Source organism: Haematobia irritans, chromosome 4, assembly GCF_050003625.1.
Source record: "Haematobia irritans isolate KBUSLIRL chromosome 4, ASM5000362v1, whole genome shotgun sequence".
Taxonomy (NCBI): Eukaryota; Metazoa; Arthropoda; class Insecta; order Diptera; family Muscidae; genus Haematobia; species Haematobia irritans.
The window spans coordinates 113,302,631-113,446,809 of record NC_134400.1 but is presented as its reverse complement, the minus strand read 5'-3'; the positions used below and the strand labels follow the sequence as shown (position 1 = coordinate 113,446,809).

The 144,179-nt window shown below is 32.2% G+C and overlaps 1 protein-coding gene across 1 annotated transcript; it reads left to right on the top strand.

Annotated features, from left to right (window-relative positions):
• The first annotated feature begins 71,390 nt into the window (after nucleotides 1-71,390).
• On the top strand, nucleotides 71,391-111,539 carry LOC142235719 (uncharacterized). The gene is made up of 5 exons (XM_075306979.1): nucleotides 71,391-71,726; nucleotides 71,782-76,475; nucleotides 76,663-77,510; nucleotides 77,744-77,849; nucleotides 111,410-111,539. Exons 1-5 carry the CDS (start codon nucleotides 71,391-71,393, stop codon nucleotides 111,537-111,539), a joined length of 6,114 nt encoding a protein of 2,037 aa, XP_075163094.1.
• Nucleotides 111,540-144,179: the final 32,640 nt, after the last annotated feature.

The window sequence follows — 144,179 nt, the reverse complement described above, 5'->3', positions numbered from 1 at the left end:
ATATCTCCTAAACTAAGCGTCCTAGAGCGAAAAGGACTTTAATTCATGACCACCCTCAAAAAATTGAAAAATCCACCCAAAACCTAAGAAAATTGAAATTGTTATATGAAAAACTTCTTTTGCCCATATCTCCTAAACTAAGCGTCCTAGAGCGAAAAGGACTTTAATTCGTGACCACCCCCAAAAAATTTAAAAATCCACCCAAAACCTAAAAAAATTGAAATTTTTATATGAAAAACTTCTTTTGCCCATATCTCCTAAACTAAGCGTCCTAGAGCGAAAAGGACTTTAATTCATGACCACCCTCAAAAAATTGAAAAATCCACCCAAAACCTAAAAAAAATTTAAATTTTTATATGAAAAACTTCTTTCGCCCATATCTCTTAAACTAACCGTCGTAGAGCGAAAATGACTTTAATTCGTGACCACCCTCAAAAAATTGAAAAATCCACCCAAAACCTAAAAAAATTGAAATTTTTATATGAAAAACTTCTTTTGCCCATATATCCTTAAATATGCGCCCTAGAGCGAAAAGGACTTTAATTCGTGACCACCCTCAAAAAATTGAAAAATCCACCTAAAACCTAAAAAAAATTGAAATTTTTATATGAAAAACTTTTTTTGCCCATATCTCCTAAACTAAGCGCCCTAGAGCGAAAAGGACTTTAATTCGTGACCACCCCCAAAAAATTGAAAAATCCACCCAAAACCTAAAAAAATTGAAATTTTTATATGAAAAACTTCTTTTGCCCATATCTCCTAAACTAAGCGTCCTAGAGCGAAAAGGACTTTAATTCGTGACCACCCTCAAAAAATTGAAAAATCCACCCAAAACCTAAAAAAATTTAAAATTTTATATGAAAAACTTCTTTTGCCCATATCTTCTAAACTAAGCGCCCTAGAGCGAAAAGGACTTTAATTCGTGACCACCCCCAAAAAATTGAAAAATCCACCCAAAACCTAAAAAAATTGAAATTTTTATATGAAAAACTTCTTTTGCCCATATCTCCTAAACTAAGCGTCCTAGAGCGAAAAGGACTTTAATTCGTGACCACCACCAAAAAATTGAAAAATCCGCCCAAAACTTAAAAAAATTGAAATTTTTATATGAAAAACTTCTTTTGCCCATATCTCCTAAACTAAGCGTCCTAGAGCGAAAAGGACTTTAATTCATGACCACCCTCAAAAACTTGAAAAATCCACCCAAAACCTGAAAAAATTGAAATTTTTATATGAAAAACTTCTTTTGCCCATATCTCCTAAACTAAGCGTCCTAGAGCGAAAAGGACTTTAATTCGTGACCACCCCCAAAAAATTTAAAAATCCACCCAAAACCTAAAAAAATTGAAATTTTTATATGAAAAACTTCTTTTGCCCATATCTCCTAAACTAAGCGTCCTAGAGCGAAAAGGACTTTAATTCATGACCACCCCCAAAAAATTGAAAAATCCACCCAAAACCTAAAAAAATTGAAATTTTTATATATGAAAAACTTCTTTTGTCCATATTTCCTTAAATATGCGTCCTAGAGCGAAAAGAACTTTAATTCGTGACCACCCCCAAAAAATTGAAAAATCTACCCAAAACCTAAAAAAATTGAAATTTTTATATGAAAAATTTCTTTTGCCCATATCTCCTTAAATATGCGCCCTAGAGCGAAAAGGACTTTAATTCGGGACCACCTTCAAAAAATTAAAAAATCCACCCAAAACCTAAAAAAATTGAAATTTTTATATGAAAAACTTCTGTTGCCCATATCTCCTAAACTAAGCGCCCTAGAGCGAAAATGACTTTAATTCGTGACCACCCTCAAAAAATTGAAAAATCCACCCAAAACCTAAAAAAATTGAAATTTTTATATGAAAAACTTCTTTTGCCCATATCTCCTAAACTAAGCGTCCTAGAGTGAAAAGGACTTTAATTCATGACCACCCTCAAAAAATTGAAAAATCCACCCAAAACCTAAAAAAATTGAAATTTTTATATGAAAAACTTCTTTTGCCCATATCTCCTAAACTAAGCGTCCTAGAGCGAAAAGGACTTTAATTCGTGACCACCCCCAAAAAATTGAAAAATCCACCCAAAACCTAAAAAAATTGAAATTTTTATATGAAAAACTCCTTTTGCCCATATCTCCTTAAATATGCGTCTTAGAGCGACCACCCTCAAACAATTGAAAAATCCACCCAAAACTTAAAAAAATTGAAATTTTTATATATGAAAAACTTCTTTTGTCCATATCTCCTTAAATATGCGTCCTAGAGCGAAAAGGACTTTAATTCGTGACCACCCTCAAAAAATTGAAAAATCCACCCAAAACCTAAAAAAATTGAAATTTTTATATGAAAAACTTCTTTTGCCCATATCTCCTTAAATATGCGTCCTAGAGCGAAAAGGACTTTAATTCGTGACCACCCTCAAAAAATTAAAAAATCCACCCAAAACCTAAAAAAAATTGAAATTTTTATATGAAAAACTTCTTTTGCCCATATCTCCTTAAATATGCGTCCTAGAGCGAAAAGGACTTTAATTCGTGAACACCCTCAAAAAATTGAAAAATCCACCCAAAACCTAAAAAAATTGAAATTTTTATATGAAAAACTTCTTTTGTCCATATCTCCTTAAATATGCGTCCTAGAGCGAAAAGGACTTTAATTCATGACCACCCTCAAAAAATTGAAAAATCCACCCAAAACCTAAAAAAATTGAAATTTTTATATGAAAAACTTCTTTTGCCCATATCTCCTAAACTAAGCGTCCTAGAGCGAAAAGGACTTTAATTCGTGACCACCCCCAAAAAATTGAAAAATCCACCCAAAACCTAAAAAAATTTAAATTTTTATATGAAAAACTTCTTTTGTCCATATCTCCTTAAATATGCGTCCTAGAGCGAAAAGGACTTTAATTCGTGACCACCCCCAAAAAATTGAAAAATCCACTCAAAACCTAAAAAAATTTAAATTTTTATATGAAAAACTTCTTTTGCCCATATCTCCTTAAATATGCGTCCTAGAGCGAAAAGGACTTTAATTCGTGACCACCCCCAAAAAATTGCAAAATCCACCCAAAACCTAAAAAATTGAAATTTTTATATGAAAAACTTCTTTTGCCCATATCTCCTAAACTAAGCGTCCTAGAGCGAAAAGGACTTTAATTCATGACCACCCTCAAAAAATTGAAAAATCCACCCAAAATCTAGAAAAAATTGAAATTTTTATATGAAAAACTTCTTTTGCCCATATCTCCTAAACTAAGCGTCCTAGAGCGAAAAATTGAAAAATCTACCCAAAACCCAAAAAAATTGAAATTTTTATATGAAAAACTTCTTTTGCCCATATCTCCTAAACTAAGCGTCCTAGACCGAAAAGAACTTTAATTCGTGACCACCCTCAAAAAATTGAAAAATCCACCCAAAACCTAAAAAAATTGAAATTTTTATATGAAAAACTTCTTTTGCCCATATCTCCTTAAATATGCGTCCTAGAGCGAAAAGGACTTTAATTCATGACCACCCTCAAAAAATTGAAAAATCCACCCAAAACCTAAAAAAATTTAAATTTTTATATGAAAAACTTCTTTTGCCAAATCTCCTAAACTAAGCGTCCTAGAGCGAAAAGGACTTTAATTCATGACCACCCTCAAAAACTTGAAAAATCCACCCAAAACCTGAAAAAATTGAAATTTTTATATGAAAAACTTCTTTTGCCCATATCTCCTAAACTAAGCGTCCTAGAGCGAAAAGGACTTTAATTCGTGACCACCCCCAAAAAATTTAAAAATCCACCCAAAACCTAAAAAAATTGAAATTTTTATATGAAAAACTTCTTTTGCCCATATCTCCTAAACTAAGCGTCCTAGAGCGAAAAGGACTTTAATTCATGACCACCCCCAAAAAATTGAAAAATCCACCCAAAACCTAAAAAAATTGAAATTTTTATATATGAAAAACTTCTTTTGTCCATATTTCCTTAAATATGCGTCCTAGAGCGAAAAGAACTTTAATTCGTGACCACCCCCAAAAAATTGAAAAATCTACCCAAAACCTAAAAAAATTGAAATTTTTATATGAAAAATTTCTTTTGCCCATATCTCCTTAAATATGCGCCCTAGAGCGAAAAGGACTTTAATTCGTGACCACCTTCAAAAAATTTAAAAATCCACCCAAAACCTAAAAAAATTGAAATTTTTATATGAAAAACTTCTGTTGCCCATATCTCCTAAACTAAGCGCCCTAGAGCGAAAATGACTTTAATTCGTGACCACCCTCAAAAAATTGAAAAATCCACCCAAAACCTAAAAAAATTGAAATTTTTATATGAAAAACTTCTTTTGCCCATATCTCCTAAACTAAGCGTCCTAGAGTGAAAAGGACTTTAATTCATGACCACCCTCAAAAAATTGAAAAATCCACCCAAAACCTAAAAAAATTGAAATTTTTATATGAAAAACTTCTTTTGCCCATATCTCCTAAACTAAGCGTCCTAGAGCGAAAAGGACTTTAATTCGTGACCACCCCCAAAAAATTGAAAAATCCACCCAAAACCTAAAAAAATTTAAATTTTTATATGAAAAACTCCTTTTGCCCATATCTCCTTAAATATGCGTCTTAGAGCGACCACCCTCAAACAATTGAAAAATCCACCCAAAACTTAAAAAAATTGAAATTTTTATATATGAAAAACTTCTTTTGTCCATATCTCCTTAAATATGCGTCCTAGAGCGAAAAGGACTTTAATTCGTGACCACCCTCAAAAAATTGAAAAATCCACCCAAAACCTAAAAAAATTGAAATTTTTATATGAAAAACTTCTTTTGCCCATATCTCCTTAAATATGCGTCCTAGAGCGAAAAGGACTTTAATTCGTGACCACCCTCAAAAAATTAAAAAATCCACCCAAAACCTAAAAAAAATTGAAATTTTTATATGAAAAACTTCTTTTGCCCATATCTCCTTAAATATGCGTCCTAGAGCGAAAAGGACTTTAATTCGTGAACACCCTCAAAAAATTGAAAAATCCACCCAAAACCTAAAAAAATTGAAATTTTTATATGAAAAACTTCTTTTGCACATATCTCCTAAACTAAGCGTCCTAGAGCGAAAAGGACTTTAATTCGTGACCACCCCCAAAAAATTGAAAAATCCACCCAAAACCTAAAAAAATTTAAATTTTTATATGAAAAACTTCTTTTGTCCATATCTCCTTAAATATGCGTCCTAGAGCGAAAAGGACTTTAATTCGTGACCACCCCCAAAAAATTGAAAAATCCACTCAAAACCTAAAAAAATTTAAATTTTTATATGAAAAACTTCTTTTGCCCATATCTCCTTAAATATGCGTCCTAGAGCGAAAAGGACTTTAATTCGTGACCACCCCCAAAAAATTGCAAAATCCACCCAAAACCTAAAAAATTGAAATTTTTATATGAAAAACTTCTTTTGCCCATATCTCCTAAACTAAGCGTCCTAGAGCGAAAATGACTTTAATTCATGACCACCCTCAAAAAATTGAAAAATCCACCCAAAATCTAGAAAAAATTGAAATTTTTATATGAAAAACTTCTTTTGCCCATATCTCCTAAACTAAGCGTCCTAGAGCGAAAAATTGAAAAATCTACCCAAAACCCAAAAAAATTGAAATTTTTATATGAAAAACTTCTTTTGCCCATATCTCCTAAACTAAGCGTCCTAGACCGAAAAGAACTTTAATTCGTGACCACCCTCAAAAAATTGAAAAATCCACCCAAAACCTAAAAAAATTGAAATTTTTATATGAAAAACTTCTTTTGCCCATATCTCCTTAAATATGCGTCCTAGAGCGAAAAGGACTTTAATTCATGACCACCCTCAAAAAATTGAAAAATCCACCCAAAACCTAAAAAAATTTAAATTTTTATATGAAAAACTTCTTTTGCCAAATCTCCTAAACTAAGCGTCCTAGAGCGAAAAGGACTTTACTTCATGACCACCCTCAAAAAATTGAAAAATTCACCCAAAACCTAAAAAAATTGAAATTTTTATATGAAAAACTTCTTTTGCCCATATCTCCTAAACTAAGCGTCCTAGAGCGAAAAGGACTTTAATTCGTGACCACCCTCAAAAAATTCTTTTGCCCATATCTCCTTGAATATGCGTCCTAGAGCGAAAAGGACTTTAATTCGTGACCACCCTCAAAAAATTGAAAAATCCACCCAAAACCTAAAAAAATTGAAATTTTTATATGAAAAACTTCTTTTGCCCATACCTCTTTAAATATGCGTCCTAGAGCGAAAAGGACTTTAATTCGTGACCACCCCCAAAAAATTGAAAAATCCACCCAAAACCTAAAAAAATTGAAATTTTTATATGAAAAACTTCTTTTGCCCATATCTCCTAAACTAAGTGTGCTAGAGCGAAAAGGACTTTAATTCGTGACCACCCCCAAAAAATTGAAAAATCCACCCAAAACCTAAAAAAAATAAAATTTTTATATATGAAAAACTTCTTTTGTCCATATCTCCTTAAATATGCGTCCTAGAGCGAAAAGGACTTTAATTCGTGATCACCCCCAAAAAATTGAAAAATCCACCCAAAACCTAAAAAAATTGAAATTTTTATATGAAAAACTTCTTTTGCCCATATCTCCTAAACTAAGCGTCCTAGAGCGAAAAGGACTTTAATTCGTGACCATCCCCAAAAAATTGAAAAATCTACCCAAAACCCAAAAAAATTGAAATTTTTATATGAAAAACTTCTTTTGCCCATATCTCCTAAACTAAGCGTCCTAGAGCGAAAAGAACTTTAATTCGTGACCACCCTCAAAAAATTAAAAAATCCACCCAAATCCTAAAAAAATTGAAATTTTTATATGAAAAACTTCTCTTGCCCATATCTCCTTAAATATGCGTCCTAGAGCGAAAAGGACTTTAATTCGTGACCACCCTCAAAAAATTAAAAAATCCACCCAAAACCTAAAAAAAATTGAAATTTTTATATGAAAAACTTCTTTTGCCCATATCTCCTTAAATATGCGTCCTAGAGCGAAAAGGACTTTAATTCGTGACCACCCTCAAAAAATTGAAAAATCCACCCAAAACCTAAAAAAATTGAAATTTTTATATGAAAAACTTCTTTTGTCCATATCTCCTTAAATATGCGTCCTAGAGCGAAAAGGACTTTAATTCATGACCACCCTCAAAAAATTGAAAAATCCACCCAAAACCTAAAAAAATTGAAATTTTTATATGAAAAACTTCTTTTGCCCATATCTCCTAAACTAAGCGTCCTAGAGCGAAAAGGACTTTAATTCGTGACCACCCCCAAAAAATTGAAAAATCCACCCAAAACCTAAAAAAATTTAAATTTTTATATGAAAAACTTCTTTTGTCCATATCTCCTTAAATATGCGTCCTAGAGCGAAAAGGACTTTAATTCGTGACCACCCCCAAAAAATTGAAAAATCCACCCAAAACCTAAAAAAAATAAAATTTTTATATATGAAAAACTTCTTTTGTCCATATCTCCTTAAATATGCGTCCTAGAGCGAAAAGGACTTTAATTCGTGATCACCCCCAAAAAATTGAAAAATCCACCCAAAACCTAAAAAAATTGAAATTTTTATATGAAAAACTTCTTTTGCCCATATCTCCTAAACTAAGCGTCCTAGAGCGAAAAGGACTTTAATTCATGACCACCCTCAAAAAATTGAAAAATCCACCCAAAATCTAGAAAAAATTGAAATTTTTATATGAAAAACTTCTTTTGCCCATATCTCCTAAACTAAGCGTCCTAGAGCGAAAAATTGAAAAATCTACCCAAAACCCAAAAAAATTGAAATTTTTATATGAAAAACTTCTTTTGCCCATATCTCCTAAACTAAGCGTCCTAGACCGAAAAGAACTTTAATTCGTGACCACCCTCAAAAAATTGAAAAATCCACCCAAAACCTAAAAAAATTGAAATTTTTATATGAAAAACTTCTTTTGCCCATATCTCCTTAAATATGCGTCCTAGAGCGAAAAGGACTTTAATTCATGACCACCCTCAAAAAATTGAAAAATCCACCCAAAACCTAAAAAAATTTAAATTTTTATATGAAAAACTTCTTTTGCCAAATCTCCTAAACTAAGCGTCCTAGAGCGAAAAGGACTTTACTTCATGACCACCCTCAAAAAATTGAAAAATCCACCCAAAACCTAAAAAAATTGAAATTTTTATATGAAAAACTTCTTTTGCCCATATCTCCTAAACTAAGCGTCCTAGAGCGAAAAGGACTTTAATTCGTGACCACCCTCAAAAAATTCTTTTGCCCATATCTCCTTGAATATGCGTCCTAGAGCGAAAAGGACTTTAATTCGTGACCACCCTCAAAAAATTGAAAAATCCACCCAAAACCTAAAAAAATTGAAATTTTTATATGAAAAACTTCTTTTGCCCATACCTCTTTAAAAATGCGTCCTAGAGCGAAAAGGACTTTAATTCGTGACCACCCCCAAAAAATTGAAAAATCCACCCAAAACCTAAAAAAATTGAAATTTTTATATGAAAAACTTCTTTTGCCCATATCTCCTAAACTAAGTGTGCTAGAGCGAAAAGGACTTTAATTCGTGACCACCCCCAAAAAATTGAAAAATCCACCCAAAACCTAAAAAAAATGAAATTTTTATATATGAAAAACTTCTTTTGTCCATATCTCCTTAAATATGCGTCCTAGAGCGAAAAGGACTTTAATTCGTGATCACCCCCAAAAAATTGAAAAATCCACCCAAAACCTACAAAAATTTAAATTTTTATATGAAAAACTTCTTTTGCCCATATCTCCTAAACTAAGCGTCCTAGAGCGAAAAGGACTTTAATTCGTGACCATCCCCAAAAAATTGAAAAATCTACCCAAAACCCAAAAAAATTGAAATTTTTATATGAAAAACTTCTTTTGCCCATATCTCCTAAACTAAGCGTCCTTGAGCGAAAAGAACTTTAATTCGTGACCACCCTCAAAAAATAAAAAATCCACCCAAAACCTAAAAAAATTGAAATTTTTATATGAAAAACTTCTCTTGCCCATATCTCCTTAAATATGCGTCCTAGAGCGAAAAGGACTTTAATTCGTGACCACCCTCAAAAAATTAAAAAATCCACCCAAAACCTAAAAAAAATTGAAATTTTTATATGAAAAACTTCTTTTGCCCATATCTCCTTAAATATGCGTCCTAGAGCGAAAAGGACTTTAATTCGTGACCACCCTAAAAAAATTGAAAAATCCACCCAAAACCTAAAAAAATTGAAATTTTTATATGAAAAACTTCTTTTGCCCATATCTCCTAAACTAAGCGTCCTAGAGCGAAAAGGACTTTAATTCATGACCACCCTAAAAAAATTGAAAAATCCACCCAAAACCTAAAAAAATTTAAATTTTTATATGAAAAACTTCTTTTGCCAATATCTCCTAAAATAAGCGTCCTAGAGCGAAAAGGACTTTAATTCGTGACCACCCTCAAAAAATTGAAAAATCCACCCAAAACCTAAAAAAATTGAAATTTTTATATGAAAAACTTCTTTTGTCCATATCTCCTTAAATATGCGTCCTAGAGCGAAAAGGACTTTAATTCGTGATCACCCCCAAAAAATTGAAAAATCCACCCAAAACCTAAAAAAATTGAAATTTTTATATGGAAAACTTCTTTTGCCCATATCTCCTTAAATATGCGCCCTAGAGCGAAAAGGACTTTAATTCGTGACCACCCTCAAAAAATTGAAAAATCCACCTAAAACCTAAAAAAAATTGAAATTTTTATATGAAAAACTTCTTTTGCCCATATCTCCTAAACTAAGCGTCCTAGAGCGAAAAGGACTTTAATTCGTGACCACCCCCAAAAAATTGAAAAATCCACCCAAAACCTAAAAAAATTGAAATTTTTATATGAAAAACTTCTTTTGCCCATATCTCCTAAACTAAGCGTCCTAGAGCGAAAAGGACTTTAATTCATGACCACCCTCAAAAAATTGAAAAATCCACCCAAAACCTAAAAAAATTTAAATTTTTATATGAAAAACTTCTTTTGCCCATATCTCCTAAACTAAGCGTCCTAGACCGAAAAGAACTTTAATTCATGACCACCCTCAAAAAATTGAAAAATCCACCCAAAACCTAAAAAAATTGAAATTTTTATATGAAAAACTTCTTTTGCCCATATCTCCTTAAATATGCGTCCTAGAGCGAAAAGGACTTTAATTCATGACCACCCTCAAAAAATTGAAAAATCCACCCAAAACCTAAAAAAATTTAAATTTTTATATGAAAAACTTCTTTTGCCAAATCTCCTAAACTAAGCGTCCTAGAGCGAAAAGGACTTTACTTCATGACCACCTTCAAAAAATTGAAAAATCCACCCAAAACCTAAAAAAATTTAAATTTTTATATGAAAAACTTCTTTTGCCCATATCTCCTAAACTAAGCGTCCTAGAGCGAAAAGGACTTTAATTCATGACCACCCTCAAAAAATTGAAAAATCCACCCAAAACCTAAAAAAATTTAAATTTTTATATGAAAACCTTATTTTGCCCATATCTCCTAAACTAAGCGTCCCAGAGCGAAAAGAACTTTAATTCGTGACCACCCCCAAAATATTGAAAAATCCACCCAAAACCTAAAAAAAATTGAAATTTTTATATGAAAAACTTCTTTTGCCCATATCTCCTTAAATATGCGTCCTAGAGCGAAAAGGACTTTAATTCGTGACCACCCCCAAAAATTGAAAAATCCACCCAAAACCACCCTCAAAAAATTGAAAAAGCCACCCAAAACCTAAAAAAATTGAAATTTTTATATGAAAAACTTCTTTTGTCCATATCTCCTTAAATATGCGTCCTAGAGCGAAAAGGACTTTAATTCATGACCACCCTCAAAAAATTGAAAAATCCACCCAAAATCTAAAAAAATTTAAATTTTTATATGAAAAACTTCTTTTGCCAATATCTCCTAAAATAAGCGTCCTAGAGCGAAAAGGACTTTAATTCGTGACCACCCTCAAAAAATTGAAAAATCTACCCAAAACCTAAAAAAATTGAAATTTTTATATGAAAAACTTCTTTTGCCCATATCTCCTAAACTAAGCGTCCTAGAGCGAAAAGGACTTTAATTCGTGACCACCCCCAAAAAATTGAAAAATCCACCCAAAACCTAAAAAAATTTAAATTTTTATATGAAAAACTTCTTTTGCCCATATCTCCTTAAATATGCGTCCTAGAGCGAAAAGGACTTTAATTCATGACCACCCTCAAAAACTGAAAAATCCACCCAAAACCTAAAAAAATTTAAATTTTTATATGAAAAACTTATTTTGCCCATATCTCCTAAACTAAGCGTCCTAGAGCGAAAAGGACTTTAATTCATGACCACCCTCAAAAAATTGAAAAATCCACCCAAAACCTAAAAAAATTGAAATTTTTATATGAAAAACTTCTTTTGTCCATATCTCCTTAAATATGCGTCCTAGAGCGAAAAGGACTTTAATTCATGACCACCCTCAAAAAATTGAAAAATCCACCCAAAATCTAAAAAAATTTAAATTTTTATATGAAAAACTTATTTTGCCCATATCTCCTAAAATAAGCGTCCTAGAGCGAAAAGGACTTTAATTCGTGACACCCTCAGAAAATTTAAAAATCTACCCAAAACCTAAAAAAATTTAAATTTTTATATGAAAAACTTCTTTTGCCCATATCTCCTTAAATATGCGTCCTAGAGCGAAAAGGACTTTAATTCATCACCACCCTCAAAAAACTGAAAAATCCACCCAAAACCTAAAAAAATTTAAATTTTTATATGAAAAACTTATTTTGCCCATATCTCCTAAACTAAGCGTCCTAGAGCGAAAAGGACTTTAATTCATGACCACCCTCAAAAAATTGAAAAATCCACCCAAAACCTAAAAAAATTGAAATTTTTATATGAAAAACTTCTTTTGCCCATATCTCCTAAACTAAGCGTCCTAGAGCGAAAAGGACTTTAATTCGTGACCACCCCCAAAAAATTGAAAAATCCACCCAAAACCTAAAAAAATTGAAATTTTTATATGAAAAACTTCTTTTGCCCATATCTCCTAAACTAAGCGTCCTAGAGCGAAAAGGACTTTAATTCGTGACCACCCCCAAAAAATTGAAAAATCCACCCAAAACCTAAAAAAATTGAAATTTTTATATGAAAAACTTCTTTTGCCCATATCTCCTAAACTAAGCGTCCTAGAGCGAAAAGGACTTTAATTCGTGACCACCCCCAAAAAATTGAAAAATCCACCCTAAACCTAAAAAAAATGAAATTTTTATATGAAAAACTTCTTTTGCCCATATCTCCTAAACTAAGCGTCCTAGACCGAAAAGAACTTTAATTCGTGACCACCCTCAAAAAATTGAAAAATCCACCCAAAACCTAAAAAAATTTAAATTTTTATATGAAAAACTTCTTTTGCCCATATCTCCTTAAATATGCGTCCTAGAGCGAAAAGGACTTTAATTCATGACCACCCTCAAAAAATTGAAAAATCCACCCAAAACCTAAAAAAATTTAAATTTTTATATGAAAAACTTCTTTTGCCAAATCTCCTAAACTAAGCGTCCTAGAGCGAAAAGGACTTTAATTCATGACCACCCTCAAAAAATTGAAAAATCCACCCAAAACCTAAAAAAATTTAAATTTTTATATGAAAAACTTCTTTTGCCCATATCTCCTAAACTAAGCGTCCTAGAGCGAAAAGAACTTTAATTCGTGACCATCCCCAAAAAATTGAAAAATCTACCCAAAACCTAAAAAAATTTAAATTTTTATATGAAAAACTTCTTTTGCCCATATCTCCTAAACTAAGCGTCCTAGAGCGAAAAGAACTTTAATTCGTGACCACCCTCAAAAAATTGAAAAATCCACCCAAAACCTAAAAAAAATTGAAATTTTTATATGAAAAACTTCTTTTTCCCATATCTCCTAAACTAAGCGTCCTAGAGCGAAAAGAACTTTAATTCGTGACCACCCTCAAAAAATTGAAAAATCCACCCAAAACCTAAAAAAATTGAAATTTTTATATGAAAAACTTCTTTTGCTCATATCTCCTAAACTAAGTGTCCTAGAGCGAAAAGGACTTTAATTCGTGACCACCCCCAAAAAATTGAAAAATCCACCCAAAACCTAAAAAAATTGAAATTTTTATATGAAAAACTTCTTTTGCCCATATCTCCTTGAATATGCGTCCTAGAGCGAATAGGACTTTAATTCGTGACCACCCTCAAAAAATTGAAAAATCCACCCAAAACCTAAAAAAATTGAAATTTTTATATGAAAAACTTCTTTTGCCCATACCTCTTTAAATATGCGTCCTAGAGCGAAAAGGACTTCAATTCGTGACCACCCCCAAAAAATTGAAAAATCCACCCAAAACCTAAAAAAATTGAAATTTTTATATGAAAAACTTCTTTTGCCCATATCTCCTAAACTAAGTGTCCTTAACCCAAAAAAATTGAAATTTTTATATGAAAAACTTCTTTTGCCCATATCTCCTAAACTAAGCGTCCTAGAGCGAAAAGAACTTTAATTCGTGACCACCCTCAAAAAATTAAAAAATCCACCCAAAACCTAAAAAAATTGAAATTTTTATATGATAAACTTCTCTTGCCCATATCTCCTTAAATATGCGTCCTAGAGCGAAAAGGACTTTAATTCGTGACCACCCTCAAAAAATTAAAAAATCCACCCAAAACCTAAAAAAAATTGAAATTTTTATATGAAAAACTTCTTTTGCCCATATCTCCTTAAATATGCGTCCTAGAACGAAAAGGACTTTAATTCGTGACCACCCTCAAAAAATTGAAAAATCCACCCAAAACCTAAAAAAATTGAAATTTTTATATGAAAAACTTCTTTTGTCCATATCTCCTTAAATATGCGTCCTAGAGCGAAAAGGACTTTAATTCGTGACCATCCCCAAAAAATTGAAAAATCTAACCAAAACCCAAAAAAATTGAAATTTTTATATGAAAAACTTCTTTTGCCCATATCTCCTAAACTAAGCGTCCTAGAGCGAAAAGAACTTTAATTCGTGACCACCCTCAAAAAATTAAAAAATCCATCCAAAACCTAAAAAAATTGAAATTTTTATATGATAAACTTCTCTTGCCCATATCTCCTTAAATATGCGTCCTAGAGCGAAAAGGACTTTAATTCGTGACCACCCTCAAAAAATTAAAAAATCCACCCAAAACCTAAAAAAAATTGAAATTTTTATATGAAAAACTTCTTTTGCCCATATCTCCTTAAATATGCGTCCTAGAGCGAAAAGGACTTTAATTCGTGACCACCCTCAAAAAATTGAAACAGCCACCCAAAACCTAAAAAAATTGAAATTTTTATATGAAAAACATCTTTTGTCCATATCTCCTTAAATATGCGTCCTAGAGCGAAAAGGACTTTAATTCATGACCACCCTCAAAAAATTGAAAAATCCACCCAAAACCTAAAAAAATTGAAATTTTTATATGAAAAACTTCTTTTGCCAATATCTCCTAAACTAAGCGTCCTAGAGCGAAAAGGACTTTAATTCGTGACCACCCTCAAAAAATTGAAAAATCCACCCAAAACCTAAAAAAATTGAAATTTTTATATGAAAAACTTCTTTTGTCCATATCTCCTGAAATATGCGTCCTAGAGCGAAAAGGACTTTAATTCGTGATCACCCCCAAAAAATTGAAAAATCCACCCAAAACCTAAAAAAATTTAAATTTTTATATGAAAAACTTCTTTTGCCCATATCTCCTTAAATATGCGTCCTAGAGCGAAAAGGACTTTAATTCATGACCACCCTCAAAAAATTGAAAAATCCACCCAAAACCTAAAAAAATTTAAATTTTTATATGAAAAACTTCTTTTGCCCATATCTCCTAAACTAAGCGTCCTATAGCGAAAAGGACTTTAATTCGTGACCATCCCCAAAAAATTGAAAAATCTACCCAAAACCTAAAAAAATTTAAATTTTTATATGAAAAACTTCTTTTGCCCATATCTCCTAAACTAAGCGTCCTAGAGCGAAAAGAACTTTAATTCGTGACCACCCTCAAAAAATTGAAAAATCCACCCAAAACCTAAAAAAAATTGAAATTTTTATATGAAAAACTTCTTTTTCCCATATCTCCTAAACTAAGCGTCCTAGAGCGAAAAGAACTTTAATTCGTGACCACCCTCAAAAAATTGAAAAATCCACCCAAAACCTAAAAAAAATTGAAATTTTTATATGAAAAACTTCTTTTGCTCATATCTCCTAAACTAAGTGTCCTAGAGCGAAAAGGACTTTAATTCGTGACCACCCCCAAAAAATTGAAAAATCCACCCAAAACCTAAAAAAATTGAAATTTTTATATGAAAAACTTCTTTTGCCCATATCTCCTTGAATATGCGTCCTAGAGCGAATAGGACTTTAATTCGTGACCACCCTCAAAAAATTGAAAAATCCACCCAAAACCTAAAAAAATTGAAATTTTTATATGAAAAACTTCTTTTGCCCATACCTCTTTAAATATGCGTCCTAGAGCGAAAAGGACTTCAATTCGTGACCACCCCCAAAAAATTGAAAAATCCACCCAAAACCTAAAAAAATTGAAATTTTTATATGAAAAACTTCTTTTGCCCATATCTCCTAAACTAAGTGTCCTTAACCCAAAAAAATTGAAATTTTTATATGAAAAACTTCTTTTGCCCATATCTCCTAAACTAAGCGTCCTAGAGCGAAAAGAACTTTAATTCGTGACCACCCTCAAAAAATTAAAAAATCCACCCAAAACCTAAAAAAATTGAAATTTTTATATGATAAACTTCTCTTGCCCATATCTCCTTAAATATGCGTCCTAGAGCGAAAAGGACTTTAATTCGTGACCACCCTCAAAAAATTAAAAAATCCACCCAAAACCTAAAAAAAATTGAAATTTTTATATGAAAAACTTCTTTTGCCCATATCTCCTTAAATATGCGTCCTAGAACGAAAAGGACTTTAATTCGTGACCACCCTCAAAAAATTGAAAAATCCACCCAAAACCTAAAAAAATTGAAATTTTTATATGAAAAACTTCTTTTGTCCATATCTCCTTAAATATGCGTCCTAGAGCGAAAAGGACTTTAATTCGTGACCATCCCCAAAAAATTGAAAAATCTAACCAAAACCCAAAAAAATTGAAATTTTTATATGAAAAACTTCTTTTGCCCATATCTCCTAAACTAAGCGTCCTAGAGCGAAAAGAACTTTAATTCGTGACCACCCTCAAAAAATTAAAAAATCCATCCAAAACCTAAAAAAATTGAAATTTTTATATGATAAACTTCTCTTGCCCATATCTCCTTAAATATGCGTCCTAGAGCGAAAAGGACTTTAATTCGTGACCACCCTCAAAAAATTAAAAAATCCACCCAAAACCTAAAAAAAATTGAAATTTTTATATGAAAAACTTCTTTTGCCCATATCTCCTTAAATATGCGTCCTAGAGCGAAAAGGACTTTAATTCGTGACCACCCTCAAAAAATTGAAACAGCCACCCAAAACCTAAAAAAATTGAAATTTTTATATGAAAAACATCTTTTGTCCATATCTCCTTAAATATGCGTCCTAGAGCGAAAAGGACTTTAATTCATGACCACCCTCAAAAAATTGAAAAATCCACCCAAAACCTAAAAAAATTGAAATTTTTATATGAAAAACTTCTTTTGCCAATATCTCCTAAACTAAGCGTCCTAGAGCGAAAAGGACTTTAATTCGTGACCACCCTCAAAAAATTGAAAAATCCACCCAAAACCTAAAAAAATTGAAATTTTTATATGAAAAACTTCTTTTGTCCATATCTCCTGAAATATGCGTCCTAGAGCGAAAAGGACTTTAATTCGTGATCACCCCCAAAAAATTGAAAAATCCACCCAAAACCTAAAAAAATTTAAATTTTTATATGAAAAACTTCTTTTGCCCATATCTCCTTAAATATGCGTCCTAGAGCGAAAAGGACTTTAATTCATGACCACCCTCAAAAAATTGAAAAATCCACCCAAAACCTAAAAAAATTTAAATTTTTATATGAAAAACTTCTTTTGCCCATATCTCCTAAACTAAGCGTCCTATAGCGAAAAGGACTTTAATTCGTGACCATCCCCAAAAAATTGAAAAATCTACCCAAAACCTAAAAAAATTTAAATTTTTATATGAAAAACTTCTTTTGCCCATATCTCCTAAACTAAGCGTCCTAGAGCGAAAAGAACTTTAATTCGTGACCACCCTCAAAAAATTGAAAAATCCACCCAAAACCTAAAAAAAATTGAAATTTTTATATGAAAAACTTCTTTTTCCCATATCTCCTAAACTAAGCGTCCTAGAGCGAAAAGAACTTTAATTCGTGACCACCCTCAAAAAATTGAAAAATCCACCCAAAACCTAAAAAAAATTGAAATTTTTATATGAAAAACTTCTTTTGCTCATATCTCCTAAACTAAGTGTCCTAGAGCGAAAAGGACTTTAATTCGTGACCACCCCCAAAAAATTGAAAAATCCACCCAAAACCTAAAAAAATTGAAATTTTTATATGAAAAACTTCTTTTGCCCATATCTCCTTGAATATGCGTCCTAGAGCGAATAGGACTTTAATTCGTGACCACCCTCAAAAAATTGAAAAATCCACCCAAAACCTAAAAAAATTGAAATTTTTATATGAAAAACTTCTTTTGCCCATACCTCTTTAAATATGCGTCCTAGAGCGAAAAGGACTTCAATTCGTGACCACCCCCAAAAAATTGAAAAATCCACCCAAAACCTAAAAAAATTGAAATTTTTATATGAAAAACTTCTTTTGCCCATATCTCCTAAACTAAGTGTCCTTAACCCAAAAAAATTGAAATTTTTATATGAAAAACTTCTTTTGCCCATATCTCCTAAACTAAGCGTCCTAGAGCGAAAAGAACTTTAATTCGTGACCACCCTCAAAAAATTAAAAAATCCACCCAAAACCTAAAAAAATTGAAATTTTTATATGATAAACTTCTCTTGCCCATATCTCCTTAAATATGCGTCCTAGAGCGAAAAGGACTTTAATTCGTGACCACCCTCAAAAAATTAAAAAATCCACCCAAAACCTAAAAAAAATTGAAATTTTTATATGAAAAACTTCTTTTGCCCATATCTCCTTAAATATGCGTCCTAGAGCGAAAAGGACTTTAATTCGTGACCACCCTCAAAAAATTGAAAAATCCACCCAAAACCTAAAAAAATTGAAATTTTTATATGAAAAACTTCTTTTGTCCATATCTCCTTAAATATGCGTCCTAGAGCGAAAAGGACTTTAATTCGTGACCATCCCCAAAAAATTGAAAAATCTACCCAAAACCCAAAAAAATTGAAATTTTTATATGAACAACTTCTTTTGCCCATATCTCCTAAACTAAGCGTCCTAGAGCGAAAAGAACTTTAATTCGTGACCACCCTCAAAAAATTAAAAAATCCATCCAAAACCTAAAAAAATTGAAATTTTTATATGATAAACTTCTCTTGCCCATATCTCCTTAAATATGCGTCCTAGAGCGAAAAGGACTTTAATTCGTGACCACCCTCAAAAAATTAAAAAATCCACCCAAAACCTAAAAAAAATTGAAATTTTTATATGAAAAACTTCTTTTGCCCATATCTCCTTAAATATGCGTCCTAGAGCGAAAAGGACTTTAATTCGTGACCACCCTCAAAAAATTGAAACAGCCACCCAAAACCTAAAAAAATTGAAATTTTTATATGAAAAACATCTTTTGTCCATATCTCCTTAAATATGCGTCCTAGAGCGAAAAGGACTTTAATTCATGACCACCCTCAAAAAATTGAAAAATCCACCCAAAACCTAAAAAAATTGAAATTTTTATATGAAAAACTTCTTTTGCCAATATCTCCTAAACTAAGCGTCCTAGAGCGAAAAGGACTTTAATTCGTGACCACCCTCAAAAAATTGAAAAATCCACCCAAAACCTAAAAAAATTGAAATTTTTATATGAAAAACTTCTTTTGTCCATATCTCCTGAAATATGCGTCCTAGAGCGAAAAGGACTTTAATTCGTGATCACCCCCAAAAAATTGAAAAATCCACCCAAAACCTAAAAAAATTTAAATTTTTATATGAAAAACTTCTTTTGCCCATATCTCCTTAAATATGCGTCCTAGAGCGAAAAGGACTTTAATTCATGACCACTCTCAAAAAATTGAAAAATCCACCCAAAACCTAAAAAAATTTAAATTTTTATATGAAAAACTTCTTTTGCCCATATCTCCTAAACTAAGCGTCCTAAAGCGAAAAGGACTTTAATTCATGACCACCCTCAAAAAATTGAAAAATCCACCCAAAACCTAAAAAAATTGAAATTTTTATATGAAAACCTTCTTTTGCCCATATCTCCTAAACTAAGCGTCCTAGAGCGAAAAGGACTTTAATTCATGACCACCCTCAAAAAATTGAAAAATCCACCCAAAACCTAAAAAACATTTAAATTTTTATATGAAAAACTTCTTTTGCCCATATCTCCTTAAATATGCGTCCTAGAGCGAAAAGGACTTTAATTCATGACCACCCTCAAAAAATTGAAAAATCCACCCAAAACCAAAAAAAATTTAAATTTTTATATGAAAAACTTCTTTTGCCCATATCTCCTAAACTACGCGTCCTAGAGCGAAAAGGACTTTAATTCATGACCACCCTCAAAAAATTGAAAAATCCACCCTAAACCTAAAAAAATTTAAATTTTTATATGAAAAACTTCTTTGCCCATATCTCCTAAACTAAGCGTCCTAGAGCGAAAAGGACTTTAATTCATGACCACCCTCAAAAAATTGAAAAATCCACCCAAAACCTAAAAAAATTTAAATTTTTATATGAAAAACTTCTTTTGCCCATATCTCCTAAACTAAGTGTCCTAGAGCGAAAAGGACTTTAATTCGTGACCACCCCCAAAAAATTGAAAAATCCACCCAAAACCTAAAAAAATTGAAATTTTTATATATGAAAAACTTCTTTTGTCCATATCTCCTTAAATATGCGTCCTAGAGCGAAAAGGACTTTAATTCGTGATCACCCCCAAAAAATTGAAAAATCCACCCAAAACCTAAAAAAATTGAAATTTTTATATGAAAAACTTCTTTTGCCCATATCTCCTAAACTAAGCGTCCTAGAGCGAAAAGGACTTTAATTCGTGACCATCCCCAAAAAATTGAAAAATCCACCCAAAACTTAAAAAAATTTAAATTTTTATATGAAAAACTTATTTTGCCCATATCTCCTAAACTAAGCGTCCTAGAGCGAAAAGGACTTTAATTCATGACCACCCTCAAAAAATTGAAAAATCCACCCAAAACCTAAAAAAATTGAAATTTTTATATGAAAAACTTCTTTTGCCCATATCTCCTAAACTAAGCGTCCTAGAGCGAAAAGGACTTTAATTCGTGACCACCCCCAAAAAATTGAAAAATCCACCCAAAACCTAAAAAAATTGAAATTTTTATATGAAAAACTTCTTTTGTCCATATCTCCTTAAATATGCGTCCTAGAGCGAAAAGGACTTTAATTCGTGACCATCCCCAAAAAATTGAAAAATCTACCCAAAACCCAAAAAAATTGAAATTTTTATATGAAAAACTTCTTTTGTCCATATCTCCTGAAATATGCGTCCTAGAGCGAAAAGGACTTTAATTCGCGATCACCCCCAAAAAATTGCAAAATCCACCCAAAACCTAAAAAAATTTAAATTTTTATATGAAAAACTTCTTTTGCCCATATCTCCTAAACTAAGCGTCCTAGAGCGAAAAGGACTTTAATTCGTGACCACCCCCAAAAAAATGAAAAATCCACCCAAAACCTAAAAAAATTTAAATTTTTATATGAAAAACTTCTTTTGCCCATATCTCCTAAACTAAGCGTCCTAGAGCGAAAAGGACTTTAATTCATGACCACCCTCAAAAAATTGAAAAATCCACCCAAAACCTAAAAAAATTGAAATTTTTATATGAAAAACATCTTTTGTCCATATCTCCTTAAATATGCGTCCTAGAGCGAAAAGGACTTTAATTCATGACCACCCTCAAAAAATTGAAAAATCCACCCAAAACCTAAAAAAATTGAGATTTTTATATGAAAAACTTCTTTTGTCCATATCTCCTGAAATATGCGTCCTAGAGCGAAAAGGACTTTAATTCGCGATCACCCCCAAAAAATTGCAAAATCCACCCAAAACCTAAAAAAATTTAAATTTTTATATGAAAAACTTCTTTTGCCCATATCTCCTAAACTAAGCGTCCTAGAGCGAAAAGGACTTTAATTCGTGACCACCCCCAAAAAAATGAAAAATCCACCCAAAACCTAAAAAATTTAAATTTTTATATGAAAAACTTCTATTGCCCATATCTCCTTAAATGTGCGTCCTAGAGCGAAAAGGACTTTAATTCGTGACCACCCCCAAAAAATTGAAAAATCCACCCAAAACCTAAAAAAAATTGAAATTTTTATATGAAAACCTTCTTTTGCCCATATCTCCTAAACTAAGCGTCCTAGAGCGAAAAGGACTTTAATTCATGACCACCCTCAAAAAATTGAAAAATCCACCCAAAACCTAAAAAAATTTAAATTTTTATATGAAAAACTTCTTTTGCCCATATCTCCTAAACTAAGCGTCCTAGAGCGAAAAGGACTTTAATTCATGACCACCCTCAAAAAATTGAAAAATCCACCCAAAACCTAAAAAAATTTAAATTTTTATATGAAAAACTTCTTTTGCCCATATCTCCTAAACTACGCGTCCTAGAGCGAAAAGGACTTTAATTCATGACCACCCTCAAAAAATTGAAAAATCCACCCTAAACCTAAAAAAATTTAAATTTTTATATAAAAAACTTCTTTGCCCATATCTCCTAAACTAAGCGTCCTAGAGCGAAAAGGACTTTAATTCATGACCACCCTCAAAAAATTGAAAAATCCACCCAAAACCTAAAAAAATTTAAATTTTTATATGAAAAACTTCTTTTGCCCATATCTCCTAAACTAAGTGTCCTAGAGCGAAAAGGACTTTAATTCGTGACCACCCCCAAAAAATTGAAAAATCCACCCAAAACCTAAAAAAATTGAAATTTTTATATATGAAAAACTTCTTTTGTCCATATCTCCTTAAATATGCGTCCTAGAGCGAAAAGGACTTTAATTCGTGATCACCCCCAAAAAATTGAAAAATCCACCCAAAACCTAAAAAAATTGAAATTTTTATATGAAAAACTTCTTTTGCCCATATCTCCTAAACTAAGCGTCCTAGAGCGAAAAGGACTTTAATTCGTGACCATCCCCAAAAAATTGAAAAATCCACCCAAAACCTAAAAAAATTTAAATTTTTATATGAAAAACTTCTTTTGCCAATATCTCCTAAACTAAGCGTCCTAGAGCGAAAAGGACTTTAATTCGTGACCACCCTCAAAAAATTGAAAAATCCACCCAAAACCTAAAAAAATTGAAATTTTTATATGAAAAACTTCTGTTGTCCATATCTCCTTAAATATGCGTCCTAGAGCGAAAAGGACTTTAATTCGTGATCACCCCCAAAAAATTGAAAAATCCACCCAAAACCGAAAAAAATTTAAATTTTTATATGAAAAACTTCTTTTGCCCATATCTCCTAAACTAAGCGTCCTAGAGCGAAAAGGACTTTAATTCGTGACCATCCCCAAAAAATTGAAAAATCTACCCAAAACCCAAAAAAATTGAAATTTTTATATGAAAAACTTCTTTTGCCCATATCTCCTAAACTAAGCGTCCTAGAGCGAAAAGAACTTTAATTCATGACCACCCTCAAAAAATTAAAACATCCACCCAAAACCTAAAAAAATTTAAATTTTTATATGAAAAACTTCTCTTGCCCATATCTCCTTAAATATGCGTCCTAGAGCGAAAAGGACTTTAATTCATGACCACCCTCAAAAAATTGACAAATCCACCCAAAACCTAAAAAAATTGAAATTTTTATATGAAAAACTTCTTTTGCCCATATCTCCTAAACTAAGCGTCCTATAGCGAAAAGGACTTTAATTCGTGACCATCCCCAAAAAATTGAAAAATCTACCCAAAACCTAAAAAAAATTAAATTTTTATATGAAAAACTTCTTTTGCCCATATCTCCTAAACTAAGCGTCCTAGAGCGAAAAGAACTTTAATTCGTGACCACCCTCAAAAAATTGAAAAATCCACCCAAAACCTAAAAAAAATTGAAATTTTTATATGAAAAACTTCTTTTTCCCATATCTCCTAAACTAAGCGTCCTAGAGCGAAAAGAACTTTAATTCGTGACCACCCTCAAAAAATTGAAAAATCCACCCAAAACCTAAAAAAATTGAAATTTTTGTATGAAAAACTTCTTTTGCTCATATCTCCTAAACTAAGTGTCCTAGAGCGAAAAGGACTTTAATTCGTGACCACCCCCAAAAAATTGAAAAATCCACCCAAAACCTAAAAAAATTGAAATTTTTATATGAAAAACTTCTTTTGCCCATATCTCCTTGAATATGCGTCCTAGAGCGAATAGGACTTTAATTCGTGACCACCCTCAAAAAATTGAAAAATCCACCCAAAACCTAAAAAAATTGAAATTTTTATATGAAAAACTTCTTTTGCCCATACCTCTTTAAATATGCGTCCTAGAGCGAAAAGGACTTCAATTCGTGACCACCCCCAAAAAATTGAAAAATCCACCCAAAACCTAAAAAAATTGAAATTTTTATATGAAAAACTTCTTTTGCCCATATCTCCTAAACTAAGTGTCCTTAACCCAAAAAAATTGAAATTTTTATATGAAAAACTTCTTTTGCCCATATCTCCTAAACTAAGCGTCCTAGAGCGAAAAGAACTTTAATTCGTGACCACCCTCAAAAAATTAAAAAATCCACCCAAAACCTAAAAAAATTGAAATTTTTATATGATAAACTTCTCTTGCCCATATCTCCTTAAATATGCGTCCTAGAGCGAAAAGGACTTTAATTCGTGACCACCCTCAAAAAATTAAAAAATCCACCCAAAACCTAAAAAAAATTGAAATTTTTATATGAAAAACTTCTTTTGCCCATATCTCCTTAAATATGCGTCCTAGAGCGAAAAGGACTTTAATTCGTGACCACCCTCAAAAAATTGAAAAATCCACCCAAAACCTAAAAAAATTGAAATTTTTATATGAAAAACTTCTTTTGTCCATATCTCCTTAAATATGCGTCCTAGAGCGAAAAGGACTTTAATTCGTGACCATCCCCAAAAAATTGAAAAATCTACCCAAAACCCAAAAAAATTGAAATTTTTATATGAAAAACTTCTTTTGCCCATATCTCCTAAACTAAGCGTCCTAGAGCGAAAAGAACTTTAATTCGTGACCACCCTCAAAAAATTAAAAAATCCATCCAAAACCTAAAAAAATTGAAATTTTTATATGATAAACTTCTCTTGCCCATATCTCCTTAAATATGCGTCCTAGAGCGAAAAGGACTTTAATTCGTGACCACCCTCAAAAAATTAAAAAATCCACCCAAAACCTAAAAAAAATTGAAATTTTTATATGAAAAACTTCTTTTGCCCATATCTCCTTAAATATGCGTCCTAGAGCGAAAAGGACTTTAATTCGTGACCACCCTCAAAAAATTGAAACAGCCACCCAAAACCTAAAAAAATTGAAATTTTTATATGAAAAACATCTTTTGTCCATATCTCCTTAAATATGCGTCCTAGAGCGAAAAGGACTTTAATTCATGACCACCCTCAAAAAATTGAAAAATCCACCCAAAACCTAAAAAAATTGAAATTTTTATATGAAAAACTTCTTTTGCCAATATCTCCTAAACTAAGCGTCCTAGAGCGAAAAGGACTTTAATTCGTGACCACCCTCAAAAAATTGAAAAATCCACCCAAAACCTAAAAAAATTGAAATTTTTATATGAAAAACTTCTTTTGTCCATATCTCCTGAAATATGCGTCCTAGAGCGAAAAGGACTTTAATTCGTGATCACCCCCAAAAAATTGAAAAATCCACCCAAAACCTAAAAAAATTTAAATTTTTATATGAAAAACTTCTTTTGCCCATATCTCCTTAAATATGCGTCCTAGAGCGAAAAGGACTTTAATTCATGACCACTCTCAAAAAATTGAAAAATCCACCCAAAACCTAAAAAAATTTAAATTTTTATATGAAAAACTTCTTTTGCCCATATCTCCTAAACTAAGCGTCCTAGAGCGAAAAGGACTTTAATTCGTGACCACCCTCAAAGAATTGAAAAATCCACCCAAAACCTAAAAAAATTGAAATTTTTATATGGAAAACTTCTTTTGCCCATATCTCCTTAAATATGCGCCCTAGAGCGAAAAGGACTTTAATTCGTGACCACCCTCAAAAAATTGAAAAATCCACCTAAAATCTAAAAAAAATTGAAATTTTTATATGAAAAACTTCTTTTGCCCATATCTCCTTAAATATGCGTCCTAGAGCGAAAAGGACTTTAATTCATGACCACCCTCAAAAAATTGAAAAATCCACCCAAAACCTAAAAAAATTGAAATTTTTATATGAAAAACTTCTTTTGCCAATATCTCCTAAACTAAGCGTCCTAGAGCGAAAAGGACTTTAATTCGTGACCACCCCCAAAAAATTGAAAAATCCACCCAAAGCCTAAAAAAATTGAAATTTTTATATATGAAAAACTTCTTTTGTCCATATCTCCTTAAATATGCGTCCTAGAGCGAAAAGGACTTTAACTCGTGACACCCCCAAAAAATTGAAAAATCCACCCAAAACCTAAAAAAATTTAAATTTTTATATGAAAAACTTCTTTTGCCCATATCTCCTAAACTAAGCGTCCTAGAGCGAAAAGGACATTAATTCATGACACCCTCAAAAAATTGAAAAATCCACCCAAAACCTAAAAAAATTTAAATTTTTATATGAAAAACTTCTTTTGCCCATATCTCCTAAACTAAGCGTCCTAAAGCGAAAAGGACTTTAATTCATGACCACCCTCAAAAAATTGAAAAATCCACCCAAAACCTAAAAAAATTGAAATTTTTATATGAAAACCTTCTTTTGCCCATATCTCCTAAACTAAGCGTCCTAGAGCGAAAAGGACTTTAATTCATGACCACCCTCAAAAAATTGAAAAATCCACCCAAAACCTAAAAAACATTTAAATTTTTATATGAAAAACTTCTTTTGCCCATATCTCCTTAAATATGCGTCCTAGAGCGAAAAGGACTTTAATTCATGACCACCCTCAAAAAATTGAAAAATCCACCCAAAACCTAAAAAAATTTAAATTTTTATATGAAAAACTTCTTTTGCCCATATCTCCTAAACTACGCGTCCTAGAGCGAAAAGGACTTTAATTCATGACCACCCTCAAAAAATTGAAAAATCCACCCTAAACCTAAAAAAATTTAAATTTTTATATGAAAAACTTCTTTGCCCATATCTCCTAAACTAAGCGTCCTAGAGCGAAAAGGACTTTAATTCATGACCACCCTCAAAAAATTGAAAAATCCACCCAAAACCTAAAAAAATTTAAATTTTTATATGAAAAACTTCTTTTGCCCATATCTCCTAAACTAAGTGTCCTAGAGCGAAAAGGACTTTAATTCGTGACCACCCCCAAAAAATTGAAAAATCCACCCAAAACCTAAAAAAATTGAAATTTTTATATATGAAAAACTTCTTTTGTCCATATCTCCTTAAATATGCGTCCTAGAGCGAAAAGGACTTTAATTCGTGATCACCCCCAAAAAATTGAAAAATCCACCCAAAACCTAAAAAAATTGAAATTTTTATATGAAAAACTTCTTTTGCCCATATCTCCTAAACTAAGCGTCCTAGAGCGAAAAGGACTTTAATTCGTGACCATCCCCAAAAAATTGAAAAATCCACCCAAAACCTAAAAAAATTTAAATTTTTATATGAAAAACTTCTTTTGCCAATATCTCCTAAACTAAGCGTCCTAGAGCGAAAAGGACTTTAATTCGTGACCACCCTCAAAAAATTGAAAAATCCACCCAAAACCTAAAAAAATTGAAATTTTTATATGAAAAACTTCTGTTGTCCATATCTCCTTAAATATGCGTCCTAGAGCGAAAAGGACTTTAATTCGTGATCACCCCCAAAAAATTGAAAAATCCACCCAAAACCGAAAAAAATTGAAATTTTTATATGAAAAACTTCTTTTGCCCATATCTCCTTAAATATGCGTCCTAGAGCGAAAAGGACTTTAATTCATGACCACCCTCAAAAAATTGAAAAATCCACCCAAAACTTAAAAAAATTTAAATTTTTATATGAAAAACTTATTTTGCCCATATCTCCTAAACTAAGCGTCCTAGAGCGAAAAGGACTTTAATTCATGACCACCCTCAAAAAATTGAAAAATCCACCCAAAACCTAAAAAAATTGAAATTTTTATATGAAAAACTTCTTTTGCCCATATCTCCTAAACTAAGCGTCCTAGAGCGAAAAGGACTTTAATTCGTGACCACCCCCAAAAAATTGAAAAATCCACCCAAAACCTAAAAAAATTGAAATTTTTATATGAAAAACTTCTTTTGTCCATATCTCCTTAAATATGCGTCCTAGAGCGAAAAGGACTTTAATTCGTGACCATCCCCAAAAAATTGAAAAATCTACCCAAAACCCAAAAAAATTGAAATTTTTATATGAAAAACTTCTTTTGTCCATATCTCCTGAAATATGCGTCCTAGAGCGAAAAGGACTTTAATTCGCGATCACCCCCAAAAAATTGCAAAATCCACCCAAAACCTAAAAAAATTTAAATTTTTATATGAAAAACTTCTTTTGCCCATATCTCCTAAACTAAGCGTCCTAGAGCGAAAAGGACTTTAATTCGTGACCACCCCCAAAAAAATGAAAAATCCACCCAAAACCTAAAAAAATTTAAATTTTTATATGAAAAACTTCTTTTGCCCATATCTCCTAAACTAAGCGTCCTAGAGCGAAAAGGACTTTAATTCGTGACCACCCCCAAAAAATTGAAAAATCCACCCAAAACCTAAAAAAATTGAAATTTTTATATGAAAAACATCTTTTGTCCATATCTCCTTAAATATGCGTCCTAGAGCGAAAAGGACTTTAATTCGCGATCACCCCCAAAAAATTGCAAAATCCACCCAAAACCTAAAAAAATTTAAATTTTTATATGAAAAACTTCTTTTGCCCATATCTCCTAAACTAAGCGTCCTAGAGCGAAAAGGACTTTAATTCGTGACCACCCCCAAAAAAATGAAAAATCCACCCAAAACCTAAAAAATTTAAATTTTTATATGAAAAACTTCTTTTGCCCATATCTCCTTAAATGTGCGTCCTAGAGCGAAAAGGACTTTAATTCGTGACCACCCCCAAAAAATTGAAAAATCCACCCAAAACCTAAAAAAAATTGAAATTTTTATATGAAAACCTTCTTTTGCCCATATCTCCTAAACTAAGCGTCCTAGAGCGAAAAGGACTTTAATTCATGACCACCCTCAAAAAATTGAAAAATCCACCCAAAACCTAAAAAAATTTAAATTTTTATATGAAAAACTTCTTTTGCCCATATCTCCTAAACTAAGCGTCCTAGAGCGAAAAGGACTTTAATTCATGACCACCCTCAAAAAATTGAAAAATCCACCCAAAACCTAAAAAAATTTAAATTTTTATATGAAAAACTTCTTTTGCCCATATCTCCTAGACTACGCGTCCTAGAGCGAAAAGGACTTTAATTCATGACCACCCTCAAAAAATTGAAAAATCCACCCTAAACCTAAAAAAATTTAAATTTTTATATAAAAAACTTCTTTGCCCATATCTCCTAAACTAAGCGTCCTAGAGCGAAAAGGACTTTAATTCATGACCACCCCCAAAAAATTGAAAAATCCACCCAAAACCTAAAAAAATTTAAATTTTTATATAAAAAACTTCTTTTGCCCATATCTCCTAAACTAAGTGTCCTAGAGCGAAAAGGACTTTAATTCGTGACCACCCCCAAAAAATTGAAAAATCCACCCAAAACCTAAAAAAATTGAAATTTTTATATATGAAAAACTTCTTTTGTCCATATCTCCTTAAATATGCGTCCTAGAGCGAAAAGGATTTTAATTCGTGATCACCCCCAAAAAATTGAAAAATCCACCCAAAACCTAAAAAAATTGAAATTTTTATATGAAAAACTTCTTTTGCCCATATCTCCTAAACTAAGCGTCCTAGAGCGAAAAGGACTTTAATTCGTGACCATCCCCAAAAAATTGAAAAATCTACCCAAAACCCAAAAAAATTGAAATTTTTATATGAAAAACTTCTTTTGCCCATATCTCCTAAACTAAGCGTCCTAGAGCGAAAAGAACTTTAATTCATGACCACCCTCAAAAAATTAAAAAATCCACCCAAAACCTAAAAAAATTTAAATTTTTATATGAAAAACTTCTCTTGCCCATATCTCCTTAAATATGCGTCCTAGAGCGAAAAGGACTTTAATTCATGACCACCCTCAAAAAATTGAAAAATCCACCCAAAACCTAAAAAAATTTAAATTTTTATATGAAAAACTTCTTTTGCCAATATCTCCTAAACTAAGCGTCCTAGAGCGAAAAGGACTTTAATTCGTGACCACCCTCAAAAAATTGAAAAATCCACCCAAAACCTAAAAAAATTGAAATTTTTATATGAAAAACTTCTTTTGTCCATATCTCCTTAAATATGCGTCCTAGAGCGAAAAGGACTTTAATTCGTGATCACCCCCAAAAAATTGAAAAATCCACCCAAAACCGAAAAAAATTGAAATTTTTATATGAAAAACTTCTTTTGCCCATATCTCCTTAAATATGCGTCCTAGAGCGAAAAGGACTTTAATTCATGACCACCCTCAAAAAATTGAAAAATCCACCCAAAACTTAAAAAAATTTAAATTTTTATATGAAAAACTTATTTTGCCCATATCTCCTAAACTAAGCGTCCTAGAGCGAAAAGGACTTTAATTCATGACCACCCTCAAAAAATTGAAAAATCCACCCAAAACCTAAAAAAATTGAAATTTTTATATGAAAAACTTCTTTTGCCCATATCTCCTAAACTAAGCGTCCTAGAGCGAAAAGGACTTTAATTCGTGACCACCCCCAAAAAATTGAAAAATCCACCCAAAACCTAAAAAAATTTAAATTTTTATATGAAAAACTTCTTTTGCCCATATCTCCTAAACTAAGCGTCCTAGAGCGAAAAGGACTTTAATTCGTGACCACCCTCAAAAAATTGAAAAATCCACCCAAAACCTAAAAAAATTGAAATTTTTATATGGAAAACATCTTTTGCCCATATCTCCTTAAATATGCGCCCTAGAGCGAAAAGGACTTTAATTCGTGACCACCCTCAAAAAATTGAAAAATCCACCTAAAACCTAAAAAAATTGAAATTTTTATATGAAAAACTTCTTTTGCCCATATCTCCTAAACTAAGCGTCCTAGAGCGAAAAGGACTTTAATTCGTGACCACCCTCAAAAAATTGAAAAATCCACCCAAAACCTAAAAAAATTGAAATTTTTATATGAAAAACTTCTTTTGCCCATATCTCCTAAACTAAGCGTCCTAGAGCGAAAAGGACTTTAATTCGTGACACCCCCAAAAAATTGAAAAATCCACCCAAAACCTAAAAAAATTTAAATTTTTATATGAAAAACTTCTTTTGCCCATATCTCCTAAACTAAGCGTCCTAGAGCGAAAAGGACTTTAATTCATGACCACCCTCAAAAAATTGAAAAATCCACCCAAAACCTAAAAAAATTTAAATTTTTATATGAAAAACTTCTTTTGCCCATATCTCCTAAACTAAGCGTCCTAGAGCGAAAAGGACTTTAATTCATGACCACCCTCAAAAAATTGAAAAATCCACCCAAAACCTTAAAAAATTTAAATTTTTATATGAAAAACTTCTTTTGCCCATATCTCCTAAACTAACCGTACTAGAGCGAAAAGGACTTTAATTCATGACCACCCTCAAAAAATTGAAAAATCCACCCAAAACCTAAAAAAATTGAAATTTTTATATGAAAAACTTCTTTTGCCCATATCTCCTAAACTAAGCGTCCTAGAGCGAAAAGGACTTTAATTCATGACCACCCTCAAAAAATTGAAAAATCCACCCAAAACCTAAAAAAATTTAAATTTTTATATGAAAAACTTCTTTTGCCCATATCTCCTAAACTAAGCGTCCTAGAGCGAAAAGGACTTTAATTCATGACCACCCTCAAAAAATTGAAAAATCCACCCAAAACCTAAAAAAATTTAAATTTTTATATAAAAAACTTCTTTGCCCATATCTCCTAAACTAAGCACCCTAGAGCGAAAAGGACTTTAATTCATGACCACCCTCAAAAAATTGAAAAATCCACCCAAAACCTAAAAAAAATTAAATTTTTATATGAAAAACTTCTTTTGCCCATATCTCCTAAACTAAGCGTCCTAGAGCGAAAAGGACTTTAATTCATGACCACCCTCAGAAAATTGAAAAATCCACCCAAAACCTAAAAAAATTTAAATTTTTATATGAAAAACTTCTTTTGCCCATATCTCCTAAACTAAGCGTCCTAGAGCGAAAAGGACTTTAATTCATGACCACCCTCAAAAAATTGAAAAATCCACCCAAAACCTAAAAAAAATTTAAATTTTTATATGAAAAACTTCTTTTGCCCATATCTCCTAAACTAAGCGTCCTAGAGCGAAAAGGACTTTAATTCGTGACCACCCCCAAAAAAATTGAAAAATCCACCCAAAACCTAAAAAAATTGAAATTTTTATATGAAAAACTTCTTTTGCCCATATCTCCTAAACTAAGCGTCCTAGAGCGAAAAAGACTTTAATTCTTGACCACCCCCAAAAAATTGAAAAATCCACCCAAAACCTAAAAAATTTAAATTTTTATATGAAAAACTTCTTTTGCCCATATCTCCTAAACTAAGCGTCCTAGAGCGAAAAGGACGTTAATTCGTGACCACCCCCAAAAAAATTGAAAAATCCACCCAAAACCTAAAAAAATTGAAATTTTTATATGAAAAACTTCTTTTGCCCATATCTCCTTAAATATGTGACCTAGAGCGAAAAGGACTTTAATTCGTGACCACCCCCAAAAAATTGAAAAATCCACCCAAAACCTAAAAAAATTGAAATTTTTATATGAAAAACTTCTTTTGCCCATATCTCCTTAAATATGCGTCCTAGAGCGAAAAGGACTTTAATTCGCGACCACCCTCAAAAAATTGAAAAATCCACCCAAAACTTAAAAAATTGAAATTTTTATATGAAAAACTTCTTTTGCCCTTATCTCCTAAACTAAGCGTCCTAGAGCGAAAAGGACTTTAATTCGTGACCACCCCCAAAAAATTGAAAAATCCACCCAAAACCTAAAAAAAATTAAATTTTTATATGAAAAACTTCTTTTTTCCCATATCTCCTAAACTAAGCGTCCTAGAGCGAAAAGGACTTTAATTCGTGACCACCCTCAAAAAATTGAAAAATCCACCCAAAACCTAAAAAAAAATTAAATTTTTATATGAAAAACTTCTTTTGCCCATATCTCCTAAACTAAGCGTCCTAGAGCGAAAAGGACTTTAATTCGTGACCACCCTCAAAAAATTGAAAAATCCACCCAAAACCTAAAAAAAATTGAAATTTTTATATGAAAAACTTCTTTTGCCCATATCTCCTTAAATATGCGTCCTAGAGCGAAAAGGACTTTAATTCGTGACCACCCCCAAAAAATTGAAAAATCCACCCAAAACCTAAAAAAATTGAAATTTTTATATGAAAAACTTCTTTTGTCCATATCTCCTTAAATATGCGTCCTAGAGCGAAAAGGACTTTAATTCGTGACCACCCCCAAAAAATTGAAAAATCCACCCAAAACCTAAAAAAATTGAAATTTTTATATGAAAAACTTCTTTTGCCCATATCTCCTTAAATATGCGCCCTAGAGCGAAAAGGACTTTAATTCGTGACCACCCTCAAAAAATTAAAAAATCCACCCAAAACCTAAAAAAATTGAAATATTTATATGAAAAACTTCTTTTGCCCATATCTCCTAAACTAAGCGTCCTAGAGCGAAAAGGACTTTAATTCGTGACCACCCTCAAAAAATTGAAAAATCCACCCAAAACCTAAAAAAATTTAAAATTTTATATGAAAAACTTCTTTTGCCCATATCTCCTTAAATATACGTCCTAGAGCGAAAAGGACTTTAATTCGTGACCACCCTCAAAAAATTGAAAAATCCACCCAAAACCTAAAAAAATTTAAATTTTTATATGAAAAACTTCTTTTGCCCATATCTCCTAAACTAAGCGTCCTAGAGCGAAAAGGACTTTAATTCGTGACCACCCCCAAAAAATTGAAAAATCCACCAAAAACCTAAAAAAATTGAAATTTTTATATGAAAAACTTCTTTTGCCCATATCTTCTAAACTAAGCGTCCTAGAGCGAAAAGGACTTTAATTCGTGACCACCCCCAAAAAATTGAAAAATCCACCCAAAACCTACAAAAAATTATATTTTTATATGAAAAACTTCTTTTGCCCATATCTCCTAAACTAAGCGTCCTAGAGCGAAAAGGACTTTAATTCATGACCACCCTCAAAAAATTGAAAAATCCACCTAAAACCTAAAAAAATTGAAATTTTTATATGAAAAACTTCTTTTGCCCATATCTCCTAAACTAAGCGTCCTAGAGCGAAAAGGACTTTAATTCATGACCACCCTCAAAAAATTGAAAAATCCACCCAAACCCTAAAAAAATTGAAATTTTTATATGAAAAACTTCTTTTGCCCATATCTCCTTAAATATGCGCCTTAGAGCGAAAAGGACTTTAATTCGTGACCACCCTCAAAAAATTGAAAGATCCACCTAAAACCTAAAAAAATTGAAATTTTTATATGAAAAACTTCTTTTGTCCATATCTCCTTAAATATGCGTCCTAGAGCGAAAAGGACTTTAATTCGTGGCCACCCTCAAAAAATTGAAAAATCCACCCAAAACCTAAAAAAATTGAAATTTTTATATGAAAAACTTCTTTTGCCCATATCTCCTTAAATATACGTCCTAGAGCGAAAAGGACTTTAATTCGTGACCACCCTCAAAAAATTGAAAAATCCACCCAAAACCTAAAAAAATTGAAATTTTTGTATGAAAAACTTCTTTTGCCCATATCTCCTAAACTAAGCGTCCTAGAGCGAAAAGGACTTTAATTCATGAAAATCTCAAAAAATTCCTCAAAAATCCCTCAAAAAATTGAAAAATCCACCCAAAACCTAAAAAAATTTAAATTTTTATATAAAAAACTTCTTTGCCCATATCTCCTAAACTAAGCGTCCTAGAGCGAAAAGGACTTTAATTCATGACCACCCTCAAAAAATTGAAAAATCCACCCAAAACCTAAAAAAATATAAATTTTTATATGAAAAACTTCTTTTGCCCATATCTCCTAAACTAAGCGTCCTAGAGCGAAAAGGACTTTAATTCATGACCACCCTCAAAAAATTGAAAAATCCACCCAAAACCTAAAAAAATTTAAATTTTTATATGAAAAACTTCTTTTGCCCATATCTCCTTAAATATGTGCCCTAGAGCGAAAAGGACTTTAATTCGTGACCACCCTCAAAAAATTGAAAAATCCACCCAAAACCTAAAAAAATTGAAATTTTTATATGAAAAACTTCTTTTGCCCATATCTCCTTAAATATACGTCCTAGAGCGAAAAGGACTTTAATTCGTGACCACCCTCAAAAAATTGAAAAATCCACCCAAAACCTAAAAAAATTGAAATTTTTATATGAAAAACTTCTTTTGCCCATATCTCCTAAACTAAGCGTCCTAGAGCGAAAAGGACTTTAATTCATGACCACCCTCAAAAAATTGAAAAATCCACCCAAAACCTAAAAAAATTTAAATTTTTATATAAAAAACTTCTTTGCCCATATCTCCTAAACTAAGCGTCCTAGAGCGAAAAGGACTTTAATTCATGACCACCCTCAAAAAATTGAAAAATCCACCCAAAACCTAAAAAAATTTAAATTTTTATATGAAAAACTTCTTTTGCCCTTATCTCCTAAACTAAGCGTCCTAGAGCGAAAAGGACTTTAATTCGTGACCACCCCCAAAAAATTGAAAAATCCACCCAAAACCTAAAAAAAATTAAATTTTTATATGAAAAACTTCTTTTGCCCATATCTCCTAAACTAAGCGTCCTAGAGCGAAAAGGACTTTAATTCGTGACCACCCTCAAAAAATTGAAAAATCCACCCAAAACCTAAAAAAATTGAAATTTTTATATGAAAAACTTCTTTTGCCCATATCTCCTTAAATATGCGTCCTAGAGCGAAAAGGACTTTAATTCGTGACCACCCTCAAAAAATTGAAAAATCCACCCAAAACCTAAAAAAATTGAAATTTTTATATGAAAAACTTCTTTTGCCCATATCTCCTAAACTAAGCGTCCTAGAGCGAAAAGGACTATAATTCGTGACCACCCCCAAAAAATTGAAAAATCCACCCAAAACCTAAAAAAATTGAAATTTTTATATGAAAAACTTCTTTTGCCCATATCTCCTAAACTAAGCGTCCTAGAGCGAAAAGGACTTTAATTCATGACCACCCCCAAAAAATTGAAAAATCCATCCAAAACCTAAAAAAATTGAAATTTTTATATGAAAAACTTCTTTTGCCCATATCTCCTTAAATATGCGCACTAGAGCGAAAAGGACTTTAATTCGTGACCACCCCCAAAAAATTGAAAAATCCACCCAAAACCTAAAAAAATTGAAATTTTTATATGAAAAACTTCTTTTGCCCATATCTCCTAAACTAAGCGTCCTAGAGCGAAAAGGACTTTAATTCATGACCACCCTCAAAAAATTGAAAAATCCACCCAAAACCTAAAAAAAATTAAATTTTTATATAAAAAACTTCTTTGCCCATATCTCCTAAACTAAGCGTCCTAGAGCGAAAAGGACTTTAATTCATGACCACCCTCAAAAAATTGAAAAATCCACCCAAAACCTAAAAAAATTTAAATTTTTATATGAAAAACTTCTTTTGCCCATATCTCCTAAACTAAGCGTCCTAGAGCGAAAATGACTTTAATTCATGACCACCCTCAAAAAATTGAAAAATCCACCCAAAACCTAAAAAAATTGAAATTTTTATATGAAAAGCTCCTTTTGCCCATATCTCCTAAACTAAGCGTCCTAGAGCGAAAAGGACTTTAATTCATGACCACCCTCAAAAAATTGAAAAATCCACCCAAAACCTAAAAAAAATTAAATTTTTATATGAAAAACTTCTTTTGCCCATATCTCCTTAAATATGCGTCCTAGAGCGAAAAGGACTTTAATTCGTGACCACCCTCAAAAAATTGAAAAATCCACCCAAAACCTAAAAAAATTGAAATTTTTATATGAAAAACTTCTTTTGCCCATATCTCCTAAACTAAGCGTCCTAGAGCGAAAAGGACTTTAATTCGTGACCACCCCCAAAAAATTGAAAAATCCACCCAAAACCTAAAAAAATTGAAATTTTTATATCAAAAACTTCTTTTGCCCATATCTCCTAAACTAAGCGTCCTAGAGCGAAAAGGACTTTAATTCATGACCACCCTCAAAAAATTGAAAAATCCACCCAAAACCTAAAAAAATTGAAATTTTTATATGAAAAACTTCTTTTGCCCATATCTCCTTAAATATGCGTCCTAGAGCGAAAAGGACTTTAATTCGTGACCACCCCCAAAAAATTGAAAAATCCACCCAAAACCTAAAAAAATTGAAATTTTTATATGAAAAACTTCTTTTGCCCATATCTCCTAAACTAAGCGTCCTAGAGCGAAAAGGACTTTAATTCATGACCACCCTCAAAAAATTGAAAAATCCACCCAAAACCTAAAAAAATTTAAATTTTTATATGAAAAACTTCTTTTGCCCATATCTCCTTAAATATGCGCCTTAGAGCGAAAAGGACTTTAATTCGTGACCACCCTCAAAAAATTGAAAAATCCACCTAAAACCTAAAAAAATTGAAATTTTTATATGAAAAACTTCTTTTGTCCATATCTCCTTAAATATGCGTCCTAGAGCGAAAAGGACTTTAATTCGTGGCCACCCTCAAAAAATTGAAAAATCCACCCAAAACCTAAAAAAATTTAAATTTTTATATGAAAAACTTCTTTTGCCCATATCTCCTTAAATATACGTCCTAGAGCGAAAAGGACTTTAATTCGTGACCACCCTCAAAAAATTGAAAAATCCACCCAAAACCTAAAAAAATTGAAATTTTTGTATGAAAAACTTCTTTTGCCCATATCTCCTAAACTAAGCGTCCTAGAGCGAAAAGGACTTTAATTCGTGACCACCCCCAAAAAATTGAAAAGTCCACCCAAAACCTAAAAAAATTGAAATTTTTATATGAAAAACTTCTTTTGCCCATATCTTCTAAACTAAGCGTCCTAGAGCGAAAAGGACTTTAATTCGTGACCACCCCCAAAAAATTGAAAAATCCACCCAAAACCTAAAAAAATTTAAATTTTTATATGAAAAACTTCTTTTGCCCATATCTCCTAAACTAAGCGTCCTAGAGCGAAAAGGACTTTAATTCATGACCACCCTCAAAAAATTGAAAAATCCACCCAAAACCTAAAAAAATTGAAATTTTTATATGAAAAACTTCTTTTGCCCATATCTCCTAAACTAAGCGTCCTAGAGTGAAAAGGACTTTAATTCATGACCACCCTCAAAAAATTGAAAAATCAACCCAAAACCTAAAAAAAATTAAATTTTTATATGAAATACTTCTTTTGCCCATATCTCCTAAACTAAGCGTCCTAGAGCGAAAAGGACTTTAATTCATGACCACCCTCAAAAAATTGAAAAATCCACCCAAAACCTAAAAAAATTGAAATTTTTATATGAAAAACTTCTTTTGCCCATATCTCCTAAACTAAGCGTCCTAGAGTGAAAAGGGCTTTAATTCGTGACCACCCTAAAAAAATTGAAAAATCAACCCAAAACCTAAAAAAATTTAAATTTTTATATGAAATACTTCTTTTGCCCATATCTCCTAAACTAAGCGTCCTAGAGCGAAAAGGACTTTAATTCGTGACCACCCCCAAAAAATTGAAAAATCCACCCAAAACCTAAAAAAATTTAAATTTTTATATGAAAAACTTCTTTTGCCCATATCTCCTAAACTAAGCGTCCTAGAGCGAAAAGGACTTTAATTCATGACCACCCTCAAAAAATTGAAAAATCCACCCAAAACCTAAAAAAATTTAAATTTTTATATGAAAAACTTCTTTTGCCCATATCTCCTAAACTAAGCGTCCTAGAGCGAAAAGGACTTTAATTCATGAAAATCTCAAAAAATTCCTCAAAAATCCCTCAAAAAATTGAAAAATCCACCCAAAACCTAAAAAAATTTAAATTTTTATATAAAAAACTTCTTTGCCCATATCTCCTAAACTAAGCGTCCTAGAGCGAAAAGGACTTTAATTCATGACCACCCTCAAAAAATTGAAAAATCCACCCAAAACCTAAAAAAATTTAAATTTTTATATGAAAAACTTCTTTTGCCCATATCTCCTAAACTAAGCGTCCTAGAGCGAAAAGGACTTTAATTCATGACCACCCTCAAAAAATTGAAAAATCCATCCAAAACCTAAAAAAATTGAAATTTTTATATGAAAAACTTCTTTTGCCCATATCTCCTTAAATATGCGTACTAGAGCGAAAAGGACTTTAATTCGTGACCACCCCCAAAAAATTGAAAAATCCACCCAAAACCTAAAAAAATTGAAATTTTTATATGAAAAACTTCTTTTGCCCATATCTCCTTAAATATACGTCCTAGAGCGAAAAGGACTTTAATTCGTGACCACCCTCAAAAAATTGAAAAATCCACCCAAAACCTAAAAAAATTGAAATTTTTATATGAAAAACTTCTTTTGCCCATATCTCCTAAACTAAGCGTCCTAGAGCGAAAAGGACTTTAATTCATGACCACCCTCAAAAAATTGAAAAATCCACCCAAAACCTAAAAAAATTAAATTTTTATATGAAAAACTTCTTTGCCCATATCTCCTAAACTAAGCGTCCTAGAGCGAAAAGGACTTTAATTCATGACCACCCTCAAAAAATTGAAAAATCCACCCAAAACCTAAAAAAATTTAAATTTTTATATGAAAAACTTCTTTTGCCCATATCTCCTAAACTAAGCGTCCTAGAGCGAAAATGACTTTAATTCATGACCACCCTCAAAAAATTGAAAAATCCACCCAAAACCTAAAAAAATTGAAATTTTTATATGAAAAGCTCCTTTTGCCCATATCTCCTAAACTAAGCGTCCTAGAGCGAAAAGGACTTTAATTCATGACCACCCTCAAAAAATTGAAAAATCCACCCAAAACCTAAAAAAAATTAAATTTTTATATGAAAAACTTATTTTGCCCATATCTCCTTAAATATGCGTCCTAGAGCGAAAAGGGCTTTAATTCGTGACCACCCTCAAAAAATTGAAAAATCCACCCAAAACCTAAAAAAATTGAAATTTTTATATGAAAAACTTCTTTTGCCCATATCTCCTAACCTAAGCGTCCTAGAGCGAAAAGGACTTTAATTCGTGACCACCCCCAAAAAATTGAAAAATCCACCCAAAACCTAAAAAAATTGAAATTTTTATATAAAAAACTTCTTTGCCCATATCTCCTAAACTAAGCGTCCTAGAGCGAAAAGGACTTTAATTCATGACCACCCTCAAAATATTGAAAAATCCACCCAAAACCTAAAAAAAATTAAATTTTTATATGAAAAACTTCTTTTGCCCATATCTCCTTAAATATGCGTCCTAGAGCGAAAAGGACTTTAATTCGTGACCACCCTCAAAAAATTGAAAAATCCACCCAAAACCTAAAAAAATTGAAATTTTTATATGAAAAACTTCTTTTGCCCATATCTCCTAAACTAAGCGTCCTAGAGCGAAAAGGACTTTAATTCGTGACCACCCCCCAAAAAATTGAAAAATCCACCCAAAACCTAAAAAAATTGAAATTTTTATATGAAAAACTTCTTTTGCCCATATCTCCTAAACTAAGCGTCCTAGAGCGAAAAGGACTTTAATTCATGACCACCCTCAAAAAATTGAAAAATCCACCCAAAACCTAAAAAAATTTAAATTTTTATATGAAAAACTTCTTTTGCCCATATCTCCTTAAATATGCGTCCTAGAGCGAAAAGGACTTTAATTCGTGACCACCCCCAAAAAATTGAAAAATCCACCCAAAACCTAAAAAAATTGAAATTTTTATATGAAAAACTTCTTTTGCCCATATCTCCTAAACTAAGCGTCCTAGAGCGAAAAGGACTTTAATTCGTGGCCACCCTCAAAAAATTGAAAAATCCACCCAAAACCTAAAAAAATTGAAATTTTTATATGAAAAACTTCTTTTGCCCATATCTCCTTAAATATACGTCCTAGAGCGAAAAGGACTTTAATTCGTGACCACCCTCAAAAAATTGAAAAATCCACCCAAAACCTAAAAAAATTGAAATTTTTGTATGAAAAACTTCTTTTGCCCATATCTCCTAAACTAAGCGTCCTAGAGCGAAAAGGACTTTAATTCGTGACCACCCCCAAAAAATTGAAAAATCCACCCAAAACCTAAAAAAATTGAAATTTTTATATGAAAAACTTCTTTTGCCCATATCTCCTAAACTAAGCGTCCTAGAGCGAAAAGGACTTTAATTCATGACCACCCTCAAAAAATTGAAAAATCCACACAAAACCTAAAAAAATTTAAATTTTTATATGAAAAACTTCTTTTGCCCATATCTCCTAAACTAAGCGTCCTAGAGCGAAAAGGACTTTAATTCATGACCACCCTCAAAAAATTGAAAAATCCACCCAAAACCTAAAAAAATTTAAATTTTTATATGAAAAACTTCTTTTGCCCATATCTCCTAAACTAAGCGTCCTAGAGCGAAAAGGACTTTAATTCATGAAAATCTCAAAAAATTCCTCAAAAATCCCTCAAAAAATTGAAAAATCCACCCAAAACCTAAAAAAATTTAAATTTTTATATAAAAAACTTCTTTGCCCATATCTCCTAAACTAAGCGTCCTAGAGCGAAAAGGACTTTAATTCATGACCACCCTCAAAAAATTGAAAAATCCACCCAAAACCTAAAAAAATTTAAATTTTTATATGAAAAACTTCTTTTGCCCATATCTCCTAAACTAAGCGTCCTAGAGCGAAAAGGACTTTAATTCATGACCACCCTCAAAAAATTGAAAAATCCACCCAAAACCTAAAAAAATTTAAATTTTTATATGAAAAACTTCTTTTGCCCATATCTCCTTAAATATGTGCCCTAGAGCGAAAAGGACTTTAATTCGTGACCACCCCAAAAAAATTGAAAAATCCACCCAAAACCTAAAAAAATTGAAATTTTTATATGAAAAACTTCTTTTGCCCATATCTCCTTAAATATGCGTCCTAGAGCGAAAAGGACTTTAATTCGTGACCACCCTCAAAAAATTGAAAAATCCACCCAAAACCTAAAAAAATTGAAATTTTTATATGAAAAACTTCTTTTGCCCATATCTCCTAAACTAAGCGTCCTAGAGCGAAAAGGACTTTAATTCATGACCACCCTCAAAAAATTGACAAATCCACCCAAAACCTAAAAAAATTTAAATTTTTATATAAAAAACTTCTTTGCCCATATCTCCTAAACTAAGCGTCCTAGAGCGAAAAGGACTTTAATTCATGACCACCCTCAAAAAATTGAAAAATCCACCCAAAACCTAAAAAAATTTAAATTTTTATATGAAAAACTTCTTTTGCCCTTATCTCCTAAACTAAGCGTCCTAGAGCGAAAAGGACTTTAATTCGTGACCACCCCCAAAAAATTGAAAAATCCACCCAAAACCTAAAAAAAATTAAATTTTTATATGAAAAACTTCTTTTGCCCATATCTCCTAAACTAAGCGTCCTAGAGCGAAAAGGACTTTAATTCGTGACCACCCTCAAAAAATTGAAAAATCCACCCAAAACCTAAAAAAATTGAAATTTTTATATGAAAAACTTCTTTTGCCCATATCTCCTTAAATATGCGTCCTAGAGCGAAAAGGACTTTAATTCGTGACCACCCTCAAAAAATTGAAAAATCCACCCAAAACCTAAAAAAATTGAAATTTTTATATGAAAAACTTCTTTTGCCCATATCTCCTTAAATATGCGTCCTAGAGCGAAAAGGACTTTAATTCGTGACCACTCCCAAAAAATTGAAAAATCCACCCAAAACCTAAAAAAATTGAAATTTTTATATGAAAAACTTCTTTTGCCCATATCTCCTAAACTAAGCGTCCTAGAGCGAAAAGGACTTTAATTCATGACCACCCTCAAAAAATTGAAAAATCCATCCATAACCTAAAAAAATTGAAATTTTTATATGAAAAACTTCTTTTGCCCATATCTCCTTAAATATGCGTCCTAGAGCGAAAAGGACTTTAATTCGTGACCACCCCCAAAAAATTGAAAAATCCACCCAAAACCTAAAAAAATTGAAATTTTTATATGAAAAACTTCTTTTGCCCATATCTCCTAAACTAAGCGTCCTAGAGCGAAAATGACTTTAATTCATGACCACCCTCAAAAAATTGAAAAATCCACCCAAAACCTAAAAAAATTGAAATTTTTATATGAAAAACTTCTTTTGCCCATATCTCCTAAACTAAGCGTCCTAGAGCGAAAAGGACTTTAATTCTTGACCACCCCCAAAAAATTGAAAAATCCACCCAAAACCTAAAAAAATTTAAATTTTTATATGAAAAACTTCTTTTGCCCATATCTCCTAAACTAAGCGTCCTAGAGCGAAAAGGACTTTAATTCATGACCACCCTCAAAAAATTGAAAAATCCACCCAAAACCTAAAAAAATTGAAATTTTTATATTAAAAACTTCTTTTGCCCATATCTCCTTAAATATGTGCCCTAGAGCGAAAAGGACTTTAATTCGTGACCACCCCCAAAAAAATTGAAAAATCCACCCAAAACCTAAAAAAATTGAAATTTTTATATGAAAAACTTCTTTTGCCCATACCTCTTTAAATATGCGTCCTAGAGCGAAAAGGACTTTAATTCGTGACCACCCCCAAAAAATTGAAAAATCCACCCAAAACCTAAAAAAATTGAATTTTTTATATGAAAAACTTCTTTTGCCCATATCTCCTAAACTAAGCGTCCTAGAGCGAAAAGGACTTTAATTCGTGACCACCCCCAAAAAAATTGAAAAATCCACCCAAAACCTAAAAAAATTGAAATTTTTATATTAAAAACTTCTTTTGCCCATATCTCCTAAACTAAGCGTCCTAGAGCGAAAAGAACTTTAATTCGTGACCACCCTCAAAAAATTAAAAAATCCACCCAAAACCTAAAAAAATTGAAATTTTTATATGAAAAACTTCTCTTGCCCATATCTCCTTAAATATGCGTCCTAGAGCGAAAAGGACTTTAATTCGTGACCACCTCCAAAAAATTGAAAAATCCACCCAAAACCTAAAAAAAATTGAAATTTTTATATGAAAAACTTCTTTTGCCCATATCTCATTAAATATGCGTCCTAGAGCGAAAAGGACTTTAATTCGTGACCACCCTCAAAAAATTGAAAAAGCCACCCAAAACCTAAAAAAATTGAAATTTTTATATGAAAAACTTCTTTTGTCCATATCTTCTTAAATATGCGTCCTAGAGCGAAAAGGACTTTAATTCATGACCACCCTCAAAAAATTGAAAAATCCACCCAAAACCTAAAAAAATTTAAATTTTTATATGAAAAACTTCTTTTGCCAATATCTCCTAAACTAAGCGTCCTAGAGCGAAAAGGACTTTAATTCGTGACCACCCTCAAAAAATTGAAAAATCCACCCAAAACCTAAAAAAATTTAAATTTTTATATGAAAAACTTATTTTGCCCATATCTCCTAAACTAAGCGTCCTAGAGCGAAAAGGACTTTAATTCGTGATCACCCCCAAAAAATTGAAAAATCCACCCAAAACCTAAAAAAATTTAAATTTTTATATGAAAAACTTCTTTTGCCCATATCTCCTTAAATATGCGTCCTAGAGCGAAAAGGACTTTAATTCATGACCACCCTCAAAAAATTGAAAAATCCACCCAAAACCTAAAAAAATTTAAATTTTTATATGAAAAACTTCTTTTGCCCATATCTCCTTAAATATGCGTCCTAGAGCGAAAAGGACTTTAATTCGTGACCACCCTCAAAAAATTGAAAAATCCACCCAAAACCTAAAAAAATTTAAATTTTTATATGAAAAACTTCTTTTGCCCATATCTCCTAAACTAAGCGTCCTAGAGCGAAAAGGACTTTAATTCATGACCACCCTCAAAAAATTGAAAAATCCACACAAAACCTAAAAAAATTTAAATTTTTATATGAAAAACTTCTTTTGCCCATATCTCCTAAACTAAGCGTCCTAGAGCGAAAAGGACTTTAATTCATGACCACCCTCAAAAAATTGAAAAATCCACCCAAAACCTAAAAAAATTTAAATTTTTATATGAAAAACTTCTTTTGCCCATATCTCCTAAACTAAGCGTCCTAGAGCGATAAGGACTTTAATTCGTGACCACCCTCAAAAAATTGAAAAATCCACCCAAAACCTAAAAAAATTGAAATTTTTGTATGAAAAACTTCTTTTGCCCATATCTCCTAAACTAAGCGTCCTAGAGCGAAAAGGACTTTAATTCGTGACCACCCCCAAAAAATTGAAAAATCCACCCAAAACCTAAAAAAATTGAAATTTTTATATGAAAAACTTCTTTTGCCCATATCTCCTAAACTAAGCGTCCTAGAGCGAAAAGGACTTTAATTCATGACCACCCTCAAAAAATTGAAAAATCCACACAAAACCTAAAAAAATTTAAATTTTTATATGAAAAACTTCTTTTGCCCATATCTCCTAAACTAAGCGTCCTAGAGCGAAAAGGACTTTAATTCATGACCACCCTCAAAAAATTGAAAAATCCACCCAAAACCTAAAAAAATTTAAATTTTTATATGAAAAACTTCTTTTGCCCATATCTCCTAAACTAAGCGTCCTAGAGCGAAAAGGACTTTAATTCATGAAAATCTCAAAAAATTCCTCAAAAATCCCTCAAAAAATTGAAAAATCCACCCAAAACCTAAAAAAATTTAAATTTTTATATAAAAAACTTCTTTGCCCATATCTCCTAAACTAAGCGTCCTAGAGCGAAAAGGACTTTAATTCATGACCACCCTCAAAAAATTGAAAAATCCACCCAAAACCTAAAAAAATTTAAATTTTTATATGAAAAACTTCTTTTGCCCATATCTCCTAAACTAAGCGTCCTAGAGCGAAAAGGACTTTAATTCATGACCACCCTCAAAAAATTGAAAAATCCACCCAAAACCTAAAAAAATTTAAATTTTTATATGAAAAACTTCTTTTGCCCATATCTCCTTAAATATGTGCCCTAGAGCGAAAAGGACTTTAATTCGTGACCACCCCAAAAAAATTGAAAAATCCACCCAAAACCTAAAAAAATTGAAATTTTTATATGAAAAACTTCTTTGGCCCATATCTCCTTAAATATGCGTCCTAGAGCGAAAAGGACTTTAATTCGTGACCACCCTCAAAAAATTGAAAAATCCACCCAAAACCTAAAAAAATTGAAATTTTTATATGAAAAACTTCTTTTGCCCATATCTCCTAAACTAAGCGTCCTAGAGCGAAAAGGACTTTAATTCATGACCACCCTCAAAAAATTGAAAAATCCACCCAAAACCTAAAAAAATTTAAATTTTTATATAAAAAACTTCTTTGCCCATATCTCCTAAACTAAGCGTCCTAGAGCGAAAAGGACTTTAATTCATGACCACCCTCAAAAAATTGAAAAATCCACCCAAAACCTAAAAAAATTTAAATTTTTATATGAAAAACTTCTTTTGCCCTTATCTCCTAAACTAAGCGTCCTAGAGCGAAAAGGACTTTAATTCGTGACCACCCCCAAAAAATTGAAAAATCCACCCAAAACCTAAAAAAAATTAAATTTTTATATGAAAAACTTCTTTTGCCCATATCTCCTAAACTAAGCGTCCTAGAGCGAAAAGGACTTTAATTCGTGACCACCCTCAAAAAATTGAAAAATCCACCCAAAACCTAAAAAAATTGAAATTTTTATATGAAAAACTTCTTTTGCCCATATCTCCTTAAATATGCGTCCTAGAGCGAAAAGGACTTTAATTCGTGACCACCCTCAAAAAATTGAAAAATCCACCCAAAACCTAAAAAAATTGAAATTTTTATATGAAAAACTTCTTTTGCCCATATCTCCTTAAATATGCGTCCTAGCGCGAAAAGGACTTTAATTCGTGACCACTCCCAAAAAATTGAAAAATCCACCCAAAACCTAAAAAAATTGAAATTTTTATATGAAAAACTTCTTTTGCCCATATCTCCTAAACTAAGCGTCCTAGAGCGAAAAGGACTTTAATTCATGACCACCCTCAAAAAATTGAAAAATCCATCCATAACCTAAAAAAATTGAAATTTTTATATGAAAAACTTCTTTTGCCCATATCTCCTTAAATATGCGTCCTAGAGCGAAAAGGACTTTAATTCGTGACCACCCCCAAAAAATTGAAAAATCCACCCAAAACCTAAAAAAATTGAAATTTTTATATGAAAAACTTCTTTTGCCCATATCTCCTAAACTAAGCGTCCTAGAGCGAAAATGACTTTAATTCATGACCACCCTCAAAAAATTGAAAAATCCACCCAAAACCTAAAAAAATTGAAATTTTTATATGAAAAACTTCTTTTGCCCATATCTCCTAAACTAAGCGTCCTAGAGCGAAAAGGACTTTAATTCTTGACCACCCCCAAAAAATTGAAAAATCCACCCAAAACCTAAAAAAATTTAAATTTTTATATGAAAAACTTCTTTTGCCCATATCTCCTAAACTAAGCGTCCTAGAGCGAAAAGGACTTTAATTCATGACCACCCTCAAAAAATTGAAAAATCCATCCATAACCTAAAAAAATTGAAATTTTTATATGAAAAACTTCTTTTGCCCATATCTCCTTAAATATGCGTCCTAGAGCGAAAAGGACTTTAATTCGTGACCACCCCCAAAAAATTGAAAAATCCACCCAAAACCTAAAAAAATTGAAATTTTTATATGAAAAACTTCTTTTGCCCATATCTCCTAAACTAAGCGTCCTAGAGCGAAAATGACTTTAATTCATGACCACCCTCAAAAAATTGAAAAATCCACCCAAAACCTAAAAAAATTGAAATTTTTATATGAAAAACTTCTTTTGCCCATATCTCCTAAACTAAGCGTCCTAGAGCGAAAAGGACTTTAATTCTTGACCACCCCCAAAAAATTGAAAAATCCACCCAAAACCTAAAAAAATTTAAATTTTTATATGAAAAACTTCTTTTGCCCATATCTCCTAAACTAAGCGTCCTAGAGCGAAAAGGACTTTAATTCATGACCACCCTCAAAAAATTGAAAAATCCACACAAAACCTAAAAAAATTTAAATTTTTATATGAAAAACTTCTTTTGCCCATATCTCCTAAACTAAGCGTCCTAGAGCGAAAAGGACTTTAATTCATGACCACCCTCAAAAAATTGAAAAATCCACCCAAAACCTAAAAAAATTTAAATTTTTATATGAAAAACTTCTTTTGCCCATATCTCCTAAACTAAGCGTCCTAGAGCGATAAGGACTTTAATTCGTGACCACCCTCAAAAAATTGAAAAATCCACCCAAAACCTAAAAAAATTGAAATTTTTGTATGAAAAACTTCTTTTGCCCATATCTCCTAAACTAAGCGTCCTAGAGCGAAAAGGACTTTAATTCGTGACCACCCCCAAAAAATTGAAAAATCCACCCAAAACCTAAAAAAATTGAAATTTTTATATGAAAAACTTCTTTTGCCCATATCTCCTAAACTAAGCGTCCTAGAGCGAAAAGGACTTTAATTCATGACCACCCTCAACAAATTGAAAAATCCACACAAAACCTAAAAAAATTTAAATTTTTATATGAAAAACTTCTTTTGCCCATATCTCCTAAACTAAGCGTCCTAGAGCGAAAAGGACTTTAATTCATGACCACCCTCAAAAAATTGAAAAATCCACCCAAAACCTAAAAAAATTTAAATTTTTATATGAAAAACTTCTTTTGCCCATATCTCCTAAACTAAGCGTCCTAGAGCGAAAAGGACTTTAATTCATGAAAATCTCAAAAAATTCCTCAAAAATCCCTCAAAAAATTGAAAAATCCACCCAAAACCTAAAAAAATTTAAATTTTTATATAAAAAACTTCTTTGCCCATATCTCCTAAACTAAGCGTCCTAGAGCGAAAAGGACTTTAATTCATGACCACCCTCAAAAAATTGAAAAATCCACCCAAAACCTAAAAAAATTTAAATTTTTATATGAAAAACTTCTTTTGCCCATATCTCCTAAACTAAGCGTCCTAGAGCGAAAAGGACTTTAATTCATGACCACCCTCAAAAAATTGAAAAATCCACCCAAAACCTAAAAAAATTTAAATTTTTATATGAAAAACTTCTTTTGCCCATATCTCCTTAAATATGTGCCCTAGAGCGAAAAGGACTTTAATTCGTGACCACCCCAAAAAAATTGAAAAATCCACCCAAAACCTAAAAAAATTGAAATTTTTATATGAAAAACTTCTTTGGCCCATATCTCCTTAAATATGCGTCCTAGAGCGAAAAGGACTTTAATTCGTGACCACCCTCAAAAAATTGAAAAATCCACCCAAAACCTAAAAAAATTGAAATTTTTATATGAAAAACTTCTTTTGCCCATATCTCCTAAACTAAGCGTCCTAGAGCGAAAAGGACTTTAATTCATGACCACCCTCAAAAAATTGAAAAATCCACCCAAAACCTAAAAAAATTTAAATTTTTATATAAAAAACTTCTTTGCCCATATCTCCTAAACTAAGCGTCCTAGAGCGAAAAGGACTTTAATTCATGACCACCCTCAAAAAATTGAAAAATCCACCCAAAACCTAAAAAAATTTAAATTTTTATATGAAAAACTTCTTTTGCCCTTATCTCCTAAACTAAGCGTCCTAGAGCGAAAAGGACTTTAATTCGTGACCACCCCCAAAAAATTGAAAAATCCACCCAAAACCTAAAAAAAATTAAATTTTTATATGAAAAACTTCTTTTGCCCATATCTCCTAAACTAAGCGTCCTAGAGCGAAAAGGACTTTAATTCGTGACCACCCTCAAAAAATTGAAAAATCCACCCAAAACCTAAAAAAATTGAAATTTTTATATGAAAAACTTCTTTTGCCCATATCTCCTTAAATATGCGTCCTAGAGCGAAAAGGACTTTAATTCGTGACCACCCTCAAAAAATTGAAAAATCCACCCAAAACCTAAAAAAATTGAAATTTTTATATGAAAAACTTCTTTTGCCCATATCTCCTTAAATATGCGTCCTAGCGCGAAAAGGACTTTAATTCGTGACCACTCCCAAAAAATTGAAAAATCCACCCAAAACCTAAAAAAATTGAAATTTTTATATGAAAAACTTCTTTTGCCCATATCTCCTAAACTAAGCGTCCTAGAGCGAAAAGGACTTTAATTCATGACCACCCTCAAAAAATTGAAAAATCCATCCATAACCTAAAAAAATTGAAATTTTTATATGAAAAACTTCTTTTGCCCATATCTCCTTAAATATGCGTCCTAGAGCGAAAAGGACTTTAATTCGTGACCACCCCCAAAAAATTGAAAAATCCACCCAAAACCTAAAAAAATTGAAATTTTTATATGAAAAACTTCTTTTGCCCATATCTCCTAAACTAAGCGTCCTAGAGCGAAAATGACTTTAATTCATGACCACCCTCAAAAAATTGAAAAATCCACCCAAAACCTAAAAAAATTGAAATTTTTATATGAAAAACTTCTTTTGCCCATATCTCCTAAACTAAGCGTCCTAGAGCGAAAAGGACTTTAATTCTTGACCACCCCCAAAAAATTGAAAAATCCACCCAAAACCTAAAAAAATTTAAATTTTTATATGAAAAACTTCTTTTGCCCATATCTCCTAAACTAAGCGTCCTAGAGCGAAAAGGACTTTAATTCATGACCACCCTCAAAAAATTGAAAAATCCACCCAAAACCTAAAAAAATTGAAATTTTTATATTAAAAACTTCTTTTGCCCATATCTCCTTAAATATGTGCCCTAGAGCGAAAAGGACTTTAATTCGTGACCACCCCCAAAAAAATTGAAAAATCCACCCAAAACCTAAAAAAATTGAAATTTTTATATGAAAAACTTCTTTTGCCCATACCTCTTTAAATATGCGTCCTAGAGCGAAAAGGACTTTAATTCGTGACCACCCCCAAAAAATTGAAAAATCCACCCAAAACCTAAAAAAATTGAATTTTTTATATGAAAAACTTCTTTTGCCCATATCTCCTAAACTAAGCGTCCTAGAGCGAAAAGGACTTTAATTCGTGACCACCCCCAAAAAAATTGAAAAATCCACCCAAAACCTAAAAAAATTGAAATTTTTATATTAAAAACTTCTTTTGCCCATATCTCCTAAACTAAGCGTCCTAGAGCGAAAAGAACTTTAATTCGTGACCACCCTCAAAAAATTAAAAAATCCACCCAAAACCTAAAAAAATTGAAATTTTTATATGAAAAACTTCTCTTGCCCATATCTCCTTAAATATGCGTCCTAGAGCGAAAAGGACTTTAATTCGTGACCACCTCCAAAAAATTGAAAAATCCACCCAAAACCTAAAAAAAATTGAAATTTTTATATGAAAAACTTCTTTTGCCCATATCTCATTAAATATGCGTCCTAGAGCGAAAAGGACTTTAATTCGTGACCACCCTCAAAAAATTGAAAAAGCCACCCAAAACCTAAAAAAATTGAAATTTTTATATGAAAAACTTCTTTTGTCCATATCTTCTTAAATATGCGTCCTAGAGCGAAAAGGACTTTAATTCATGACCACCCTCAAAAAATTGAAAAATCCACCCAAAACCTAAAAAAATTTAAATTTTTATATGAAAAACTTCTTTTGCCAATATCTCCTAAACTAAGCGTCCTAGAGCGAAAAGGACTTTAATTCGTGACCACCCTCAAAAAATTGAAAAATCCACCCAAAACCTAAAAAAATTTAAATTTTTATATGAAAAACTTATTTTGCCCATATCTCCTAAACTAAGCGTCCTAGAGCGAAAAGGACTTTAATTCGTGATCACCCCCAAAAAATTGAAAAATCCACCCAAAACCTAAAAAAATTTAAATTTTTATATGAAAAACTTCTTTTGCCCATATCTCCTTAAATATGCGTCCTAGAGCGAAAAGGACTTTAATTCATGACCACCCTCAAAAAATTGAAAAATCCACCCAAAACCTAAAAAAATTGAAATTTTTATATGAAAAACTTCTTTTGCCCATATCTCCTTAAATATGCGTCCTAGAGCGAAAAGGACTTTAATTCGTGACCACCCTCAAAAAATTGAAAAATCCACCCAAAACCTAAAAAAATTTAAATTTTTATATGAAAAACTTCTTTTGCCCATATCTCCTAAACTAAGCGTCCTAGAGCGAAAAGGACTTTAATTCGTGACCACCCCCAAAAAATTGAAAAATCCACCCAAAACCTAAAAAAATTGAAATTTTTATATGAAAAACTTCTTTTGCCCATATCTCCTAAACTAAGCGTCCTAGAGCGAAAAGGACTTTAATTCATGACCACCCTCAAAAAATTGAAAAATCCATCCATAACCTAAAAAAATTGAAATTTTTATATGAAAAACTTCTTTTGCCCATATCTCCTTAAATATGCGTCCTAGAGCGAAAAGGACTTTAATTCGTGACCACCCCCAAAAAATTGAAAAATCCACCCAAAACCTAAAAAAATTGAAATTTTTATATGAAAAACTTCTTTTGCCAATATCTCCTTAAATATACGTCCTAGAGCGAAAAGGACTTTAATTCGTGCCCACCCTCAAAAAATTAAAAAATCCACCCAAAACCTAAAAAAATTGAAATTTTTATATGAAAAACTTCTTTTGCCCATATCTCCTAAACTAAGCGTCCTAGAGCGAAAAGGACTTTAATTCATGACCACCCTCAAAAAATTGAAAAATCCACCCAAAACCTAAAAAAATTTAAATTTTTATATGAAAAACTTCTTTTGCCCATATCTCCTAAACTAAGCGTCCTAGAGCGAAAATGACTTTAATTCATGACCACCCTCAAAAAATTGAAAAATCCACCCAAAACCTAAAAAAATTGAAATTTTTATATGAAAAGCTCCTTTTGCCCATATCTCCTAAACTAAGCGTCCTAGAGCGAAAAGGACTTTAATTCATGACCACCCTCAAAAAATTGAAAAATCCACCCAAAACCTAAAAAAAATTAAATTTTTATATGAAAAATTTCTTTTGCCCATATCTCCTTAAATATGCGTCCTAGAGCGAAAAGGACTTTAATTCGTGACCACCCTCAAAAAATTGAAAAATCCACCCAAAACCTAAAAAAATTGAAATTTTTATATGAAAAACTTCTTTTGCCCATATCTCCTAAACTAAGCGTCCTAGAGCGAAAAGGACTTTAATTCATGACCAGCCCCAAAAAATTGAAAAATCCACCCAAAACCTAAAAAAATTTAAATTTTTATATGAAAAACTTCTTTTGCCCATATCTCCTAAACTAAGCGTCCTAGAGCGAAAAGGACTTTAATTCGTGACCACCCCCAAAAAAATTGAAAAATCCACCCAAAACCTAAAAAAATTGAAATTTTTATATTAAAAACTTCTTTTGCCCATATCTCCTTAAATATGTGCCCTAGAGCGAAAAGGACTTTAATTCGTGACCACCCCCCAAAAAATTGAAAAATCCACCCAAAACCTAAAAAAATTGAAATTTTTATATGAAAAACTTCTTTTGCCCATACCTCTTTAAATATGCGTCCTAGAGCGAAAAGGACTTTAATTCGTGACCACCCCCAAAAAATTGAAAAATCCACCCAAAACCTAAAAAAATTGAAATTTTTATATGTAAAACTTCTTTTGCCCATATCTCCTAAACTAAGCGTCCTAGAGCGAAAAGGACTTTAATTCGTGACCATCCCCAAAAAATTGAAAAATCTACCCAAAACCCAAAAAAATTTAAATTTTTATATGAAAAACTTCTTTTGCCCATATCTCCTAAACTAAGCGTCCTAGAGCGAAAAGAACTTTAATTCGTGACCACCCTCAAAAAATTAAAAAATCCACCCAAAACCTAAAAAAATTGAAATTTTTATATGAAAAACTTCTCTTGCCCATATCTCCTTAAATATGCGTCCTAGAGCGAAAAGGACTTTAATTCGTGACCACCTCCAAAAAATTGAAAAATCCACCCAAAACCTAAAAAAAATTGAAATTTTTATATGAAAAACTTCTTTTGCCCATATCTCATTAAATATGCGTCCTAGAGCGAAAAGGACTTTAATTCGTGACCACCCTCAAAAAATTGAAAAAGCCACCCAAAACCTAAAAAAATTGAAATTTTTATATGAAAAACTTCTTTTGTCCATATCTTCTTAAATATGCGTCCTAGAGCGAAAAGGACTTTAATTCATGACCACCCTCAAAAAATTGAAAAATCCACCCAAAACCTAAAAAAATTTTAATTTTTATATGAAAAACTTCTTTTGCCAATATCTCCTAAACTAAGCGTCCTAGAGCGAAAAGGACTTTAATTCGTGATCACCCCCAAAAAATTGAAAAATCCACCCAAAACCTAAAAAAATTTAAATTTTTATATGAAAAACTTCTTTTGCCCATATCTCCTTAAATATGCGTCCTAGAGCGAAAAGGACTTTAATTCATGACCACCCTCAAAAAATTGAAAAATCCACCCAAAACCTAAAAAAAATTAAATTTTTATATGAAAAACTTCTTTTGCCCATATCTCCTAAACTAAGCGTCCTAGAGCGAAAAGGACTTTAATTCATGACCACCCTCAAAAAATTGAAAAATCCACCCAAAACCTAAAAAAATTGAAATTTTTATATGAAAAACTTCTTTTGCCCATATCTCCTAAACTAAGCGTCCTAGAGCGAAAAGGACTTTAATTCGTGACCACCCTCAAAAAATTGAAAAATCCACCCAAAACTTAAAAAAATTGAAATTTTTATATAGAAAACTTCTTTTGCCTATATCTCCTTAAATATGCGCCCTAGAGCGAAAAGGACTTTAATTCGTGACCACCCTCAAAAAATTGAAAAATCCACCTAAAACCTAAAAAAAATTGAAATTTTTATATGAACAACTTCTTTTGCCCATATCTCCTAAACTAAGCGTCCTAGAGCGAAAAGGACTTTAATTCGTGACCACCCCCAAAAAATTGAAAAATCCACCCAAAACCTAAAAAAATTGAAATTTTTATATGAAAAACTTCTTTTGCCCATATCTCCTAAACTAAGCGTCCTAGAGCGAAAAGGACTTTAATTCGTGACACCCCCAAAAAATTGAAAAATCCACCCAAAACCTAAAAAAAATTAAATTTTTATATGAAAAACTTCTTTTGCCCATATCTCCTAAACTAAGCGTCCTAGAGCGAAAAGGACTTTAATTCATGACCACCCTCAAAAATTGAAAAATCCACCCAAAACCTAAAAAAATTTAAATTTTTATATGAAAAACTTCTTTTGCCCATATCTCCTAAACTAAGCGTCCTAGAGCGAAAAGGACTTTAATTCATGACCACCCTCAAAAAATTGAAAAATCCACCCAAAACCTAAAAAAATTGAAATTTTTATATGAAAAACTTCTTTTGCCCATATCTCCTAAACTAAGCGTCCTAGAGCGAAAAGGACTTTAATTCATGACCACCCTCAAAAAATTGAAAAATCCACCCAAAACCTAAAAAAATTGAAATTTTTATATGAAAAACTTCTTTTGCCCATATCTCCTAAACTAAGCGTCCTAGAGCGAAAAGGACTTTAATTCATGACCACCCTCAAAAAATTGAAAAATCCACCCAAAACCTAAAAAAATTTAAATTTTTATATGAAAAACTTCTTTTGCCCATATCTCCTAAGCTAAGCGTCCTAGAGCGAAAAGGACTTTAATTCATGACCACCCTCAAAAAATTGAAAAATCCACCCAAAACCTAAAAAAATTTAAATTTTTATATGAAAAACTTCTTTTGCCCATATCTCCTTAAATATGCGTCCTAGAGCGAAAAGGACTTTAATTCGTGACCACCCTCAAAAAATTGAAAATCCACCCAAAACCTAAAAAATTGAAATTTTTATATGAAAAACTTCTTTTGCCCATATCTACTTAAATATGCGTCCTAGAGCGAAAAGGACTTTAATTCGTGACCACCCTAAAAAAATTGAAAATCCACCCAAAACCTAAAAAATTGAAATTTTTATATGAAAAACTTCTTTTGCCCATATCTCCTAAACTAAGCGTCCTAGAGCGAAAAGGACTTTAATTCGTGACCACCCCCAAAAAAATTGAAAAATCCACCCAAAACCTAAAAAAATTGAAATTTTTATATGAAAAACTTCTTTTGCCCATATCTCCTTAAGTATGTGCCCTAGAGCGAAAAGGACTTTAATTCGTGACCACCCCCAAAAAATTGAAAAATCCACCCAAAACCTAAAAAAATTGAAATTTTTATATGAAAAACTTCTTTTGCCCATATCTCCTTAAATATGCGTCCTAGAGCGAAAAGGACTTTAATTCGCGACCACCCTCAAAAAATTGAAAAATCCACCCAAAACTTAAAAAAATTGAAATCTTTATATGAAAAACTTCTTTTGCCCTTATCTCCTAAACTAAGCGTCCTAGAGCGAAAAGGACTTTAATTCGTGACCACCCTCAAAAAATTGAAAAATCCACCCAAAACCTAAAAAAATTGAAATTTTTATATGAAAAACTTCTTTTGCCCATATCTCCTTAAATATGCGTCCTAGAGCGAAAAGGACTTTAATTCGTGACCACCCCCAAAAAATTGAAAAATCCACCCAAAACCTAACAAAATTTAAATTTTTATATGAAAAACTTCTTTTGCCCATATCTCCTAAACTAAGCGTCCTAGAGCGAAAAGGACTTTAATTCGTGACCACCCCCAAAAAATTGAAAAATCCACCCAAAACCTAAAAAAATTGAAATTTTTATATGAAAAACTTCTTTTGCCCATATCTCCTAAACTAAGCGTCCTAGAGCGAAAAGGACTTTAATTCATGACCACCCTCAAAAAATTGAAAAATCCACCCAAAACCTAAAAAAATTGAAATTTTTATATGAAAAACTTCTTTTGCCCATATCTCCTAAACTAAGCGTCCTAGAGCGAAAAGGACTTTAATTCGTGACCACCCTCAAAAAATTGAAAAATCCACCCAAAACTTAAAAAAATTGAAATTTTTATATAGAAAACTTCTTTTGCCTATATCTCCTTAAATATGCGCCCTAGAGCGAAAAGGACTTTAATTCGTGACCACCCTCAAAAAATTGAAAAATCCACCTAAAACCTAAAAAAAATTGAAATTTTTATATGAACAACTTCTTTTGCCCATATCTCCTAAACTAAGCGTCCTAGAGCGAAAAGGACTTTAATTCGTGACCACCCCCAAAAAATTGAAAAATCCACCCAAAACCTAAAAAAATTGAAATTTTTATATGAAAAACTTCTTTTGCCCATATCTCCTAAACTAAGCGTCCTAGAGCGAAAAGGACTTTAATTCGTGACACCCCCAAAAAATTGAAAAATCCACCCAAAACCTAAAAAAAATTAAATTTTTATATGAAAAACTTCTTTTGCCCATATCTCCTAAACTAAGCGCCCTAGAGCGAAAAGGACTTTAATTCATGACCACCCTCAAAAATTGAAAAATCCACCCAAAACCTAAAAAAATTTAAATTTTTATATGAAAAACTTCTTTTGCCCATATCTCCTAAACTAAGCGTCCTAGAGCGAAAAGGACTTTAATTCATGACCACCCTCAAAAAATTGAAAAATCCACCCAAAACCTAAAAAAATTGAAATTTTTATATGAAAAACTTCTTTTGCCCATATCTCCTAAACTAAGCGTCCTAGAGCGAAAAGGACTTTAATTCATGACCACCCTCAAAAAATTGAAAAATCCACCCAAAACCTAAAAAAATTTAAATTTTTATATGAAAAACTTCTTTTGCCCATATCTCCTTAAATATGCGTCCTAGAGCGAAAAGGACTTTAATTCGTGACCACCCACAAAAAATTGAAAATCCACCCAAAACCTAAAAAATTGAAATTTTTATATGAAAAACTTCTTTTGCCCATATCTACTTAAATATGCGTCCTAGAGCGAAAAGGACTTTAATTCGTGACCACCCTCAAAAAATTGAAAATCCACCCAAAACCTAAAAAATTGAAATTTTTATATGAAAAACTTCTTTTGCCCATATCTCCTAAACTAAGCGTCCTAGAGCGAAAAGGACTTTAATTCGTGACCACCCCCAAAAAAATTGAAAAATCCACCCAAAACCTAAAAAAATTGAAATTTTTATATGAAAAACTTCTTTTGCCCATATCTCCTTAAGTATGTGCCCTAGAGCGAAAAGGACTTTAATTCGTGACCACCCCCAAAAAATTGAAAAATCAACCCAAAACCTAAAAAAATTGAAATTTTTATATGAAAAACTTCTTTTGCCCATATCTCCTTAAATATGCGTCCTAGAGCGAAAAGGACTTTAATTCGTGACCACCCTCAAAAAATTGAAAATCCACCCAAAACCTAAAAAATTGAAATTTTTATATGAAAAACTTCTTTTGCCCATATCTACTTAAATATGCGTCCTAGAGCGAAAAGGACTTTAATTCGTGACCACCCTCAAAAAATTGAAAATCCACCCAAAACCTAAAAAATTGAAATTTTTATATGAAAAACTTCTTTTGCCCATATCTCCTAAACTAAGCGTCCTAGAGCGAAAAGGACTTTAATTCGTGACCACCCCCAAAAAAATTGAAAAATCCACCCAAAACCTAAAAAAATTGAAATTTTTATATGAAAAACTTCTTTTGCCCATATCTCCTTAAGTATGTGCCCTAGAGCGAAAAGGACTTTAATTCGTGACCACCCCCAAAAAATTGAAAAATCAACCCAAAACCTAAAAAAATTGAAATTTTTATATGAAAAACTTCTTTTGCCCATATCTCCTTAAATATGCGTCCTAGAGCGAAAAGGACTTTAATTCGCGACCACCCTCAAAAAATTGAAAAATCCACCCAAAACTTAAAAAAATTGAAATCTTTATATGAAAAACTTCTTTTGCCCTTATCTCCTAAACTAAACGTCCTAGAGCGAAAAGGACTTTAATTCGTGACCACCCTCAAAAAATTGAAAAATCCACCCAAAACCTAAAAAAATTGAAATTTTTATATGAAAAACTTCTTTTGCCCATATCTCCTTAAATATGCGTCCTAGAGCGAAAAGGACTTTAATTCGTGACCACCCCCAAAAAATTGAAAAATCCACCCAAAACCTAACAAAATTTAAATTTTTATATGAAAAACTTCTTTTGCCCATATCTCCTAAACTAAGCGTCCTAGAGCGAAAAGGACTTTAATTCGTGACCACCCCCAAAAAATTGAAAAATCCACCCAAAACCTAAAAAAATTGAAATTTTTATATGAAAAACTTCTTTTGCCCATATCTCCTAAACTAAGCGTCCTAGAGCGAAAAGGACTTTAATTCATGACCACCCTCAAAAAATTGAAAAATCCACCCAAAACCTAAAAAAATTGAAATTTTTATATGAAAAACTTCTTTTGCCCATATCTCCTAAACTAAGCGTCCTAGAGCGAAAAGGACTTTAATTCGTGACCACCCTCAAAAAATTGAAAAATCCACCCAAAACTTAAAAAAATTTAAATTTTTATATAGAAAACTTCTTTTGCCTATATCTCCTTAAATATGCGCCCTAGAGCGAAAAGGACTTTAATTCGTGACCACCCTCAAAAAATTGAAAAATCCACCTAAAACCTAAAAAAAATTGAAATTTTTATATGAACAACTTCTTTTGCCCATATCTCCTAAACTAAGCGTCCTAGAGCGAAAAGGACTTTAATTCGTGACCACCCCCAAAAAATTGAAAAATCCACCCAAAACCTAAAAAAATTGAAATTTTTATATGAAAAACTTCTTTTGCCCATATCTCCTAAACTAAGCGTCCTAGAGCGAAAAGGACTTTAATTCGTGACACCCCCAAAAAATTGAAAAATCCACCCAAAACCTAAAAAAAATTAAATTTTTATATGAAAAACTTCTTTTGCCCATATCTCCTAAACTAAGCGTCCTAGAGCGAAAAGGACTTTAATTCATGACCACCCTCAAAAATTGAAAAATCCACCCAAAACCTAAAAAAATTTAAATTTTTATATGAAAAACTTCTTTTGCCCATATCTCCTAAACTAAGCGTCCTAGAGCGAAAAGGACTTTAATTCATGACCACCCTCAAAAAATTGAAAAATCCACCCAAAACCTAAAAAAATTGAAATTTTTATATGAAAAACTTCTTTTGCCCATATCTCCTTAAATATGCGTCCTAGAGCGAAAAGGACCTTAATTCGTGACCACCCTCAAAAAATTGAAAATCCACCCAAAACCTAAAAAATTGAAATTTTTATATGAAAAACTTCTTTTGCCCATATCTACTTAAATATGCGTCCTAGAGCGAAAAGGACTTTAATTCGTGACCACCCTCAAAAAATTGAAAATCCACCCAAAACCTAAAAAATTGAAATTTTTATATGAAAAACTTCTTTTGCCCATATCTCCTAAACTAAGCGTCCTAGAGCGAAAAGGACTTTAATTCGTGACCACCCCCAAAAAAATTGAAAAATCCACCCAAAACCTAAAAAAATTGAAATTTTTATATGAAAAACTTCTTTTGCCCATATCTCCTTAAGTATGTGCCCTAGAGCGAAAAGGACTTTAATTCGTGACCACCCCCAAAAAATTGAAAAATCAACCCAAAACCTAAAAAAATTGAAATTTTTATATGAAAAACTTCTTTTGCCCATATCTCCTTAAATATGCGTCCTAGAGCGAAAAGGACTTTAATTCGCGACCACCCTCAAAAAATTGAAAAATCCACCCAAAACTTAAAAAAATTGAAATTTTTATATGAAAAACTTCTTTTGCCCTTATCTCCTAAACTAAGCGTCCTAGAGCGAAAAGGACTTTAATTCGTGACCACCCTCAAAAAATTGAAAAATCCACCCAAAACCTAAAAAAATTGAAATTTTTATATGAAAAACTTCTTTTGCCCATATCTCCTTAAATATGCGTCCTAGAGCGAAAAGGACTTTAATTCGTGACCACCCCCAAAAAATTGAAAAATCCACCCAAAACCTAACAAAATTTAAATTTTTATATGAAAAACTTCTTTTGCCCATATCTCCTAAACTAAGCGTCCTAGAGCGAAAAGGACTTTAATTCGTGACCACCCCCAAAAAATTGAAAAATCCACCCAAAACCTAAAAAAATTGAAATTTTTATATGAAAAACTTCTTTTGCCCATATCTCCTAAACTAAGCGTCCTAGAGCGAAAAGGACTTTAATTCATGACCACCCTCAAAAAATTGAAAAATCCACCCAAAACCTAAAAAAATTTAAATTTTTATATGAAAAACTTCTTTTGCCCATATCTCCTAAACTAACCGTCCTAGAGCGAAAAGGACTTTAATTCATGACCACCCTCAAAAAATTGAAAAATCCACCCAAAACCTAAAAAAATTGAAATTTTTATATGAAAAACTTCTTTTGCCAATATCTCCTAAACTAAGCGTCCTAGAGCGAAAAGGACTTTAATTCGTGACCACCCTCAAAAAATTGAAAAATCCACCCAAAACCTAAAAAAAATGAAATTTTTATATGAAAAACTTATTTTGCCCATATCTCCTAAACTAAGCGTCCTAGAGCGAAAAGGACTTTAATTCGTGATCACCCCCAAAAAATTGAAAAATCCACCCAAAACCTAAAAAAAATTAAATTTTTATATGAAAAACTTCTTTTGCCCATATCTCCTTAAATATGCGTCCTAGAGCGAAAAGGACTTTAATTCATGACCACCCTCAAAAAATTGAAAAATCCACCCAAAACCTAAAAAAATTTAAATTTTTATATGAAAAACTTCTTTTGCCCATATCTCCTAAACTAAGCGTCCTAGAGCGAAAAGGACTTTAATTCATGACCACCCTCAAAAAATTGAAAAATCCACCCAAAACCTAAAAAAATTGAAATTTTTATATGAAAAACTTCTTTTGCCCATATCTCCTAAACTAAGCGTCCTAGAGCGAAAAGGACTTTAATTCGTGACCACCCTCAAAAAATTGAAAAATCCACCCAAAACCTAAAAAAATTGAAATTTTTATATAGAAAACTTCTTTTGCCTATATCTCCTTAAATATGCGCCCTAGAGCGAAAAGGACTTTAATTCGTGACCACCCTCAAAAAATTGAAAAATCCACCTAAAACCTAAAAAAAATTGAAATTTTTATATGAAAAACTTCTTTTGCCCATATCTCCTAAACTAAGCGTCCTAGAGCGAAAAGGACTTTAATTCGTGACCACCCCCAAAAAATTGAAAAATCCACCCAAAACCTAAAAAAATTGAAATTTTTATATGAAAAACTTCTTTTGCCCATATCTCCTAAACTAAGCGTCCTAGAGCGAAAAGGACTTTAATTCGTGACACCCCCAAAAAATTGAAAAATCCACCCAAAACCTAAAAAAAATTAAATTTTTATATGAAAAACTTCTTTTGCCCATATCTCCTAAACTAAGCGTCCTAGAGCGAAAAGGACTTTAATTCATGACCACCCTCAAAAAATTGAAAAATCCACCCAAAACCTAAAAAAATTTAAATTTTTATATGAAAAACTTCTTTTGCCCATATCTCCTAAACTAAGCGTCCTAGAGCGAAAAGGACTTTAATTCATGACCACCCTCAAAAAATTGAAAAATCCACCCAAAACCTAAAAAAATTTAAATTTTTATATGAAAAACTTCTTTTGCCCATATCTCCTAAACTAAGCGTCCTAGAGCGAAAAGGACTTTAATTCATGACCACCCTCAAAAAATTGAAAAATCCACCCAAAACCTAAAAAAATTGAAATTTTTATATGAAAAACTTCTTTTGCCCATATCTCCTAAACTAAGCGTCCTAGAGCGAAAAGGACTTTAATTCGTGACCACCCTCAAAAAATTGAAAAATCCACCCAAAACCTAAAAAAATTTAAATTTTTATATGAAAAACTTCTTTTGCCCATATCTCCTAAACTAAGCGTCCTAGAGCGAAAAGGACTTTAATTCATGACCACCCTCAAAAAATTGAAAAATCCACCCAAAACCTAAAAAAAATTTAAATTTTTATATGAAAAACTTCTTTTGCCCATATCTCCTTAAATATGCGTCCTAGAGCGAGAAGGACTTTAATTCGTGACCACCCTCAAAAAATTGAAAATCCACCCAAAACCTAAAAAATTGAAATTTTTATATGAAAAACTTCTTTTGCCCATATCTACTTAAATATGCGTCCTAGAGCGAAAAGGACTTTAATTCGTGACCACCCTCAAAAAATTGAAAATCCACCCAAAACCTAAAAAATTGAAATTTTTATATGAAAAACTTCTTTTGCCCATATCTCCTAAACTAAGCGTCCTAGAGCGAAAAGGACTTTAATTCGTGACCACCCCCAAAAAAATTGAAAAATCCACCCAAAACCTAAAAAAATTGAAATTTTTATATGAAAAACTTCTTTTGCCCATATCTCCTTAAGTATGTGCCCTAGAGCGAAAAGGACTTTAATTCGTGACCACCCCCAAAAAATTTAAAAATCCACCCAAAACCTAAAAAAATTGAAATTTTTATATGAAAAACTTCTTTTGCCCATATCTCCTTAAATATGCGTCCTAGAGCGAAAAGGACTTTAATTCGCGACCACCCTCAAAAAATTTAAAAATCCACCCAAAACTTAAAAAAATTGAAATTTTTATATGAAAAACTTCTTTTGCCCATATCTCCTAAACTAAGCGTCCTAGAGCGAAAAGGACTTTAATTCGTGACCACCCTCAAAAAATTAAAAAATCCACCCAAAACCTAAAAAAATTGAAATTTTTATATGAAAAACTTCTTTTGCCCATATCTCCTTAAATATGCGTCCTAGAGCGAAAAGGACTTTAATTCGTGACCACCCTCAAAAAATTGAAAAATCCACCCAAAACCTAAAAAAATTTAAATTTTTATATGAAAAACTTCTTTTGCCCATATCTCCTTAAATATACGTCCTAGAGCGAAAAGGACTTTAATTCGTGACCACCCTCAAAAAATTGAAAAATCCACCCAAAACCTAAAAAAATTGAAATTTTTATATGAAAAACTTCTTTTGCCCATATCTCCTAAACTAAGCGTCCTAGAGCGAAAAGGATATTAATTCGTGACCACCCCCAAAAAATTGAAAAATCCACCCAAAACCTAAAAAAATTGAAATTTTTATATGAAAAACTTCTTTTGCCCATATCTTCTAAACTAAGCGTCCTAGAGCGAAAAGGACTTTAATTCGTGACCACCCCCAAAAAATTGAAAAATCCACCCAAAACCTAAAAAAATTGAAATTTTTATATGAAAAACTTCTTTTGCCCATATCTCCTTAAATATGCGTCCTAGAGCGAAAAGGACTTTAATTCGCGACCACCCTCAAAAAATTGAAAAATCCACCCAAAACTTAAAAAAAATGAAATTTTTATATGAAAAACTTCTTTTGCCCATATCTCCTAAACTAAGCGTCCTAGAGCGAAAAGGATATTAATTCGTGACCACCCCCAAAAAATTGAAAAATCCACCCAAAACCTAAAAAAATTTAAATTTTTATATGAAAAACTTCTTTTGCCCATATCTCCTAAACTAAGCGTCCTAGAGCGAAAAGGACTTTAATTCATGACCACCCTCAAAAAATTGAAAAATCCACCCAAAACCTAAAAAAATTGAAATTTTTATATGAAAAACTTCTTTTGCCCATATCTCCTAAACTAAGCGTCCTAGAGCGAAAAGGACTTTAATTCGTGACCACCCTCAAAAAATTGAAAAATCCACCCAAAACCTAAAAAAATTGAAATTTTTATATAGAAAACTTCTTTTGCCTATATCTCCTTAAATATGCGCCTTAGAGCGAAAAGGACTTTAATTCGTGACCACCCTCAAAAAATTGAAAAATCCACCTAAAACCTAAAAAAAATTGAAATTTTTATATGAAAAACTTCTTTTGCCCATATCTCCTAAACTAAGCGTCCTAGAGCGAAAAGGACTTTAATTCGTGACCACCCCCAAAAAATTGAAAAATCCACCCAAAACCTAAAAAAATTGAAATTTTTATATGAAAAACTTCTTTTGCCCATATCTCCTAAACTAAGCGTCCTAGAGCGAAAAGGACTTTAATTCGTGACACCCCCAAAAAATTGAAAAATCCACCCAAAACCTAAAAAAAATTAAATTTTTATATGAAAAACTTCTTTTGCCCATATCTCCTAAACTAAGCGTCCTAGAGCGAAAAGGACTTTAATTCATGACCACCCTCAAAAAATTGAAAAATCCACCCAAAACCTAAAAAAATTGAAATTTTTATATGAAAAACTCCTTTTGCCCATATCTCCTAAACTAAGCGTCCTAGAGCGAAAAGGACTTTACTTCGTGACCACCCTCAAAAAATTGAAAAATCCACCCAAAACCTAAAAAAATTTAAATTTTTATATGAAAAACTTCTTTTGCCCATATCTCCTAAACTAAGCGTCCTAGAGCGAAAAGGACTTTAATTCATGACCACCCTCAAAAAATTGAAAAATCCACCCAAAACCTAAAAAAAATTTAAATTTTTATATGAAAAACTTCTTTTGCCCATATCTCCTTAAATATGCGTCCTAGAGCGAGAAGGACTTTAATTCGTGACCACCCTCAAAAAATTGAAAATCCACCCAAAACCTTAAAAATTGAAATTTTTATATGAAAAACTTCTTTTGCCCATATCTACTTAAATATGCGTCCTAGAGCGAAAAGGACTTTAATTCGTGACCACCCTCAAAAAATTGAAAATCCACCCAAAACCTAAAAAATTGAAATTTTTATATGAAAAACTTCTTTTGCCCATATCTCCTAAACTAAGCGTCCTAGAGCGAAAAGGACTTTAATTCGTGACCACCCCCAAAAAAATTGAAAAATCCACCCAAAACCTAAAAAAATTGAAATTTTTATATGAAAAACTTCTTTTGCCCATATCTCCTTAAGTATGTGCCCTAGAGCGAAAAGGACTTTAATTCGTGACCACCCCCAAAAAATTGAAAAATCCACCCAAAACCTAAAAAAATTGAAATTTTTATATGAAAAACTTCTTTTGCCCATATCTCCTTAAATATGCGTCCTAGAGCGAAAAGGACTTTAATTCGCGACCACCCTCAAAAAATTTAAAAATCCACCCAAAACTTAAAAAAATTGAAATTTTTATATGAAAAACTTCTTTTGCCCATATCTCCTAAACTAAGCGTCCTAGAGCGAAAAGGACTTTAATTCGTGACCACCCTCAAAAAATTAAAAAATCCACCCAAAACCTAAAAAAATTGAAATTTTTATATGAAAAACTTCTTTTGCCCATATCTCCTTAAATATGCGTCCTAGAGCGAAAAGGACTTTAATTCGTGACCACCCTCAAAAAATTGAAAAATCCACCCAAAACCTAAAAAAATTTAAATTTTTATATGAAAAACTTCTTTTGCCCATATCTCCTTAAATATACGTCCTAGAGCGAAAAGGACTTTAATTCGTGACCACCCTCAAAAAATTGAAAAATCCACCCAAAACCTAAAAAAATTGAAATTTTTATATGAAAAACTTCTTTTGCCCATATCTCCTAAACTAAGCGTCCTAGAGCGAAAAGGATATTAATTCGTGACCACCCCCAAAAAATTGAAAAATCCACCCAAAACCTAAAAAAATTGAAATTTTTATATGAAAAACTTCTTTTGCCCATATCTTCTAAACTAAGCGTCCTAGAGCGAAAAGGACTTTAATTCGTGACCACCCCCAAAAAATTGAAAAATCCACCCAAAACCTAAAAAAATTGAAATTTTTATATGAAAAACTTCTTTTGCCCATATCTCCTTAAATATGCGTCCTAGAGCGAAAAGGACTTTAATTCGCGACCACCCTCAAAAAATTGAAAAATCCACCCAAAACTTAAAAAAATTGAAATTTTTATATGAAAAACTTCTTTTGCCCATATCTCCTTAAATATGCGTCCTAGAGCGAAAAGGACTTTAATTCATGACCACCCTCAAAAAATTGAAAAATCCACCCAAAACCTAAAAAAAAAATAAATTTTTATATGAAAAACTTCTTTTGCCCATATCTCCTAAACTAAGCGTCCTAGAGCGAAAAGGACTTTAATTCGTGACCACCCCCAAAAAATTGAAAAATCCACCCAAAACCTAAAAAAATTGAAATTTTTATATGAAAAACTTCTTTTGCCCATATCTCCTTAAATATGCGTCCTAGAGCGAAAAGGACTTTAATTCGCGACCACCCTCAAAAAATTGAAAAATCCACCCAAAACTTAAAAAAATTGAAATTTTTATATGAAAAACTTCTTTTGCCCTTATCTCCTAAACTAAGCGTCCTAGAGCGAAAAGGACTTTAATTCGTGACCACCCCCAAAAAATTGAAAAATCCACCCAAAACCTAAAAAAATTTAAATTTTTATATGAAAAACTTCTTTTGCCCATATCTCCTAAACTAAGCGTCCTAGAGCGAAAAGGACTTTAATTCGTGACCACCCTCAAAAAATTGAAAAATCCACCTAAAACCTAAAAAAATTGAAATTTTTATATGAAAAACTTCTTTTGTCCATATCTCCTTAAATATGCGTCCTAGAGCGAAAAGGACTTTAATTCGTGACCACCCTCAAAAAATTGAAAAATCCACCCAAAACCTAAAACAATTTAAATTTTTATATGAAAAACTTCTTTTGCCCATATCTCCTTAACTATACGTCCTAGAGCGAAAAGGACTTTAATTCGTGACCACCCCCAAAAAATTGAAAAATCCACCCAAAACCTAAAAAAATTGAAATTTTTATATGAAAAACTTCTTTTGCCCATATCTCCTTAAATATGCGTCCTAGAGCGAAAAGGACTTTAATTCGCGACCACCCTCAAAAAATTGAAAAATCCACCCAAAACTTAAAAAAATTGAAATTTTTATATGAAAAACTTCTTTTGCCCTTATCTCCTAAACTAAGCGTCCTAGAGCGAAAAGGACTTTAATTCGTGACCACCCCCAAAAAATTGAAAAATCCACCCAAAACCTAAAAAAATTTAAATTTTTATATGAAAAACTTCTTTTGCCCATATCTCCTAAACTAAGCGTCCTAGAGCGAAAAGGACTTTAATTCATGACCACCCTCAAAAAAATTGAAAAATCCACCCAAAACCTAAAAAAATTTAAATTTTTATATGAAAAACTTCTTTTGCCCATATCTCCTAAACTAAGCGTCCTAGAGCGAAAAGGACTTTAATTCATGACCACCCTCAAAAAATTGAAAAATCCACCCAAAACCTAAAAAAATTGAAATTTTTATATGAAAAACTTCTTTTGCCCATATCTCCTAAACTAAGCGTCCTAGAGCGAAAAGGACTTTAATTCATGACCACCCTAAAAAAATTGAAAAATCAACCCAAAACCTAAAAAAATTTAAATTTTTATATGAAAAACTTCTTTTGCCCATATCTCCTAAACTAAGCGTCCTAGAGCGAAATGGACTTTAATTCATGACCACCTGTTCAACTGTGTTTAACAAATACCTAGTTTTAGTTGATACTATTACATATACAGAGAATTTATGTTCTATACCTAATTTGAATCATACAATGAATTTATAAAGTACTTAAAATTAATATGAATTTCTATTATTAATCAGAATTGTATTCTTTACCCACTCTATGTTGAAAAGCTTTCGCTCAAACGGATAAAATGCTTACATGTTTGAGTTTATATTTATTGTTGCAATTATTTGTTGCTGAATATCCATTACAATTGCTTTCCAATTTTTTTGTCATGTAACCATCACTTACTTCAGCATTGTAAATCGAAGTGGTAAGAGGCAGAAAAGGAGAAGGAAAATAAATGTGAACTCAATTTTAAAACCAAAACCTTTGCTTCCTTTTTTTCGTTTTTTTTTTTCTTTTCATATTTGGGAAATTTGCTTTTACAAGCTGTGAGTCAACAATAATACAGTCCACAATTTCAGAAATCTCTCACGGATTTGTACATGGTCCTTCGAACCTTAACAAGGAACAAAGCGATTAAATTAATAATAGAGACAATTTCCAAATTCACCGTTGTTGCGGAAGAATAATGAGCCATAACCAAAGGTAAGCTAAGATTTATTATCAAGCATTTCGGGTTTGGTGTGAGTTCAACATTTGGCGATTAGATTATAATAACTTGGGATTGAATATAGGTTGTTCTACAGCAACCCGATTGATATCATTTTATTCTGATACTCGCTATTAAAATTTGTGATCGAAAGTTCTTGCCTGCGACACGAGGAATTAGACACGTAGTCATTTGTATGTTAATTATGATAGTAACATAATCTTAGAGACATATATAGTTGGTTATGTTACCGTACCTCATTGTAATTGGAGTTAACAGAAGTCATGTCGCTTGGTGTTAACGCTAATACTTACATGACTGTTTAAAATTTCGGTTCATCTGTTTTGTGATAATAACGTTAAGTAAAATTTGAGGAAAGTTTTTCATAACATAATCACAAACACATGCCGCAAACTAATTCATTTACTTAATTCCCCATTATTCGATTAACTTTGCATGTGCACTCTTGGCTTATTTGTGTTTGCTTATCTTATGACTTTAATTTTCAGTAGTATACATAAAATTACTTCGGCTTTAGAACCGTCACATAGAGACATATACTGTAGACATTTCTAAGAGAATAGAAGATAAATACGTTTCTCTAAATTGGAATAACAAAGCGGAACATGATCAGTTTCTCTATGGTATAGGTATAGAGTGTTGTAAGAGAGTATGAATCGTAAAAGAGTATGACACTGATATACCACACGTGAGCACAAATGTCAATACTGTGGGAGTAGAATTCTCCCTGTTAATTTTACCTTAAGAACAATTACCCCCTTGCATTTGCCGTATGTTGTCAAACTTGTTTTCTATACATTGCTTTTGGAGATTGTGAGTTCGCAATTGGATTTAGTTTCTACATTAAGTTTGGCCGTGAAACGCGTGATAGCTCCCAAGTGGGATATTGGAGGTATATTAAATTTACCTTGTCAAGAAATTGTAATTGTGCTTGCCATGGATAGAGTGATCGTGTTATGATATGGATGAAGTTTTCGGGAGTTTTCTGCCACGAAACGTATTGGTAATCGTGAAATTATATCATATATTATGATTAATATGATAGAATATTGTGAATATAGCGATTTTCTTAATGAAACGGGTTCAACATTTTTTCTATTAACGTTTGACGTACACGTGTATGAGATTGACTTCCTATTATATTCGTCTTGATTTGGCATAACAATATAATCGTTTCAGTTCGATAACGATTTGGAGACATCGGTTTGAACCAAAATCGGCAAATGAACAAATGTGCGTGCTGATACTCTAGTGAATGAGAGTGTGATTTGTTTTACATTCTTCATGTGGTATAAAAGCATATCGATTCGATTTGATTACTGTTTGGGATCGGCTTGAGTGAATGCGCTTTAGTGAATTTGATATTTAATTAACTTTCGTGGATCATCATTATTACCATGATATAAAGTCTTGGACAGTCATAATACGCATTAAGGTAAATTGTTGTGTATGTTCGTAGTGAATTATTCGATTCTTGCTATTACAATGTGTCACAATTGGGCCAAGTCATTACTTTGCGGTATATCGAAAGATCTCTTCTAGGCATACCATTGACTTTTAATTTACAAGGAACAGTGTGCCGAGAAAATTTGTTGGAGTCCGAATTAGATATAGGCAATGATATATGTGGAAAATGTTACTCTGTGGAATACAGCGTATCGGAAGAATTAATTTGAAAATAAGGCGATAGACGACCTGTATATGTTCTTTTAATTCTGGTCTAGAAAGGGAAAGGATTGAGATATTCGGAGACCCATGTTTAACGAGATAAAAGGTCTTCTCGTTCCAAAATAATTCGACGGAAATTTTCAAATTATCAGGAAATTTTCAAATTCAAATCGGATTCAAAAGACATAGTTTGACCTTATTAAATTTTTACGATAGAAATTTGAATTCATGTAATTATGTTCATTGAAGTTTTCATATATGCATGATTTACGATTTATTTCTAAACTGAAACATTTGTTTTCATTTTGGAACGCCCATTGAGGAAATTTGGTGTAGTCTGATGTGCTTAGTTAAAGTATGAAGTATTGGAAAGGAAACGAAAGGATAAAGAGGGCATAATCGGAATTTCTAATATACAGACACGAGTAATCTCTTTTATTAGAGATTAAAAAAAAAAAAATTACAAGTGTACACAAGTCTGTTATACAATGCTGGGCTTGTTCTACACTCGAAAGAAAAAAGAAAAATCTGAAAGCGATTTGACTTTATTCCAGTTCATGGAATTGTTATGGTTGAAAGAAGTTTCGTTTACTGTAATATTTTTGGTTGCATACGTTAGTTAAGTAAACTAGGAAACTGGAAAACATTATACACAAATAAAGCATAGAGATTTACTAAATTTGTACTTCTCACAAAAAAGTTTATTATTACTTTAAATTTGTAAAATTTACTACGAATAAAAATATCTTGTGGCACTAAAAACATTCTTGCATTTGTGGACTACACGTTAATTTCTTAGGAACTACGATCTTTTTCATAACGAATGAAAACAGAAAAATTAATTATATATAATAAAGTTTCTTGAATTTGTTGGAGAACATTTACTTATTTTGTGATATCGGCGTTTGTGAAAATTTAATTTTTTTCTGGGGATAATTTTTCGTTGGAATATTTAGGAATATTGTCTCGAGATTTTCTGTGTACTTGACACAGGAAATTACTAGTTCACTGAGTTACAAGTGTTGATAGAAATACTAATTTGAAAAGGGTTTCTTTTCTTTGACGCATTTGCCAACTCCTTGACTAAAATATGGGTTCGAAAAAATTCATATTTCTATCCGATCAAGTTGTGACTTATTGTGCTGTGTTCGCAAACTCCAGGGAAGTTCGGACGAAGTCGGAGCTGGAGGTGGAATTGGAATTGGAGGAACTTGAGCGCCGATATGAAAAATTGGTGAGAGAATACGAATCTTTGATGATAACTGGGAGCTCCGATATTACTGAAGAGGAGCGAGAGTCAACACAATCCAAATTCGCAGCATCCTATGGCTCATATAAGGATTGCAAAGCGTCGATTTTAGATCTCCTTTCAATAGAAAGGCAGAAACTTGTGGATGCTCAGGCAGATTCCAACAGCAGACATGATGTAATTTTGGCTGATGCTTCGAGTTGTTCCTTAAAAGTACCACCATGTGATACAGAGATTTTTCAGTAGTGGGTACGATAAGTGGCCAAGCTTTAGGGATATGTTTTCTGCAATATATGGTAAACATCCTAAACTATCTCCCGCACAAAAGTTGTATCATTTAAGGGCCAAAACTCGTGGGGAGGCAAATCAAATAGTTAAGGGATTTGCTCTAACTGATTCGAATTATGAATTGGCATGGAAGGCTTTGTGCGAACGATACGAAAATAAAAGAATTCTGATTAATCAGCAGCTTCGGAAGATATTCGATATTGAAGCAATTCCTACGGAAAAAGTTAAAAGTTTGAGGAATTTACAGTACACAGTTAACAATTGTTTGTCCATTTTAAAATCATACAATATAACTGTAATTGGATGGGACCCGATATTGGTTTTTTGGATTTCGTCTAAATTACCACAAGAAACATTAGCTGCTTGGGAAAGTTCTATTCGCAACCACAAAGAAATGCCAAGTTGGGATAACTTGAATGAATTTATTACAAATCGTCTGGATTTTTTAGAATCGATTAATGATATAAGGAAACCAGTATCCAACAACGCATCAACATCCCAGAAAGCACAGGCTTTCCATATGAAATCTGATACTACGTATCGGAATTGCAAAATTTCCCATCAGAACCATGCTTTACGGCTGTGTTCGAAATTCAAATCTATGTCTCTTAACGAGAAAAAGAAGTTTGTAGTTGAGAATAAAATTTGTGAGAATTGTTTGTGTTACGGACATACAATCTCTAGTTGTAGAAGCGAGAAGAAGTGTCAGGAATGTAATCAGGCACATCACACCCTATTGCATTCTGGGACAGGTCAATACAAATCCCAGAATTCTAGACCACATGGAAGCCGTTCTTCTCCGACAAATAATACTTCGTTTCATCTTGCAACACAAGATGAGGAAGAACCTCTCCATTTGGATAATGAGCCGCAAGAAGTGCAGTTGAATTTTTCTGAATCTCTGCGTGGAACCATTCTTCCTACCGTCTTAGTTGATTTGGAACATTTAGGTAATCATTTTACGATTCGCGCGTTTTTGGATCAAGGTTCACAAGAAACTTTTGTAGCAAAAAGAATTGTGAATCAGTTACATATTCCTACAGAAAAATCGTTCACGAAAATTTCGGGTCTCGGGGGTGCGGTGTTAGAGACTTCTTCGATGATATGTAGCGTAAAATTGAGATCCAGGAAATCAAATTTTGCATTGAGAACTACGGCAATAATTATTTCTAGCTTGAATCACCTGATGCCATCCTCAACGCATGAAATAGATGATTGGGAGAAATTGAATCAGCTTGATTTGGCGGATCCACAATTCTATAAAACTGCGCGTATAGATATGCTAATTGGCAGCGATGTTCTTCCTTGTATATTAAAGCCCGGTGTTCATCGAAATATTTCCGGAGGTTTATTGGCACAGGATTCCGAATTTGGATGGTATATTAGTGGTCCACAAAATACACGATGTGTCACTACTTTCGCAGCTTGGGCAACGCACCACTCTACCTCATTGAACGATGAGGTCCGAAAATTCTGGGAAGCGGAGGAAATTCCTGAGGAACCACAACAGTCCGAAGAAGATAAGGAATGTGAGCGAATCTTCATGGAAACTACTATACGCCGAAGTGACGGAAGATATGTCGTCCGACTACCTTTCAGGAAAGAATTTCCTCGGGAATTATCATTAGGTTCTTCCAGAAGAACAGCATTGGGTCAATTTTTCCGAATGGAAAAAACCTTAAAAAACTCTCCAGAGCTTTCAGAGGAATATTCTAGGGTGCTGCAGGAATATTTGACCCTGAATCACATGACTGCGGTTTCAGGTTACGAAATATGTGAGAATTTAAATTATCGATCGTTTTACTTGCCACATCATGCGGTTGTGAAACCTGAGAGAACGTCGACCAAAGTACGAGTGGTTTTTAATGCATCTAAAAAGACCACAAGCGGTCTATCATTAAATGATGTTCTTTATACGGGGCCTGCACTTCAAAACGATTTAATGAACGTCATTCTACGATGGCGATTCTTTCAATACGTCTTTAATGGCGATATTCAAAAAATGTATCGTCAAATATCACTAGACGAAAAAGATTGGCAGTATCAAAGATGTTTATTTCGAAAATCACCTACCGAAAATGTACAAGACTTCGCCTTAAATACTGTAACGTTTGGAATCAATTGTGCGCCGTACCTTGCGATAAGGGCATTGCTGCAACTCAGCAAAGAGGGGGAAAAAAGTCATCCAAATGCTTCTGCCATACTTAAAAAGGACATTTACGTAGATGACGTATTATCTGGGTGTCATACCATATCAGCCGCAAAACAGAACTTAGCTGAATTGGTGGATTTGCTATCTTCCGCAGGATTTCCTTTGAGGAAAATTACTGCGAATCACTCCAAGATTCTACAAACTGTTCCGCAGGAAGATTTGTTAGATGAAGATTTTCTTAAGCTAGAAGATTCCAGTGAGACAAAAACCTTGGGAATACGATGGAATGCCATGATGGATGTTTTTTACTATAATGTTTACGATATTAAAATTCCGTTCGACCATGTTACAAAGCGAACAATATTATCCGTCGTTGCGAAACTATTCGACCCGGCGGGCTGGTTAGCACCCATTGTTGTTACAGCGAAAATATTGATACAGCAACTTTGGATGGATGGCACCGACTGGGACGAAAAAGTGAAACCACATTCTTTGGAAAAGTGGATAGCATTTGTTGAGAGTTTTTCTGAAATTCCAAGCATTAGGATACCTCGGTGGATAGGATACGGACCTAACAAGGAAATTCAAATTCATGGGTTTTGTGATGCGTCCGAAAAGGCGTATTGCGCATGCCTCTATATTCGGGTTCAGCAATCTGGAAGTGACATTTCATGCAATTTACTTGTGTCTAAATCTAAAGTGGCTCCATTGAAAACAATCAGTTTACCGAGATTAGAACTTTGCGCGGCGGTACTACTTGCTCGTCTCACAAAGTCTACATGTGACCATCTTGATTTTGAACCTCAAAATTTGTATTTATGGTCTGACTCCACAATTACGTTAGCTTGGCTCAGCAAGCCACCATATCAGTGGAAAACTTACGTTGCAAATCGGGTGTCTAGAGTTCTTGACCACGTAGGAAATTCCAACTGGCTTCATGTACAAAGTGAAGATAACCCTGCCGATTTAGGGACCAGAGGTTGCACAGCGGCAGATCTTGGGGTAAATAAATTATGGTGGCATGGGCCACAATGGCTTAAAAGCGATAGAACAGCTTGGCCGCAACAACCCGCTATCAATCAGCACGCTATGGAAAAGAAAAATACTAATAGTTTTCAGACTCTAACGGAAAATACTGATATATTGGACAGATTTTCTTCATATCAAAGAGCCTTACGGGTTCTAGCTTTAATGTTTCGGTTTATTCGGAAATGTCGCCGATTACCCAATATCAATTCTCCTGATGATCTGATAATTTCAGAAGAGATTTCCTTTGTGAAATACAGAGCGATAATGATGGCACAACGTGTATTTTTCCCTTCAGAATACAATTGCCTTTCAAAAAATTTACCAATTCATTCAAAGAGTCGCCTATTGACGGTGAATCCTTTCATGGATAGTAATGGACTTCTTCGAGTCAATGGTAGGTTAAGCAATTCTGATTTACCGTTCAATGAACGTTACCCAATAATACTTCCGGAAAAATCGAGACTGTGCAAGTTATTGGTAGATTTCACTCACAAGATTTTGATGCATGCAGAACATCAAAATATGCTTAGATGCATACGTCAGGAGTTTTATGTCATTCGTTTGAAGAATATGATAAAGCAATGCATAAGAACTTGCAAAATTTGTACTATTTACAAACATAGAATACGTAACCAAATTATGGCTTCTTTACCGCCAGAGAGGTGTAACTACTCACCGCCCTTTACAAATACGGGAATAGACTTCGCTGGGCCATTTGATATTAAGACATCAAGACTTCGAAATGCTAAGCTAGAAAAAGGATATGCAGTTGTATTTGTTTGTCTATCTACTCGAGCTATTCATTTGGAAACCTGTTCGTCTCTCACATCAGAAGCATTTTTGGCAGCATTTGACCGGTTTGTAGGTAGAAGGGGTTATCCATCCAAAGTGTTTTCCGACAATGGTACCAATTTTGTTGGCGCTAATCGAATACTTTTGAATGAATATAAGAAGTTCTTAGGAACAGCAGAAAAGGCTTTGGTAGATAAATACAATATTCATGGATTTTCGTGGCATTTTATTCCCCCCCAGACACCTCACATGGGCGGGATATGGGAGGCGGGAGTAAAAAGTATGAAGTTGCATTTAAAGAAAGTTGCTGGGAATCTTAAATTTACCTTTGAAGAGTTTTCAACACTTTTGGTGCGTATTGAAAGCATTCTAAATTCACGACCTATTTCGCCTATAAGTGAAACCGCTTCGGAGATTATTGCTTTAACCCCAGGCCATTTCATAAAAGGATCACCATTACTCGCGATACCTGAAGAATATTCGGACGACATTTCTCTTATAAATAGATGGCAGCGGCTAAAGGTATTACAGTTACATTTTGCCAAACGTTGGAAAAATGAGTATATTTCGGAATTACAAAAGAGATATAAGTGGAAGAATACTCAACAGAATTTGAACGAAAATGATCTAGTTGTCATAAAGGATGATAACCTCCCTCCAACGGAGTGAAGGCTGGGGCGGGTAGTTAAAGTATATACAGGAACCGATTCCAAGGTTCGAGTAGCTGATATACGAACTCAAGATGGTACACTTACTCGCCCTCTTATAAAATTATGTATCTTGCCAAATAATAAATAACTCACACTAAATCCCTATCTTGCATAATAATCTTAACTTATACCATTTATACAGCCAAAAATGCAAAATTTGTCACGAAAAACATCACTTGCGATTCTGTCGGCAATTTAACAAACTGACGGTATTGGAGAGAGTAAATGTGGCCAAGGAAAATGGATATTGTTTCAACTGTCTTTGTGCGTCCCATACGAGAGAATGGTGTCGTTCCCGATATACTTGTGCAGTTTGCAATCGCAACCACCATACCAAATTGCACGTTGACCGCCCGAGGGGATTTATAAAACCAAAGACGGAGAGACGGAAAAACACATCTGATACTAGTAAATCCACATCACGTGCATCCTTAAACGATACCAATATGTCGACTTCCAAAGCACAACCGAAGCGAAATAGAGTATTCTTAACGAAACATTCAGTACGAGAATCAAAATCAAACATACAAGACCGCCTCGGAGGGAAATCCAGAAAACATGTTTTTTTACCAACGGCTCTAGCCAGAGCCATTACTAAATCTGGTACGAATAAGACACGTTTAATTCTTAACTCTGGTACTACGGAATCTGCCATTTTAAGATCGTTTATTGTGAGACATCAACTCCAAACAACAAAGAGAGGTAGTGACGAATTTTGTACCATAAACCTCCAGTCATTTCACGATAAAGCATTCAAAGTACAAATTCATGCAGTGGTACGTGAGAAACTTAACACAACACTGCCTGAAAAAGTCAAAGACAAAATTTTGGAAGATACCTATAGTCACTTACCAGATTTGGCAGACCCACATTTCTACCATCCCGTTAATATTGATATTATGATAGGAAATGATGAAATGCCGAAGATTCTAAAAGCCGGGTTAATTCAAACAGGTAGCCAAATGCCAATCGCCCAAAGCACAGTTTTTGGTTGGGTTATTTCAGGCGCCCGATATTATTAAGGTTGCGATATCGCAAGAGGGTGCGGCATGTTCAACTGTGTTTAACAAATACCTAGTTTTAGTTGATACTATTACATATACAGAGAATTTATGTTCTATACCTAATTTGAATCATACAATGAATTTATAAAGTACTTAAAATTAATATGAATTTCTATTATTAATCAGAATTGAATTCTTTACCCACTCTATGTTGAAAAGCTTTCGCTCAAACGGATAAAATGCTTACATGTTTGAGTTTATATTTATTGTTGCAATTATTTGTTGCTGAATATCCATTACAATTGCTTTCCAATTTTTCTGTCATGTAACCATCACTTACTTCAGCATTGTAAATCGAAGTGGTAAGAGGCAGAAAAGGAGAAGGAAACTAAATGTGAACTCAATTTTAAAACCAAAACCTTTGCTTCCTTTTTTTCGTTTTTTTTCTTTTCATATTTGGGAAATTTGCTTTTACAAACTGTGAGTCAACAATAATACAGTCCACAATTTCAGAAATCTCTCACGGATTTGTACACCACCCTCAAAAAATTGAAAAATCCACCCAAAACCTAAAAAAATTGAAATTTTTATATGAAACACTTCTTTTGCCCATATCTCCTAAACTAAGCGTCCTAGAGCGAAAAGGACTTTAATTCCTGACCACCCTCAAAAAATTGAAAAATCCACCCAAAACCTAAAAAAATTTAAATTTTTATATGAAAAACTTCTTTTGCCCATATCTCCTAAACTAAGCGTCCTAGAGCGAAAAGGACTTTAATTCATGACCACCCTCAAAAAATTGAAAAATCCACCCAAAACCTAAAAAAATTTAAATTTTTATATAAAAAACTTCTTTGCCCATATCTCCTAAACTAAGCGTCCTAGAGCGAAAAGGACTTTAATTCATGACCACCCTCAAAAAATTGAAAAATCCACCCAAAACCTAAAAAAATTTAAATTTTTATATGAAAAACTTCTTTTGCCCATATCTCCTAAACTAAGCGTCCTAGAGCGAAAAGGACTTTAATTCATGACCACCCCCAAAAAATTGAAAAATCCACCCAAAACCTAAAAAAATTTAAATTTTTATATGAAAAAATTCTTTTGCCCATATCTCCTTAAATATGTGCCCTAGAGAAAAAAGGACTTTAATTCGTGACCACCCCCAAAAAATTGAAAAATCCACCCAAAACCTAAAAAAATTGAAATTTTTATATGAAAAACTTCTTTTGCCCATATCTCCTTAAATATGCGTCCTAGAGCGAAAAGGACTTTAATTCGTGACCACCCTCAAAAAATTGAAAAATCCACCCAAAACCTAAAAAAATTGAAATTTTTATATGAAAAACTTATTTTGCCCATATCTCCTAAACTAAGCGTCCTAGAGCGAAAAGGACTTTAATTCATGACCACCCTCAAAAAATTGAAAAATCCACCCAAAACCTAAAAAAATTTAAATTTTTATATAAAAAACTTCTTTGCCCATATCTCCTAAACTAAGCGTCCTAGAGCGAAAAGGACTTTAATTCATGACCACCCTCAAAAAATTGAAAAATCCACCCAAAACCTAAAAAAAATTAAATTTTTATATGAAAAACTTCTTTTGCCCTGATCTCCTAAACTAAGCGTCCTAGAGCGAAAAGGACTTTAATTCGTGACCACCCCCAAAAAATTGAAAAATCCACCCAAAACCTAAAAAAAATTAAATTTTTATATGAAAAACTTCTTTTTCCCATATCTCCTAAACTAAGCGTCCTAGAGCGAAAAGGACTTTAATTCGTGACCACCCTCAAAAAATTGAAAAATCCACCCAAAACCTAAAAAAATTGAAATTTTTATATGAAAAACTTCTTTTGCCCATATCTCCTTAAATATGCGTCCTAGAGCGAAAAGGACTTTAATTCGTGACCACCCTCAAAAAATTGAAAAATCCACCCAAAACCTAAAAAAATTGAAATTTTTATATGAAAAACTTATTTTGCCCATATCTCCTTAAATATGCGTCCTAGAGCGAAAAGGACTTTAATTCGTGACCACCCTCAAAAAATTTAAAAATCCACCCAAAACCTAAAAAAATTGAAATTTTTATATGAAAAACTTCTTTTGCCCATATCTCCTAAACTAAGCGTCCTAGAGCGAAAAGGACTTTAATTCATGACCACCCTCAAAAAATTGAAAAATCCACCCAAAACCTAAAAAAATTTAAATTTTTATATAAAAAACTTCTTTGCCCATATCTCCTAAACTAAGCGTCCTAGAGCGAAAAGGACTTTAATTCATGACCACCCTCAAAAAATTGAAAAATCCACCCAAAACCTAAAAAAAATTAAATTTTTATATGAAAAACTTCTTTTGCCCTTATCTCCTAAACTAAGCGTCCTAGAGCGAAAAGGACTTTAATTCGTGACCACCCCCAAAAAATTGAAAAATCCACCCAAAACCTAAAAAAAATTAAATTTTTATATGAAAAACTTCTTTTGCCCATATCTCCTAAACTAAGCGTCCTAGAGCGAAAAGGACTTTAATTCGTGACCACCCTCAAAAATTGAAAAATCCACCCAAAACCTAAAAAAATTGAAATTTTTATATGAAAAACTTCTTTTGCCCATATCTCCTTAAATATGCGTCCTAGAGCGAAAAGGACTTTAATTCGTGACCACCCTCAAAAAATTGAAAAATCCACCCAAAACCTAAAAAAATTGAAATTTTTATATGAAAAACTTATTTTGCCCATATCTCCTAAACTAAGCGTCCTAGAGCGAAAAGGACTTTAATTCATGACCACCCTCAAAAAATTGAAAAATCCACCCAAAACCTAAAAAAATTTAAATTTTTATATGAAAAACTTCTTTGCCCATATCTCCTAAACTAAGCGTCCTAGAGCGAAAAGGACTTTAATTCATGACCACCCTCAAAAAATTGAAAAATCCACCCAAAACCTAAAAAAAATTAAATTTTTATATGAAAAACTTCTTTTGCCCTTATCTCCTAAACTAAGCGTCCTAGAGCGAAAAGGACTTTAATTCGTGACCACCCCCAAAAAATTGAAAAATCCACCCAAAACCTAAAAAAAATTAAATTTTTATATGAAAAACTTCTTTTTCCCATATCTCCTAAACTAAGCGTCCTAGAGCGAAAAGGACTTTAATTCGTGACCACCCTCAAAAAATTGAAAAATCCACCCAAAACCTAAAAAAATTGAAATTTTTATATGAAAAACTTCTTTTGCCCATATCTCCTTAAATATGCGTCCTAGAGCGAAAAGGACTTTAATTCGTGACCACCCTCAAAAAATTGAAAAATCCACCCAAAACCTAAAAAAATTGAAATTTTTATATGAAAAACTTATTTTGCCCATATCTCCTTAAATATGCGTCCTAGAGCGAAAAGGACTTTAATTCGTGACCACCCTCAAAAAATTTAAAAATCCACCCAAAACCTAAAAAAATTGAAATTTTTATATGAAAAACTTCTTTTGCCCATATCTCCTAAACTAAGCGTCCTAGAGCGAAAAGGACTTTAATTCATGACCACCCTCAAAAAATTGAAAAATCCACCCAAAACCTAAAAAAATTTAAATTTTTATATAAAAAACTTCTTTGCCCATATCTCCTAAACTAAGCGTCCTAGAGCGAAAAGGACTTTAATTCATGACCACCCTCAAAAAATTGAAAAATCCACCCAAAACCTAAAAAAAATTAAATTTTTATATGAAAAACTTCTTTTGCCCTTATCTCCTAAACTAAGCGTCCTAGAGCGAAAAGGACTTTAATTCGTGACCACCCCCAAAAAATTGAAAAATCCACCCAAAACCTAAAAAAAATTAAATTTTTATATGAAAAACTTCTTTTGCCCATATCTCCTAAACTAAGCGTCCTAGAGCGAAAAGGACTTTAATTCGTGACCACCCTCAAAAAATTGAAAAATCCACCCAAAACCTAAAAAAATTGAAATTTTTATATGAAAAACTTCTTTTGCCCATATCTCCTTAAATATGCGTCCTAGAGCGAAAAGGACTTTAATTCGTGACCACCCTCAAAAAATTGAAAAATCCACCCAAAACCTAAAAAAATTTAAATTTTTATATGAAAAACTTCTTTTGCCCATATCTCCTAAACTAAGCGTCCTAGAGCGAAAAGGACTTTAATTCGTGACCACCCCCAAAAAATTGAAAAATCCACCCAAAACCTAAAAAAATTGAAATTTTTATATGAAAAACTTCTTTTGCCCATATCTCCTAAACGAAGCGTCCTAGAGCGAAAAGGACTTTAATTCGTGACCACCCTCAAAAAATTGAAAAATCCACCCAAAACCTAAAAAAATTGAAATTTTTATATGAAAAACTTCTTTTGCCCATATCTCCTTAAATATGCGTCCTAGAGCGAAAAGGACTTTAATTCGTGACCACCCTCAAAAAATTGAAAAATCCACCCAAAACCTAAAAAAATTTAAATTTTTATATGAAAAACTTCTTTTGCCCATATCTCCTAAACTAAGCGTCCTAGAGCGAAAAGGACTTTAATTCGTGACCACCCCCAAAAAATTGAAAAATCCACCCAAAACCTAAAAAAATTGAAATTTTTATATGAAAAACTTCTTTTGCCCATATCTCCTAAACTAAGCGTCCTAGAGCGAAAAGGACTTTAATTCATGACCACCCTCAAAAAATTGAAAAATCCACCCAAAACCTAAAAAAATTGAAATTTTTATATGAAAAACTTCTTTTGCCCATATCTCCTTAAATATGCGCCCTAGAGCGAAAAGGACTTTAATTCGTGACCACCCTCAAAAAATTGAAAAATCCACCTAAAACCTAAAAAAATTTAAATTTTTATATGAAAAACTTCTTTTGTCCATATCTCCTTAAATATGCGTCCTAGAGCGAAAAGGACTTTAATTCGTGACCACCCTCAAAAAATTGAAAAATCCACCCAAAACCAAAAAAATTGAAATTTTTATATGAAAAACTTCTTTTGCCCATATCTCCTTAAATATGCGCCCTAGAGCGAAAAGGACTTTAATTCGTGACCACCCTCAAAAAATTAAAAAATCCACCCAAAACCAAAAAAAATTAAAATTTTTATATGAAAAACTTATTTTGCCCATATCTCCTTAAATATGCGTCCTAGAGCGAAAAGGACTTTAATTCGTGACCACCCTCAAAAAATTGAAAAATCCACCCAAAACCTAAAAAAATTTAAATTTTTATATGAAAAACTTCTTTTGCCCATATCTCCTTAAATATACGTCCTAGAGCGAAAAGGACTTTAATTCGTGACCACCCTCAAAAAATTGAAAAATCCACCCAAAACCTAAAAAAATTGAAATTTTTATATGAAAAACTTCTTTTGCCCATATCTCCTAAACTAAGCGTCCTAGAGCGAAAAGGACTTTAATTCATGACCACCCTCAAAAAATTGAAAAATCCACCCAAAACCTAAAAAAAATTAAATTTTTATATAAAAAAACTTCTTTGCCCATATCTTCTAAACTAAGCGTCCTAGAGCGAAAAGGACTTTAATTCATGACCACCCTCAAAAAATTGAAAAATCCACCCAAAACCTAAAAAAAATTAAATTTTTATATGAAAAATCCGCCCAAAACTTAAAAAAATTGAAATTTTTATATGAAAAACTTCTTTTGCCCTTATCTCCTAAACTAAGCGTCCTAGAGCGAAAAGGACTTTAATTCGTGACCACCCCCAACAAATTGAAAAATCCACCCAAAACCTAAAAAAATTGAAATTTTTATATGAAAAACTTCTTTTGCCCATATCTCCTTAAATATGCGTCCTAGAGCGAAAAGGACTTTAATTCGTGACCACCCTCAAAAAATTGAAAAATCCACCCAAAACCTAAAAAAATTTAAATTTTTATATGAAAAACTTCTTTTGCCCATATCTCCTAAACTAAGCGTCCTAGAGCGAAAAGGACTTTAATTCTTGACCACCCCCAAAAAATTGAAAAATCCACCCAAACCCTAAAAAAATTTAAATTTTTATATGAAAAACTTCTTTTGCCCATATCTCCTAAACTAAGCGTCCTAGAGCGAAAAGGACTTTAATTCGTGACCACCTCCAAAAAAATTGAAAAATCCACCCAAAACCTAAAAAAATTGAAATTTTTATATGAAAAACTTCTTCTTGACCCATATCTCCTTAAATATGTGCCCTAGAGCGAAAAGGACTTTAATTCGTGACCACCCCCCAAAAAATTGAAAAATCCACCCAAAACCTAAAAAAAATTGAAATTTTTATATGAAAAATCCGCCCAAAACTTAAAAAAATTGAAATTTTTATATGAAAAACTTCTTTTGCCCTTATCTCCTAAACTAAGCGTCCTAGAGCGAAAAGGACTTTAATTCGTGACCACCCTCAAAAAATTGAAAAATCCACCCAAAACTTAAAAAAATTGAAATTTTTATATGAAAAACTTCTTTTGCCCATATCTCCTAAACTAAGCGTCCTAGAGCGAAAAGGACTTTAATTCATGACCACCCTCAAAAAATTGTAAAATCCACCCAAAACCTAAAAAAAATTAAATTTTTATATAAAAAACTTCTTTGCCCATATCTCCTAAACTAAGCGTCCTAGAGCGAAAAGGACTTTAATTCATGACCACCCTCAAAAAATTGAAAAATCCACCCAAAACCTAAAAAAATTTAAATTTTTATATGAAAAACTTCTTTTGCCCATATCTCCTAAACTAAGCGTCCTAGAGCGAAAAGGACTTTAATTCATGACCACCCTCAAAAAATTGAAAAATCCACCCAAAACCTAAAAAAATTTAAATTTTTATATGAAAAACTTCTTTTGCCCATATCTCCTAAACTAAGCGTCCTAGAGCGAAAAGGACTTTAATTCATGACCACCCTCAAAAAATTGAAAAATTCACCCAAAACCTAAAAAAAATTAAATTTTTATATGAAAAACTTCTTTTGCCAATATCTCCTTAAATATGCGTCCTAGAGCGAAAAGGACTTTAATTCGTGACCACCCTCAAAAAATTGAAAAATCCACCCAAAACCTAGAAAAATTGAAATTTTTATATGAAAAACTTCTTTTGCCCATATCTCCTAAACTAAGCGTCCTAGAGCGAAAAGGACTTTAATTCTTGACCACCCCCAAAAAATTGAAAAATCCACCCAAAACCTAAAAAAATTTAAATTTTTATATGAAAAACTTCTTTTGCCCATATCTCCTAAACTAAGCGTCCTAGAGCGAAAAGGACTTTAATTCGTGACCACCCCCAAAAAAATTGAAAAATCCACCCAAAACCTAAAAAAATTGAAATTTTTATATGAAAAACTTCTTTTGCCCATATCTCCTTAAATATGTGCCCTAGAGCGAAAAGGACTTTAATTCGTGACCACCCCCCAAAAAATTGAAAAATCCACCCAAAACCTAAAAAAATTTAAATTTTTATATGAAAAACTTCTTTTGCCCATATATCCTTAAATATGCGTCCTAGAGCGAAAAGGACTTTAATTCGTGACCACCCTCAAAAAATTGAAAAATCTACCCAAAACTTAAAAAAATTGAAATTTTTATATGAAAAACTTCTTTTGCCCTTATCTCCTAAACTAAGCGTCCTAGAGCGAAAAGGACTTTAATTCGTGACCACCCCCAAAAACTTGAAAAATCCATCCAAAACCTAAAAAAAATTAAATTTTTATATGAAAAACTTCTTTTGCCCATATCTCCTAAACTAAGCGTCCTAGAGCGAAAAGGACTTTAATTCGTGACCACCCTCAAAAAATTGAAAAATCCACCCAAAACCTAAAAAAATTGAAATTTTTATATGAAAAACTTCTTTTGCCCATATCTCCTAAACTACGCGTCCTAGAGCGAAAAGGACTTTAATTCATGACCACCCTCAAAAAATTGAAAAATCCACCCAAAACCTAAAAAAATTGAAATTTTTATATGAAAAACTTCTTTTGCCCATATCTCCTTAAATATGCGCCCTAGAGCGAAAAGGACTTTAATTCGTGAACACCCTCAAAAAATTGAAAAATCCACCTAAAACCTAAAAAATTGAAATTTTTATATGAAAAACTTCTTTTGTCCATATCTCCTTAAATATGCGTCCTAGAGCGAAAAGGACTTTAATTCGTGACCACCCCCAAAAAATTGAAAAATCCACCCAAAACCTAAAAAAATTGAAATTTTTATATGAAAAACTTCTTTTGCCCATATCTCCTTAAATATGCGCCCTAGAGCGTAAAGGACTTTAATTCGTGACCACCCTCAAAAAATTAAAAAATCCACCCAAAACCTAAAAAAATTGAAATTTTTATATGAAAAACTTCTTTTGCCCATATCTCCTTAAATATGCGTCCTAGAGCGAAAAGGACTTTAATTCGTGACCACCCTCAAAAAATTGAAAAATCCACCCAAAACCTAAAAAAATTTAAATTTTTATATGAAAAACTTCTTTTGCCCATATCTCCTTAAATATACGTCCTAGAGCGAAAAGGACTTTAATTCGTGACCACCCTCAAAAAATTGAAAAATCCACCCAAAACCTAAAAAAATTGAAATTTTTATATGAAAAACTTCTTTTGCCCATATCTCCTAAACTAAGCGTCCTAGAGCGAAAAGGACTTTAATTCGTGACCACCCCCAAAAAATTGAAAAATCCACCCAAAACCTAAAAAAATTTAAATTTTTATATGAAAAACTTCTTTTGCCCATATCTCCTTATATACGCGTCCTAGAGCGAAAAGGACTTTAATTCGTGACCACCCTCAAAAAATTGAAAAATCCACCCAAAACCTAAAAAAATTGAAATTTTTATATGAAAAACTCCTTTTGCCCATATCTCCTAAACTAAGCGTCCTAGAGCGAAAAGGACTTTAATTCGTGACCACCCTCAAAAAATTGAAAAATCCACCCAAAACCTAAAAAAATTGAAATTTTTATATGAAAAAATTCTTTTGCCCATATCTCCTAAACTAAGCGTCCTAGCGCGAAAAGGACTCTAATTCGTGACCACCCTCAAAAAATTGAAAAATCCACCCAAAACCTAAAAAAATTGAAATTTTTATATGAAAAACTTCTTTTGCCCATATCTCCTTAAATATGCGTCCTAGAGCGTAAAGGACTTTAATTCGTGACCAACCTCAAAAAATTGAAAAATCCACCTAAAACCTAAAAAATTTAAATTTTTATATGAAAAACTTCTTTTGTCCATATCTCCTTAAATATGCGTCCTAGAGCGAAAAGGACTTTAATTCGTGACCACCCTCAAAAAATTGAAAAATCCACCCAAAACCTAAAAAAATTGAAATTTTTATATGAAAAACTTGTTTTGCCCATATCTCCTAAACTAAGAGTCCTAGAGCGAAAACGAATTTAATTCATGACCACCCTCAAAAAATTGAAAAATCCACCCAAAACCTAAAAAAATTAAATTTTTATATGAAAAACTTCTTTTGCCCATATCTCCAAAACTAAGCTTCCTAGAGCGAAAAGGACTTTAATTCGTGACCACCCCCAACAAATTTAAAAATCCACCCAAAACCTAAAAAAATTTAAATTTTTATATGAAACTAAGCGTCCTAGAGCGAAAAGGACTTTAATTCGTGACCACCCCCAAAAAATTGAAAAATCCACCCAAAACCTAAAAAAATTTAAATTTTTATATGAAAAACTTCTTTTGCCCATATCTCCTTATATACGCGTCCTAGAGCGAAAAGGACTTTAATTCGTGACCACCCCCAAAAAATTGAAAAATCCACCCAAAACCTAAAAAAATTTAAATTTTTATATGAAAAACTTCTTTTGCCCATATCTCCTTATATACGCGTCCTAGAGCGAAAAGGACTTTAATTCGTGACCACCCCCAAAAAATTGAAAAATCCACCCAAAACCTAAAAAAATTGAAATTTTTATATGAAAAACTTCTTTTGCCCATATCTCCTAAACTAAGCGTCCTAGAGCGAAAAGGACTTTAATTCGTGACCACCCTCAAAAAATTGAAAAATCCACCCAAAACCTAAAAAAATTGAAATTTTTATATGAAAAAATTCTTTTGCCCATATCTCCTAAACTAAGCGTCCTAGCGCGAAAAGGACTTTAATTCGTGACCACCCTCAAAAAATTGAAAAATCCACCCAAAACCTAAAAAAATTTAAATTTTTATATGAAAAACTTCTTTTGCCAATATCTCCTTAAATATGCGTCCTAGAGCGAAAAGGACTTTAATTCGTGACCACCCTCAAAAAATTGAAAAATCCACCCAAAACCTAGAAAAATTGAAATTTTTATATGAAAAACTTCTTTTGCCCATATCTCCTAAACTAAGCGTCCTAGAGCGAAAAGGACTTTAATTCTTGACCACCCCCAAAAAATTGAAAAATCCACCCAAAACCTAAAAAAATTTAAATTTTTATATGAAAAACTTCTTTTGCCCATATCTTCTAAACTAAGCGTCCTAGAGCGAAAAGGACTTTAATTCATGACCACCCTCAAAAAATTGAAAAATCCACCCAAAACCTAAAAAAATTTAAATTTTTATATGAAAAACTTCTTTTGCCCATATCTCCTAAACTAAGCGTCCTAGAGCGAAAAGGACTTTAATTCATGACCACCCTCAAAAAATTGAAAAATCCACCCAAAACCTAAAAAAAATTAAATTTTTATATGAAAAACTTCTTTTGCCAATATCTCCTTAAATATGCGTCCTAGAGCGAAAAGGACTTTAATTCGTGACCACCCTCAAAAAATTGAAAAATCCACCCAAAACCTAGAAAAATTGAAATTTTTATATGAAAAACTTCTTTTGCCCATATCTCCTAAACTAAGCGTCCTAGAGCGAAAAGGACTTTAATTCTTGACCACCCCCAAAAAATTGAAAAATCCACCCAAAACCTAAAAAAATTTAAATTTTTATATGAAAAACTTCTTTTGCCCATATCTCCTAAACTAAGCGTCCTAGAGCGAAAAGGACTTTAATTCGTGACCACCCCCAAAAAAATTGAAAAATCCACCCAAAACCTAAAAAAATTGAAATTTTTATATGAAAAACTTCTTTTGCCCATATCTCCTTAAATATGTGCCCTAGAGCGAAAAGGACTTTAATTCGTGACCACCCCCCAAAAAATTGAAAAATCCACCCAAAACCTAAAAAAATTTAAATTTTTATATGAAAAACTTCGTTTGCCCATATATCCTTAAATATGCGTCCTAGAGCGTAAAGGACTTTAATTCGTGACCACCCTCAAAAAATTGAAAAATCTACCCAAAACTTAAAAAAATTGAAATTTTTATATGAAAAACTTCTTTTGCCCTTATCTCCTAAACTAAGCGTCCTAGAGCGAAAAGGACTTTAATTCGTGACCACCCCCAAAAACTTGAAAAATCCACCCAAAACCTAAAAAAAATTAAATTTTTATATGAAAAACTTCTTTTGCCCATATCTCCTAAACTAAGCGTCCTAGAGCGAAAAGGACTTTAATTCGTGACCACCCTCAAAAAATTGAAAAATCCACCCAAAACCTAAAAAATTGAAATTTTTATATGAAAAAATTCTTTTGTCCATATCTCCTTAAATATGCGTCCTAGAGCGAAAAGGACTTTAATTCGTGACCACCCCCAAAAAATTGAAAAATCCACCCAAAACCTAAAAAAATTGAAATTTTTATATGAAAAACTTCTTTTGCCCATATCTCCTTAAATATGCGCCCTAGAGCGTAAAGGACTTTAATTCGTGACCACCCTCAAAAAATTAAAAAATCCACCCAAAACCTAAAAAAATTGAAATTTTTATATGAAAAACTTCTTTTGCCCATATCTCCTTAAATATGCGTCCTAGAGCGAAAAGGACTTTAATTCGTGACCACCCTCAAAAAATTGAAAAATCCACCCAAAACCTAAAAAAATTTAAATTTTTATATGAAAAACTTCTTTTGCCCATATCTCCTTATATACGCGTCCTAGAGCGAAAAGGACTTTAATTCGTGACCACCCCCAAAAAATTGAAAAATCCACCCAAAACCTAAAAAAATTGAAATTTTTATATGAAAAACTTCTTTTGCCCATATCTCCTAAACTAAGCGTCCTAGAGCGAAAAGGACTTTAATTCGTGACCACCCTCAAAAAATTGAAAAATCCACCCAAAACCTAAAAAAATTGAAATTTTTATATGAAAAAATTCTTTTGCCCATATCTCCTAAACTAAGCGTCCTAGCGCGAAAAGGACTTTAATTCGTGACCACCCTCAAAAAATTGAAAAATCCACCCAAAACCTAAAAAAATTTAAATTTTTATATGAAAAACTTCTTTTGCCAATATCTCCTTAAATATGCGTCCTAGAGCGAAAAGGACTTTAATTCGTGACCACCCTCAAAAAATTGAAAAATCCACCCAAAACCTAGAAAAATTGAAATTTTTATATGAAAAACTTCTTTTGCCCATATCTCCTAAACTAAGCGTCCTAGAGCGAAAAGGACTTTAATTCTTGACCACCCCCAAAAAATTGAAAAATCCACCCAAAACCTAAAAAAATTTAAATTTTTATATGAAAAACTTCTTTTGCCCATATCTTCTAAACTAAGCGTCCTAGAGCGAAAAGGACTTTAATTCATGACCACCCTCAAAAAATTGAAAAATCCACCCAAAACCTAAAAAAATTTAAATTTTTATATGAAAAACTTCTTTTGCCCATATCTCCTAAACTAAGCGTCCTAGAGCGAAAAGGACTTTAATTCATGACCACCCTCAAAAAATTGAAAAATCCACCCAAAACCTAAAAAAAATTAAATTTTTATATGAAAAACTTCTTTTGCCAATATCTCCTTAAATATGCGTCCTAGAGCGAAAAGGACTTTAATTCGTGACCACCCTCAAAAAATTGAAAAATCCACCCAAAACCTAGAAAAATTGAAATTTTTATATGAAAAACTTCTTTTGCCCATATCTCCTAAACTAAGCGTCCTAGAGCGAAAAGGACTTTAATTCTTGACCACCCCCAAAAAATTGAAAAATCCACCCAAAACCTAAAAAAATTTAAATTTTTATATGAAAAACTTCTTTTGCCCATATCTCCTAAACTAAGCGTCCTAGAGCGAAAAGGACTTTAATTCGTGACCACCCCCAAAAAAATTGAAAAATCCACCCAAAACCTAAAAAAATTGAAATTTTTATATGAAAAACTTCTTTTGCCCATATCTCCTTAAATATGTGCCCTAGAGCGAAAAGGACTTTAATTCGTGACCACCCCCCAAAAAATTGAAAAATCCACCCAAAACCTAAAAAAATTTAAATTTTTATATGAAAAACTTCGTTTGCCCATATATCCTTAAATATGCGTCCTAGAGCGTAAAGGACTTTAATTCGTGACCACCCTCAAAAAATTGAAAAATCTACCCAAAACTTAAAAAAATTGAAATTTTTATATGAAAAACTTCTTTTGCCCTTATCTCCTAAACTAAGCGTCCTAGAGCGAAAAGGACTTTAATTCGTGACCACCCCCAAAAACTTGAAAAATCCACCCAAAACCTAAAAAAAATTAAATTTTTATATGAAAAACTTCTTTTGCCCATATCTCCTAAACTAAGCGTCCTAGAGCGAAAAGGACTTTAATTCGTGACCACCCTCAAAAAATTGAAAAATCCACCCAAAACCTAAAAAATTGAAATTTTTATATGAAAAAATTCTTTTGTCCATATCTCCTTAAATATGCGTCCTAGAGCGAAAAGGACTTTAATTCGTGACCACCCCCAAAAAATTGAAAAATCCACCCAAAACCTAAAAAAATTGAAATTTTTATATGAAAAACTTCTTTTGCCCATATCTCCTTAAATATGCGCCCTAGAGCGTAAAGGACTTTAATTCGTGACCACCCTCAAAAAATTAAAAAATCCACCCAAAACCTAAAAAAATTGAAATTTTTATATGAAAAACTTCTTTTGCCCATATCTCCTTAAATATGCGTCCTAGAGCGAAAAGGACTTTAATTCGTGACCACCCTCAAAAAATTGAAAAATCCACCCAAAACCTAAAAAAATTTAAATTTTTATATGAAAAACTTCTTTTGCCCATATCTCCTTAAATATACGTCCTAGAGCGAAAAGGACTTTAATTCGTGACCACCCTCAAAAAATTGAAAAATCCACCCAAAACCTAAAAAAATTGAAATTTTTATATGAAAAACTTCTTTTGCCCATATCTCCTAAACTAAGCGTCCTAGAGCGAAAAGGACTTTAATTCGTGACCACCCCCAAAAAAATTGAAATATCCACCCAAAACCTAAAAAAATTTAAATTTTTATATGAAAAACTTCTTTTGCCCATATCTCCTTATATACGCGTCCTAGAGCGAAAAGGACTTTAATTCGTGACCACCCTCAAAAAATTGAAAAATCCACCCAAAACCTAAAAAAATTGAAATTTTTATATGAAAAACTTCTTTTGCCCATATCTCCTAAACTAAGCGTCCTAGAGCGAAAAGGACTTTAATTCGTGACCACCCTCAAAAAATTGAAAAATCCACCCAAAACCTAAAAAAATTGAAATTTTTATATGAAAAAATTCTTTTGCCCATATCTCCTAAACTAAGCGTCCTAGCGCGAAAAGGACTTTAATTCGTGACCACCCTCAAAAAATTGAAAAATCCACCCAAAACCTAAAAAAATTTAAATTTTTATATGAAAAACTTCTTCTGCCAATATCTCCTTAAATATGCGTCCTAGAGCGAAAAGGACTTTAATTCTTGACCACCCCCAAAAAATTGAAAAATCCACCCAAAACCTAAAAAAATTTAAATTTTTATATGAAAAACTTCTTTTGCCCATATCTTCTAAACTAAGCGTCCTAGAGCGAAAAGGACTTTAATTCGTGACCACCCCCCAAAAAATTTAAAAATCCACCCAAAACCTAAAAAAATTGAAATTTTTATATGAAAAACTTCTTTTGCCCATATCTCCTTAAATATGCGTCCTAGAGCGTAAAGGACTTTAATTCGTGACCAACCTCAAAAAATTGAAAAATCCACCTAAAACCTAAAAAATTTAAATTTTTATATGAAAAACTTCTTTTGTCCATATCTCCTTAAATATGCGTCCTAGAGCGAAAAGGACTTTAATTCGTGACCACCCTCAAAAAATTGAAAAATCCACCCAAAACCTAAAAAAATTGAAATTTTTATATGAAAAACTTGTTTTGCCCATATCTCCTAAACTAAGAGTCCTAGAGCGAAAACGAATTTAATTCATGACCACCCTCAAAAAATTGAAAAATCCACCCAAAACCTAAAAAAATTAAATTTTTATATGAAAAACTTCTTTTGCCCATATCTCCAAAACTAAGCTTCCTAGAGCGAAAAGGACTTTAATTCGTGACCACCCTCAAAAAATTGAAAAATCCACCCAAAACCTAAAAAAATTGAAATTTTTATATGAAAAACTTGTTTTGCCCATATCTCCTAAACTAAGAGTCCTAGAGCGAAAACGAATTTAATTCATGACCACCCTCAAAAAATTGAAAAATCCACCCAAAACCTAAAAAAAATTAAATTTTTATATGAAAAACTTCTTTTGCCAATATCTCCTTAAATATGCGTCCTAGAGCGAAAAGGACTTTAATTCGTGACCACCCTCAAAAAATTGAAAAATCCACCCAAAACCTAGAAAAATTGAAATTTTTATATGAAAAACTTCTTTTGCCCATATCTCCTAAACTAAGCGTCCTAGAGCGAAAAGGACTTTAATTCTTGACCACCCCCAAAAAATTGAAAAATCCACCCAAAACCTAAAAAAATTTAAATTTTTATATGAAAAACTTCTTTTGCCCATATCTCCTAAACTAAGCGTCCTAGAGCGAAAAGGACTTTAATTCGTGACCACCCCCAAAAAAATTGAAAAATCCACCCAAAACCTAAAAAAATTGAAATTTTTATATGAAAAACTTCTTTTGCCCATATCTCCTTAAATATGTGCCCTAGAGCGAAAAGGACTTTAATTCGTGACCACCCCCCAAAAAATTGAAAAATCCACCCAAAACCTAAAAAAATTTAAATTTTTATATGAAAAACTTCGTTTGCCCATATATCCTTAAATATGCGTCCTAGAGCGTAAAGGACTTTAATTCGTGACCACCCTCAAAAAATTGAAAAATCTACCCAAAACTTAAAAAAATTGAAATTTTTATATGAAAAACTTCTTTTGCCCTTATCTCCTAAACTAAGCGTCCTAGAGCGAAAAGGACTTTAATTCGTGACCACCCCCAAAAACTTGAAAAATCCACCCAAAACCTAAAAAAAATTAAATTTTTATATGAAAAACTTCTTTTGCCCATATCTCCTAAACTAAGCGTCCTAGAGCGAAAAGGACTTTAATTCGTGACCACCCTCAAAAAATTGAAAAATCCACCCAAAACCTAAAAAATTGAAATTTTTATATGAAAAAATTCTTTTGTCCATATCTCCTTAAATATGCGTCCTAGAGCGAAAAGGACTTTAATTCGTGACCACCCCCAAAAAATTGAAAAATCCACCCAAAACCTAAAAAAATTGAAATTTTTATATGAAAAACTTCTTTTGCCCATATCTCCTTAAATATGCGCCCTAGAGCGTAAAGGACTTTAATTCGTGACCACCCTCAAAAAATTAAAAAATCCACCCAAAACCTAAAAAAATTGAAATTTTTATATGAAAAACTTCTTTTGCCCATATCTCCTTAAATATGCGTCCTAGAGCGAAAAGGACTTTAATTCGTGACCACCCTCAAAAAATTGAAAAATCCACCCAAAACCTAAAAAAATTTAAATTTTTATATGAAAAACTTCTTTTGCCCATATCTCCTTAAATATACGTCCTAGAGCGAAAAGGACTTTAATTCGTGACCACCCTCAAAAAATTGAAAAATCCACCCAAAACCTAAAAAAATTGAAATTTTTATATGAAAAACTTCTTTTGCCCATATCTCCTAAACTAAGCGTCCTAGAGCGAAAAGGACTTTAATTCGTGACCACCCCCAAAAAAATTGAAATATCCACCCAAAACCTAAAAAAATTTAAATTTTTATATGAAAAACTTCTTTTGCCCATATCTCCTTATATACGCGTCCTAGAGCGAAAAGGACTTTAATTCGTGACCACCCTCAAAAAATTGAAAAATCCACCCAAAACCTAAAAAAATTGAAATTTTTATATGAAAAACTTCTTTTGCCCATATCTCCTAAACTAAGCGTCCTAGAGCGAAAAGGACTTTAATTCGTGACCACCCTCAAAAAATTGAAAAATCCACCCAAAACCTAAAAAAATTGAAATTTTTATATGAAAAAATTCTTTTGCCCATATCTCCTAAACTAAGCGTCCTAGCGCGAAAAGGACTTTAATTCGTGACCACCCTCAAAAAATTGAAAAATCCACCCAAAACCTAAAAAAATTTAAATTTTTATATGAAAAACTTCTTCTGCCAATATCTCCTTAAATATGCGTCCTAGAGCGAAAAGGACTTTAATTCTTGACCACCCCCAAAAAATTGAAAAATCCACCCAAAACCTAAAAAAATTTAAATTTTTATATGAAAAACTTCTTTTGCCCATATCTTCTAAACTAAGCGTCCTAGAGCGAAAAGGACTTTAATTCGTGACCACCCCCCAAAAAATTTAAAAATCCACCCAAAACCTAAAAAAATTGAAATTTTTATATGAAAAACTTCTTTTGCCCATATCTCCTTAAATATGCGTCCTAGAGCGTAAAGGACTTTAATTCGTGACCAACCTCAAAAAATTGAAAAATCCACCTAAAACCTAAAAAATTTAAATTTTTATATGAAAAACTTCTTTTGTCCATATCTCCTTAAATATGCGTCCTAGAGCGAAAAGGACTTTAATTCGTGACCACCCTCAAAAAATTGAAAAATCCACCCAAAACCTAAAAAAATTGAAATTTTTATATGAAAAACTTGTTTTGCCCATATCTCCTAAACTAAGAGTCCTAGAGCGAAAACGAATTTAATTCATGACCACCCTCAAAAAATTGAAAAATCCACCCAAAACCTAAAAAAATTAAATTTTTATATGAAAAACTTCTTTTGCCCATATCTCCAAAACTAAGCTTCCTAGAGCGAAAAGGACTTTAATTCGTGACCACCCCCAACAAATTTAAAAATCCACCCAAAACCTAAAAAAATTTAAATTTTTATATGAAACTAAGCGTCCTAGAGCGAATAGGACTTTAATTCGTGACCACCCTCAAAAAATTGAAAAATCCACCCAAAACCTAAAAAAATTTAAATTTTTATATGAAAAACTTCTTTTGCCCATATCTCCTAAACTAAGCGTCCTAGAGCGAAAATGACTTTAATTCATGACCACCCTCAAAAAATTGAAAAATCCACCCAAAACCTAAAAAAATTGAAATTTTTATATGAAAAACTTCTTTTGCCCATATCTCCTAAACTAAGCGTCCTAGAGCGAAAAGGACTTTAATTCGTGACCACCCCCAAAAAATTGAAAAATCCACCCAAAACCTAAAAAAAATTAAATTTTTATATGAAAAACTTCTTTTGCCCATATCTCCTTATATACGCGTCCTAGAGCGAAAAGGACTTTAATTCGTGACCACCCCCAAAAAATTGAAAAATCCACCCAAAACCTAAAAAAATTGAAATTTTTATATGAAAAACTTCTTTTGCCCATATCTCCTAAACTAAGCGTTCTAGAGCGAAAAGGACTTTAATTCGTGACCACCCTCAAAAAATTGAAAAATCCACCCAAAACCTAAAAAAATTGAAATTTTTATATGAAAAAATTATTTTGCCCATATCTCCTAAACTAAGCGTCCTAGCGCGAAAAGGACTTTAATTCGTGACCACCCTCAAAAAATTGAAAAATCCACCCAAAACCTAAAAAAATTTAAATTTTTATATGAAAAACTTCTTTTGCCAATATCTCCTTAAATATGCGTCCTAGAGCGAAAAGGACTTTAATTCGTGACCACCCTCAAAAAATTGAAAAATCCACCCAAAACCTAGAAAAATTGAAATTTTTATATGAAAAACTTCTTTTGCCCATATCTCCTAAACTAAGCGTCCTAGAGCGAAAAGGACTTTAATTCTTGACCACCCCCAAAAAATTGAAAAATCCACCCAAAACCTAAAAAAATTTAAATTTTTATATGAAAAACTTCTTTTGCCCATATCTTCTAAACTAAGCGTCCTAGAGCGAAAAGGACTTTAATTCGTGACCACCCCCCAAAAAATTGAAAAATCCACCCAAAACCTAAAAAAATTGAAATTTTTATATGAAAAACTTCTTTTGCCCATATCTCCTTAAATATGCGTCCTAGAGCGTAAAGGACTTTAATTCGTGACCAACCTCAAAAAATTGAAAAATCCACCTTAAACCTAAAAAATTTAAATTTTTATATGAAAAACTTCTTTTGTCCATATCTCCTTAAATATGCGTCCTAGAGCGAAAAGGACTTTAATTCGTGACCACCCTCAAAAAATTGAAAAATCCACCCAAAACCTAAAAAAATTGAAATTTTTATATGAAAAACTTGTTTTGCCCATATCTCCTAAACTAAGAGTCCTAGAGCGAAAACGAATTTAATTCATGACCACCCTCAAAAAATTGAAAAATCCACCCAAAACCTAAAAAAAATTAAATTTTTATATGAAAAACTTCTTTTGCCCATATCTCCAAAACTAAGCTTCCTAGAGCGAAAAGGACTTTAATTCGTGATCACCCCCAACAAATTTAAAAATCCACCCAAAACCTAAAAAAATTTAAATTTTGATATGAAACTAAGCGTCCTAGAGGGAAAAGGACTTTAATTCGTGACCACCCTCAAAAAATTGAAAAATCCACCCAAAACCTAAAAAAATTGAAATTTTTATATGAAAAACTTCTTTTGCCCATATCTCCTAAACTAAGCGTCCTAGAGCGAAAATGACTTTAATTCATGACCACCCTCAAAAAATTGAAAAATCCACCCAAAACCTAAAAAAATTGAAATTTTTATATGAAAAACTTCTTTTGCCCATATCTCCTAAACTAAGAGTCCTAGAGCGAAAAGGACTTTAATTCGCGACCATCCTCAAAAAATTGAAAAATCCACCCAAAACCTAAAAAAATTGAAATTTTTATATGAAAAACTTCTTTTGTCCATATCTCCTAAACTAAGCGTCCTAGAGCGAAAAGGACTTTAATTCGTGACCACCCCCAAAAAATTTAAAAATCCACCCAAAACCTAAAAAAATTTAAATTTTTATATGAAAAACTTCTTTTGCCCATATCTCCTTAAATATGCGTCCTAGAGCGGAAAGGACTTTAATTCGTGACCACCCTCAAAAAATTGAAAAATCCATCCAAAACCTAAAAAAATTTAAATTTTTATATGAAAAACTTCTTTTGCCCATATCTCCTAAACTAAGCGTCCTAGAGCGAAAAGGACTTTAATTCGTGACCACCCCCAAAAAATTTAAAAATCCACCCAAAACCTAAAAAAATTTAAATTTTTATATGAAAAACTTCTTTTGCCCATATCTCCTTAAATATGCGTCCTAGAGCGAAAAGGACTTTAATTCGTGACCACCCTCAAAAAATTGAAAAATCCACCCAAAACCTAAAAAAATTGAAATTTTTATATGAAAAACTTGTTTTGCCCATATCTCCTAAACTAAGCGTCCTAGAGCGAAAAGGACTTTAATTCGTGACCACCCTCAAAAAATTGAAAAATCCACCCAAAACCTAAAAAAAATGAAATTTTTATATGAAAAACTTCTTTTGCATATATCTCCTAAACTAAGCGTCCTAGAGCGAAAAGGACTTTAATTCGTGACCACCCTCAAAAAATTGAAAAATCCACCCAAAACCTAAAAAAATTTAAATTTTTATATGAAAAACTTCTTTTGCCCATATCTCCTAAACTAAGCGTCCTAGAGCGAAAAGGACTTTAATTCGTGACCACCCCCAAAAAATTGAAAAATCCACCCAAAACCTAAAAAAATTTAAATTTTTATATGAAAAACTTCTTTTGCCCATATCTCCTTATATACGCGTCCTAGAGCGAAAAGGACTTTAATTCGTGACCACCCCCAAAAAATTGAAAAATCCACCCAAAACCTAAAAAAATTGAAATTTTTATATGAAAAACTTCTTTTGCCCATATCTCCTAAACTAAGCGTCCTAGAGCGAAAAGGACTTTAATTCGTGACCACCCTCAAAAAATTGAAAAATCCACCCAAAACCTAAAAAAATTGATATTTTTATATGAAAAAATTCTTTTGCCCATATCTCCTAAACTAAGCGTCCTAGCGCGAAAAGGACTTTAATTCGTGACCACCCTCAAAAAATTGAAAAATCCACCCAAAACCTAAAAAAATTTAAATTTTTATATGAAAAACTTCTTTTGCCAATATCTCCTTAAATATGCGTCCTAGAGCGAAAAGGACTTTAATTCGTGACCACCCTCAAAAAATTGAAAAATCCACCCAAAACCTAGAAAAATTGAAATTTTTATATGAAAAACTTCTTTTGCCCATATCTCCTAAACTAAGCGTCCTAGAGCGAAAAGGACTTTAATTCTTGACCACCCCCAAAAAATTGAAAAATCCACCCAAAACCTAAAAAAATTTAAATTTTTATATGAAAAACTTCTTTTGCCCATATCTTCTAAACTAAGCGTCCTGGAGCGAAAAGGACTTGAATTCGTGACCACCCCCCAAAAAATTGAAAAATCCACCCAAAACCTAAAAAAATTTGCCCATATCTCCTAAACTAAGCGTCCTAGAGCGAAAAGGACTTTAATTCTTGACCACCCCCAAAAAATTGAAAAATCCACCCAAAACCTAAAAAAATTTAAATTTTTATATGAAAAACTTCTTTTGCCCATATCTTCTAAACTAAGCGTCCTAGAGCGAAAAGGACTTTAATTCGTGACCACCCCCCAAAAAATTGAAAAATCCACCCAAAACCTAAAAAAATTGAAATTTTTATATGAAAAACTTCTTTTGCCCATATCTCCTTAAATATGCGTCCTAGAGCGTAAAGGACTTTAATTCGTGACCAACCTCAAAAAATTTAAAAATCCACCTAAAACCTAAAAAATTTAAATTTTTATATGAAAAACTTCTTTTGTCCATATCTCCTTAAATATGCGTCCTAGAGCGAAAAGGACTTTAATTCGTGACCACCCTCAAAAAATTGAAAAATCCACCCAAAACCTAAAAAAATTGAAATTTTTATATGAAAAACTTGTTTTGCCCATATCTCCTAAACTAAGAGTCCTAGAGCGAAAACGAATTTAATTCATGACCACCCTCAAAAAATTGAAAAATCCACCCAAAACCTAAAAAAAATTAAATTTTTATATGAAAAACTTCTTTTGCCCATATCTCCAAAACTAAGCTTCCTAGAGCGAAAAGGACTTTAATTCGTGACCACCCCCAACAAATTTAAAAATCCACCCAAAACCTAAAAAACTTTAAATTTTTATATGAAACTAAGCGTCCTAGAGCGAAAAGGACTTTAATTCGTGACCACCCTCAAAAAATTGAAAAATCCACCCAAAACCTAAAAAAATTTAAATTTTTATATGAAAAACTTCTTTTGCCCATATCTCCTAAACTAAGCGTCCTAGAGCGAAAATGACTTTAATTCATGACCACCCTCAAAAAATTGAAAAATCCACCCAAAACCTAAAAAAATTGAAATTTTTATATGAAAAACTTCTTTTGCCCATATCTCCTAAACTAAGCGTCCTAGAGCGAAAAGGACTTTAATTCGCGACCATCCTCAAAAAATTGAAAAATCCACCCAAAACCTAAAAAAATTGAAATTTTTATATGAAAAACTTCTTTTGTCCATATCTCCTTAAATATGCGTCCTAGAGCGAAAAGGAGTTTAATTCATGACCACCCTCAAAAAATTGAAAAATCCACCCAAAACCTAAAAAAATTGAAATTTTTTTATGAAAAACTTCTTTTGCCCATATCTCCTAAACAAAGCGTCCTAGAGCGAAAAGGACTTTAATTCATGACCACCCTCAAAAAATTGAAAAATCCACCCAAAACCTAAAAAAATTTAAATTTTTATATGAAAAACTTCTTTTGCCCATATCTCCAAAATTAAGCGTCCTAGAGCGAAAAGGACTTTAATTCATGACCACCCTCAAAAAATTGAAAAATCCACCCAAAACCTAAAAAAATTGAAATTTTTATATGAAAAACTTCTTTTGCCCATATCTCCTAAACAACGCGTCCTAGAGCGAAAAGGACTTTAATTCATGACCACCCTCAAAAAATTGAAAAATCCACCCAAAACCTAAAAAAAATTTAAATTTTTATATGAAAAACTTCTTTTGCCCATATCTCCTAAACTAAGCGTCCTAGAGCGAAAAGGACTTTAATTCATGACCACCCTCAAAAAATTGAAAAATCCACCCAAAACCTAAAAAAATTTAAATTTTTATATGAAAAACTTCTTTTGCCGAAAAGGACTTTAATTCATGACCACCCTCAAAAAATTGAAAAATCCACCCAAAACCTAAAAAAAATTAAATTTTTATATGAAAAACTTCTTTTGCCAATATCTCCTTAAATATGCGTCCTAGAGCGAAAAGGACTTTAATTCGTGACCACCCTCAAAAAATTGAAAAATCTTCCCAAAACTTAAAAAAATTGAAATTTTTATATGAAAAACTTCTTTTGCCCTTATCTCCTAAACTAAGCGTCCTAGAGCGAAAAGGACTTTAATTCGTGACCACCCCCAAAAACTTGAAAAATCCACCCAAAACCTAAAAAAAATTAAATTTTTATATGAAAAACTACTTTTGACCATATCTCCTAAACTAAGCGTCCTAGAGCGAAAAGGACTTTAATTCGTGACCACCCTCAAAAAATTGAAAAATCCACCCAAAACCTAAAAAAATTGAAATTTTTATATGAAAAACTTCTTTTGCCCATATCTCCTAAACTAAGCGTCCTAGAGCGAAAAGGACTTTAATTCGTGACCACCCCCAAAAACTTGAAAAATCCACCCAAAACCTAAAAAAAATTAAATTTTTATATGAAAAACTACTTTTGACCATATCTCCTAAACTAAGCGTCCTAGAGCGAAAAGGACTTTAATTCGTGACCACCCTCAAAAAATTGAAAAATCCACCCAAAACCTAAAAAAAATGAAATTTTTATATGAAAAACTTCTTTTGCCCATATCTCCTTAAATATGCGTCTTAGAGCGAAAAGGACTTTAATTCGTGACCACCCTCAAAAATTTAAAAAATCCACCCAAAACCTAAAAAAATTGAAATTTTTATATGAAAAACTTCTTTTGCATATATCTCCTAAACTAAGCGTCCTAGAGCGAAAAGGACTTTAATTCGTGACCACCCCCAAAAAATTGAAAAATCCACCCAAAACCTAAAAAAATTGAAATTTTTATATGAAAAACTTCTTTTGCATATATCTCCTAAACTAAGCGTCCTAGAGCGAAAAGGACTTTAATTCGTGACCACCCTCAAAAAATTGAAAAATCCACCCAAAACCTAAAAAAATTTAAATTTTTATATGAAAAACTTCTTTTGCCCATATCTCCAAAACTAAGCGTCCTAGAGCGAAAAGGACTTTAATTCGTGACCACCCCCAAAAAATTGAAAAATCCACCCAAAACCTAAAAAAATTTAAATTTTTATATGAAAAACTTCTTTTGCCCATATCTCCTTATATACGCGTCCTAGAGCGAAAAGGACTTTAATTCGTGACCACCCCCAAAAAATTGAAAAATCCACCCAAAACCTAAAAAAATTGAAATTTTTATATGAAAAACTTCTTTTGCCCATATCTCCTAAACTAAGCGTCCTAGAGCGAAAAGGACTTTAATTCGTGACCACCCTCAAAAAATTGAAAAATCCACCCAAAACCTAAAAAAATTGAAATTTTTATATGAAAAAATTCTTTTGCCCATATCTCCTAAACTAAGCGTCCTAGCGCGAAAAGCACTTTAATTCGTGACCACCCTCAAAAAATTGAAAAATCCACCCAAAACCTAAAAAAATTTAAATTTTTATATGAAAAACTTCTTTTGCCAATATCTCCTTAAATATGCGTCCTAGAGCGAAAAGGACTTTAATTCGTGACCACCCTCAAAAAATTGAAAAATCCACCCAAAACCTAGAAAAATTGAAATTTTTATATGAAAAACTTCTTTTGCCCATATCTCCTAAACTAAGCGTCCTAGAGCGAAAAGGACTTTAATTCTTGACCACCCCCAAAAAATTGAAAAATCCACCCAAAACCTAAAAAAATTTAAATTTTTATATGAAAAACTTCTTTTGCCCATATCTTCTAAACTAAGCGTCCTAGAGCGAAAAGGACTTGAATTCGTGACCACCCCCCAAAAAATTGAAAAATCCACCCAAAACCTAAAAAAATTTGCCCATATCTCCTAAACTAAGCGTCCTAGAGCGAAAAGGACTTTAATTCTTGACCACCCCCAAAAAATTGAAAAATCCACCCAAAACCTAAAAAAATTTAAATTTTTATATGAAAAACTTCTTTTGCCCATATCTTCTAAACTAAGCGTCCTAGAGCGAAAAGGACTTTAATTCGTGACCACCCCCCAAAAAATTGAAAAATCCACCCAAAACCTAAAAAAATTGATATTTTTATATGAAAAACTTCTTTTGCCCATATCTCCTTAAATATGCGTCCTAGAGCGTAAAGGACTTTAATTCGTGACCAACCTCAAAAAATTTAAAAATCCACCTAAAACCTAAAAAATTTAAATTTTTATATGAAAAACTTCTTTTGTCCATATCTCCTTAAATATGCGTCCTAGAGCGAAAAGGACTTTAATTCGTGACCACCCTCAAAAAATTGAAAAATCCACCCAAAACCTAAAAAAATTGAAATTTTTATATGAAAAACTTGTTTTGCCCATATCTCCTAAACTAAGAGTCCTAGAGCGAAAACGAATTTAATTCATGACCACCCTCAAAAAATTGAAAAATCCACCCAAAACCTAAAAAAAATTAAATTTTTATATGAAAAACTTCTTTTGCCCATATCTCCAAAACTAAGCTTCCTAGAGCGAAAAGGACTTTAATTCGTGACCACCCCCAACAAATTTAAAAATCCACCCAAAACCTAAAAAACTTTAAATTTTTATATGAAACTAAGGGTCCTAGAGCGAAAAGGACTTTAATTCGTGACCACCCTCAAAAAATTGAAAAATCCACCCAAAACCTAAAAAAATTTAAATTTTTATATGAAAAACTTCTTTTGCCCATATCTCCTAAACTAAGCGTCCTAGAGCGAAAATGACTTTAATTCATGACCACCCTCAAAAAATTGAAAAATCCACCCAAAACCTAAAAAAATTGAAATTTTTATATGAAAAACTTCTTTTGCCCATATCTCCTAAACTAAGCGTCCTAGAGCGAAAAGGACTTTAATTCGCGACCATCCTCAAAAAATTGAAAAATCCACCCAAAACCTAAAAAAATTGAAATTTTTATATGAAAAACTTCTTTTGTCCATATCTCCTTAAATATGCGTCCTAGAGCGAAAAGGACTTTAATTCATGACCACCCTCAAAAAATTGAAAAATCCACCCAAAACCTAAAAAAATTGAAATTTTTTTATGAAAAGCTTCTTTTGCCCATATCTCCAAAATTAAGCGTCCTAGAGCGAAAAGGACTTTAATTCATGACCACCCTCAAAAAATTGAAAAATCCACCCAAAACCTAAAAAAATTGAAATTTTTATATGAAAAACTTCTTTTGCCCATATCTCCTAAACAACGCGTCCTAGAGCGAAAAGGACTTTAATTCATGACCACCCTCAAAAAATTGAAAAATCCACCCAAAACCTAAAAAAAATTTAAATTTTTATATGAAAAACTTCTTTTGCCCATATCTCCTAAACTAAGCGTCCTAGAGCGAAAAGGACTTTAATTCATGACCACCCTCAAAAAATTGAAAAATCCACCCAAAACCTAAAAAAATTTAAATTTTTATATGAAAAACTTCTTTTGCCGAAAAGGACTTTAATTCATGACCACCCTCAAAAAATTGAAAAATCCACCCAAAACCTAAAAAAAATTAAATTTTTATATGAAAAACTTCTTTTGCCAATATCTCCTTAAATATGCGTCCTAGAGCGAAAAGGACTTTAATTCGTGACCACCCTCAAAAAATTGAAAAATCTACCCAAAACTTAAAAAAATTGAAATTTTTATATGAAAAACTTCTTTTGCCCTTATCTCCTAAACTAAGCGTCCTAGAGCGAAAAGGACTTTAATTCGTGACCACCCCCAAAAACTTGAAAAATCCACCCAAAACCTAAAAAAATTGAAATTTTTATATGAAAAACTTCTTTTGCCCATATCTCCTAAACTAAGCGTCCTAGAGCGAAAAGGACTTTAATTCATGACCACCCTCAAAAAATTGAAAAATCCACCCAAAACCTAAAAAAATTGAAATTTTTATATGAAAAACTTCTTTTGCCCATATCTCCTTAAATATGCGCCCTAGAGCGAAAAGGACTTTAATTCGTGAACACCCTCAAAAAATTGAAAAATCCACCTAAAACCTAAAAAAATTGAAATTTTTATATGAAAAACTTCTTTTGTCCATATCTCCTTAAATATGCGTCCTAGAGCGAAAAGGACTTTAATTCGTGACCACCCCCAAAAAATTGAAAAATCCACCCAAAACCTAAAAAAATTGAAATTTTTATATGAAAAACTTCTTTTGCCCATATCTCCTTAAATATGCGCCCTAGAGCGTAAAGGACTTTAATTCGTGACCACCCTCAAAAAATTAAAAAATCCAACCAAAACCTAAAAAAATTGAAATTTTTATATGAAAAACTTCTTTTGCCCATATCTCCTTAAATATGCGTCCTAGAGCGAAAAGGACTTTAATTCGTGACCACCCTCAAAAAATTGAAAAATCCACCCAAAACCTAAAAAAATTTAAATTTTTATATGAAAAACTTCTTTTGCCCATATCTCCTTAAATATACGTCCTAGAGCGAAAAGGACTTTAATTCGTGACCACCCTCAAAAAATTGAAAAATCCACCCAAAACCTAAAAAAATTGAAATTTTTATATGAAAAACTTCTTTTGCCCATATCTCCTAAACTAAGCGTCCTAGAGCGAAAAGGACTTTAATTCGTGACCACCCCCAAAAAATTGAAAAATCCACCCAAAACCTAAAAAAATTTAAATTTTTATATGAAAAACTTCTTTTGCCCATATCTCCTTACATACGCGTCCTAGAGCGAAAAGGACTTTAATTCGTGACCACCCCCAAAAAATTGAAACATCCACCCAAAACCTAAAAAAATTGAAATTTGTATATGAAAAACTTCTTTTGCCCATATCTCCTAAACTAAGCGTCCTAGAGCGAAAAGGACTTTAATTCGTGACCACCCTCAAAAAATTGAAAAATCCACCCAAAACCTAAAAAAATTGAAATTTTTATATGAAAAAATTCTTTTGCCCATATCTCCTAAACTAAGCGTCCTAGCGCGAAAAGGACTTTAATTCGTGACCACCCTCAAAAAATTGAAAAATCCACCCAAAACCTAAAAAAAATTAAATTTTTATATGAAAAACTTCTTTTGCCAATATCTCCTTAAATATGCGTCCTAGAGCGAAAAGGACTTTAATTCGTGACCACCCTCAAAAAATTGAAAAATCCACCCAAAACCTAGAAAAATTGAAATTTTTATATGAAAAACTTCTTTTGCCCATATCTCCTAAACTAAGCGTCCTAGAGCGAAAAGGACTTTAATTCTTGACCACCCCCAAAAAATTGAAAAATCCACCCAAAACCTAAAAAAATTTAAATTTTTATATGAAAAACTTCTTTTGCCCATATCTCCTAAACTAAACGTCCTAGAGCGAAAAGGACTTTAATTCGTGACCACCCCCAAAAAAATTGAAAAATCCACCCAAAACCTAAAAAAATTGAAATTTTTATATGAAAAACTTCTTTTGTCCATATCTCCTTAAATATGTGCCCTAGAGCGAAAAGGACTTTAATTCGTGACCACCCCCCAAAAAATTGAAAAATCCACCCAAAACCTAAAAAAATTGAAATTTTTATATAAAAAACTTCTTTTGCCCATATCTCCTTAAATATGCGTCCTAGAGCGTAAAGGACTTTAATTCGCGACCACCCTCAAAAAATTGAAAAATCCACCCAAAACCTAAAAAAATTGAAATTTTTATATGAAAAACTTGTTTTGCCCATATCTCCTAAACTAAGAGTCCTAGAGCGAAAAGGACTTTAATTCGTGACCACCCTCAAAAAATTGAAAAATCCACCCAAAACCTAAAAAAATTTAAATTTTTATATGAAAAACTTCTTTTGCCCATATCTCCTAAACTAAGCGTCCTAGAGCGAAAATGACTTTAATTCATGACCATCCTCAAAAAATTGAAAAATCCACCCAAAACCTAAAAAAATTGAAATTTTTATATGAAAAACTTCTTTTGCCCATATCTCCTAAACAACGCGTCCTAGAGCGAAAAGGACTTTAATTCATGACCACCCTCAAAATTGAAAAATCCACCCAAAACCTAAAAAAATTTAAATTTTTATATGAAAAACTTCTTTTGCCCATATCTCCTAATCTAAGCGTCCTAGAGCGAAAAGGACTTTAATTCATGACCACCCTCAAAAAATTGAAAAATCCACCCAAAACCTAAAAAAATTTAAATTTTTATATGAAAAACTTCTTTTGCCCATATCTCCTAAACTAAGCGTCCTAGAGCGAAAAGGACTTTAATTCGTGACCACCCTCAAAAAATTGAAAAATCCACCCAAAACCTAGTAAAATTGAAATTTTTATATGAAAAACTTCTTTTGCCCATATCTCCTAAACTAAGCGTCCTAGAGCGAAAAGGACTTTAATTCGTGACCACCCCCAAAAAATTGAAAAATCCACCCAAAACCTAAAAAAATTTAAATTTTTATATGAAAAACTTCTTTTGCCCATATCTCCTAAACTAAGCGTCCTAGAGCGAAAAGGACTTTAATTCGTGACCACCCCCAAAAAAATTGAAAAATCCACCCAAAACCTAAAAAAATTGAAATTTTTATATGAAAAACTTCTTTTGCCCATATCTCCTTAAATATGTGCCCTAGAGCGAAAAGGACTTTAATTCGTGACCACCCCCCAAAAAATTGCAAAATCCACCCAAAACCTAAAAAAATTTAAATTTTTATATGAAAAACTTCTTTTGCCCATATATCCTTAAATATGCGTCCTAGAGCGAAAAGGACTTTAATTCGTGACCACCCTCAAAAAATTGAAAAATCTACCCAAAACTTAAAAAAATTGAAATTTTTATATGAAAACCTTATTTTGCCCTTATCTCCTAAACTAAGCGTCCTAGAGCGAAAAGGACTTTAATTCGTGACCACCCCCAAAAACTTGAAAAATCCACCCAAAACCTAAAAAAAATTAAATTTTTATATGAAAAACTTCTTTTGCCCATATCTCCTAAACTAAGCGTCCTAGAGCGAAAAGGACTTTAATTCGTGACCACCCTCAAAAAATTGAAAAATCCACCCAAAAACCTAAAAAAATTGAAATTTTTATATGAAAAACTTCTTTTGCCCATATCTCCTAAACTAAGCGTCCTAGAGCGAAAAGGACTTTAATTCATGACCACCCTCAAAAAATTGAAAAATCCACCCAAAACCTAAAAAAATTGAAATTTTTATATGAAAAACTTCTTTTGCCCATATCTCCTTAAATATGCGCCCTAGAGCGAAAAGGACTTTAATTCGTGAACACCCTCAAAAAATTGAAAAATCCACCTAAAACCTAAAAAAATTGAAATTTTTATATGAAAAACTTCTTTTGTCCATATCTCCTTAAATATGCGTCCTAGAGCGAAAAGGACTTTAATTCGTGACCACCCCCAAAAAATTGAAAAATCCACCCAAAACCTAAAAAAATTGAAATTTTTATATGAAAAACTTCTTTTGCCCATATCTCCTTAAATATGCGCCCTAGAGCGTAAAGGACTTTAATTCGTGACCACCCTCAAAAAATTAAAAAATCCAACCAAAACCTAAAAAAATTGAAATTTTTATATGAAAAACTTCTTTTGCCCATATCTCCTTAAATATGCGTCCTAGAGCGAAAAGGACTTTAATTCGTGACCACCCTCAAAAAATTGAAAAATCCACCCAAAACCTAAAAAAATTTAAATTTTTATATGAAAAACTTATTTTGCCCATATCTCCTTAAATATACGTCCTAGAGCGAAAAGGACTTTAATTCGTGACCACCCTCAAAAAATTGAAAAATCCACCCAAAACCTAAAAAAATTGAAATTTTTATATGAAAAACTTCTTTTGCCCATATCTCCTAAACTAAGCGTCCTAGAGCGAAAAGGACTTTAATTCGTGACCACCCCCAAAAAATTGAAAAATCCACCCAAAACCTAAAAAAATTTAAATTTTTATATGAAAAACTTCTTTTGCCCATATCTCCTTATATACGCGTCCTAGAGCGAAAAGGACTTTAATTCGTGACCACCCCCAAAAAATTGAAAAATCCACCCAAAACCTAAAAAAATTGAAATTTTTATATGAAAAACTTCTTTTGCCCATATCTCCTAAACTAAGCGTCCTAGAGCGAAAAGGACTTTAATTCGTGACCACCCTCAAAAAATTGAAAAATCCACCCAAAACCTAAAAAAATTGAAATTTTTATATGAAAAAATTCTTTTGCCCATATCTCCTAAACTAAGCGTCCTAGCGCGAAAAGGACTTTAATTCGTGACCACCCTCAAAAAATTGAAAAATCCACCCAAAACCTAAAAAAAATTAAATTTTTATATGAAAAACTTCTTTTGCCAATATCTCCTTAAATATACGTCCTAGAGCGAAAAGGACTTTAATTCGTGACCACCCTCAAAAAATTGAAAAATCCACCCAAAACCTAGAAAAATTGAAATTTTTATATGAAAAACTTCTTTTGCCCATATCTCCTAAACTAAGCGTCCTAGAGCGAAAAGGACTTTAATTCTTGACCACCCCCAAAAAATTGAAAAATCCACCCAAAACCTAAAAAAATTTAAATTTTTATATGAAAAACTTCTTTTGCCCATATCTCCTAAACTAAACGTCCTAGAGCGAAAAGGACTTTAATTCGTGACCACCCCCAAAAAAATTGAAAAATCCACCCAAAACCTAAAAAAATTGAAATTTTTATATGAAAAACTTCTTTTGCCCATATCTCCTTAAATATGTGCCCTAGAGCGAAAAGGACTTTAATTCGTGACCACCCCCAAAAAATTGAAAAATCCACCCAAAACCTAAAAAAATTGAAATTTTTATATGAAAAACTTCTTTTGCCCATATCTCCTTAAATATGCGTCCTAGAGCGTAAAGGACTTTAATTCGTGACCAACCTCAAAAAATTGAAAAATCCACCTAAAACCTAAAAAATTTAAATTTTTATATGAAAAACTTCTTTTGTCCATATCTCCTTAAATATGCGTCCTAGAGCGAAAAGGACTTTAATTCGCGACCACCCTCAAAAAATTGAAAAATCCACCCAAAACCTAAAAAAATTGAAATTTTTATATGAAAAACTTGTTTTGCCCATATCTCCTAAACTAAGAGTCCTAGAGCGAAAAGGACTTTAATTCGTGACCACCCTCAAAAAATTGAAAAATCCACCCAAAACCTAAAAAAATTTAAATTTTTATATGAAAAACTTCTTTTGCCCATATCTCCTAAACTAAGCGTCCTAGAGCGAAAATGACTTTAATTCATGACCACCCTCAAAAAATTGAAAAATCCACCCAAAACCTAAAAAAATTGAAATTTTTATATGAAAAACTTCTTTTGCCCATATCTCCTAAACTAAGCGTCCTAGAGCGAAAAGGACTTTAATTCGTGACCACCCCCAAAAAATTTAAAAATCCACCCAAAACCTAAAAAAATTTAAATTTTTATATGAAAAACTTCTTTTGCCCATATCTCCTTAAATATGCGTCCTAGAGCGAAAAGGACTTTAATTCGTGACCACCCTCAAAAAATTGAAAAATCCACCCAAAACCTAAAAAAATTGAAATTTTTATATGAAAAACTTGTTTTGCCCATATCTCCTAAACTAAGCGTCCTAGAGCGAAAAGGACTTTAATTCGTGACCACCCTCAAAAAATTGAAAAATCCACCCAAAACCTAAAAAAAATGAAATTTTTATATGAAAAACTTCTTTTGCCCATATCTCCTTAAATATGCGTCTTAGAGCGAAAAGGACTTTAATTCGTGACCACCCTCAAAAAATTAAAAAATCCACCCAAAACCTAAAAAAATTGAAATTTTTATATGAAAAACTTCTTTTGCATATATCTCCTAAACTAAGCGTCCTAGAGCGAAAAGGACTTTAATTCGTGACCACCCCCAAAAAAATTGAAAAATCCACCCAAAACCTAAAAAAATTTAAATTTTTATATGAAAAACTTCTTTTGTCCATATCTCCTTAAATATGCGTCCTAGAGCGAAAAGGACTTTAATTCATGACCACCCTCAAAAAATTGAAAAATCCACCCAAAACCTAAAAAAATTGAAATTTTTATATGAAAAACTTCTTTTGCCCATATCTCCTAAACAAAGCGTCCTAGAGCGAAAAGGACTTTAATTCATGACCACCCTCAAAAAATTGAAAAATCCACCCAAAACCTAAAAAAATTTAAATTTTTATATGAAAAACTTCTTTTGCCCATATCTCCAAAATTAAGCGTCCTAGAGCGAAAAGGACTTTAATTCGTGACCACCCCCAAAAAATTTAAAAATCCACCCAAAAACCTTGTAATGTTTGTCGTTTTTAATTTAGTGATGTGGATGAAGATGTGTGGAATTCTTGTTGTGTTTTACATTTAAATTGCCTGCCTAAGTGGTTTGCCGGCGCTTAAAAACGCCACGGGCAGAAAAAGGTTTTTATATTTTTCTTTGCAGGCACAACCAGGTGCCACAGCAAGTATATCCTTTTTAAATGAAAATGCCGGTTTAGGCTTTCAAAACTGAAATGATTGACTTTATTGAAAATTGTTCATCTTTTATACTTAAATAACGGTATTTATAATTTTTAATTCTTTTTTCAACATTATCCTTAAAAATAAACAACAATCCTTAAACATAACATATGATCTAAACTTATAACTAAACAGCTGATTAAAAATACAATTATTCTCAAACTACTTAACAGCTGATTCATACATATAATGCCGTTTACACTACACCCTCACCCTATAAAAAAAATAATTTTTGAATATTCATATGAAAAAATTATTTTTACAAATATTAAATTATTAAATTCAGTTACATTTTAATTCTTTGTTATAAAAAAAATTCATTTGTGTTATCATCATAGTGGAAAATTTCTTTAAAGAATACATAATATATAATTAGGTTGAATTCATTGTTAAATAATTCCATGGTTTTAACATATTATTATGGAATTTCTTTATTTTTCCATCGACATTTATAAAACTATTTACGCCCTCTCTATTTACAATTTCATATGGGCCTAGATACGGTGATTGATTCTTTTTCTATTCATCTGGCGTAAAAGTACAAAATCGCCTTCTTTCAAAATAAGTGGTTTAGAAGTTTGATTACTAAGAACTCTCTTTATTTTCGATTTCTCTAAATATTCTTTTGACTTAGCAAGAGAATACTTAAGTCTTTGCTTCAACTCATTGGCGTAATCATCCATATTGTAACATTTTTTAGCTGTTCTTATTTCATCGTTCGGTAAATAAGGTAACCTACCAAAAACTAGCTCATATGGTGAATAATTAGTATCAACATGAGGTGTTGTATTATAGGCAAACGTAAAATATGGTATCCAAGAGTCCCATTCATCATCTTTGGTGAAATTTAATAAAAATTCGTTAAGAACTCTATGATTTCGCTCTATTGAACCCAATGTCTCGTGGTGGTATGGGGCACTAAATATTTGCTTTATATCCAATAAACGACATACTTCCGCCATTAGCTGATTCGTAAACTCTGTACCCTTATCTGACTTTAGAACTTTAAAATTCCCATAAATTAAAATGAATTTCTCTACGAGAGTTTTCGCAACAGTTTTCGCGTCTTTTGTCTCCATTGGATATGCTACAACATACTTTGTTAATTCACATTGTATAGTTAAAATATACCTGTTATTATTAGAAACCCTTAATGGACCTACTGTATTTATTGATATTGTTTCAAAACTTGTTCCTGGTGTATCTGTCATCGTAAGTGTTTCTTTTGTGTGTCTAGTCTGTTTGTTCAATTTACATTGTGGGCAACTTAAGACATATCTCTTGACCATTTTTGACATATTCTTCCATATGTATCGCTGTTTTAATTTCAGTAATGTTTTGCGGACTCCTAAATGTCCTCCGTGTGGTGAGTCGTGGTATTCTGCTATTATTTTCATTTGTGTATGTGTGCAATTTATTCTTTTCGGTTCTTCATATAATATAATTTTCAAATTTACTTTATTCTTTTGTATTAATTTATTCATGATTGTTTTGAATTCTTCCATGGCCATGGATTTGAACAATGCATCGTTTTTGTTCATCGCTAATTCTTTTATTCTTTGCTGTTTCATTCATCTTCAATACAAGTTTCTCCAAAGTCACCTTAGTGTTCGATGGATTATCGCTATATATCACAGATACATTGTTATTATTTATCTCAAATAATGTTTTCTTTCTCTGCATATCCGGTATAAACTCGAGTTTTCTCATATTTCGTATATCAGTGGGTGATGTGCATTCCCAAATTAAAAGTTGATCAGGCTTCGAAATTGGTACTTCATCACTATGGGTGTCATCGTTATATTTTTGTGCATGTAATTCTTTTTGCACGCTTCTAGTAATGGCTAGGACTTGAGCGTCTCGCTCGATTGAAGTGGGAATCATCGCTTTTAAAGTTTCGCTATTTATGTTTATTCTTGACAAAGCGTCAGCATTTGTGTTCATCTTCCCTTTCTTGTACACTATTTCAAAATCATAGTCACATAAATCCATTCGAATACGTGTCATCTTAGAAGATGGATTCTTATGTGAGAATAATGAAACAAGTGGTCTGTGGTCAGTCACAACTATAAATTTTCTGCCATAAAGGTAGGGTCTAAAAAAGTTGATTCCCCAATGAATGGCAAGGAGTTCCTTTTCTAACACTGGTTTATTTAAATCATGTTTTGATAGAGTAGCGCTGGCGTACGAAATTGGTAAATCGCTGCCAATTACTCCTTGAGACAGAACTGCTCCTAAAGCATAATTAGATGCGTCTGTCGTCAAAATAAAAGTTTGTGAAAAATCCGGGTATTGTAGTACTGGAGGTTTAAGTAAACTAGTCTTCAAAGTTTCAAATGCATTTTGACACTGTAAACTCCATTCGAATTTCTGATTCTTTTTCAGAAGCATATTCAAGCATTTTGCTTTATCGGCAAAGTTCGGTATAAAGCGCCTATAATAATTACAAAAGGCCACAAATCGTCTGACTTCATCAGCCTTAGTTGGTACTGGATATTGTCTTATTATTTCATCTTTGGCTGGATCAGTCTTCACTCCTTTATCCGTTATGAGATGTCCCAAATAGACTACCTCCGGCTTCAAAAAACTGCACTTGTTTGCATTTAATTCGAGGTTGAATTTTCTCAATCTTTGAAATACATCTCGCAAATTTTCGTTGTGATGTTGGAGACTACATCCAAAAACGATGATGTCATCCACGTAAAGAAAAGCGGATGCATCTAAACCACTTAAAGCAACCGTTAACATTCTTTGAAAACTATTTGATGAAATTTTCAAACCAAATGGTAAACGTTTGAATTGATAATGTCCATTTCCAGTTGAAAAAGCTGTGAGTGGACGCGATTCGCTGTGAAGATTTATTTGGTGGAACGAGCTTGTCATATCAAGTGTTGAGAAATACTTAGCTCTTCCAAGTCTGTCTAAAACGTCTTCAATCCGGGTTAGTGGAAACTTATCATTTACTATTCTGTCGTTGAGTTTCCTAAAGTCAACAACCAAACGCCATTTCTTTTTCCCATCTGCGGATTTCTTTGGTACAACCAATAATGGTGAATTGTAAGGACTGACAGAATCTTCAATTATGTCGTCTTCCAAAAGTTGTGCAACCTGTTTCTTAATTTCTCCCATTTGTGTCTGTGGGAGTCTGTAGTTTTTTATGTAAACTGGAATGGAATCTGAAGTCTCAATGCGTTGAGTATAAAAATTGTTTACGGTAAGCTTCTCTCCAGGTAAATGGAAAATATCTTGAAATTCTGCAAAGATATCTATTATCGACTCTTTAGCTTCTGGATCACTTGTACCAATATCCAAGGATTCCAATAAAGTGTTCAACCTGGTGGTGTTTTTCTCGCATTGATCAGTGGTTTTATGGCAGACGTGATAATCTCTTAAAGGATTCACTTCACAATCAATATTATCAATAGTTACATCTTTGTCAGTGGAGTTCAGCAGTTTAACATGAACAACCCCGTGTGCTGGTATAATGCAATTAGCTAGATAAACTCCTTCTGCTAATTCTTTGTTGAGTACAATACTTTCTTCTTCAACTTTAATGTTTAGCGGCAAAATGATTTCTGATCTTGATGGTATGGTTATACAGCGGTGAGTCACTGGTCTGTAGTTCATGGGTAACACTACATCTCTGTCATTAACGTTGAATGCAATTGTGTACGTTTCAAAATCGATTCTGCATAAATACTCTGATAAAATATCTCTTCCTATTATTCCATCAGTAGGAATAGGAAAATCGCCTTCAACAACATAGAAATTGTGCACAATGGCATCATCCTCCATTTCCAAACGTAGACTTGATGTACCAATACATTGAATTGCCTCTCTGGTTATCCCAGTTAATCTTGCTGTATCTCGTGTATTTATCCTCATAAAATCTTGAACTTTACATACAGAAATATCTGCACCAGTATCTATCATGAATGTTAACACTTTACTTGAGCATTTTAGTGTTACGAAAGCATTTGTTTTCAATTCGATGTTGAATATTCTTAATTTTGGGCATCTTGGATGACATCCTGCGTCATCCGACCATCGGAGTTTTCCTGTTCACACGCACAAGGAAAAGCTCGATAGTTTCTTCCACTACTGTTCGTATATGTGCGGCCTCTACCACCAAAATTGCGACTTCCAACACTATTATTATTACTGTTATTGCCATTTCCATTAGAATATGTGGTATAATTATTATGAATTTGCCGATTAATATGGCGAGAGTTTCCTCTTTGATTTTCTTGCATGCCCATGTTATATCTGTTACCACTGCGGTAATCGTTAGTGTCATTGTGTCTATAATTGTAAGTATTATGTGTTTTATGGTATCTGTTGTTTGGGTTACCGTAATTCGTATTGCTCCTGTTATTTCCTTCATATCTATTCCTGTGATATGTATTACCTCCACTAGCCCTACGAACCGGAAAAACTTGTCTCGTCTCCATACCTAAGCTTTTCTCAGCTGTCAAACACCTTTGAGTAGCCTCAGCTAGTGAAGACGGCATGTTAGCCAATAATATCGGTTTAAATTCCGAATTTACACCCTTCATAAAAACATTTAAGGCCATATTTTCATTTGCCTTGTAAATGGCATCCTTAGTGTCCTGAGTCGGATTTGTTAAATTTCCTATTTCAAACCTGCTGAGCTCATCACTAAGTTCCGAAATTTTCTCCCTAAATGATGTCATGCTAGAATTGCCCTGTTTCGTATTTCCTAACTCTGTTAAAATTTGTTGTATTGACCTAGGATTAGGGTAAGCGTCTTCTAATGCTTTTTTCAAAGCCGCGAACGTTGTCGGTCTATTGGATCGGCCTAAAGTGCTCCTTACTTGAGCCGTAAGTTTGAAATTGTAGACGTACTTAACGAATATTTCCTTATCCTCATTTCTTAACAGGTCATGCAGTAACTCTGACTGCGCTATAAAATCTTCCAAGTTGTTAAATGAGCCCTTGAATATTTGTAGGTTTTTACCCACCATAGAAATATCGAATTGAGCCATAGTTGGTAAATTTCTTATTTCCTTTATGTCTTTTGTTTTCATTTGTTCAAGTAGTAGCCAAACTTCCTCGTTCAACTCAAAAAATTCTACTTTTAATTCGGATAATTCCTTGCAATCGAAATCAGTACCATCCACCGTATCTTGTAAAACGTTTATTCTTCTTAATTTAGATTCTTTATAATCTATAGAAAATACTGTATTTTTACTTTTCTTTAAATTCGACTTCAATGATTCTAATTCTTTTATATATTCTTTTAACTTTTCCATTAATTCGTTTTTTTTAATACTTTTTTTTTTTTTTTTGTTACCATACAAATGTTCTTATCATATTATTTCTATTATATTGTACACTTTTCGTTTTCTACTATTTTACTTCCTTTAAAATCTTAGAAATTCAAATATATATAATTCCAGTGTGAACATTAAAATGTGAATGCAAGATTTTATGTGTGAACGCAAATTTATATTCAAGTGTGAATGCAAAACATAAGTGTGAACGCAAAATTTTACACTGTGAACGACAAACTTTAAGTGTGAACAGCAAATATTTTACAACCCTATTCAGTGTAAACCCTCTTCTACGTTATAATCGATTATTTAGTATTCGATAATCGATTACCATTCATAATATTTGACGTTTTACTTTTACTTTCGTGTTTTGATGACGATCATTTTTACATTCGCGTGTGTCCTACAAATATTTCATTTAATTTTATAATAAATCTCTGCCGCTTGGAAATTATTTCATAGTGCTAAGAATAACAATAATGAAAATTTTAATTCATTGTGATTTTTGTATTTCTTTTTTTCAATAAATAAATAAATATATGTAATACATATACAAAATGTATATCAGTGTTGTATTTTATGGTGTTTGTACGGTGTTTATTGTTTCATTGTTGGTTTTTTCTTTGGCATCTGTGTCTCAAGCTCATCAATCCTTTGCCATATTTCGCATGCACGATTCCAAGGTGGTGGTGGATCTGCATTTACCAGTTCTCTCAATGCAGCCAGCTCCCGACGCAATCGTACAATTCTTCCACCTCTTCTGTGTTTGGGTTTTTGTGTCTGTGGTATACGGGTCAGTCGCTCTTCCACAGCTCGCTGCTGTCTCTTTAAATAATCTTCAATGGATAGCTTCCTTGGGCCTACGTTCAACGCAGCTGGAGTAGCTTCCTCTTTTGGCAGCAGCTTTTGGTCCGATGTGGGCAGGATCGCCATGTAATGTTTATCGTTTTTAATTTAGTGATGTGGATGAAAATGTGTGGAATTCTTGTTGTGTTTTACATTTAAATTGCCTGCCTAAGTGGTTTGCCGGCGCTTAAAAACGCCACGGGCAGAAAAAGGTTTTTATATTTTTCTTTGCAGGCACAACCAGGTGCCACAGCAAGTTTATCCTTTTTAAATGAAAATGCCGGTTTAGGCTTTCAAAACTGAAATGATTGACTTTATTGAAAATTGTTCATCTTTTATACTTAAATAACGGTATTTATAATTTTTAATTCTTTTTTCAACATTATCCTTAAAAATAAACAACAATCCTTAAACATAACATATGATCTAAACTTATAACTAAACAGCTGATTAAGAGCGAAAAGGACTTTACTTCGTGACCACCCTCAAAAAATTGAAAAATCCACCCAAATCCTAAAAAAATTGAAATTTTTATATGAAAAACTTCTTTTGCCCATATCTCCTAAACTAAGCTTCCTAGAGCGAAAAGGACTTTAATTCATGACCACCCTCAAAAAATTGAAAAATCCACCCAAAACCTAAAAAAATTGAAATTTTTATATGAAAAACTTCTTTTGCCCATATCTCCAAAATTAAGCGTCCTAGAGCGAAAAGGACTTTAATTCGTGACCACCCCCAAAAAATTGACGAATCCACCCAAAACCTAAAAAAATTGAAATTTTTATATAAAAAACTTCTTTGCCCATATCTCCTAAACTAAGCTTCCTAGAGCGAAAAGGACTTTAATTCGTGACCACCCTCAAAAAATTGAAAAATCCACCCAAAACCTAAAAAAATTGAAATTTTTATATGAAAAACTTCTTTTGTCCATATCTCCTTAAATATGCGTCCTAGAGCGAAAAGGACTTTAATTCGTGACCACCCTCAAAAAATTGAAAAATCCACCCAAAACCTAAAAAAATTGAAATTTTTATATGAAAAACTTCTTTTGCATATATCTCCTAAACTAAGCGTCCTAGAGCGAAAAGGACTTTAATTCGTGACCACCCCCAAAAAATTGAAAAATCCACCCAAAACCTAAAAAAATTTAAATTTTTATATGAAAAACTTCTTTTGTCCATATCTCCTTAAATATGCGTCCTAGAGCGAAAAGGACTTTAATTCGTGACCACCCTCAAAAAATGGAAAAATCCACCCAAAACCTAAAAAAAATTGAAATTTTTATATGAAAAACTTCTTTTGCCCATATCTCCTTAAATATGCGTCCTAGAGCGAAAAGGACTTTAATTCGTGACCACCCCCAAAAAATTGAAAAATCCACCCAAAACCTAAAAAAATTGAAATTTTTATATGAAAAACTTCTTTTGCCCATATCTCCTAAACTAAGCGTCCTAGATCGAAAAGGACTTTAATTCGTGACCACCCCCAAAAAATTGAAAAATCCACCTAAAACCTAAAAAATTTAAATTTTTATATGAAAAACTTCTTTTGTCCATATCTCCTTAAATATGCGTCCTAGAGCGAAAAGGACTTTAATTCGTGACCACCCTCAAAAAATTGAAAAATCCACCCAAAACCTAAAAAAATTGAAATTTTTATATGAGAAACTTGTTTTGCCCATATCTCCTAAACTAAGAGTCCTAGAGCGAAAACGACTTTAATTCATGACCACCCTCAAAAAATTGAAAAATCCACCCAAAACCTAAAAAAAATTAAATTTTTATATGAAAAACTTCTTTTGCCCATATCTCCAAAACTAAGCGTCCTAGAGCGAAAAGGACTTTAATTCGTGACCACCCCCCAACAAATTTAAAAATCCACCCAAAACCTAAAAAAATTTAAATTTTTATATGAAAAACTTCTTTTGCCCATATCTCCTAAACTAAGCGTCCTAGAGCGAAAAGGACTTTAATTCGTGACCACCCTCAAAAAATTGAAAAATCCACCCAAAACCTAAAAAAATTTAAATTTTTATATGAAAAACTTCTTTTGCCCATATCTCCTAAACTAAGCGTCCTAGAGCGAAAAGGACTTTAATTCATGACCACCCTAAAAAAATTGAAAAATCCACCCAAAACCTAAAAAAATTGAAATTTTTATATGAAAAACTTCTTTTGCCCATATCTCCTAAACTAAGCGTCCTAGAGCGAAAAGGACTTTACTTCATGACCACCCTCAAAAAATTGAAAAATCCACCCAAAACCTAAAAAAAATTGAAATTTTTATATGAAAAACTTCTTTTGCCCATATCTCCTTAAATATGCGTCCTAGAGCGAAAAGGACTTTAATTCGTGACCACCCTCAAAAAATTGAAAAATCCACCCAAAACCTAAAAAAATTGAAATTTTTATATGAAAAACTTCTTTTGCCCATATCTCCTTAAATATGCGTCCTAGAGCGAAAAGGACTTTAATTCGTGACCACCCCCAAAAAATTGAAAAATCCACCCAAAACCTAAAAAAATTGAAATTTTTATATGAAAAACTTCTTTTGCCCATATCTCCTAAACTAAGCGTCCTAGATCGAAAAGGACTTTAATTCGTGACCACCCCCAAAAAATTGAAAAATCCACCTAAAACCTAAAAAATTTAAATTTTTATATGAAAAACTTCTTTTGTCCATATCTCCTTAAATATGCGTCCTAGAGCGAAAAGGACTTTAATTCGTGACCACCCTCAAAAAATTGAAAAATCCACCCAAAACCTAAAAAAATTGAAATTTTTATATGAGAAACTTGTTTTGCCCATATCTCCTAAACTAAGAGTCCTAGAGCGAAAACGACTTTAATTCATGACCACCCTCAAAAAATTGAAAAATCCACCCAAAACCTAAAAAAAATTAAATTTTTATATGAAAAACTTCTTTTGCCCATATCTCCAAAACTAAGCGTCCTAGAGCGAAAAGGACTTTAATTCGTGACCACCCCCCAACAAATTTAAAAATCCACCCAAAACCTAAAAAAATTTAAATTTTTATATGAAAAACTTCTTTTGCCCATATCTCCTAAACTAAGCGTCCTAGAGCGAAAAGGACTTTAATTCGTGACCACCCTCAAAAAATTGAAAAATCCACCCAAAACCTAAAAAAATTTAAATTTTTATATGAAAAACTTCTTTTGCCCATATCTCCTAAACTAAGCGTCCTAGAGCGAAAAGGACTTTAATTCATGACCACCCTAAAAAAATTGAAAAATCCACCCAAAACCTAAAAAAATTGAAATTTTTATATGAAAAACTTCTTTTGCCCATATCTCCTAAACTAAGCGTCCTAGAGCGAAAAGGACTTTAATTCGCGACCATCCTCAAAAAATTGAAAAATCCACCCAAAACCTAAAAAAATTGAAATTTTTATATGAAAAACTTCTTTTGTCCATATCTCCTTAAATATGCGTCCTAGAGCGAAAAGGACTTTAATTCGTGACCACCCTCACAAAATTGAAAAATCCACCCAAAACCTAAAAAAATTGAAATTTTTATATGAAAAACTTTTTTGCCCATATCTCCTAAACTAAGCGTCCTAGAGCGAAAAGGACTTTAATTCGTGACCACCCCCAAAAAATTTAAAAATCCACCCAAAACCTAAAAAAATTTAAATTTTTATATGAAAAACTTCTTTTGCCCATATCTCCTTAAATATGCGTCTCAGAGCGAAAAGGACTTTAATTCGTGACCACCCTCAAAAAATTGAAAAATCCACCCAAAACCTAAAAAAATTGGAATTTTTATATGAAAAACTTCTTTTGCCCATATCTCCTAAACTAAGCGTCCTAGAGCGAAAAGGACTTTAATTCGTGACCACCCTCAAAAAATTGAAAAATCCACCCAAAACCTAAAAAAAATGAAATTTTTATATGAAAAACTTCTTTTGCCCATATCTCCTTAAATATGCGTCTTAGAGCGAAAAGGACTTTAATTCGTGACCACCCTCAAAAAATTAAAAAATCCACCCAAAACCTAAAAAAATTGAAATTTTTATATGAAAAACTTCTTTTGCATATATCTCCTAAACTAAGCGTCCTAGAGCGAAAAGGACTTTAATTCGTGACCACCCCCAAAAAATTGAAAAATCCACCCAAAACCTAAAAAAATTTAAATTTTTATATGAAAAACTTCTTTTGTCCATAGCTCCTTAAATATGCGTCCTAGAGCGAAAAGGACTTTAATTCATGACCACCCTCAAAAAATTGAAAAATCCACCCAAAACCTAAAAAAATTGAAATTTTTATATGAAAAACTTCTTTTGCCCATATCTCCTAAACTAAGCGTCCTAGAGCAAAAAGGACTTTAATTCATGACCACCCTCAAAAAATTGAAAAATCCACCCAAAACCTAAAAAAATTTAAATTTTTATATGAAAAACTTCTTTTGCCCATATCTCCAAAATTAAGCGTCCTAGAGCGAAAAGGACTTTAATTCGTGACCACCCCCAAAAAATTTAAAAATCCACCCAAAACCTAAAAAAATTTAAATTTTTATATGAAAAACTTCTTTTGTCCATATCTCCTTAAATATGCGTCCTAGAGCGAAAAGGACTTTAATTTGGATGGAAAAATCCACCCAAAACCTAAAAAAAATGGAAATTTTTATATGAAAAACTTCTTTTGCCCATATCTCCTTAAATATGCGTTCTAGAGCGAAAAGGACTTTAATTCGTGACCAATCTCAAAAAATTGAAAAATCCACCCAAAACCTAAAAAAATTGAAATTTTTATATGAAAAACTTCTTTTGCCCATATCTCCTAAACTAAGCGTCCTAGATCGAAAAGGACTTTAATTCGTGACCACCCCCAAAAAATTGAAAAATCCACCTAAAACCTAAAAAATTTAAATTTTTATATGAAAAACTTCTTTTGTCCATATCTCCTTAAATATGCGTCCTAGAGCGAAAAGGACTTTAATTCGTGACCACCCTCAAAAAATTGAAAAATCCACCCAAAACCTAAAAAAATTGAAATTTTTATATGAGAAACTTGTTTTGCCCATATCTCCTAAACTAAGAGTCCTAGAGCGAAAACGACTTTAATTCATGACCACCCTCAAAAAATTGAAAAATCCACCCAAAACCTAAAAAAAATTAAATTTTTATATGAAAAACTTCTTTTGCCCATATCTCCAAAACTAAGCGTCCTAGAGCGAAAAGGACTTTAATTCGTGACCACCCCCAACAAATTTAAAAATCCACCCAAAACCTAAAAAAAATTAAATTTTTATATGAAAAACTTCTTTTGCCCATATCTCCTAAACTAAGCGTCCTAGAGCGAAAAGGACTTTAATTCGTGACCACCCTCAAAAAATTGAAAAATCCACCCAAAACCTAAAAAAATTTAAATTTTTATATGAAAAACTTCTTTTGCCCATATCTCCTAAACTAAGCGTCCTAGAGCGAAAAGGACTTTAATTCATGACCACCCTAAAAAAATTGAAAAATCCACCCAAAACCTAAAAAAATTTAAATTTTTATATGAAAAACTTCTTTTGCCCATATCTCCTAAACTAAGCGTCCTAGAGCGAAAAGGACTTTAATTCATGACCACCCTAAAAAAATTGAAAAATCCACCCAAAACCTAAAAAAATTGAAATTTTTATATGAAAAACTTCTTTTGCCCATATCTCCTTAAATATGCGTCTCAGAGCGAAAAGGACTTTAATTCGTGACCACCCTCAAAAAATTGAAAAATCCACCCAAAACCTAAAAAAATTGGAATTTTTATATGAAAAACTTCTTTTGCCCATATCTCCTAAACTAAGCGTCCTAGAGCGAAAAGGACTTTAATTCGTGACCACCCTCAAAAAATTGAAAAATCCACCCAAAACCTAAAAAAAATGAAATTTTTATATGAAAAACTTCTTTTGCCCATATCTCCTTAAATATGCGTCTTAGAGCGAAAAGGACTTTAATTCGTGACCACCCTCAAAATTTAAATTTTTATATGAAAAACTTCTTTTGTCCATATCTCCTTAAATATGCGTCCTAGAGCGAAAAGGACTTTAATTCGTGACTACCCTCAAAAAATTGAAAAATCCACCCAAAACCTAAAAAAAATGAAATTTTTATATAAAAAACTTCTTTTGCCCATATCTCCTTAAATATGCGTCCTAGAGCGAAAAGGACTTTAATTCGTGACCACCCCCAACAAATTTAAAAATCCACCCAAAACCTAAAAAAATTGAAATGTTTATATGAAAAACTTCTTTTGTCCATATCTCCTTAAATATGCGTCCTAGAGCGAAAAGGACTTTAATTCGTGACCACCCCAAAAAAATTGAAAAATCCACCCAAAACCTAAAAAAATTGAAATTTTTATATGAAAAACTTCTTTTGCCCATATCTCCTTAAATATGCGTCCTAGAGCGAAAAGGACTTTAATTCATGACCACCCTCAAAAAATTTAAAAATCCACCCAAAACCTAAAAAAATTTAAATTTTTATATGAAAAACTTCTTTTGCTCATATCTCCTTAAATATGCGTCCTAGATCGAAAAGGACTTTAATTCATGACCACACCAAAAAATTGAAAAATCCACCCAAAACCTAAAAAAATTGAAATTTTTATATGAAAAACTTCTGTTGCCCATATCTCCTTAAATATGCGTCCTAGAGCGAAAAGGACTGTAATTCGTGACCACCCCCAAAAAATTGAAAAATCCACCCAAAACCTAAACAAATTTAAATTTTTATATGAAAAACTTCTTTTGCTCATATCTCCTTAAATATGCGTCCTAGATCGAAAAGGACTTTAATTCATGACCACACCAAAAAATTGAAAAATCCACCCAAAACCTAAAAAAATTGAAATTTTTATATGAAAAACTTCTTTTGCCCATATCTCCTTAAATATGCGCCCTAGAGCGAAAAGGACTTTAATTCGTGACCACCCTCAAAAAATTGAAAAATCCACCTAAAACCTAAAAAAATTGAAATTTTTATATGAAAAACTTCTTTTGCCCATATCTCCTTAAATATGCGTCCTAGAGCGAAAAGGACTTTAATTCGTGACCACCCTCAAAAAATTGAAAAATCCACCCAAAACCTAAAAAAATTGAAATTTTTATATGAAAAACTTCTTTTGCCCATATCTCCTTAAATATACGTCCTAGAGCGAAAAGGACTTTAATTCGTGACCACCCCCAAAAAATTGAAAAATCCACCCAAAACCTAAAAAAATTGAAATTTTTATATGAAAAACTTCTTTTGCCTATATCTCCTAAACTAAGCGTCCTATAGCGAAAAGGACTTTAATTCGTGACCACCCCCAAAAAATTGAAAAATCCACCCAAAACCTAAAAAAATTGAAATTTTTATATGAAAAACTTCTTTGGCCCATATCTCCTTAAATATGCGTCCTAGAGCGAAAAGGACTTTAATTCATGACCACCCTCAAAAAATTGAAAAATCCACCCAAAACCTAAAAAAATTTAAATTTTTATATGAAAAACTTCTTTTGCCCATATCTCATAAACTAAGCGTCCTAGAGCGAAAAGGACTTTAATTCATGACCACCCTCAAAAAATTAAAAAATCCACCCAAAACCTAAAAAAAATTTAAATTTTTATATGAAAAACTTCTGTTGCCCATATCTCCTAAACTAAGCGTCCTAGAGCGAAAATGACTTTAATTCGTGACCAACCTCAAAAAATTGAAGAATCCACCCAAAACCTAAAAAAATTGAAATTTTTATATGAAAAACTTCTTTTGTCCATATCTCCTTAAATATGCGTCCTAGAGCGAAAAGGACTTTAATTCGTGACCACCCTCAAAAAATTGAAAAATCCACCCAAAACCTAAAAAAATTGAAATTTTTATATGAAAAACTTCTTTTGCCCATATCTCCTAAACTAAGCGTCCTAGAGCGAAAACGACTTTAATTCGTGACCACCCCCAAAAAATTTAAAAATCCACCCAAAACCTAAAAAAATTTAAATTTTTATATGAAAAACTTCTTTTGCCCATATCTCCTTAAATATGCGTCCTAGAGCGAAAAGGACTTTAATTCGTGACCACCCTCAAAAAATTGAAAAATCCACCCAAAACCTAAAAAAATTTAAATTTTTATATGAAAAACTTCTTTTGCCCATATCTCCTTAAATATGCGTCCTAGAGCGAAAAGGACTTTAATTCGTGACCACCCTCAAAAAATTGAAAAATCCACCCAAAACCTAAAAAAATTGAAATTTTTGTATGAAAAACTTCTTTTGCCCATATCTCCTAAACTAAGCGTCCTAGAGCGAAAAGGACTTTAATTCGTGACCACCCTCAAAAAATTGAAAAATCCACCCAAAACCTAAAAAAATGAAATTTTTATATGAAAAACTTCTTTTGCCCATATCTCCTTAAATATGCGTCCTAGAGCGAAAAGGACTTTAATTCGTGACCACCCTCAAAAAATTGAAAAATCCACCCAAAACCTAAAAAAATTGAAATTTTTATATGAAAAACTTCTTTTGCATATATCTCCTAAACTAAGCGTCCTAGAGCGAAAAGGACTTTAATTCGTGACCACCCCCAAAAAATTGAAAAATCCACCCAAAACCTAAAAAAATTGAAATTTTTATATGAAAAACTTCTTTTGTCCATATCTCCTTAAATATGCGTCCTAGAGCGAAAAGGACTTTAATTCATGACCACCCTCAAAAAATTGAAAAATCCACCCAAAACCTAAAAAAATTTAAATTTTTATATGAAAAACTTCTTTTGCCCATATCTCCAAAACTAAGCTTCCTAGAGCGAAAAGGACTTTAATTCGTGACCACCCCCAAAAAATTTAAAAATCCACCCAAAACCTAAAAAAAATTAAATTTTTATATGAAAAACTTCTTTTGCCCATATCTCCTAAACTAAGCGTCCTAGAGCGAAAAGGACTTTAATTCATGACCACCCTCAAAAAATTGAAAAATCCACCCAAAACCTAAAAAAATTGAAATTTTTATATGAAAAACTTCTTTTGCCCATATCTCCTAAACTAAGCTTCCTAGAGCGAAAAGGACTTTAATTCGTGACCACCCTCAAAAAATTGAAAAATCCACCCAAAACCTAAAAAAATTGAAATTTTTATATGAAAAACTTCTTTTGTCCATATCTCCTTAAATATGCGTCCTAGAGCGAAAAGGACTTTAATTCGTGACCACCCTCAAAAAATTGAAAAATCCACCCAAAACCTAAAAAAATTGAAATTTTTATATGAAAAACTTCTTTTGCATATATCTCCTAAACTAAGCGTCCTAGAGCGAAAAGGACTTTAATTCGTGACCACCCCCAACAAATTTAAAAATCCACCCAAAACCTAAAAAAATTGAAATGTTTATATGAAAAAACTTCTTTTGTCCATATCTCCTTAAATATGCGTCCTAGAGCGAAAAGGACTTTAATTCGTGACCACCCCCAAAAAATTGAAAAATCCACCCAAAACCTAAAAAAATTGAAATTTTTATATGAAAAACTTCTTTTGCTCATATCTCCTTAAATATGCGTCCTAGATCGAAAAGGACTTTAATTCATGACCACCCTCAAAAAATTGAAAAATCCACCCAAAACCTAAAAAAAATTGAAATTTTTATATGAAAAACTTCTTTTGCCCGTATCTCCTTAAATATGCGTCTCAGAGCGAAAAGGACTTTAATTCATGACCACACCAAAAAATTGAAAAATCCACCCAAAACCTAAAAAAATTGAAATTTTTATATGAAAAACTTCTTTTGCCCATATCTCCTAAACTAAGCGTCCTAGAGCGAAAACGACTTTAATTCGTGACCACCCCCAAAAAATTTTAAAATCCACCCAAAACCTAAAAAAATTTAAATTTTTATATGAAAAACTTCTTTTGCCCATATCTCCTTAAATATGCGTCCTAGAGCGAAAAGGACTTTAATTCGTGACCACCCTCAAAAAATTGAAAAATCCACCCAAAACCTAAAAAAATTTAAATTTTTATATGAAAAACTTCTTTTGCCCATATCTCCTTAAATATGCGTCCTAGAGCGAAAAGGACTTTAATTCGTGACCACCCTCAAAAAATTGAAAAATCCACCCAAAACCTAAAAAAATTGAAATTTTTGTATGAAAAACTTCTTTTGCCCATATCTCCTAAACTAAGCGTACTAGAGCGAAAAGGACTTTAATTCGTGACCACCCTCAAAAAATTGAAAAATCCACCCAAAACCTAAAAAAATGAAATTTTTATATGAAAAACTTCTTTTGCCCATATCTCCTTAAATATGCGTCCTAGAGCGAAAAGGACTTTAATTCGTGACCACCCTCAAAAAATTAGAAAATCCACCCAAAACCTAAAAAAAATTGAAATTTTTATATGAAAAACTTCTTTTGCATATATCTCCTAAACTAAGCGTCCTAGAGCGAAAAGGACTTTAATTCGTGACCACCCCCAAAAAATTGAAAAATCCACCCAAAACCTAAAAAAATTGAAATTTTTATATGAAAAACTTCTTTTGTCCATATCTCCTTAAATATGCGTCCTAGAGCGAAAAGGACTTTAATTCATGACCACCCTCAAAAAATTGAAAAATCCACCCAAAACCTAAAAAAATTTAAATTTTTATATGAAAAACTTCTTTTGCCCATATCTCCAAAACTAAGCTTCCTAGAGCGAAAAGGACTTTAATTCGTGACCACCCCCAAAAAATTTAAAAATCCACCCAAAACCTAAAAAAAATTAAATTTTTATATGAAAAACTTCTTTTGCCCATATCTCCTAAACTAAGCGTCCTAGAGCGAAAAGGACTTTAATTCATGACCACCCTCAAAAAATTGAAAAATCCACCCAAAACCTAAAAAAATTGAAATTTTTATATGAAAAACTTCTTTTGCCCATATCTCCTAAACTAAGCTTCCTAGAGCGAAAAGGACTTTAATTCGTGACCACCCTCAAAAAATTGAAAAATCCACCCAAAACCTAAAAAAATTGAAATTTTTATATGAAAAACTTCTTTTGTCCATATCTCCTTAAATATGCGTCCTAGAGCGAAAAGGACTTTAATTCGTGACCACCCTCAAAAAATTGAAAAATCCACCCAAAACCTAAAAAAATTGAAATTTTTATATGAAAAACTTCTTTTGCATATATCTCCTAAACTAAGCGTCCTAGAGCGAAAAGGACTTTAATTCGTGACCACCCCCAACAAATTTAAAAATCCACCCAAAACCTAAAAAAATTTAAATTTTTATATGAAAAACTTCTTTTGCCCATATCTCCTTAAATATGCGTCCTAGAGCGAAAAGGACTTTAATTCATGACCACCCTCAAAAAATTGAAAAATCCACCCAAAACCTAAAAAAATTGAAATTTTTATATGAAAAACTTCTGTTGCCCATATCTCCTAAACTAAGCGTCCTAGAGCGAAAATGACTTTAATTCGTGACCAACCTCAAAAAATTGAAGAATCCACCCAAAACCTAAAAAAATTGAAATTTTTATATGAAAAACTTCTTTTGCCCATATCTCCTTAAATATGCGCCCTAGAGCGAAAAGGACTTTAATTCGTGACCACCCCCAAAAAATTGACAAATCCACCCAAAACCTAAAAAAATTGAAATTTTTATATGAAAAACTTCTTTTGCCCATATCTCCTTAAATATGCGTCCTAGAGCGAAAAGGACTTTAATTCGTGACCACCCTCAAAAAATTGAAAAATCCACCCAAAACCTAAAAAAATTGAAATTTTTATATGAAAACCTTCTTTTGTCCATATCTCCTAAACTAAGCGTCCTAGAGCGAAAATGACTTTAATTCGTGACCAACCTCAAAAATTTGAAGAATCCACCCAAAACCTAAAAAAATTGAAATTTTTATATGAAAAACTTCTTTTGTCCATATCTCCTTAAATATGCGTCCTAGAGCGAAAAGGACTTTAATTCGTGACCACCCCCAAAAAATTGAAAAATCCACCCAAAACCTAAAAAAATTGAAATTTTTATATGAAAAACTTCTTTGGCCCATATCTCCTTAAATATGCGTCCTAGAGCGAAAAGGACTTTAATTCGTGACCACCCCCAAAAAATTGAAAAATCCACCCAAAACCTAAAAAAATTTAAATTTTTATATGAAAAACTTCTTTTGCTCATATCTCCTTAAATATGCGTCCTAGATCGAAAAGGACTTTAATTTATGACCACCCTCAAAAAATTGAAAAATCCACCCAAAACCTAAAAAAAATTGAAATTTTTATATGAAAAACTTCTTTTGTCCATATCTCCTTAAATATGCGTCTCAGAGCGAAAAGGACTTTAATTCATGACCACACCAAAAACTTGAAAAATCCACCTAAAACCTAAAAAAATTGAAATTTTTATATGAAAAACTTCTTTTGTCCATATCTCCTTAAATATGCGTCCTAGAGCGAAAAGGACTTTAATTCGTGACCACCCCCAAAAAATTTAAAAATCCACCCAAAACCTAAAAAAATTGAAATTTTTATATAAAAAACTTCTTTTGCCCATATCTCCTTAAATATGCGCCCTAGAGCGAAAAGGACTTTAATTCGTGACCACCCTCAAAAAATTAAAAAATCCACCCAAAACCTAAAAAAATTGAAATTTTTATATGAAAAACTTCTTTTGCCCATATCTCCTTAAATATGCGTCCTAGAGCGAAAAGGACTTTAATTCGTGACCACCCTCAAAAAATTGAAAAATCCACCCAAAACCTAAAAAAATGAAATTTTTATATGAAAAACTTCTTTTGCCCATATCTCCTTAAATATGCGTCCTAGAGCGAAAAGGACTTTAATTCGTGACCACCCTCAAAAAATTGAAAAATCCACCCAAAACCTAAACAAATTTAAATTTTTATATGAAAAACTTCTTTTGCCCATATCTCCTTAAATATACGTCCTAGAGCGAAAAGGACTTTAATTCGTGATCACCCTCAAAAAATTGAAAAATCCACCTAAAACCTAAAAAAATTGAAATTTTTATATGAAAAACTTCTTTTGCCCATATCTCCTTAAATATGCGTCCTAGAGCGAAAAGGACTTTAATTCGTGACCACCCTCAAAAAATTAAAAATCCACCCAAAACCTAAAAAAATTGAAATTTTTATATGAAAAACTTCTTTTGCCCATATCTCCTTAAATATGCGTCCTAGAGCGAAAAGGACTTTAATTCGTGACCACCCTCAAAAAATTAAAAAATCCACCCAAAACCTAAAAAAATTGAAATTTTTATATGAAAAACTTCTTTTGCCCATATCTCCTTACATATGCGCCCTAGAGCGAAAAGGACTTTAATTCGTGACCACCCTCAAAAAATTGAAAAATCCACCTAAAACCTAAAAAAATTGAAATTTTTATATGAAAAACTTCTTTTGTCCATATCTCCTTAAATATGCGTCCTAGAGCGAAAAGGACTTTAATTCGTGACCACCCCCAAAAAATTGAAAAATCCACCCAAAACCAAAAAAAATTGAAATTTTTATATGAAAAACTTCTTTTGCCCATATCTCCTTAAATATGCGCCCTAGAGCGAAAAGGACTTTAATTCGTGACCACCCTCAAAAAATTAAAAAATCCACCCAAAACCTAAAAAAATTGAAATTTTTATATGAAAAACTTCTTTTGCCCATATCTCCTTAAATATGCGTCCTAGAGCGAAAAGGACTTTAATTCGTGACCACCCTCAAAAAATTGAAAAATCCACCCAAAACCTAAAAAAATTTAAATTTTTATATGAAAAACTTCTTTTGCCCATATCTCCTTAAATATACGTCCTAGAGCGAAAAGGACTTTAATTCGTGACCACCCTCAAAAAATTGAAAAATCCACCCAAAACCTAAAAAAATTGAAATTTTTATATGAAAAACTTCTTTTGCCCATATCTCCTAAACTAAGCGTCCTAGACCGAAAAGGACTTTAATTCGTGACCACCCCCAAAAAATTGAAAAATCCACCCAAAACCTAAAAAAAATTGAAATTTTTATATGAAAAACTTCTTTTGCCCATATCTCCTAAACTAAGCGTCCTAGAGCGAAAAGGACTTTAATTCATGACCACCCTCAAAAAATTAAAAAATCCACCCAAAACCTAAAAAAAATTTAAATTTTTATATGAAAAACTTCTGTTGCCCATATCTCCTAAACTAAGCGTCCTAGAGCGAAAATGACTTTAATTCGTGACCAACCTCAAAAAATTGAAGAATCCACCCAAAACCTAAAAAAATTGAAATTTTTATATGAAAAACTTCTTTTGCCCATATCTCCTTAAATATGCGCCCTAGAGAGAAAAGGACTTTAATTCGTTACCACCCCCAAAAAATTGACAAATCCACCCAAAACCTAAAAAATTGAAATTTTTATATGAAAAACTTCTTTTGCCCATATCTCCTTAAATATGCGTCCTAGAGCGAAAAGGACTTTAATTCGTGACCACCCTCAACAAATTTAAAAATCCACCCAAAACCTAAAAAAATTTAAATTTTTATATGAAAAACTTCTTTTGCCCATATCCTCTTAAATATGCGTCCTAGAGCGAAAAGGACTTTAATTCATGACCACCCTCAAAAAATTGAAAAATCCATCCAAAACCTAAAAAAATTTAAATTTTTATATGAAAAACTTCTTTTGCCCATATCTCCTAAACTAAGCGTCCTAGAGCGAAAAGGACTTTAATTCATGACCACCCTCAAAAAATTGAAAAATCCACCCAAAACCTAAAAAATTGAAATTTTTATATGAAAAACTTCTTTTGCCCATATCTCCTAAACTAAGCTTCCTAGAGCGAAAAGGACTTTAATTCGTGACCACCCTCAAAAAATTGAAAAATCCACCCAAAACCTAAAAAAAATTGAAATTTTTATATGAAAAACTTCTTTTGCATATATCTCCTAAACTAAGCGTCCTAGAGCGAAAAGGACTTTAATTCGTGACCACCCCCAAAAAATTGAAAAATCCACCCAAAACCTAAAAAAATTTAAATTTTTATATGAAAAACTTCTTTTGTCCATATCTCCTTAAATATGCGTCCTAGAGCGAAAAGGACTTTAATTCGTGACCACCCCCAACAAATTTAAAAATCCACCCAAAACCTAAAAAAATTGAAATGTTTATATGAAAAACTTCTTTTGTCCATATCTCCTTAAATATGCGTCCTAGAGCGAAAAGGACTTTCATTCATGACCACCCTCAAAAAATTGAAAAATCCACCCAAAACCTAAAAAAATTGAAATTTTTATATGAAAAACTTCTTTTGCCCATATCTCCTAAACTAAGCGTCCTAGAGCGAAAAGGACTTTAATTCATGACCACCCTCAAAAAATTAAAAAATCCACCCAAAACCTAAAAAAAATTTAAATTTTTATATGAAAAACTTCTGTTGCCCATATCTCCTAAACTAAGCGTCCTAGAGCGAAAATGACTTTAATTCGTGACCAACCTCAAAAAATTGAAGAATCCACCCAAAACCTAAAAAAATTGAAATTTTTATATGAAAAACTTCTTTTGCCCATATCTCCTTAAATATGCGCCCTAGAGCGAAAAGGACTTTAATTCGTGACCACCCCCAAAAAATTGACAAATCCACCCAAAACCTAAAAAAATTGAAATTTTTATATGAAAAACTTCTTTTGCCCATATCTCCTTAAATATGTGTCCTAGAGCGAAAAGGACTTTAATTCATGACCACCCTCAAAAAATTAAAAAATCCACCCAAAACCTAAAAAAATTTAAATTTTTATATGAAAAACTTCTGTTGCCCATATCTCCTAAACTAAGCGTCCTAGAGCGAAAATGACTTTAATTCGTGACCAACCTCAAAAAATTGAAGAATCCACCCAAAACCTAAAAAAATTGAAATTTTTATATGAAAAACTTCTTTTGCCTATATCTCCTTAAATATGCGCCCTAGAGCGAAAAGGACTTTAATTCGTGACCACCCCCAAAAAATTGACAAATCCACCCAAAACCTAAAAAAATTGAAATTTTTATATGAAGAACTTCTTTTGCCCATATCTCCTTAAATATGCGTCCTAGAGCGAAAAGGACTTTAATTCATGACCACCCTCAACAAATTAAAAAATCCACCCAAAACCTAAAAAAAATTTAAATTTTTATATGAAAAACTTCTGTTGCCCATATCTCCTAAACTAAGCGTCCTAGAGCGAAAATGACTTTAATTCGTGACCAACCTCAAAAAATTGAAGAATCCACCCAAAACCTAAAAAAATTGAAATTTTTATATGAAAAACTTCTTTTGCCCATATCTCCTTAAATATGCGCCCTAGAGCGAAAAGGACTTTAATTCGTGACCAACCCCAAAAAATTGACAAATCCACCCAAAACCTAAAAAAATTGAAATTTTTATATGAAAAACTTCTTTTGTCCATATCTCCTTAAATATGCGTCCTAGAGCGAAAAGGACTTTAATTCGTGACCACCCTCAAAAAATTGAAAAATCCACCCAAAACCAAAAAAAATTGAAATTTTTATATGAAAAACTTCTTTTGTCCATATCTCCTAAACTAAGCGTCCTAGAGCGAAAATGACTTTAATTCGTGACCAACCTCAAAAAATTGAAGAATCCACCCAAAACCTAAAAAAAATTGAAATTTTTATATGAAAAACTTCTTTTGTCCATATCTCCTTAAATATGCGTCCTAGAGCGAAAAGGACTTTACTTCGTGACCACCCCCAAAAAATTGAAAAATCCACTCAAAACCTAAAAAAATTGAAATTTTTATATGAAAAACTTCTTTTGCCCATATCTCCTTAAATATGCGTCCTAGAGCGAAAAGGACTTTAATTCATGACCACCCTCAAAAAATTGAAAAAATCACCCAAAACCTAAAAAAATTGAAATTTTTATATGAAAAACTTCTTTTGCCCATATCTCCTAAACTAAGCGTCCTAGAGCGAAAAGGACTTTAATTCATGACCACCCTCAAAAAATTAAAAAATCCATCCAAAACCTAAAAAAAATGAAATTTTTATATGAAAAACTTCTGTTGCCCATATCTCCTAAACTAAGCGTCCTAGAGCGAAAATGACTTTAATTCGTGACCAACCTCAAAAAATTGAAGAATCCACCCAAAACCTAAAAAAATTGAAATTTTTATATGAAAAACTTCTTTTGCCCATATCTCCTTAAATATGCGTCCTAGAGCGAAAGGGACTTTAATTCATGACCACCCTCAAAAAATTAAAAAATCCACCCAAAACCTAAAAAAAATTTAAATTTTTATATGAAAAACTTCTGTTGCCCATATCTCCTAAACTAAGCGTCCTAGAGCGAAAATGACTTTAATTCGTGACCAACCTCAAAAAATTGAAGAATCCATCCAAAACCTAAAAAAATTGAAATTTTTATATGAAAAACTTCTTTTGCCCATATCTCCTTAAATATGCGCCCTAGAGCGAAAAGGACTTTAATTCGTGACCACCCCCAAAAAATTGACAAATCCACCCAAAACCTAAAAAAATTGAAATTTTTATATGAAAAACTTCTTTTGCCCATATCTCCTTAAATATGCGTCCTAGAGCGAAAAGGACTTTAATTCATGACCACCCTCAAAAAATTGAAAAATCCACCCAAAACCTAAAAAAAAATTAAATTTTTATATGAAAAACTTCTGTTGCCCATATCTCCTAAACTAAGCGTCCTAGAGCGAAAATGACTTTAATTCGTGACCAACCTCAAAAAATTGAAGAATCCACCCAAAACCTAAAAAAATTGAAATTTTTATATGAAAAACTTCTTTTGCCCATATCTCCTTAAATATGCGTCCTAGAGCGAAAAGGACTTTAATTCGTGACCACCCCCAAAAAATTGAAAAATCCACCCAAAACCAAAAAAAAATTGGAATTTTTATATGAAAAACTTCTTTTGCCCATATCTCCTAAACTAAGCGTCCTAGAGCGAAAAGGACTTTAATTCATGACACCCTCAAAAAATTGAAAAATCCACCCAAAACCTAAAAAAATTGAAATTTTTATATGAAAAACTTCTTTTGCCCATATCTCCTAAACTAAGCGTCCTAGAGCGAAAAGGACTTTAATTCATGACCACCCTCAAAAAATTAAAAAATCCACCCAAAACCTAAAAAAAATTTAAATTTTTATATGAAAAACTTCTGTTGCCCATATCTCCTAAACTAAGCGTCCTAGAGCGAAAATGACTTTAATTCGTGACCAACCTCAAAAAATTGAAGAATCCACCCAAAACCTAAAAAAATTGAAATTTTTATATGAAAAACTTCTTTTGCCCATATCTCCTTAAATATGCGCCCTAGAGCGAAAAGGACTTTAATTCGTGACCACCCCCAAAAAATTGACAAATCCACCCAAAACCTAAAAAAATTGAAATTTTTATATGAAAAACTTCTTTTGCCCATATCTCCTTAAATATGCGTCCTAGAGCGAAAAGGACTTTAATTCATGACCACCCTCAAAAAATTAAAAAATCCACCCAAAACCTAAAAAAAATTTAAATTTTTATATGAAAAACTTCTGTTGCCCATATCTCCTAAACTAAGCGTCCTAGAGCGAAAATGACTTTAATTCGTGACCAACCTCAAAAAATTGAAGAATCCACCCAAAACCTAAAAAAATTGACATTTTTATATGAAAAACTTCTTTTGCCCATATCTCCTTAAATATGCGTCCTAGAGCGAAAAGGACTTTAATTCGTGACCACCCCCAAAAAATTGACATATCCACCCAAAACCTAAAAAAATTGAAATTTTTATATGAAAAACTTCTTTTGCCCATATCTCCTTAAATATGCGTCCTAGAGCGAAAAGGACTTTAATTCATGACCACCCTCAAAAAATTAAAAAATCCACCCAAAACCTAAAAAAAATTTTAATTTTTATATGAAAAACTTCTGTTGCCCATATCTCCTAAACTAAGCGTCCTAGAGCGAAAATGAGTTTAATTCGTGACCAACCTCAAAAAATTGAAGAATCCACCCAAAACCTAAAAAAATTGAAATTTTTATATGAAAAACTTCTTTTGCCCATATCTCCTTAAATATGCGCCCTAGAGCGAAAAGGACTTTAATTCGTGACCACCCCCAAAAAATTGACAAATCCACCCAAAACCTAAAAAAAATTTAAATTTTTATATGAAAAACTTCTGTTGCCCATATCTCCTAAACTAAGCGTCCTAGAGCGAAAATGACTTTAATTCGTGACCAACCTCAAAAAATTGAAGAATCCACCCAAAACCTAAAAAAATTGAAATTTTTATATGAAAAACTTCTTTTGCCCATATCTCCTTAAATATGCGTCCTAGAGCGAAAAGGACTTTAATTCGTGACCACCCCCAAAAAATTGAAAAATCCACCCAAAACCTAAAAAAATTGAAATTTTTATATGAAAAACTTCTTTGGCCCATATCTCCTTAAATATGCGTCCTAGAGCGAAAAGGACTTTAATTCATGACCACCCTCAAAAAATTGAAAAATCCACCCAAAACCTAAAAAAATTGAAATTTTTATATGAAAAACTTCTTTTGCCCATATCTCCTAAACTAAGCGTCCTAGAGCGAAAAGGACTTTAATTCATGACCACCCTCAAAAAATTAAAAAATCCACCCAAAACCTAAAAAAAATTGAAATTTTTATATGAAAAACTTCTGTTGCCCATATCTCCTAAACTAAGCGTCCTAGAGCGAAAATGACTTTAATTCGTGACCAACCTCAAAAAATTGAAGAATCCACCCAAAACCTAAAAAAATTGAAATTTTTATATGAAAAACTTCTTTTGCCCATATCTCCTTAAATATGCGCCCTAGAGCGAAAAGGACTTTAATTCGTGACCACCCCCAAAAAATTGACAAATCCACCCAAAACCTAAAAAAATTGAAATTTTTATATGAAAAACTTCTTTTGCCCATATCTCCTTAAATATGCGTCCTAGAGCGAAAAGGACTTTAATTCATGACCACCCTCAAAAAATTAAAAAATCCACCCAAAACCTAAAAAAAATTTAAATTTTGATATGAAAAACTTCTGTTGCCCATATCTCCTAAACTAAGCGTCCTAGAGCGAAAATGACTTTAATTCGTGACCAACCTCAAAAAATTGAAGAATCTACCCAAAACCTAAAAAAATTGAAATTTTTATATGAAAAACTTCTTTTGCCTATATCTCCTTAAATATGCGCCCTAGAGCGAAAAGGACTTTAATTCGTGACCACCCCCAAAAAATTGACAAATCCACCCAAAACCTAAAAAAATTGAAATTTTTATATGAAGAACTTCTTTTGCCCATATCTCCTAAACTAAGCGTCCTAAAGCGAAAATGACTTTAATTCGTGACCAACCTCAAAAAATTGAAGAATCCACCCAAAACCTAAAAAAAATTGAAATTTTTATATGAAAAACTTCTTTTGTCCATATCTCCTTAAATATGCGTCCTAGAGCGAAAAGGACTTTAATTCGTGACCACCCCCAAAAAATTGAAAAATCCACTCAAAACCTAAAAAAATTGAAATTTTTATATGAAAAACTTCTTTGGCCCATATCTCCTTAAATATGCGTCCTAGAGCGAAAAGGACTTTAATTCATGACCACCCTCAAAAAATTGAAAAATCCACCCAAAACCTAAAAAAATTGAAATTTTTATATGGAAAACTTCTTTTGCCCATATCTCCTAAACTAAGCGTCCTAGAGCGAAAAGGACTCTAATTCATGACCACCCTCAAAAAATTAAAAAATCCACCCAAAACCTAAAAAAAAATGAAATTTTTATATGAAAAACTTCTGTTGCCCATATCTCCTAAACTAAGCGTCCTAGAGCGAAAATGACTTTAATTCGTGACCAACCTCAAAAAATTGAAGAATCCACCCAAAACCTAAAAAAATTGAAATTTTTATATGAAAAACTTCTTTTGCCCATATCTCCTTAAATATGCGTCCTAGAGCGAAAAGGACTTTAATTCGTGACCACCCCCAAAAAATTGACAAATCCACCCAAAACCTAAAAAAATTGAAATTTTTATATGAAAAACTTCTTTTGCCCATATCTCCTTAAATATGCGTCCTAGAGCGAAAAGGACTTTAATTCATGACCACCCTCAAAAAATTAAAAAATCCACCCAAAACCTAAAAAAAATTTAAATTTTTATATGAAAAACTTCTGTTGCCCATATCTCCTAAACTAAGCGTCCTAGAGCGAAAATGACTTTAATTCGTGACCAACCTCAAAAAATTGAAGAATCCACCCAAAACCTAAAAAAATTGAAATTTTTATATGAAAAACTTCTTTTGCCCATATCTCCTTAAATATGCGCCCTAGAGCGAAAAGGACTTTAATTCGTGACCACCCCCAAAAAATTGACAAATCCACCCAAAACCTAAAAAAATTGAAATTTTTATATGAAAAACTTCTTTTGCCCATATCTCCTTAAATATGCGTCCTAGAGCGAAAAGGACTTTAATTCATGACCACCCTCAAAAAATTAAAAAATCCACCCAAAACCTAAAAAAATTTAAATTTTTATATGAAAAACTTCTGTTGCCCATATCTCCTAAACTAAGCGTCCTAGAGCGAAAATGACTTTAATTCGTGACCAACCTCAAAAAATTGAAGAATCCACCCAAAACCTAAAAAAATTTAAATTTTTATATGAAAAGCTTCTTTTGCCCATATCTCCTTAAATATGCGCCCTAGAGCGAAAAGGACTTTAATTCGTGACCACCCCCAAAAAATTGACAAATCCACCCAAAACCTAAAAAAATTGAAATTTTTATATGAAAAACTTCTTTTGCCCATATCTCCTTAAATATGCGTCCTAGAGCGAAAAGGACTTTAATTCATGACCACCCTCAAAAAATTAAAAAAATCCACCCAAAACCTAAAAAAAATTTAAATTTTTATATGAAAAACTTCTGTTGCCCATATCTCCTAAACTAAGCGTCCTAGAGCGAAAATGACTTTAATTCGTGACCAACCTCAAAAAATTTATGAATCCACCCAAAACCTAAAAAAATTGAAATTTTTATATGAAAAACTTCTTTTGCCCATATCTCCTTAAATATGCGTCCTAGAGCGAAAAGGACTTTAATTCGTGACCACCCCCAAAAAATTGAAAAATCCACCCAAAACCTAAAAAAATTGAAATTTTTATATGAAAAACTTCTTTTGCCCATATCTCCTAAACTAAGCGTCCTAGAGCGAAAAGGACTTTAATTCATGACCACCCTCAAAAAATTAAAAAATCCACCCAAAACGTAAAAAAATTTAAATTTTTATATGAAAAACTTCTGTTGCCCATATCTCCTAAACTAAGCGTCCTAGAGCGAAAATGACTTTAATTCGTGACCAACCTCAAAAAATTGAAGAATCCACCCAAAACCTAAAAAAATTGAAATTTTTATATGAAAAACTTCTTTTGCCCATATCTCCTTAAATATGCGCCCTAGAGCGAAAAGGACTTTAATTCGTGACCACCCCCAAAAAATTGACAAATCCACCCAAAACCTAAAAAAATTGAAATTTTTATATGAAAAACTTCTTTTGCCCATATCTCCTTAAATATGCGTCCTAGAGCGAAAAGGACTTTAATTCATGACCACCCTCAAAAAATTAAAAAATCCACCCAAAACCTAAAAAAATTTAAATTTTTATATGAAAAACTTCTGTTGCCCATATCTCCTAAACTAAGCGTCCTAGAGCGAAAATGACTTTAATTCGTGACCAACCTCAAAAAATTGAAGAATCCACCCAAAACCTAAAAAAATTGAAATTTTTATATGAAAAACTTCTTTTGCCCATATCTCCTTAAATATGCGCCCTAGAGCGAAAAGGACTTTAATTCGTGACCACCCCCAAAAAATTGACAAATCCACCCAAAACCTAAAAAAATTGAAAATTTTATATGAAAAACTTCTTTTGCCCATATCTCCTTAAATATGCGTCCTAGAGCGAAAAGGACTTTAATTCATGACCACCCTCAAAAAATTAAAAAATCCACCCAAAACCTAAAAAAAATTTAAATTTTTATATGAAAAACTTCTGTTGCCCATATCTCCTAAACTAAGCGTCCTAGAGCGAAAATGACTTTAATTCGTGACCAACCTCAAAAAATTGAAGAATCCACCCAAAACCTAAAAAAATTGAAATTTTTATATGAAAAACTTCTTTTGCCCATATCTCCTTAAATATGCGTCCTAGAGCGAAAAGGACTTTAATTCGTGACCACCCCCAAAAAATTGAAAAATCCACCCAAAACCTAAAAAAATTTAAATTTTTATATGAAAAACTTCTTTTGCCCATATCTCCTAAACTAAGCGTCCTAGAGCGAAAAGGACTTTAATTCATGACCACCCTCAAAAAATTAAAAAATCCACCCAAAACCTAAAAAAATTTAAATTTTTATATGAAAAACTTCTGTTGCCCATATCTCCTAAACTAAGCGTCCTAGAGCGAAAATGACTTTAATTCGTGACCAACCTCAAAAAATTGAAGAATCCACCCAAAACCTAAAAAAATTGAAATTTTTATATGAAAAACTTCTTTTGCCCATATCTCCTTAAATATGCGCCCTAGAGCGAAAAGGACTTTAATTCGTGACCACCCCCAAAAAATTGACAAATCCACCCAAAACCTGAAAAAATTGAAATTTTTATATGAAAAACTTCTTTTGCCCATATCTCCTAAAATATACGTCCTAGAGCGAAAAGGACTTTAAGTCATGACCACCCTCAAAAAATTAAAAAATCCACCCAAAACCTAAAAAAAATTTAAATTTTTATATGAAAAACTTCTGTTGCCCATATCTCCTAAACTAAGCGTCCTAGAGCGAAAATGACTTTAATTCGTGGCCAACCTCAAAAAATTGAAGAATCCACCCAAAACCTAAAAAAATTGAAATTTTTATATGAAAAACTTCTTTTGCCCATATCTCCTTAAATATGCGCCCTAGAGCGAAGAGGACTTTAATTCGTGACCACCCCCAAAAAATTGACAAATCCACCCAAAACCTAAAAAAATTGAAATTTTTATATGAAAAACTTCTTTTGCCCATATCTCCTTAAATATGCGTCCTAGAGCGAAAAGGACTTTAATTCATGACCACCCTCAAAAAATTAAAAAATCCACCCAAAACCTAAAAAAAATTAAAATTTTTATATGAAAAACTTCTGTTGCCCATATCTCCTAAACTAAGCGTCCTAGAGCGAAAATGACTTTAATTCGTGACCAACCTCAAAAAATTGAGGAATCCACCCAAAACCTAAAAAAATTGAAATTTTTATATGAAAAACTTCTTTTGTCCATATCTCCTTAAATATGCGTCCTAGAGCGAAAAGGACTTTAATTCGTGACCACCCCCAAAAAATTGAAAAATCCACCCAAAACCTAAAAAAATTGAAATTTTTATATGAAAAACTTCTTTGGCCCATATCTCCTTAAATATGCGTCCTAGAGCGAAAAGGACTTTAATTCATGACCACCCTCAAAAAATTGAAAAATCCACCCAAAACCTAAAAAAATTTAAATTTTTATATGAAAAACTTCTTTTGCCCATATCTCCTAAACTAAGCGTCCTAGAGCGAAAAGGACTTTAATTCATGACCACCCTCAAAAAATTAAAAAATCCACCCAAAACCTAAAAAAATTGAAATTTTTATATGAAAAACTTCTGTTGCCCATATCTCCTAAACTAAGCGTCCTAGAGCGAAAATGACTTTAATTCGTGACCAACCTCAAAAAATTGAAGAATCCACCCAAAACCTAAAAAAATTGAAATTTTTATATGAAAAACTTCTTTTGCCCATATCTCCTTAAATATGCGCCCTAGAGCGAAAAGGACTTTAATTCGTGACCACCCCCAAAAAATTGACAAATCCACCCAAAACCTAAAAAAATTGAAATTTTTATATGAAAAACTTCTTTTGCCCATATCTCCTTAAATATGCGTCCTAGAGCGAAAAGGACTTTAATTCATGACCACCCTCAAAAAATTAAAAAATCCACCCAAAACCTAAAAAAAATTGAAATTTTTATATGAAAAACTTCTTTTGCCCATATCTCCTAAACTAAGCGTCCTAGAGCGAAAATGACTTTAATTCGTGACCAACCTCAAAAAATTGAAGAATCCACCCAAAACCTAAAAAAATTGAAATTTTTATATGAAAAACTTCTTTTGCCCATATCTCCTTAAATATGCGCCCTAGAGCGAAAAGGACTTTAATTCGTGACCACCCCCAAAAAATTGACAAATCCACCCAAAACCTAAAAAAATTGAAATTTTTATATGAAAAACTTCTTTTGCCCATATCTCCTAAATATGCGTCCTAGAGCGAAAAGGACTTTAATTCATGACCACCCTCAAAAAATTAAAAAATCCACCCAAAACCTAAAAAAAAATTTAAATTTTTATATGAAAAACTTCTGTTGCCCATATCTCCTAAACTAAGCGTCCTAGAGCGAAAATGACTTTAATTCGTGACCAACCTCAAAAAATTGAAGAATCCACCCAAAACCTAAAAAAATTGAAATTTTTATATGAAAAACTTCTTTTGCCCATATCTCCTTAAATATGCGCCCTAGAGCGAAAAGGACTTTAATTCGTGACCACCCCCAAAAAATTGAAAAATCCACCCAAAACCTAAAAAAATTGAAATTTTTATATGAAAAACTTCTTTTGCCCATATCTCCTAAACTACGCGTCCTAGAGCGAAAAGGACTTTAATTCATGACCACCCTCAAAAAATTAAAAAATCCACCCAAAACCTAAAAAAAAATTAAATTTTTATATGAAAAACTTCTGTTGCCCATATCTCCTAAACTAAGCGTCCTAGAGCAAAAATGACTTTAATTCGTGACCAACCTCAAAAAATTGAAGAATCCACCCAAAACCTAAAAAAATTGAAATTTTTATATGAAAAACTTCTTTTGCCCATATCTCCTTAAATATGCGCCCTAGAGCGAAAAGGACTTTAATTCGTGACCACCCCCAAAAAATTGACAAATCCACCCAAAACCTAAAAAAATTGAAATTTTTATATGAAAAACTTCTTTTGCCCATATCTCCTTAAATATGCGTCCTAGAGCGAAAAGGACTTTAATTCGTGACCACCCTCAAAAAATTGAAAAATCCACCCAAAACCTAAAAAAATTGAAATTTTTATATGAAAACCTTCTTTTGTCCATATCTCCTAAACTAAGCGTCCTAGAGCGAAAATGACTTTAATTCGTGACCAACCTCAAAAATTTGAAGAATCCACCCAAAACCTAAAAAAATTGAAATTTTTATATGAAAAACTTCTTTTGTCCATATCTCCTTAAATATGCGTCCTAGAGCGAAAAGGACTTTAATTCGTGACCACCCCCAAAAAATTGAAAAATCCACCCAAAACCTAAAAAAATTGAAATTTTTATATGAAAAACTTCTTTGGCCCATATCTCCTTAAATATGCGTCCTAGAGCGAAAAGGACTTTAATTCATGACCACCCTCAAAAAATTGAAAAATCCACCCAAAACCTAAA

Bases quoted from the DNA above. Each gene is read 5' to 3' on its own strand.
- LOC142235719 (XM_075306979.1), top strand. From the start codon at position 71,391: ATGGGTTCGAAAAAATTCATATTTCTATCCGATCAAGTTGTGACTTAT. The intron at 76,476-76,662 runs GTGAAGGCTGGG...CCATTTATACAG, and splicing joins GATAACCTCCCTCCAACGGA to CCAAAAATGCAAAATTTGTC. The intron at 77,850-111,409 runs GTAACCATCACT...TGCCTGCCTAAG, and splicing joins CTTTCCAATTTTTCTGTCAT to TGGTTTGCCGGCGCTTAAAA.